Here is a 122,572-nt window from a genome sequence, read left to right on the forward strand (position 1 = left end):
TTTCAACATGACAGAGAATATTCAAACATGTTGCTCTCGTCAAAAATAGTATTTCTTTTTCACATCTTCTTTAGAATATACACTTTGAGGATTTTCTTTCTTTTTTTTAATTTATTTATTCAAGAAAGGAGACACCCATTCCTTCTTTTTTTTTGTTTTTACAGGGGGGAAGGCAGGGCAATTGGGGTTAAGTGACTTGTCCAAGGTCACACAGCAAGTAAGTGTCTGAGGCTACGTTTGAACTCAGGTCCTCCTGACTCTGTTGCTCTACTTACTCACTGCCCCAACTAGCTGACCAAACCTTCAGGATTTTCAACTGGGTACAGCATATTCAATCACACTTCTGTCACTGAACATGACATGTCTTCTTCTTTTCGCATTTCTTGCGATGGATCACAGCCTTGATCTATGAGTTTACAGATTTCACATGTATGTTATTAAAAGACAATTAAAATTATTCAAATGGTCAAGATTTTTAACTAATTCAAGTATGTCATGAGAAGTATTAAGGGAGAGCATCAATCTCTTCAATCTGAGGGATGAAAAGCCTCCTAATGTATAACTAAGGAACTCTCCAGCATACAAATCTACCCTGAGTTCAAAGTCTACTCAGAAAGCCAAAAGGAGTAGCCAGGATTCTAAGGGTCACCTGACAACTGAAAACACTAGTATAGATCCCCACTCTCCCCTGAAATCCCAAGGCTAGCCTGCACCTGAGGGACCAAATATGTGGTTGGACCCTAACTATCTCCAGACAGCCTAAAAGACAGGCTTGGACCCTAACTATTCCCACGGAGACAAAAAGGCTGGCCTGGCCACTGAGGATTCCCAGGGAACCTAAATAACAGGGCTGACCCCTAAGGAATCTCTCAGAAGCAAAAGGGCTGCCCTAGTGCCCACAGAAGCCCGGAGAACGGAAAACACTAGTGTAGATCCCCATTCTCCCCTGAAATCCCAAGCCTAGCATGGACTGGAGGGACAAAATATGTGGTTGGACCCTAACTATCCCCATGGAGCCAAAAAGGCTGGCCTGGCCACTGAGGATTCCCAGGGAACCTGAATAACAGCCCTGACCCCTGAGGAATCCCACAGAACCAAAAGGGCTTCTCTGGTGCCCACAGAAGCCCTGAGAACTGAAAACACTAGTGTAGATCCCCATTCTCCCCTGAAATCCCAAGGCTAGGCTGCACCTGAGGGATGAAATATGTGTTTGGACCCTAACTATCCCCATGGAGCCAAAAAGGCTGGCCTGGCCACTGAGGATTCCCAGGGAACCTGAATAACAGCCCTGACCCTTAAGGAATCTCTCAGAACCAAAAGGGCTGCCCTGGTGCCCACAGAAGCCCAGAGAATTTAAAGTCATGACTGGCTCCTACAAAACACCAAGACCTGAAAAGTAAAGCCCAGAGCTCAGCACCCGAGATCTGAGAAGACTGGTGCCCAGGGACCCTCCGGTCTGTCTACACTTGTTCTTTAAATGCCACCAGAAAGAAAAATCCCATCCGCCAGCTTTCCAAAAGAGCTCCTGCACCCAATGAGATGGCAGTAGAGCCGACCGGAAATTGAGTGGTCACGGCAAGACGAACCACATTCAGGCTTCTCTGCCTGTGCCCCGTTGGTGGAGCTCTCCTTAAATACTCAGAAGTGAAACTTACTGAACATCATCGCGCTTCCTCATCAACTGGAGCAAGATTTGTCCCTCCAGGGGAGGGCAAGCTTTGCCCCGTCAAGGAAAGCAGGGCACGATTTGCACCGCCTCAGGGAAGCAGCACAAGATTTGATAGCTCAAAGGCAAGCAGCACAAGATTTGATGGCTCAAAGGCAAGCAGCACAAGATTTACACCGCCTAAGGGGCGTCAGGGTGAACAGCTGAAAAATATAGATGTAGAGGAACCCGGGCATGTGTCGCTGATGATACCGGCAACAGAAGCAATGTCCAAGCCACCAGAGAGATTAGGTGGCTGTCAAACAGAAGTAAGCTTCCTGTAGAAACTCACCATCTTCTCAACAATCCTTGGTAGAATTTTTACCTAGAGGCGTCAGTGAGAACAGCTGTAAAATATATATGGAGATTAACCGGGGCAAGTGTCGGTGATGATACTGGACAACGAGCAAGCGGGCGTAAAATACAATCAGACGAACCGGGGCATGTGTCGGTGATGACAACGGACAACCAACGAACGGCTGTAAAATATAGATAAAGATGATGCCCTGGTGCCCACAGAAGCCCGGAGAATTTATAGAGCTCCAATGGTTCCTACAAAACACCCAAGATCCACACAAAGTACAGCCTGGGCCAAAATCAGTCATTTTGAAACCTGGTCTAGTTCCTCCAAATACACCCGAAAGGGTATCATAAAACGCCAAGAAACATCTCGTGAGCAACAAACTATAGCGTTCTCTTCTTCTATGTCCTGTGAAGATATCTTCCATTTTTAGGAAGAGGAGAGTGGTGCTGTCAAAACCTCAAACTCAACTTTATAGACTCAGTGCCACAAAGGCTGGGAAGGCCCCCCTTCCCCCAATCTGAATCTGTCACCTTTATTTCTGGTTTGAGTTTTTCAAAAGCAGGCTTGCTTTCAGGAAGTACAAATTAAGGCAATATTAACTCAGACCTCAGGTCTGAAATCTTGAGATTTGCTGTTGTTGTCACTGGTTTTTCCTGGGTCACTCCCAGATGTTTAGGAGAAGGAAGTGCGGCTGAGTAAAATAGAACTCTGAGCAGAAGGAATCAAGACTGGCAAAGAGGACTTAGCATAGGGTGAGTTTTAGTCTGCTTTGCCCTAAGGAGCCTGTTTTCACCACTGCTGCCTTCAGCCTCAGCTGCATGAGTGCTGGGGAAACAGACAGCTGAAGGCTGGCTAGAGCAATGTCTTTTCTTCAAACAAACCATGATAAAGTCGTCTGCTCCTGCTGGTAACAAAGTGTTCTCCTGGAGAGCAATGTTGGCCCCCAGCTCCCTCCCCCAACCACCTCCCCACCTCTCCTTCCCTTTGTGTGGCATCAGGGAGAAAGCAAACTTGCCCCATCACCCATCAACCTGCTTAGTAAAGAGTCAGGGACAGGACCACTACATTCCCTAGCACCCTGAAGAAACGATTGTTTGAAGAGGCCTACCACATGGTGGATGATACCGATGTGTCTTGACACTTCAAAAGGAAGGACCACCAAAGTCAGGTGAAAATCAAGGGCCCTTGAGCTCCTTGTGCCAGAGTGGTTTTCTTCCAGGACTCACCCTCCCCACACCCACACACACACACACTCCATCCTCACCAAAAATGCAACTGATTTCGATTTTTCAAAAAGTGGGAAATGTACAAATATCTTGTCTTGGGTTAATGGAGGGTGCACTAAGAGGAGCAAGTTAGTGCATCAAGGGGTTCTGGCAGCAGAAACAATCTCCAGGTGACCAGAGAGATTAGGAGCTCGTGAAACTGAACTCAGCTTCCTGTAGAAACTCCTCAGGCTTTTCAGCAAGGCTCGCTAGACTTTTTACCTACGGGTGTCAGGGGTATGTGCTCATGGCAGTCTCTCTACTCCCACTGCAGGGGTGCAGGGAGGTTCCTCATCAGGAGCTCCTTCTACTCAGGAAATCTAGGCCCCCGTATGGACAGATCTACGAAAGGGGTGTCATTTATTCAGGCTTCAGAAGGCATGTTTGCTTCTTGATCATACTTAGTTACACTAAACATTGGGTGAGGGCTAAAACATGGAAATGGCTATATCTGGCATAGGTAGAATACAAATAAGACTTACACCTGGCATTAATTCATTTTTAAAATATATTTTATTTTTCCCTCAATGACGCATCAAAACATCTTTTCAAAGCTTTTGGGAAAGTAGTGAGTTCCCAATTCGATCCCTCCTTTTCTCCCTCCCTCCCCTCCTCTCCAAGAAGGCAAGCAATCTCATATAGGCTTGACATGTACAATCATATTAAACATGCTTCCACAGTAGTCACGTCCTGAACGACAATCAGAACAAAAGGGAAAAACAAAAACAGTGGCAATAGGATGCTTCAATCCGCATTGAGACTTCAGGTGGGTAGCATTCTTTGTCATGACTCTTTTGGAATTGTATCATTGTATTGCTGAGAGCAGCTAAGCCTGGGTAGGTTACCGTGTGCAAGGTTCTCCTGGTTACCTTAGCGGTCACCTTAATGAAAGAAATGCCACGTTCAACAAAAAGGCCAAAAAGTTCAGCTGAAATTGAACAGAATTGGAAGAGTACATAGTTTGGGGCAACATCTTGATGCTCGGGGTCCATTGCTTCAAGGGCAGCACACTGGCCAGGAAATGATCTCCTAGTAAAGTGGCATCAGTGAACTGTCCACATAAAGGAGCCTTTAGCCTCCTGTATTCCACATTCAGGTGCAATAGGAATTTTCAGCATAACGTTGAAGTAGTTTCATATTTCAAAGTATGGTTGTTCATTTTGGAATATCTTCTTTGGGAATTTTCACACCTAATGGAGAATAGACGAACATGCTCTCTCCTTGAAAATAGCATTTCTTTTTCACATCTTGTAATGTCTAAGTATTTTCATACTTCTTTATAATGTTGAAGTGTTTTCATACTTCAATCTATTGCTTATTTTCAAACATCCACCTTGAGGATCATCAACAGGGCAGAGCATATTCAATCACACTGCTCTCGCTGAACATAATATTTCTTCTTCTTTTGTGTCATTTCTTGTAATGTATCACAGGCGTGATCTATTAGTTTAGCAATACATGATATGTGGTTAATACACAAGAGCGAATATTGAAATAGTCAGGACTTTGATAGAAGGATGTCATCAGAAATATTGAGAGAGAGCACCATGATCTTCAATCTGAGGGAGGAAAAGCCTCCTAAATGTATAACTATAAGGAACTCTCCAGGATACAAATCTGCCCTGAGTTCCAAGTCTAATCTCAAAGCTAAAAGGAGTAGCCAGTATTCTAAGGGTCACCTGACAACTGAAAACACTAGTATAGATCCCCACTCTCCCCTGAAATCCCAAGGCTAGCCTGCACCTGAGGGACCAAATATGTGGTTGGACCCTACCTATCTCCAGAGAGCCTAAAAGACAGGCTTGGACCCTAATTATCCCCATGGAGCCAAAAAGGCTGGCCTGGCCACTGAGGATTGCCAGGGAACCTAAATAATAGCCCTGACCCCTAAGGAATCTCTCAGAACCAAAAGGGCTGCCCTGGTGGCCACAGAAGCCCAGAGAACTGAAAACACTAGTGTAGATCCCCATTCTGCCCTGAAATCCCAAGGCTAGGCTGCACCTGAGGGATGAAATATGTTTGGACCCGAACTATCCCCATGGAGCCAAAAAGGTTGGCCTGGCCACTGAGGATTCCCAGGGAACCTGAATAACAGCCCTGACCCCTGAGGAATCTCACAGAACCAAAAGGGCTTCTCTGGTGCCCACAGAAGCCCTGAGAACTGAAAACACTAGTGTAGATCCCCATTCTGCCCTGAAATCCCAAGGCTAGGCTGCACCTGAGGGATGAAATATGTTTGGACCCGAACTATCCCCATGGAGCCAAAAAGGTTGGCCTGGCCACTGAGGATTCCCAGGGAACCTGAATAACAGCCCTGACCCCTGAGGAATCTCACAGAACCAAAAGGGCTGCCCTGGTGCCCACAGAAGCCCAGAGAATTTAAAGCCATGCCTGGCCCCTACAAAACACCCAAGATCTGAAAAGTAAAACCCAGGCCAGAGCTCAGCACCCGAGATCTGAGAAGACTGGTGCCCAGGGACCCTCCTGTCTGTCTACACTTGTTCTTTCAATGCCACCAAAAAGAAAAATCCCATCTGCCAGCTTCTCGAAAGAGCTCCTGCAGCCAATGAGATGGCAATACAGCCGACTGGAAATTCAGTGCTCACAGCAAGGCGAACCACGTTCAGGCTTCCCTGCCTGTGCCCCGTTGGTGGAGCTCTCCTGAAATACTCAGAAGTGAAACTCACTGAACATCATGGCGCTTCCTCATCAACTGGAGCAAGATTTGTCCCTCCAGGGGAGGGCAAGCTTTGCCCCGTCAAGGAAAGCAGGGCACGATTTGCACCGCTTCAGGGAAGCAGCACAAGAATTGATAGCTCAAAGGGAAGCAGCACAAGATTTACACCGCCTAAGGGGCGTCAGAGTGAACAGCTGAAAAATATAGATTCAGAGGACCCGGGGCATGTGTCGGTGATGATGCCGGACAACGAACAGCTGTAAAACAGATGCACATGAACCGGGGCATGTGTCGCTGATGATACCGGTAACAGAAACAATCTCCAAGCCACCAGAGAGATTAGGTGGTTGTCAAACAGAAGTCAGCTTCCTGTAGAAACTCGCCATCTTCTCACCAATCCTTGGTAGAGTTTTTACCTACAGGCGTCAGGGAGAACAGTTGTAAAATATATGTGGAGATTAACCATTAAGATCTTTTCATCTGGGAGCAGCTAGGTGTTGCACTGAGTAGAGCACCGGCCCTGGAGTCAGGAGGACCTGAGTTCAAATTCGCCCTCAGGCACTTCACAAACTTACTAGCTGGGTGACCTTGGGCGAGTCACTTAACCCCAATTGCCCTGCCTTCCCCCCTCCAAAAAAAATTTAAAAAATTTACAAAAAGATCTTTTCACCTGTCTTGGACTGAGCCAGGGCTGCAGTAAAAGTTAGAGCAGCTAAAAATTCTTTAGCAGATTCTGTTAACCACAGATTATAGACTATATATGTGTCGGTGATGATAGGGACAATGAACAGCTGTCACATATATAGAGAAATTAACCGGGTCATGGATTGGTAATGTTACGCAAAAGACAACTTTAAAGTGCACAGATGCCGAGTCTTTAGTACAGCAGGGCATGCGTGGTGGTGTTACCCACGATGAACAGCTTTAAGGGTCACGAATCGAGCATAATAAAACGCGGCATGGGAAGGGACTGTACACATGATGCACAGCTTTAAGGGACACGAATCCAGCATAATACAAATGAAACACTCCCCCAGCCACCAGAGAGATCACGTGGTTGTCACACAGACGGCTGCTTCCTGTAGAAACTCTCCATCTTCTCACCAACCCTTGCTAGAGTTTTTACCTACAGATGTCAGGGAGAACAGCTGTAAAGTAGAGATACAGAAGAACCGGGGCATGTGGGGAGCCAGCTACATCCTCTTTAGGCCTCTTAGACCTCTGCAAGGCAGTGTCAGTTGAAAATGGGCCTGTGCACCGCAAAGCCAGTTTTAGGATAAGAAGATTTGGCCAAGAAAACCTGCCTTTCTAGCTGATTGCCCTCATGGGTGATGACAGAAAAGTTTCAGTCTGGTTATCTATATGCCAGAAAACATCAATGTTTCAATTTGGTTAGCCTTGAGTAAAAATAGTGTCTGGCTCCTAGGAACAAAGAGATAAAAAACTTAATCAGTGCTTTACTGTACTTTTCCTTGAAGTCAGGATGACTCAGTGATTAGCCTGTATCAAATACTCTCAGTCACTACATTAAAATCAGTCTATAGCATGACTGTATGTCTGGCCTAGCCCCATGTCTTTGTCTTTTTGTGTTCATTACTTCATCGTGTATTTTTGCCACTGCTGGTACAGTTGGTGGTGGGAACAGGGACCTGAAGTCCGGATGGAGTCTTACCGAAATATGCTCCGCAGCCGACTCACAAGGGGTAAGAGGATTAATTATCACTAGGCATACTGGGGGATTGTAGAAATTTTAGAGATTTAGAGATTTAGAAAAGTAGATTTAGAAAATTTAACTATGGGGTAGATACAGTTTCAGGATAGGGATCTGTACCTGCAAGTATTAAGAAAAATTGTAACAGAAGGAGATTTTTGTATAACAGAAGAGCAAAAACAAGAAGGTACAATTGATTTAGAAAGATGGGAGATTATTGAAGAAGAAAGGAGCACAAGATTAAGGGAAGATGCACCAGAACACTTCCCAATGTCAGCTTTTTCCATATGGCACATTTTTAAAATATGTCTTACTCCGGAAGGAAAAGTTCCTATGGTACAAAGATCAGTTAAGCATGATATTGGGGTTGGGGTGAGATCTTGTGAGCCTCAGCCCAGGGATGGATGACAATAACCCACTAGCGGATAGACTAGCTAATTGGGAGTTAGCAAAATAGAAAGGGAAAAGAAAAATGCCAGATTTCTAGAAATCCTTTTTGTGCATCCTATCATTTTCTGTTTGTATCTCTTTTGTGTTATGTGTCTCTCTGCGAAAGGAGTATGTTATCTGACTCTTTGTTGTTAAAGTTGTTGAAATAAGAAAATGTTCTTTCTTTCTCCCTTCATTCCAGTTCTGGCCAAATTTGGAATGTGAAGAGAGATAAGAAAGAAAATGGGGACCTTTTCCCCATAGAGTTAGGTGAAATGTGGTACTCCTAAATTTGATGTGAAGATAAAGTCAGAATTTATTATACTATTTGGCATTAAGACAAATTTGCAAAATGCATGGATCTGAAGAAGAGACACTTTGAGTTTCCCAGTATGGGGGAGAAGGGACAAGGCGCCACTGGATCTTTTCCAGAGTCCCACTTATCTTGGCTGGAGGATTCAAGGTTCTCACTTTCAAAAAAGTTTGTAAGGAGTGAACACAGAAGTAAAATTTACTTGAGTTAAAACTAGAACCATTAAGATCTTTTCACCTGTCTTGGACTGAGCCAGGGCTGCAATAAAAGTCAGAGCAGCTAAAAATTCTTTAGCAGATTCTGTTAACCATAGATAATCTGATGAAGCATACGAAACCTTTTTCAAAATAATAATACACTTATGAATGTGAAGAAAATTCAGTTTAAATGACAAAAGATAAATATTTTTTGCTATATCCCCCTCCAATCTATCTGTAGACTCCTTGGGGAGTTAAGAATTCCAGCTCAACGTCAGAAGTATATACAAAGATGCTTCAGTTCGTGTGTGGTTAATAAGAATCACCATGACACCAGTGTAAATAAAAAACTGGAAAAAGGACTTTAAAAAATCTAGAATGTGCTTTCCCAGTTTATAGAACTAAGAACTTTAGTAATGATCCCATAAACGGAATTGGAAAATATTTAATAACATAAAGGTATTAAATAAATCAATAGAGTTAATAAGTAGTTTTTTTTATATACAACTGCAGAGATCCTTATGGGCAATTTATTTTGAGTTTGAAACAAGTGGCTTAAAGCTTCCCAAATAGAGAAATAAAAGAAGAGGATGAGAGCCAATCTGAACATATTTTATTCAAAAGACTGTTACTATATTCCTGAGAAACAAAAATACATCTTAGAATAGGAACTATCTCAACACATATATACATATATTTCTAGCTTGCTGTGATCTTCCTAAGTTTGCTACTTGGAAAGTTTAAAAAGTGATTCAGCTGTGAATATACAATAAAGAGTTGGCTCCTTTTCAAAATAATTGCCCTGTTTGATAGCTGCTTTCTCTTATTTAGGCCCTTTATTTTGATGTTTTTTCACCTAAACTCTCAATGTAAATTAAATTATAATAACATTGAAACTACAAAACTTAATATGCATGTTGCAACAAAAGCTCCACTCCCTGTTCTCTACTTTGTTGCCCTCTTATACCCCACTGACAACAGCCCTGCACCCCAGCAGGTCCTGATATCCACACTTCTAGGCAACCAGAGGAACCTCTCCTCTCAAGCCCCCAAGTCCTTGCTGTCACACCACCGGAACCTGGAATTTTTGCTCCAAGTTTCCAAAAAGCCCAGCAACTCCTATTAGGAAGCAAAGGCTCCTCAGGGACCCTCCTCAATGACTCCTCAGACCTTTAATTTGGGTGCTGCACTCTACAGCTTCCCAGCACTCCCCGGTCCTTAGTCCTCCTCCCCTTTCTCAAGTCTCTGCCTCTACCACGCCCAGTCCACAGCCAAGCACTGCAACTGTGGGGAGAGAAGAAAAGCCTCTGTGCTTGGTAAGTTTGGGAATGCAATTGATGTCATCTAAATTTTTTTCTGTTTGTATTGTTATTGTACTTCCTAATTGTAGTAAAATTCTTTATATTGTAAAACTTGAGTGAATGTTGTGAGCTAAAAATAGTGTTAGACAAAGCAATTTTTAATTTGAATTTTGTTGAAACTAAAAAATGAAAACAATGGTGTAAAACTGGTTAAGTTACTTTCTCAGCCTTGCTAACCCTGCCATATGCTTCATCATTGCCATTTGGTAAACCAGGTATTCCTGCCTTCACCTGTAGTTAGTAGAAGGTCACAGCTAAAACAATTCGGCCAGCACTTATGAAACTTGTAAGATTGTTAACTAGGTGTTTTGGGATTACTGTTTTAATGTTAAAAACCATTACAGTTTTGGAGAGAGAAAAGGGATTATGTCCACCTAAAGATATGGATTAGGATAAAGATAGTGATGATTGTGAGTTATTACTATTGCGTTCAATTAACTATCAAGCCCCTCTGCCTGGAAGGGAAGCTGACTATACCTTCTTAGCAATGATTCAAATTCCTTAGGCTTCCTTTTTAGCTGGGCCAAAAGAAGTAGTTAGAATATTAGCCTAGCACATTTTAAACCAACCTGCTTGTAATAGGTGATTCCAAACTGTTTGTAAAACTTCCCCCAGAAAAATGGGAATGGAACTTAGAAATGTATGCTTGAATAATTTTAAAAAGGTGCATATTGTTATTTGACATGGAGAAATTTATTAACTATGTAGCCCCAAGAAAATTCTATTTACCTTCAGTTGAGGGGATGGTGGTGGAATTCATTCCCAGGCATATGACAAAGATGGCATGATTATAAAGGTGCTTAGCACAATGCTTGTCATAAAATAAATGCTATTTGAATGGAGACTGTTTTAAGTTAAATATAATTCTTCATATTCATTAACTTTATGTGGATTTTCCTCAATGTGAGGTTTATGTTAATGGTGATGAGATGAATGACTCTCTGTATAAGGCAATTTAAGAACCTTCTCCATGGCACCTACGCATAGCCCAAGACCTCCTGTCGGGACTCTGGAGGCTGACCTGGGTCTCCTCAGCTGTGTGATCCAGATGTAGGTAATTCCTCCGTTGGTGCTGATTAATTGTGGTGATATTGGGTAACTATTAAGATCTACTGGTTGTAACATAACTACTGAGATTTACTGATTATGGCATACCTATTCAGACATACTGACTATGACATACCTATTGAGACTTACTGATTGTGACAGAACTATTGAGATCTACTAGTTGTGACATAACTATTGCAACTTACTAATTGAGACCGTTACTATTATTATTAATGTAAATAGTAGTAATATATATGTGTAAAATTTGAGAATCCGTGTTGTCAGAAAAGCAATTTCTTTTATAATCTAAATGTTGTTAGGCTAAGAATTGTACTGAGTTAGAAAGCTTTTAAATCATTCTAATTGACCATGTCCTAATATTTTGTAGTGTTGTAATTTAAAAAATCATACATTACCAAATTTTGTCTTTAATTGTTTTGCTATCATTTAGGAAATTCATGAGATTGTTAATTAAGCTTAACTCTAGTATTTACAAAACTATGTTCAATCTTCTATTTTTTCTCTTCAATTATGTAGAAAAGATTTGGTGATCAAATTTAAGAATTGTTTAATACTTAGGAATTAATAATAATATCAGGATAAATTGTAAGCTGTTGCTGAGAAAGGGATATATTTTTATGAAGAAAAGTTTTGTACAATCCTTTGCATGATTCTTAGAAAGCCTCGACCTTGAATAAGTATGCTCAGAGAAGAGGCAAAAGATAGCAGACAGGCCCAAGGTTTTTCTATTAACCCCTTCCTGAAATCCATGTTACTACTCCTTATTTTGTAAAATTGCCAAGACCCCTGTAAACCATGTCTATGGGCTAGTTCATCAGCCCCCAGAAAAGAACTTGTTTGACTTATGTAGGTCCTTAACAATGAACTTAGCTTGCTGAGAAGCCGCAAGTGTATGTACAATAGATAGAAAAGATTCTAACAGTTCACTTTTATACCAGGACAAGTTTAAATTTGAGAAGGAAAGATATTAAATGAAATCCCTTATGCATGTGAGTCCTGATAAATCTTTATTGCTTATTGCAGCTCTGTATCTGGCTCTAAGCTGTGATTGGTCAACCTTACTGTTTCAGGCAAAAGGCACTTAGGACTGTAACTAATTTTGTTTTGAGTTTGAATTGGGGTATATTTATCTGCATTGAAGATCTGTAATTATATCTGAGTTTAAACAAAGCAAGGATGTTTTATCCTATCGTATTGAGTAGGTCACATGTCCCTGCTTTCTCCTTCTATGGCAAATTTCTGTGATCAGAACAAGTAGTTAGTAGAAGATAGAAGCTCTTTTGTGTTATCTTACTAGGCAATCTAATCTTATTTTTAGCTAGAACTAGAACATGTGCAGAAATTTATACAAATTGCTTAAGACTCACCTTAAGATGTTCTCTTTGTTTAAAAGGATTCTAAGAGCAGTATACAACATCTTTTTGACTAAGAAACTTGTGATATCTAAGAATTCTGCAACAACTAGAAACTTTTGTTTGTTACAGTGCTCTGGAATGAGTGTTACTTAAGGACTTTTTCACTGACTTGCTAAAGTTTTATGAACAAGGGTAGAAATGCATGCGAGCCACTTAGGGCTCGCATTGTAAATGTTTTCTAAGCAATGTGAGAATGTTATTTTGTTATTTGATTAATATCATGCTTGTCTAAAGTATTGTTATAACTAATGATACTAAAAAAGAAAAGAAAAGAAACATGGCATGACTAAAAGGTTGAGATTCTATACGCGTTGTGTTAAAAATTGACAATTTAATGTATTTATGTACGTATTGAAGCCTGTTATTAACTCCTTAAGTGACATCTCATCCTCCTAGTGAGGAAATTAATGATGGATGGTTGTCAAGTGTAAGACACTGGCTTCTGATGTGAATCTCTTGACAATGACAGTTGGCCATCGTTCAAACTTTGAGTTTGTAAATATGATCAGGGTTATAAAGATTAGACATGGCAATTTAAAATTGTGCTAAGATAGCTCTTGTAGGAGAATGGACAGAAAGCTGATTCCTATAAGAAGACAAGAAGAAGATGCTATGCTGGAGATGGTGGAACAGATACCAAGGACCAGAAGATTGCATTGATGATGATCCCTGTCAGACAGCTGCATAAGAATAGACTTTTTGAATCTTAAAGAGACAATTATATTTTTTATTTCTTTTTGAATCTATGTATCTATATTCATAAAGGGGACTGCCCCCTTTGATTTGTCAATGCCTCGATCAATCCTTCCCATATTTACTTAAATGGGTGATGATTAAGGGGAAGAATTCACATGTATCTATAACGGTGAAGTGTCTACAAAAGAGAAAGGGGGGGAGTGCATTGATTGGAATGCTGAAATAGGGAAATGCCCCTCTTCCTGGTATTGATTCAGAGGGGGCAGTAAAACCAATATTGATATTTTCAAAAATTTAACCCATGTAATAATGTATTTTTGACTATTTTCCATACGCTACCTTATATTCTTTGGTCATGGTAATTTTTTGTCTACCTTGTGTCCTTAGAGTAATGAATGCTATGTTGAAGCCACTTAAAATTTCAGAATAAAAAGGGGGAGATGTGGGGAGCCAGCTATATCCTGTTTAGGCCTCTTAGACCTCTGCAAGGCAGGGTCAATTGAAAATGGGCCTGTGCATGGCAAGGCCAGTTTTAGGATAAGAAGACTTGGCAAAGAAAACCTGCCTTTCTAGCTGATTGCCCACACGGGTGATGACAGAAAAGTTTCAGTCTGGTTATCTATATGCCAGAGAACATAAATGTTTCAATTTGGTTAGCCTTGAGTAAAAATAGGATCTCACTCCTAGGAACAAAGAGATAAAAAACTTAATCAATGCTTTACTGTACTTTTCTTTGAAGTCAGGATGACTCAGTGATTAGCCTGTATAAAATACTGTCAGTAACTCCATTAAAATTAGTCTATAGCATGACTATATGACTGGCCTAGCCCCATGTCTTTGTCTTTTTTGTGTTCATTACTTCATCATGCATTTTTCCCACTGCTGGTACAGGGGCATTTGTTGGTGATGATACAAATAAAACACCCTCTCAGCCACCAGAGGGATCACGTGGTTGTCAGTCAGAAGGCTGCTTCCTGTAGAAACTCTCCATCTTCTCACCAATTCTTGCTAGAGTTTTTACCTAGAGGCGTCAGGGACAACAGCTGTAAAATATAGAGGCAGATGAACCAGGGCGTGTGTGGCTGATGACAATGGACAACCAAGGAACAGCTGTAAAATATAGATGAAGATGATGCCCTGATGCCCACAGAAGCCCGGAGAATTTTTAGAGCTTCAATGGTTCCTACAAAACACCCAAGATCCACCCAAAGTACAGCCTGGGCCACCAATACCAAAATCGGTCATTTTGAAACCTGGTCTAGTTCCTCTAAATGTACCCGAAAGGGTATCATAAAACACCAAGAAACATCTTGTGAGCAACAAACTATAGCGTTCTCTTCTCCTATGTCCTGTAAAGACATCTTCCATTTTTAGGAAGGGGAGAGTGGTACTGTCAAAACCTCAAATCCAACTTTATAGACTCAGTGCCACAAAGGCTGGAAAGGCCCCCCGTCCCCCAATCTGAATCTGTCACCTTTATTTCTGGTTTGAGTTTTTCAAAAGCAGGCTTGCTTTCAGGAAGTACAAATTAAGGCAATATTAACTCAGACCTCAGGTCTGAAACCTTGAGATTTGCTGTTGTTGTCACTGGTTTTTCCTGGGTCACTCCCAGATGTTTAGGAGAAGGAAGTGTGGCTGAGTAAAATAGAACTCTGAGCAGAAGGAATCAAGACTGGCAACGAGGACTTAGCATAGGGTGAGTTTTAGTCTGCTCTGCCCTAAGGAGCCTGTTTTCACCACTGCTGCCTTCAGCCTCAGCTGCATGAGTGCTGGGGAAACAGACGGCTGAAGGCTGGCTAGAGCAATGTCTTTTCTTAAAACAAACCATGATAAAGTCGTCTGCTCCTGCTGGTAACAAAGTGTTCTCCTGGAGAGCAATGTTGGCCCCCAGCTCCCTCCCCCAACCACCTCCCAACCTCTCCTTCCCTTTGTGTGGCATCAGGGAGAAAGCAAACTTGCCCCATCACCCGTCAACCTGGTTAGAAAGAGTCAGGGACAGGACCACTACATTCCCTAGCACCCTGAAGAAACGATTGTTTGAAGAGGCCTACCACATGGTGGATGATACCGATGTGTCTTGACACTTCAAAAGGAAGGACCACCAAAGTCAGGTGAAAATCAAGGGCCCTTGAGCTCCTTGTGCCAGAGTGGTTTTCTTCCAGGACTCACCCTCCCCACACCCACCCACACACACACTCCATCCTCACCAAAAATGCAACTGATTTCGACTTTTCAAAAAGTGGGAAAAGTACAAATATCTTGTCTTGGGTTAATGGAGGGTGCACTAAGAGGAGCAAGTTAGTGATCTCCAGGTGACCAGAGAGATTAGGAGCTCGTGAAACTGAACTCAGCTTCCTGTAGAAACTCCTCAGGCTTTTCAGCAAGGCTCGCTAGAGTTTTTACCTACGGGTGTCAGGGGTATGTGCTCATGGCACTCTCTACTCCCACTGCAGGGGTGCAGGGAGGTTCCTCATCAGGAGCTCCTTCTACTCAGGAAATCCTAGGCCCCCGTATGGACAGATCTACGAACGGGGTGTCATTTATTCAGGCTTCAGAAGGCATGTTTGCTTCTTGATCATACTTATACTAAACATTGGGTGAGGGCTAAAACATGGAAATGGAAATATTTGGCATAGGTAGAATACAAATAAGACTTACACCTGGCATTAATTTTTAAAATATATTTTATTTTTCCCTCAATTACACATCCAAACATCTTTTCAAAGCTCTTTGGAAAGTAGTGAGTTCCCAATTCGATTCCTCCTTTTCTCCCTCCCTCCCCTCCTCTCCAAGAAGGCAAGCAATCTCATATAGGCTTGACATGTACAATCATATTAAACATGCTTCCACAGTAGTCACGTCCTGAAACGACAATCAGAACAAAAGGGGAAACCAGAAACAGTGGCAATAGGATGCTTCAATCTGCATTGAGACTTCAGAGTGCTTTCTCTGCAGGTGGCTAGGATTCTTCATCATAAGTTGGTTTACTCTGGGAATACTTGTACATTTTGTAGGGGAAGAAAAGTGAAGTTGAGACCTGCCTACTACAATTCAACTTTATCCTTCACCTGTACAGCCCTCCACCAAACAAAAGAGAAAGACTTCTATACTTAATAACACCACACACTTTTTTTTTTTAGCTCTTGTCACCACCCCCGGGAGAAGGGAGAAAGAGAAGAGACGGGGCCAAGAATGGTGAGAAGAGCACCAACACTCACCCCCATATTGTCACTCGTGACTGATTTCACAGTGGAGCACACCCAACTCAGGATTTGAAATGCAAAAGGGAACTGAGCTTCACCAAATTAATGCGCTTTCTGTAAAAGCCTAAGAGCCAGGGATCACAACCTTTGGCCATGGTCCATGTCAATCATGAAGGCTTTTGTACTCCATAATTCTCTGTGGTATACTACTATAACAGCATCATGTCCACTTGTCAACTTCACATTGCATATATCTGTTACTAATGTCTGTAGCCAAGATCTACCACCATGACTGCCTCTGGGTCAGGGTCTGAAAGGAACCGAACTTTACCCAGATCACACCTACCGTTGGCAGCATCCTTACCCTTTAGTAGACACAACAGATTTTTAAAATTTGAATCTTCACTTTGTGGAAACCACATAAACAACATCATCTAAAATGCAACCCAAACCTAGGAGATGAAAGCAATTTTCTTCTCCGGAACATTCAAATGGTGTCTTAGTTTATTTCACATTTGATAGTCCCCTGAGGCATATAGCATTTTTTAATTGAGATTTCTAAATAACACAGTTATTTCCCAGGTACATCTTAAAGTAAACACCTAAAACTGAATTCATTAATTCTTTCTCTGTGATCCCTTCCATCTCTGAAATTACCCTATTTCTCTCCAATGTACCAGTAATAATTCCAGTTTCTCAGGTTCATAATTTTGGCATTATCCTTAACTTCTCCTTCAAACCACACATCCAATCAGTTGCCAAACCTTGCCATTTCTACCTTTACAACACATGTATAACTCCTTCTCTCCATACAGTTTCCATGTTAGTTCTGGCACTCATCACCTTTGGCCTAAATTATTGCAACAGCCTCCTACTTGGCTTCCTTGACTCAGTTCTCTCACCATTCCAGTCCATTCTACACATTGCTGCCAAAGTAATTTTCCTTAAGCACAGATCTGTCTTTGTGACTCCCTTGACCAACCAATGATAGCCTCTAGAATAAAATATAAACTCCTTTGTTTAGCTTTTAAGGTCCCATACTACCTGGCCCCAACCGACCTTTCTAGCCTCATTGAACTCCTCACTCTTACTCTTGCACTCTACAATCCACCTAAACTGGTCTTCTCTGTTCCTCATTTGTGACACTCCATTTCCCATCTCCACTTCTTGGCACTGGCCATCCCACAGAGTTCTTCTCTTGTGTTAAGATGCAACTAAGATAGCATCTTCTGCATGAAGCTTCTCTTGATCACCCCAAGTGCTAGTGCCTATACCCTCAAACTATTGTATTAAACTACTTTGTTTCTCATTATTTACTTAACTTTATATTTATGCAGAATGTAGGTTTTTAGTATGAACCTAACACATTACCTCCATAGAATATGAGCTTATTGTGAATACAAATCATCAAATCATTTGTATCTTCAGTGCCTAGGAAAATGCCTGGCACATAGTAGGCATTTAATAAATACCTGTTGATTACTCGCTTGATATGAAACTCCCTGGTAAGAAAACCACTGCAAGTAGACCTGTGTTGTACCCATTCTTCAACTTGTAGGCTAATTATTGCCTAAGGCACTGAGCACTGAAGTGACTTTTGCATTCACACAGTCACAAAGTTACACATGTGTCAGAGGAAAGACTTGAAGCCATAGCTTTCTGACTCTGAAGCCAACCCTGAATTGACTAGCCATGATGCCTCTCATACTAATTTGAATACATCTACATTATTTAAATATAATCTAATGAACTCTTTTGCTTTCATGACATTTCCCATCCTCCCATTGTGTTTTGCTTTTGCTAATCACCTTCTGACACACCAAACAGGTTTGTTTGGTTTTTTATATTAAAAGTCTCCCTATTGAACAAAGTAATGAATTTTCCTTTATCCTTTCCTTACAATGTTTTTTTTCTATTTCTCTGTCTTTTCTGAGTAATTTTTCACTTCCTGCTCTAGTTTTAGCGTATTACATAAGCTCTTGCTGCTGCACAAATGAAATGGAGATGTTGGGAAATCCCCATCACTCAAGCACTCCTACCAGAAGGCAAGATGGAGGACTCTGGCATTCGGTCACCTGCCTGAACAAAATGCTGTACTAAAAACCAACAGAAATCTATTTGTGGAAGAAAGAAAAGAAGAGAAAAGAGAAGAACCAGACAAGAGGAAGAACAGGAGCGAGTAACCACTACAAGAAAACGTTTATGTAATATGTTAAATTTCACCAACCAAAGAAACTCACTCTGAAAACCAACCACAAGCACAACTGAAATGGCTTGGGTTAACTCCTTACAAAATCTCAGGCATACATATTCTTCATCCAAAGTAGTATCTTCATGCTACTAACTCTCTCCAGAGAGCGGAAAAATTTATTCCATAGGTACTTATAAATAACAAAAGGTCAAGGTATCTCTTTGACCTTTAGTGTGGAACTATAAATACTCTGTAGTGCCCCAGCTGTAATGCTCTGAGAGGTAACGCATCTACTACCTGGAATCAAATCCATGTGTTTTTCCAAAATTATTTCCTTTCCTAGTTCCCTAGAATAGTGAAGAAAAATGGTTATATATAGTGTTTCCACTGGGAACTCTTTAGAAAGCTAATTTCCACTCAACAGTATTTGTACTTTACACGTCTGGAATTTCCCAGCACTACTCCTTAGATGTCACATGTTCTATAAGTTGTTGCATGTTTCATCGTACATAGTTCTGGAGTTTTCTGACCAAAGAGAAGTTAGCATTTATCTTCTCATTTTGAAATAATCTCTTGTCTTGGAGAATACCCACTTGCTCAAGAAGTATGTGGAGGATAAAAAGATAGGCTAGGATTAAAAAGACAGACCATGTTTATTTTATACCAGTGTAACCTTCTTGGGGAAGATAGGCCTAGAACATGTGTAAGCTTGTATTTATTTACATGATTAGATTAATAAATTATTACTGAATGAATGAATAAATGGATCAAAGAGTAGGCTCATTATCTTTTAAAAGTACCACACAGATCTATAATACAGGTCTTTCTATGCACTAATCATGGAATAAATGAGCTAACATCTTCAAAGTCCTTTGCAATCCTTAAGGCATAATATAAATGCAAATTATTATTGGCTATTATTAATATTTAGTATGAAAGCATACCAGTGGTAGCTATCAAAATAGAGCTACATACTTTTGTTTGGGTTTCAAGCTTGGTGCATTTTGATGAAACTTTCCTCATTAGTAGAAAAAAGTTTTCTTAACACTGAATGCTTGGGTGAAGGGCAGAGTTGGCAAGAACTTGGGAAAGGTGAAACTTCCAGCTTAGAGAAAAGAAGGGCAAGAGAAGGAAATCAGCATTTCTCTAGTGTCCACTGTGGGCCAGGCACTATGCTAAGTGCTTAATAAATGTCATCTCATTCGATCCTCATAACTGCATGCTGTTATTTTCCCCCTTTTACAGTTGAGGAAACTGAGGCAAACACTTGTCCAGGGTCACATAGCTAGTAAATATCTAAGGCTAGATTTGAACTCAGGTCTTCCTGACTCTGGGTTCAGCATTCCTATCCATTGATCCATCTAGCTGTCCCATACACATTTCCAGGTCCTCTTCAGGTAGAGATTCCTGGAGAGAAAGAAAATACTTAAGGAAGGGGCAGTCATATAGAGGAGCTAACACCTCAACATTTCCCTCATTTCCAGTTTGCCCTCTTAGAAGCTTTTGGAGAATTTCCCTGGATTTGGAAGCTCTGGATTTTGGCTAAGATGGTTCTATAGATAGATTTCAGGGAGTCCATGCTGTTGGGTAGGATGTCATTAAAGAAAACCCAAATGAAAAATTCCAGGAATTCCAGTTTGGAATATGATTCCAGAAGGCAAAAGATACTGGAATGTAGTCTTTCAGAAATTAGGGTTAGAAAAACATTTTACATCTTATACCAAAAAAAGTTCCAAATACATATGACTTACACATAAAAAGTGCTATCATAAACAAATTAGAGGATCAAAGAAAAATTTATTTTTCAGATCTATGGATAGGTCAAGTGTTCATAAACAATCAATGGCTAGACAGCATCACAAAAAATAAAAATAGATAATTTTGATCATATCAAGTTGGAAAGTTTTTGCCCAAATCTGACACAGTTAAAATTAGAAGGGAAACAGATAAATGGGGAAAAAAAATCTTTTTAGCAAGTTTCTTTGTTAAGTCTTATTTCTAAGATACATAAGGAATTGATTCAAATTTATAACACCAAGAGCCATTCCCAACAGATAAGTGGCCAAAGGATATGAGTAGGCAATTTTCAGTGAAAGAAATTCAAATTATCTATAGCCATATTAAAAAGTGTTTCAAATCAAAATAATTAGAGAAAAGAAAATGAAAGCAACTCTGAAGTTCCATCTTACGCTCAACAGATCGGTAAAAATGACAAAAAAGAGAATAATGACAACTGTTGGAAGGGCTATGGAGAAATAGGCATACCAATGCTGTATTAGTAGCAGAGCTGTGAATTAGGTCATTCTGGAACACAATGTGAAACTATGCCGCAAAGGTCATTATATTGTGCATACTCTAACCTATTGATATCACTAATAGGCCTATACCACCAAAGATATCAAATAAAGAATATTAAGGATCTATATGTACAAAAATATTTATAATAGCTCTTTTGTTGTTAGTTTGACAGTGATGAAATGGTAAAGACAAACAACTTTGAAAAACTTAAAACTCTGATGTGTCCTGGCAGAGAGCTGGTAGACTCAAGAGGCAGAATGTGAGTCACATGTCTAGACACAGCTAATGTAGAGATTTGTTTTGCTTTGCTATGTAATGTTACAAGAGCTTTCTTTTTCTTTTTCCATTGGGGGTAGGGCATTGAAATGAGAGGGTCAAGAGTGAATAGAGATAGGGTGGGGGAAAAAAAAGAGTCATTAAAGTTTTGGTTTTTTAATGAAGAAAAAAGAGAAAAAGGAAGGCCAGAAAGACCAGATTAGGATAACTTGAAAGTTATGTTAATCTTATTATGTACATAAAAAAATTTATATATATACTGTTAAACCTGAAAGTTTAGTTGAAAGAGGCAAACAAGCTAGGTGATAGAAAAATCCATGTTGTTTATTATTTTCCCTTAAAGCATAGCTAAGCTAGCTTACTTTTATGTACAAGGAGTCAGAGCATAAGCTCTGGCTGTCAGAACCTTTAAGGGAAGGAAGCAGAAATAGGGCAGAAGGCAAAAACAGAGCCCTTAAGGGAAGGGGGAAAATGGGGAGGAGAAGAGAGAGGAGGCAATGGTAGCAGAACAGAGTACCCCTTGTTAGAGTGGGTACTGGGAGGCAGAGGGGGAGGGGGTAACAGCAAAGTGCAGTTTTTCTCCCCCAGATCCGGGCCTCCAAGGTGAGGAAGGGAGGGAGGGGGTGAGGAATAGGGTGGAGGGAGTGGAGGAACGGTTGGACTTCTAATTCTAGTTTTTGACTGATCCATAGTTAATTTTCTAGATCAATCAGTGTTTCCAGGGGATCTATGTGCGTTTGACCGCAGATTTGTGTTTTACCACAGATTTGATCCCTGCCCCCAGAGCTAGCTTAAAGAGAATTTTCAGACTTCAACCAATTTTGTGGGAGTCTTTTTTGGAAGCTGGGAAGAGAGACAACTTACCCCTCACCTTGTCAAGGCCAAAATTCCAGGAACAATTAATCCTGTGGTGCCCAAATTGTTGGCAAGGTTGGGCTGCTTTGTCCCATTTCCATCATTTCCATCTGAGTCACGGCACCATAACTGTTAAACCTGAAAGTTTGATTGAAGGAGGCAAACAAACTAGGTGATAGAAAAATCCATGTTGTTTATTATTTCCCGTTAAAGCATAGCTAAGCTAGCTTACTTGTACGTACAAGGAGTCAGAGCATAGGCTCTGGCTGCCTGAACAAAGCAATGAGAAAACTTACATACGTTATTTTAGCAGACCCAGCAAGCCTGTGTTACCTCACTTTTATGACCCCCATGTATGTTTAACCATGATACAAGAAGAGGATTTTCTTTAATGGAATAGGTTTGTAAAGACAAGAGTGTTGACAAAGGTCAGTTAAAGTATGTACCCATAGAAAATTAAGTGAGGTGGTCTTCTCGGGATTAGGGTCTCATCCCTTAATGGCTAACAGGGGAAAAAATGTCCTTAGGTCAGTCTGATCTGGCCTTGCTGACAGAGGTAGGGGTATTTCCTGAGCAAACTTTAGGGAACAAAGAAGCCCAGGTCCTGGATCTTCTTCCAGTTACTCATTAATTCAGGCTCTGGGCCTGGTTGAAATTAAAAATGATATAAAATGGTATAAAATGTTCCACAACATATATATGCATGTGTGTGTGTGTATCTATGTATGTACATATGTGGAAATATCCATTCTATTTGATGTTTAAGTTTAGAGTAAATTTTTAATTCAAGTTTAAAAAAGACATTGAGATAAAGGTATACGTGTCTTTTTATGACAAATCAAGTGCCAATGAATTATAACAGAAAGAATACTGGCTTTGGAGTTAGGGACCTAGGTTTAGTATAGAGAGATATCCTGCCCAGCCCAACACTCTAGCTCACCATAAGAAAGATTAAAGGGCATTTGGATACAAATGAGGTAGTTTCCTGGAAATTAATTCAAATCCTTTGCTCAAGAGGAAAGAGACAGTAGGCAACTTACCACCTGATAAAGAAAATGTGTTTGTATCAAATGTAGTCAATGATTACCAGCACTTTGTCTCAGAAGATGTCTACTTTGGTGTTTTCATCGTCATCGTTATCATTATCCTTTCCAATGGCGTTATAGACATGTTCTTTTTTAACCTTTTAGGAGAAATACAGCATTTGGGGGGCTATCCTTTTCATTCTGGATACAAAATACTCATAACATCGACAGTGCTCAAAGATTTGCAAAGAGCTTTCCTCATATCAACGCTTTGAGGTAGGTATTACAAATACTATGATCCACATTTTACCGATGAGGCAACTGGTCTCCAGAGAGAGGAAGTGACTTACCCAAGATTACACAATTAGTGAAAGAGTAAGGACTAAGTTAAAATCCAGTACTCCAGACACCTAGTCCAGTGTTCATTCTATTACAAGGAACCTTAGATGAGAGGGTTTTTTTTCCTTCTGCTTAAAGAATACTTTAATATTTTATAACTTAAATTAGATTTCAATAATGCTTTATATGTTTTACTAAATAGTTCAAAATTAACTCATAGCTTAAAGCTTTAGTTTGTCTAAGGAAACATTATTAAAAATATCAGCTTTGTCCTGTTTTTCTTATCACTTGAAATTTTTTTTCAGAAAAAAATTAAAGCCTTCCCATATTTCATAACCTAAGGACAAGAATTCTGGGGGAAAATTAATTTAGAATTTTTTAAATTCTGAATTTAATGATTACCCAAACAGAAGAGTATTTCCATATACACAGAGGAACAGGGAAAGAGGATCATATGTAAAACTCTATTACGTACAACTTGATTTCTTTAAGTATATAATTAATTCAACCTGTTGCTTTCAAAGCTGCTTGTTGGTATTTCCTACTGAACTCCCTCCCATCTTCTCTGTGCATTTTTTTAAATGCTCAGTAATCCTCTTTTTTGGCAGCCCTGTCTTATTCCTGTCTCTTGCTAGAATCACACAATTCAAAAAGGACTAGTGTGATACTTGAGTAGCCAGCTATTGCTAAAAAAACCCTGCCCCCAGCCCCTAACTACAAACCCCAGTTTTGCATACTAAAGAGTGGACTCAGACCTTTTGGAGTCTAGCAAACATCTCTGGGCTCCGTGACTCATCCAAGGAATGTCAATAGATAAGGTTATCCCACTTAACAATAACCTGTCAGAATCTGTGATCTGTCAGGGCCTTTGTTCCTGTACCCCCAGACCACCCTGTGACCTGGCATGTAAATTCTCTATATAAACTACCCTTTCGCTTCAAACGTGGCCATTGATTTGGGTTGTAGCCCCAATGGCCGCCGGCTAATAAATTCTCCATTTAAAACTTATACTCTGTGGAGTGTCTCACTCGCTTCTGGTATAACTCTAGGAGGAAACAAACATTCATTGATTATGACTAGGTAATATACTTAGTGCTAGGGATACAAATACAACCAACAAGGAAGATAGGCCCAGTCTTCAAGGAGCTTATTTTTAATGGGAGAAGACAACACACAGAAGGACACTGATAAGCAGTAGGAGGGGGATGAAGGTACCCAATGCTGAGGAGTTGGGAGGTGGGGATGATTTTGATAGCCAGAAAGTCAAAAACAGGGCTCAGAAGGGAATGACGGTTGTGGAAAATATTATACTATTTTATATCATTTTTGTAATTTCAATAAGACTCAGGGCCTGAACTACTTAACCAGAAGAAAAGCCTGATCCTAACAGTCTCTTTGTTTTCTTGTATCAACAAATCCAGATGGAGCATTTCTTGCTCTGTCCATGGCCATTAAGGGTGAAAACCTTGAGCCCAGACACTCTTGAATTATGTGACTTTTCCTTATCTTAATATTTTATGGGCATATACTATGTTGTGGAATGTTAAGGGCCAATTAAACACAGAGATCCTGGGGCTACAAATCCAATTGACACTTTGACAACTATCTAATTTGTTGTATTTACAATCTATTCCATTAAGGAAAATCCTCTTCTTGTATCATGGTTAAACATACATGGGGGTCATAAAAATGAGGTCATACAGGCTTGCTAGCTCTGCTAAAATAACGTATATAAGTTTTCTCATTGCTTTGTTCAGGCAGCCAGAGTTTATACTCTGACTCCTTGTACGTACAAGTAAGCTAGCTCCGCTATGCTTTAAGGGAAAATAATAAACAACATGGATTTTTCTATCACCTAGCTCTGTTGTTTCCTTCAACCAAATTTTCAGGTTTAACAGTTATGGTGCCGTGACTTTCGGATGGAAATGATGGAAACGGGACAACACAGCCCAACCTTGCCAACGCTTTTGGGCGCCATAGGATTCATTTTTCCTGGAATTTTGGCCTTGACAAGGTGGGGTAAGTTGTCTCTCTTCCCAGCTTCCAAAAAGAACTCCCACAAAATTGGTTGAAGTCTGGAAATTCCCTTTAAGCTAGCTCTGGGGGCAGGGATCAAATCTGTGGTAAAACACAGATCTGCGGTCAAACGCACACAGATCCCCTGGAAACACTGATTGATCTAGAAAATTAACTATGGATCAGTCAAAAACTAGAATTAGAAGTCCAACTGTTCCTCCACTCCCTATCTTCCTTCGCTTGGAGGCTCTGGTCCTGGGGAGAAAAACTGCACTTTGCTTTTTCCCTCCCCTTCTGCCTCCCAGGAAGGGCTCTGATCCTGAGAGAGGTAACTCTGTTCTGCTACCGTTGCCTCCTCTCTCTCTTCCCTCCCCGCCCCTTTCCCCCTTTCCCTTAAGGGCTCTGTTTTTGCCTTCTGCCCTATTCCTGCTTCCTTCCCTTGAAGGCTCTGATTATGGGGAGGATAAATGCATTTTATCCTTACTCCTCGCCTTCCTTTACCTGTCCTAGTCCTCCTCCATCTTCCCTTTCCCCCTTCCTAAGGGATAGGATATGGAGAGTCAGAAAAATCAGGAACGCCAAGGCTTCCCCAAAGACCATAGGGGTGCTAATAGCTAACTCATGAAAGCTTCTAATTCTCTGTTGTTTGAACTCTGAGCTCAGTCTGTATTTGTTCTGTATTTGTGTTGTTAATTGTCTGTTAACTGTCTGTGTGAGAGCGTGTGCTGTGAAATGTCTATACCGTGTAAAATCTGAAACGCAGGTAGCTGGAGGATTCTAAGGCTGCAGTTAGGGAAACAGAGACTCTATTTCCTTTCTCAATGTTTGGCCTGGCCAGCTGAACTTGAAGAAAAAAATAGAGCTGAAACATTTTAGCATATTCTGGGATTGATTATTCATTAAAAGTTTGGAAATTGGTTAGTTGGATTTTGGGACAGAACTCCTGAGACTGTAAAATCCCTCCAGGAGCTCACTCTTGCTGATCACTTAGATGAAGTTTACTTGAGTTACAATCATTGAGATCTTTCACTATTGTTGTCTTGTCTCTGACCAAGCCAGAGCTGCAGTAAAAGAGCAGCTAAAACAAACTCCTTTCCTCCCAGATCAGATTAGGAGAAGATAATGCAGGAGAACTGTAGGGAAAACTTAAATCACCTTTCCCCACCTGGCAAAAGGAGGGGAAGGACAGAAATTCACAGACTGACAGTATTCTGACAGTCCTGTGCCCCTGGGTACCTTTGTAGCCCATCCTTTTTGGAAAAGCTTGGAAATGTCACCCAGGTCCTATGCATTTTCCCCCCCTGAACTCAGCAGCTGCAAACCGCCCTAGGCTCAGTAACTTCTGCAGTTGTGGGGGAAGGGTGAGGTAGATGGATTTGGACTTTCTGCCTCCCAGAATTGTCACCACTGGGATACTAGCTTCTGCTCTAGGTAACTTCTCTAGGTAACTTTACACTTCTCGTTCCAATCGCAAAACTGTATTTTAATCTCTGTTTGACCTGTTTCCTGAGTTTTAAAGGGAAAGTAATAATGATGGTTGTTATGGGATCAAAATGGTAATGATTGTAAAATGCATAACATAAAGTCTGGTATATGTTAGATACAACATTATTATTATCTCTCTCTGATTTAATGTAATTGTTAACTTTTGAAGTGGTTTTTAAAATACCAGAAGTAATAAGCTGAATAATTTCTATATATTGCATCTGGAAATTCAATAGATGCCATCTGAAAATTATTGTTTCTGTATTTCTAAACTTGCATTGTGTTCCCAAAAATTCTCTTAGATTGTGGAATTTGAGAAGACCATTGTGTGGTAAGAAATGATATTATAGCAATTTTAATCTGATTTTGATATATGTGAATTGGGTTTTCAAAGGGATGTGATAAAATTTGGAACTGTTATATGTGGTTATAACAAGTAAATAATTAATAATACTGATATTTAACCATGAGAACAGACTTTCTGTGTGAAAAATTTTCTATTATGAGAATATATCTGGTGATTTAAAGTTATAGTTTCAAATGATGAGATGAAAGATTCTCTGTGCATGGAGATTTAGAAATATGTTCACCTAACTGATAAATGGGTTGTTTCAAGTTTTAAAATGCATAATTATGTTTAGGGCGCTGTTACATTTCTAAATTGTGTAATTTGACAAACAGATGTATCAGCAATATTGAAAATGTGGTAATCTTTTACAATGCTAAGAGTATTGGGCCTTAGAAATTAAAATGTTACCACCAGTGGTTAGGAATCAGATTTGATTTGCTTATCCAACTCAGTTATGATCACTAGATTGGTAATTAATTGGAATCTGTTTCAAGTCTTAGATACATGATAATTGCTTGTGGTATACTTATTTCTAAGTTAGTTATTATATACAAATTGGTTAACATCGCATTCCCTGTGCTGTTAGAAAATAATTCCTCTTGATAATCTGGATGTTGTTAGATTAAGAATTGTAGTTAATTAAGAAATTGAGGTTTTTAACTGAAACAAGAACTTTTGAAACCATTTAGTCATGAATTCTTATCAATCTTGTGTGGTTTTCTGTGTAGAGGAATTCTTATGGAAAAAGCTTTTTTTTAAAGTCCTGGTAAACTTTATTATTGTGATAAGGTAAATTTAATTGAGTATGTAATTTATAGAAATTACGTGTCCTCCCATTATAACACTTTTTGACTAAGGAATTTGTAATATCTAGGAATTCTGGGCAATATTTGAGAATGAGGACATTTGGTACCAACTTAGTTAATGAATTCCAGCATTTAAGGATTAATTTGCTTTAAGGAAAATACTTTTGGAAAATGTTCTGTAAAATCTTTTTGTATAATTTTGGAAGGCCCGCTGAATTTCCACCTGTAAGCCAATTGGTTGCAGTTCAAACCTATTGTGAGTGCTCGGAGTTTCTGGGTGAGAATCTTATTAGAATTATTAGAATTAATGCTTTTCTATAGAAGCGCCCATTCAATGTCTTATTCAAGGTTCTTTTTTTTTGAGTAAGGAGGTTGGAAATGACAGTCTGAATTCCTTACTCCTCCCCACCCTTAGTTTAGATAAGAAGATTCACCTTAGCCCGCCTGTCAGAAGGGAAGGAAAGGGGAGGGGCAACAATTACTGGGATTTGAGTTTTTACTGAAAGAAAAAACAGTAGAGGTCAGAAGCCTAAAAAAAACCTGGCTTTTTAAAGTCAGCAAAAGTGATGCGTTTTTAGGATAAGACTGGGTTTCGAGGAGAATGTGGGTCTTAAGGATACAGTCCTTATTAGTGAAGCTTGCCATCTGATGGGAAAGAACCCACCCTCAGGGGGAGATGATGTGGCAGATCTTTTTAATCAGAAATAAGCAGGTAGTGACAAAAGGGAAGTTATCTGCCAGAATCTGTTACCATTGTGAAAGAAGTTGTTTTTAAAAAAATGGGAAATTGGATAAATGCAAATATGTAAAATCTTGTTGTTTTAATCAAATGACTGGTTATATTGGTACTCTTGTATAGTCAAATGAAAGATAATATGGTTTCTACAGTGTTAATGAGAATAATTAGAAAGGGAAGAGAAGTTTTATGATGTAGGGTTGAATCATTATCCCATAGACTAAGGCTGGGATTTTAAGGTTGTATTGTATTTATGCGAGATAGAGTTCTTGGATGTTGTGAGGTGATTTAAGAGCAATTGGGTATTGACACAAATAGTGTAATTAATTACTGCGACTAAATCAGAGACATCTTCAGTTAGGGTAAACAATTCTAGAAGTATTTTGGAAAATGTTTTTGTGATTTTAAGCGAGAGTTAGAGCTTAACAATGTGTATAAGACTCAATTCCTGAAGTGTTCTTTTTTTTCCTCCAGAGGGAATTAACAGGGACAAATCCATCAACTTGTGAGGTCAGTCATTAACCTCTTTTGTTTGTTTAAGAAGCTGGAATTGGATTCCAGTATACACAGTTATGACAATGAAAGTACTAACTTATGAGTTGTTTTGTCTTATGGATGAAATGAAGACTGAATTGGGTTTGAAAGGTTTGGAAAGGTAAATTAAGGTTGAGGGAAAATACGAAAGGCAGATGAGAAAGTTAGGGGACAAATGGGAGTTAGCTAAGCCTCCCCTGTCCTGAGAATGATAGTTTCAAATGGTTTAAGTTAAGTTGAGAGTGTGAGAAAGTATTTTAAAAGATGGAAAAGTTATGTAGCTTGATTTGATAATTATTAGCTCAATGAAATTTGGGACAGTCCTATCTGAAGGATATTTATTTGCTATTAAAGATTTTATGGGACTACACTTTAATATTGTTTTAAGCTCTGATTACAGGTATAGGTCACATGAAGCCAGTAGTGGAATGGCAGGCATTACAGACTGAGAATTCTTAAAGGTGGATGTCTATGCCTGGGAGAAAGTCTTGAAGACGACCTTGGACACAACCTAGGTAGGATCTTCCTGACTCTATTTCCCAATTCTGCTATTTCCTTTCTGAAAAGGAAAATCCCCACCTGATTACTCCTAAGCCCTGCTTTCAGCATCTAATGGCTATATGATTGGCTAACAGATATGACTCATTCCTGGAATCAAACAGAGCTAAGGAAGTTCTTTCCTTCTGTTAAGATATATGACATTGTCCCTCCTTTCTTTCATAGCAAATTTATATTATCAAGAAGTTTTGTAAGCACAATGCTAAATCTATTAGGTAATAGATGGATATTGGAATATCTCTGAGTTATTATAATAGGATACAGGAATGAATAGCTTACAATTTTAACCTATGTTCATGGCCAGATAAAGATCAGAAGGATATAGAGATAACATCCTCCAAAAGGAGGAAATGATTAGATACAGTAATAAGACAAAGAAGTAATGTGATAAGTGTCTAATTAAATAGGATAGCAAATTTTGAGAGGAAAAGGCAATAGGACCAAATTGATTCCTCTAAGAATTATATACAGATGTGTACGATTGGCTCCAAAATTTATCAGTCATGGAAATTCAAGCTAATAAGTGTGTTTAGGTAATAAGATCTTAAATGTGGATTTTTGCACAAGGAAATTGTATGAGACATTGTTACAAGTGAAATTATATCTCCTTTGTAAGGTATCTGTCTGATGATTTTAAAAGGAAGATGAGTTCAATTTATAGTTGGACCTTTATATTTTAAAGGACTCTTATACCAGGTACAAAATTTAGGTAAGGACAGAAACAGTAGATGATATATGAACTGAAATACTCTGAAGTTAAAAGAAGGAGAGCCAAATTTAAGTGATTAAGTTATATTAAGTTAGAATTGTTTGAGAATTTCTAGATCTGAACCAGAGAAGCAGAACTCTCTTTTACTATCTAGGAACCAGATAACCACAATCAGGCATCTGAAAAAAAAAATTTTTTTTTGCTTTAAATGGACATTGGAAATATGTAACTGGGATTTAAAGCTACTTTGTATTTGTACTGTTTGAACTTAGCCCTGAGTGGCTGGGACCTATGTTGTGCTGTTTTTCTCTCAATTATCAAATTACATGTGTTCTGAGAGCTCCTGTCAGATCTGACTACTTCTATAGCTGCCAACTTGTGGATATGGACTCCTTGATCCTTCTATCACATCTGATGATTGCCTGTGCTCCTGAGTGGACATCTGAGCCCATAGGACACCTTGCCCTCCGGTTTCAAAGAGCCTGAAGGGGACAGCATCAGACGCAGGCAACCTTCCCAAGAGCCTGGACCAGAACCTGAATGAAGAACTGCTCTTTCCCTTTCTGAGTCCGTTGCATTCCCAAGACTGTACCTTTGGTATCTTTAGCTTATTTTACTTAGGTGTTCCAGTTTCCCCATTATGCTTCCTACTGATACCCCTTGTAACTTGCTCCCCCTGCTTGTTTACAAGTAGTTTATAATTACTGTGCATCTCTGGGGATGTCCAAACACAGAAAGAAAAAAAAAAACCTGAATCCACCTAGATAAGGATTTTTTTTTACAACTTTACCCCTGAGGAGAAGATAGAGGTTTTTCCATACCTTAATTGGTCTTCAGGTGAAGCTTTCAGCTTACCTTTGACCAAAAGGAGGAAATGTGGAAAATATTATACTATTTTATATCATTTTTGTAATTTCAATAAGACTCAGGGCCTGAACTACTTAACCAGAAGAAAAGCCTGATCCTAACAGTCTCTTTGTTTTCTTGTATCAACAAATCCAGATGGAGCATTTCTTGCTCTGTCCATGGCCATTAAGGGTGAAAACCTTGAGCCCAGACACTCTTGAATTATGTGACTTTTCCTTATCTTAATATTTTATGGGCATATACTATGTTGTGGAATGTTAAGGGCCAATTAAACACAGAGATCCTGGGGCTACAAATCCAATTGACACTTTGACAACTATCTAATTTGTTGTATTTACAATCTATTCCATTAAGGAAAATCCTCTTCTTGTATCATGGTTAAACATACATGGGGGTCATAAAAATGAGGTCATACAGGCTTGCTAGCTCTGCTAAAATAACGTATATAAGTTTTCTCATTGCTTTGTTCAGGCAGCCAGAGTTTATACTCTGACTCCTTGTACGTACAAGTAAGCTAGCTCCGCTATGCTTTAAGGGAAAATAATAAACAACATGGATTTTTCTATCACCTAGCTCTGTTGTTTCCTTCAACCAAATTTTCAGGTTTAACACGGTAGACCATCCTGGGCCTCTTCACAAAATGGAGACTACAGCAAGAACTCATCAATAGGAGAAGGAGTCTGGCCTTGAGAAGGGATATCCCTTAGTCCATAGTTCCCAAGAGTTGCTGGATGCTCCAGAGTAAGGAAGTCCCAGACACAAGAAGAATCCTTCCTTATCAGTTTTCAAATCATATTTTGTCATTACATTGATCAGAGTCCAGAAATCTTTCCAAGTTTTTTTCAAACCTTTACAAAGCTGTTGTTAGCATGCAAATTGTTCTCCTGCTACTGCATCAGTTGATACAATTCTCAGGTTTCTCTGAAACTGTCCCTTTTATCATTCCTTAAAGCACAATAATAGACCATTACATTCATATAACATAACTTCTTCACCCATTCTCCCATTTGATGCTCCCTTTCCTTTTTTCCAGTTCTTTGCCACAACAAAAAATGTCCAGCCCAACTTCTTTACATGTCTCAAAAACAATGGTTGCAAATCTGCAGTAATATCAGCCAGCTATTTTCCAACTCTGGGCTTTGTCTAGGTCCCTTTCAATTTTCTTTGATCTTTTTAGTGGGTAGGCCTAGTAGTAGTTCTAATCATTTTGAGAGGGTTGAATGAAAAGAACTACGGTTTTGGTGGCAGAGAACCTTCATTCAAATCCCATTTCTGTCACTTATTAGTGGTGTGACCTTAGGCAATATCCTTTCTGAGATTCAGCTTCCTAATCTGTAAACAAGGGGATTGGTCTAGATGGCCTCTGAGATCCCTCCCAGCTCTAAATCTATGGGCATTTGACATTTAAATTTGTTAATCCTTTACTCCTTATAATTCCTGACTATAATCTGTCATATTTAAATTAATGGAATTTTCTCTTGGGCATACAGCACATGAAGGTCAAAGGACCCCTCCCCCCCCAAAAAAACACCCCAGAAATACCAAAAATATTCATAGCAGCATTTTTGATAGAAAGAAGCTGGACACAAAATAGGCATTCACCAACTGAGGAATACTTGAAAAATTTGTGCTATTTCATTGTAACGGAATATTATGTTATTATGCAGTTAGAAACAATGAATACAAGGAATTCAGAAAAATTTTGGAAGGCTTATATGAACTGAATGACATAAGCAAAACCCGGAGAAGATCATAAGCAATGGTTGTAGTAATGTAAATGAGATGGTTCTTCCAAAGACAAGCGAGGAAATGGCCTTTTTGAGTTAAACTGACAAATGGAGTTGTTTATCTATTAGATGAGCTTTAGCAAAACAATATCCCAAGGTTGTTTGTGAGAGATGATTTTCAGTGAAGTTTCCCCATTGCTAACGAACCACATCCTGCTAGACCAGTTTAATCTTGTTCCTCCAGGTAGTAACTGAAAACAACAGGGGTCCTCTCCTGATTGGGTGTCCCCAAATTGGGTAAAAGGATATGGAGGACTGAAATATCACCCTCTGATAGGTTAAGGCTCTTTTGCTAATTAAGATTGAAGCCATGTTTTTTTGATGGGATAGACTTCTCAAGCTATGAATAATTATGCTAATAAAGGATTGTAGGCTGCAACTTTCTGATGGGACAAAACCCTTTTGGGATTGAAATGCTTCACGCTGATTAGCTAAGGCTAGAAGGAAGATTGTGAGCTCACTCTGCAAACCAATGGTAGAGTGAGACAGGGGTCTAGGGGCTGGGTTAGGAGAAGGATAAAAGAAGCCTACAAGCTTGCGCAATTTGCACTCCCTGCTGTTGCTGCTTGAGCTGCTGGGGTTCTGCCCTTTCTCATGAGAAAGAATAAAGACCTTTTCTGATCTCCAACTCAGACTCCCAGCTACTGAATTTGACTCCAGCGACTGCTGTAACACACAATTTTGGAGCTGTTAACACACATTGTTGAACTCTGATTAAGTACAATGAATAATCTAAATCCAGGAGAACAGATGATAAAACATCCTTCTCTCCTTTCTTTAGAAAGATAGGGGATTATAAGTACAAAGTATCCCACAAAGTTGCTTTGTCCATTAATTTTTCTTTGATATTCTTTGTTACAGAAGATCATTCAGCCAGGGGAGGCTAGATATCAAGAAATGACTTCAGTTAAAACGAAAGACATCAATAACATTTTTATAAATGTAGAATTTTAGGCAATAATTTAAAAATGAAACAAGTATAAAAATTGCCAGGTGTTCAACCTAATACGGATTATTTCCTGATCATCTTAATAATTTATGTCCAAAGCACTTTCCTTTCTAGAAAATCAGATACACACACATTCAGTGAGGCATAAGATGTACTAGGAGGAGGATAGAAGAGGAAATAAAATCTGTCCCTTGAAAACTGTTACAAACTACAATATATCAGCTTCAAGGATTGTCTCATATATTTGTTTCCCCTTCAATTCTTTGTTTTACTGAAAATTTCTTTTTTTCTCACTTAAAACAGATGTGGTTTTCATACTTTAGAGAGTAAGCTAAAATCACAGTTGCTTCATATTGTAGCTCCATTTCCCTGTTCCACATTTCATAATATGTAAACAGCCAATCACTATGCCATCTGTCAGCTCAACTCGTAAAGGCCATTTCCTCAGTTCAGTTGTCTTTGGAAGAACAAGGCAATGGTAGAGAAAAGAGGCTCAGGAAACTTCAGTTAGCCAAATATAAGGATTAGTTTTGAAACAAGTGGTGTGTTGCCATGTAAAAGCAAAAGCAATATAGGATTTAAATAGTAAAGTATTGCCTCATGCAGGTCAGCCTGGTATAGAGCAGAGGGCACTAGATTTAGAATCAGAAGACCTGGGTTTGAATCTCAGCTCCTTCCCCTGACTAGCTGTGTGACCTTGACAATTCACTTAACCTCTCAGCCTCAGTTTTGCTTATCTGTGAAATGAGGATAAAAATACTTGAAATTGCTATCTCAAGGATTGTTCTGAGGACCAAATGAAATGTCCTGTGAAAATGGCATGTAGCCATAAAACACTATGCAAATGAAAGGGTTTTTATACATGGTATATAACACAAACTAACAAGAAATTAGGTTCAGGAATAATTGGATCCATGGATGGATGGACAAACAAAGGAACAAATGAATGAATAAATATTTACTGAGGGCTTGCTTTGTGCCCAACACTGTGCTAAGTGCTGGGGATACAACCAGAAAAACCAAGAGACTTTTCTCTGCTTTCAAAGAGCTTACACTCTACTCGGGGGAGGCAAGACAAAAAAAAAAATTTCAAATGTAGGCTAGATGGAAAGATCTAGAAATCCTAAGGGCACAAGACCGGGTGAGATGACAAAGTCCAGGGATCTTTAGAATTAAGAACAAATAAAAGGCGATGTTTCCTGAGATAAGAGCAATGCAATGAGTTGTGAGGACGATTAGGTCCTTTGCTCCAGGGAGCTTTGTGTATGATACAGAATCCATCAGGTGAGTCTTGCTTAGGTAACTCAGTTCAATGGATATTAATGCTTCCTAGAATCAGGAAGAGCTGAGTTCAAATTCTACTTCAGACACTTACTGTGTGACCCTAGACAAGTTATTTAACCTCTGTGCGCCTCTGTTTCTTCATCTGTAAAATGGGGATAACAGTAGCACCTCCTTCTCAAAATTGTCCTTAGGATCAAATGAGATATTTCTAAAGTGCCTGGCATACAGCAGATGTTTAATAAATGCTTATTTCCTTCTTTGAATGCTTGTTCACTTCTTTGCTTGCTTTATGAAAAAATATACTGCAAGTGTTAGATAGTACTAGGTGATTTCCCGAGTGTGGTTTGGTTTGGTTTGGTGTTTTTTCCAGTTTCTGTTACTTTAAGGAAATGGTTCATGTAATCAAAATAAGAGCACTTGTTCTCCTATCAGATGTTTATCTCTCAGATGCTTATAAAGGAAATCCTAAAGTTACAGCTGGATATCACAATGGAGACAATCTAACTCAACTATCTCAATCCAAATATATTTAACAAACATTAGGTGTCTCCCTACTATGTCCCTACTGGTAAAGGTATTAAGACTACAATGATAAAATGTCAGTCCCTGCTGTAGCAAGAAACATGAAATGATTTGCCCATGGGCACATGGATAGAAGCAGGACCTGAAACAGAAATCAGGCTTCTTCACTACGAGTCCAGTCCTTTTTCTCCTAGACTGTTGAAACAGAGAATCTGAAAAAGCATAGTAAGAAAGAACTCCATATTTCTTCCTCCTTTCTTTAAACAACGTAGAATTTAGTTTAGATACATAAAATTACTATTATCTGAATCTTGTGAGTTGTATTATCTTTACCTCATCCTGGAAATTCCAAAGGACTTGTCAAGAAGGTCCTTAACGTCACATAATGTAATTCTGATTTGCATTCCCTTTCTTTTACCAAACATTATGTTCCTAAATTGTAACATAATGTTCTGTACACTATGAGGAAGTTTTTAGAACAACCTGGGACTTTCCAAGAGGACTTCTGCAAGAGTATGTAAGACTCGGACTCCTTATAACAAACTGGGACACATGTTGATAAAGAGAGACCTCTGAAAGACAACTGTCCTCCAACCTGCTATTTGAATGTTATTTTCTAATTCTGACTTCTAAAAAAAATATTGTTTCTAAGAGTTAATTTATTAACTTAGGCCAAATCCCACCTTCTATACAAGGCCTCTCCTGGTCTCCCCTCTTCACCTCACTCCCTCTATTGGTGTTTCATCTGCATAAATCTTGCATGCACTATTTTTTGCAACTTGTCTCTCCCATTAGAATCTAAGCTCCTTACTATGCCCAAAAGTCTATAAAAGTGTGCATATGTTTAGATCCAGCAATACCATTGCTAGGTCTGTATCCCAGAGAGATTTTTTTAAAGGGAAAGGAACCAATTTGTACAAAAATATTTATAGCAGTTCTTTTTTGTGGTAGCTAAGAATTGGAAATTAGGGGTATGGGGCAGCTAGGTGGCGCAGCGAGTAGAGCACCGACCCTGGAGTCAGGAGTTCAAATTTGAACTGAGTTCAAATCCGGTCTCAGACACTTGACACACTTACTAGCTGTGTGACCTTGGGCAAGTCACTTAACCCCAATTGCCCTGCCTTCCCCTATCCAAAAACAAAAAAAGGAAATTAAGGGTATGCCCATTGGGGAATGGCTAAACAAGTTGTGGCATATGATTATAATGGAATATTATATATCTCTATAAGAAATGGCAAGCAGGATAACTTCAGAAAAACCTGGAAAGACTTACATGAACTGATGCAGAGTGAAGTGAACAGAACCAGGAGAACATTGTACACAGTAACAGAAATATTGTATGATGATCAACTGTGAATGACTTAGCTATTCTCAGCAATACAATGATCTAAGACAGTTCTGAAGGAACTTATGATAAAAAATGCTATCTACCTCCAGAGAAAGAACTGATGTTGTCTGAATACAGACTGAAGAATATTACTTTTCACCCTTTTTTCTTTCTTTTTTGTCGGAGTTTTCTTGTACAAAATGGCTAATATGGAAATATTTTATATGATTGCATGCATAGAACCTATATCAGATTGCTTACCATCTCAGGGAAAGGAAAGAAAAGGGAAGTAGGGATAAAATTGGAAATTCAAAACATTTTTTAAATGTTAAAATTGTTTTTACATGTAATTGGTGGGGGCAGGGGGTGGGGGGAATAGTGTTTTTTAAAAGAAGAACATAAGCTCCTTGAAGTCTGGGATTGTATTTTTGCCTTTCTTTGTGTCCTGCCTGCTTAGGCTGGAGCATAGTAAGTATCTAATAAATGTTTGTTCACTGACTGCCTGAATGACTGCCTGATGGGTCCTTACTTTAATCATAAGCATTGGAACTTGCAGGGTGAGGTAAAATGTCTTTTGGCTATTAATTTTATTAATATATTATTTGTACATTTGTCTTAATCCTGGAGGGGGTGGGGGAATGTTTATACATATGAGTCAAAAAACTCACCAATAAGAGAAAGATATAAGTAAGCCTTATGTGGAGTACTGAGACTTTAAAATTTGCGCTAGGGGTCTGTTTTGAGTGGTTACTATACCCCTTGCCTGATACGGAATTACAATGCACAAACTGTTATAAAAAAAAGATTTTTTTTAATATTTATGCAGAAGGAATATAAAATTTTTAACCTTATTGAATAATCTGTTTTTCCTTCCCTGTTTACCTTATTATGCTTCTCTTGAGTCTTGTATTTAAAAAGTGGATTTTCTGTTCAGCTCTGGTCTTTTCATCAGGAAAGTTTGAAAGTCCCCTATTTTGTTGAATATCTATTTTTTTCCCTTGAAAGATTATGATCAGTTTTGCTGGGTAGTTGATTCTTGATTGTAATCCAAGCTCTTTTGCCCTCTGGAATATCATCTTCCAAGCCTCTAATCCTTTAATGTAGAAGCTGCTAAATCCTGTGTAATTCTGTGACTCCTCGATATTTGAATTGTTTCTTTCGGATTGTTTTGCAGTATTTTATAATTTTAGATAGTAATTTTAAAATGAAATAAGTATAAAAATTGCCTCCAGACCTATGGGCTCTGGAATTTGGCTATAATATTTCTGGGAGTTTTTATTTTGGGATCTCTTTCCAGAGGTGATTGGTGGATTCTTTCAATTACTATTTTACCCTCTGGTTCTAGGCTATCGGGGCAGTTTTCCTAGGTAATTTCTGGAAAAATGCTGACCAGACTCTTTTTTTGATCCTGGCTTTCAGGTAGTAAAAATTTTTTAAATTATCTCTTCTGCATCTATTTTCTATGTCATTTCTTTTCCAATTGGGTATTTTACATTTTCTTCAATTTTTTCATTTTCCATTTTAGATTTTGTTTGATTCTTGATGTCTCATAGATTCATTAGCTTCTCCTTGCCCAATTCTAATTTATAAGGAATTATTTTCTTCAGTTAGCTTTGTACTTCCATTTGGCCAATTCCACTTTTTAAGGAATTCTTTTCTTCAGCGAATTCTTGTACATCTTTTTTCCAATTTTTGTACTTCCTTTACCAAGTCGTCTTTTTTCATGATTCTCTTGCATAACTCTCATTTATTTTCCCAATTTTTCTTCCACCTCTCTTATTTGATTTTTAAAATCCTTTCTGAGCTCTTCCAGGAGATCTTTTTGTGCCTGGGACCAATTCATATTTCTCTTTGAGGCTTCACATGTAGGCATTTTGACATTGTTGTTCTCCTCTAAGTTAGTGTTTTGATCTTCCCTGTTGCCAAAGTAGCTTTCTATGGTCAAGGCTTTTTTTTTGTTGTTTGTTTTTTGCTCATTTTCCAGCCTATTTTGTGACTTTTAAAGTTGAGCTCTGCTCCTGGGATACAGGGAGGCACTATCCCAAGCTTCTTGCCCTGGGGGTCAAGGGCTTGCTGTGTCAAGGCCTCCAGGGCTGGCTGGCAGTACCCCTGCCGTGATGGGGCTGGAGGCCTCACAGCTGGCCTGCTAAGCCCCAACTTCGGGGCCTCACTTACTGATCTATGCTGTGGCTAGGGGCCTGTGGCTGGCTTGCCCAGACACAACCTATGCTGGGTTTAGCTCTCCTTTTACCCAAGTGAGAAAGATCTTTTCTGCAATCCCTCTAAGTTATTTTGGACTGGAAAGTTGTTTCACCCCATCCTTTTGTGGGTTCTGTCACTCCTGAATTCATTTTGTGGCTTGATTTAAAGTTGTTTTGAGAGAAATTGGGGAGAACTCCGACAACTTCCTGCCTTTTCTCCACCATCTTGGCTCCGCCTCTCTCCCATACACTCTTCCTTCTCTCCTCTGGTCTTCTTTATCCTATATATGGTTTGTACATATTTGTTTCCTTGTTACATTAGACTGGGAGCTCCTTGAAGGCAAGGATTGTCTTTTGTTTTTCTTTGTAATCCAAGCACTTAGCACAGTGCCTGGCACATAGGAGGCCTTTAAGAAATAGTTATTGACTGATTGTAAATTCCTCTCAGGAGACATTTGGAAAGAAATGCTTTCAGTGTAAGATAAGACTAGTGTGATGCTTTTATCTCAAAATGTTTTTAAGCCCTCAAAGGGGGGAGAAGGGGAAGGGGGATAAAAAGGGAGGCCGCCAACCAAGATTAATCACCTCATGACAGTAGCAGGTTTTCAGTAAGTTGTCTCTTGCATTACATGCCATTATGTTCAGATCCAAATGATCATACATGAAACAACTTTGAAAACACTCCTATTTCATGTAGGAAATTTTGTTTTAACTTTTATAAACAAATATGCCTTGTATCCTAAGTTACCAATAAAGGGACATTTGAATTCCTGTAATGACTTTTTAAATGTGTGTGTGTGCATGTGTGTGTATGTATGTATGTATTTCAATTCCAATGGCAATCTAAAAGAATATAATGAAACTATATGTTTCCTCTTTGTCCGAGGAAACAAACATTTTTATAGAAAAGTTCCTCGTTAACTGTATAAGCATCTTTAAGTAGAGCCTGTCAAATATTATATCTATTTTTAAAAGTCCATTTGCCCTTGTTAGTCTCAGTGAAAGAGGGCAAATGGGGGAGAGGGAATTTTTTTCTTAATTTAGATGATTATAGAATCTATGTTCAAGGTTCCAGATTTCTAAGCGTATAAAACCAAACACTAACTTTCTTGCTACTACAGGAAGCCGACGTATAGTAATCTCATTTATTTGATTTGTTTTCTGTAGTTATTTATAGAGAAACACTATGGATTGTATGGGTTAATTAATTAATTTTTAAAGTGTCTGGCATCAAAAATGTTCATATGAACAGGAAGGATAACATTCTTAATTATATATTTGCCCTGATTTAAAGATACTTGAACCAGTGACTGTGTTTCACTGGACAAACAGTTGCATCAGAATATGATGATAGAAACAATGTTATCCTAGAACTTTGGAGCATTAGAATTCAATTTTCACTCCCTCACACCTTTTGGGTTAATTTTGGTTTGTTATGTATGTTCAGTGGAAAAGTAAACTGATTCAATCAAATAAATACTTTATTAAAATGATCTGAACTGAAAACACACATTAGCAGTCTCAATCATCCAAATACATCCAACCAGTATACATGTATGTCATTTTAAAATAAAAATGTATCAAAATGTGCTTTTTTTTTTGATGGGGCAGCTAGGTGGTGCATTGAATAGAGTACTAGCCCTGGAATCAGGAGGATCTGAGTTCAAATCCAAGCTCAGACACTTACGAGCTGTATGACTCTGGTCAAGTCACTTAATCCCAATTGACTCTAAAAAAAAATGTGCTTTTAACAAACACTTTTGTCAGGAACTTAATATCTTTTAAGTTGAACAATGAACTATGTTTCCAGCTTTATTTGTGGGGTTTACTACTTAGTTTCATGGAATATCACAGAAAGTTCACATACTATCATACCACTTTGACTGAAACATTTATGTAGCAGATCGCATCAAATTTAAGCTCATGTATTTAAATATATGTGATATATCTACAACTCTTAGTGACAATTATTTACCATATTCACTATATTAAGGTTATTTACTATATATTAATTACTATATTGTACTATGTTAATAGTCATTTACAATATATACTTACTATGTAGCGTACGTACTATATTTTTACTATAGAAAAAGCAATCCCATTGTATTTGGTGCTACATAGATTAATAAATATGTACTACTTTCTTGCTTTAAAAAAAGCTATCTGAGTTGTAGCTTTTTTGTTAAAAGTATAACTAAAAACAAAATATATCCAGTCCTTTTTTTTTGAGGGGGGAAGGGGCAGTCAGTTTCCAGTTAAGAAGCAAAAAGAAATGATGTACAAGATGTATTCTCATTATTATTCCTGTTACAGTGAATGCTTAGCACAGTGTCTAGCACACAGTAGGCACTTAATAAATGCTTGTTCACTTGAATTTGACTATTATCTCTAAATAGATCACCCAAGGTAGTCATTTAAATTAAATATTTGGAAGTGTTTATATATCCATAATGAGGGAACTAAAGCAATTCTGAGATTGAAGGCTAGAGTTGGGGGACATGAATGTAATGGCATAAAAAAGAAATCTGGAAAACTATCTTAACCCTTGCTCTACTCATGCCCTCAAATGCACTTGACTAGCATGGAGTAACTGCAAAGAATTAGAAGCTGCCAGGGGTTACCAATTGATGATGGTCGAGCAGAAGATGGAATATTCTTGGGGGTTAATTTCTGACCTCTAGTGGTAGAAAAAATGCAGTAGAGTTCCTTAACACTGTCAATTATGCTCACCTACTGTTAATGACAGAAAAAAAATGAACTCTCAATTTTCAGATAATTCAGAAGACATCACTCATTCTCCTATAAAAAAAAAGTGGTCACTGAATATACGTGGTCCTTATAGATCAATAAATTATTTGGCAAACCTAAAATGAACAAGGTTCACTTCAGGTACATCAAACTTTAACCTTGTCTTCGACCTCCTAAAGCAAACTTTTTTCAAGAACTATTAATAAAGGCATCACAGGGTCTGGTATAGTGGGTAGCATCAGAATCAGGAAAACCTGCATTCATGTCTTAAGAGCCCCTGACATATCCTGGCTTCTCAGTACCCCAGGCCAGAGACCTCCAATGTATGGCCTAGGCCTGCAATACTGATTGAAATGAATTGGAGAGTATTTAACAAAATAAATAAAAATAAATAAAACATAGATAATATGAACTTGTGGTTTTCTAAGTCAATATGCCACTAAAGGGGATTCATTTTTATTTGAGTTTGACACCATTGCTTTAGGCAATATTTAAATACTATAAATTGCTGACCTGACCCATGAAATTACAACTCTGAACAGCAACAAAATCATAGAAATAGGAGATGTAGAGCTTAAAAGGGTCTTAAAGATCTTCTAGTTCAACCCCATCATGATACAGATGAGGGAAGGAAGGCCCCAAAAGCAAAGCAATTTGTTCAAAGTCACAGGGTGATTTAGTGTCATAGCTATAACTGAACATCCCACCCTTGCCCATTAATTATGAGATAGACTGGAAGAGATCAGAACACAAGCCAAGTGCTATTGCTACAGCAGCAACTCAACAACCGTTCCTCATCCCACCCCCAAGGACACAGACAGACTGTGCCATTGTCATACCTGAATAGGGCTCAACTATTTAGTGGTATAAGGGATAGAAGGCTGGCTGCCTTGGACAAGTCAGGAACACCTGACCTTCAACTCCCGCCTCTTACACTTAGCAGCTGTGGGGCCCTGAGAAAGTTGTTTAGCTTCCATGAGGTTAAAAACTCCCAGCGTTTTAAGAGTTGTTGTTTTTTTTTTTTAAGTTAAAACCTCTCTTAGAGTTTCCTCAAGAGAGAGATGCTCAAACTGTTGAGTCACAGGTCCAAACCAAAGGAAAAAAAATGCATTTCCAACATATTATAAAGAGCATGATTGGAATTTTTAATTAAATCAAAATAATATTTTTTTTGTATTCTTACATAGACAGTGTTACTAAAGGTGCTTATAGAAATATAACACTCAAAGACCAGCACGTAATAGTAACTTAGTATTCCTTAGACTCTAATTGGTGTATCAGCGCTCTGAATCCTGGGATGTCATTAAACCCCAGCTCTCACCATACTTTAGAGATTTTGATAAAATCAACAAGACCTAGATTTAAGTCTTGTCCCGGACACTTCCTACTGGTGTGACCCTGGATAAGTCACTTAACTCTGAGCCTTACCTGTAAAATGAGTATCATAATAGCTACTACTTCATAGGGCTGTGATAAGGATAAAAGGAGATATTTGTAAAATGCTTTGCAAACTTTAATGTACTACATGGAATGCTAGGTATAATTATTATTAAGTAGTAATTACTAAATATTAAATAATCATTATAAAGCACTTTGCTAAAATTACAATTATATGAATGCCAGCTTCTACTACTGCTACTCCAGAAAAAAGAAGTGTCATCTGACAGTCCCAGTGGCCAAAAAAAAAGGGGGGGGAGGAGAAATCTCTTTATTTAAAATAAAATAAAGTGTTCGTCCCTGCCAACCAAATAGAAGGAATGAAAATAAACATCCATGAAGTGCCTATTATGTTCAGGCACTGTGCTATGAAGCTCCTGTCCTCCCCTCCCCCCTCCTTACATTCTATAAGGACATCTATAAGAGAGAATGTACAAGATAAACGCAGAATTAATAGAAGGACATCTTCGAGGGAATAACACTGGCAACACACTAGGAAAGGCCTCCTGGAGGAGGTGGTGCTTAAGCTGTCTTAAAGGAAGCCAGAGATTCTAAGATTTGTAGGTTGGGAGGGAGCATATACCAGACAGGAGAAATAGCCAGTTCTAAGGCGCAGAGACAGGAGATGGAGAGTAGCATTGGAGGGACAGCAAGTAGGCCTGTATAGACAAGACCATAGAATACAAAGAGGGCAGTGGAATGTAGAGGAGATTGGAAAGGTAGGAAGAGAGGAAGTTTCAAAGAGCTTTAAATGACAAAGTTTTTTAAATTTGATACTGGAGGTAATAAAGGACCTCCTGAATTGTGCAGAAGTTGCAGACCTGGGTGAGTGGGAGGGCACTGCTGTCCTCAAAATACTAAGAAAATTGAGGAAAGTAGAGGATTTGGGGCAAAAGATAATGAGGTCTGTTTTGGACATGTTGAGTTGGCAGTTGCCCATGCTGGACTAGAATTCTGGGAGTAAGACCAGGGTTGGAATTACCTGCATAGAGATGATAATTGAGCTCATTAGAGAGCTGATTAGATCACCAAGTGAGAAGAGAGAAAAGAAAATGAGGCCCTGGACAGAGCCTTAGGGAACTTCTACATTTAGTGAGCATGACACCTTATGAAGACCTTGCAGCAAAGGAGACTGAAAATGAATGGTCAGACAAGTAGAAGTCATGAAGACCCAGCGAGGAAAGAGAATCCAGGTGGTCATCTTGATACATTTTTCTATGGTCTATTTCTGCTTAACCCAGATGTGAGAAAAAATTAATTGGGTTTTATTGTCCCTAAGGTCTGCACTGACATATTGATGGTTATGATCTTTACATTTCTATCCTGAACTGTAAAATTTTACAGGTAAATGTTAAATCAGAAATAATTGCCTTGTTTATTTTTTGAGAATTATATGAAAGCTACCTGATCATATCTGCTATTTATTTCTGAGGAATGCCTGGAAATACTATGCTGGTCAGAAAACTGTCCTGACGATTGCCTAAAAGGTAATAAATTGTGACCCTAATAGATCTGATTCTCAGTTAAATGGAATGATCAATCAGACTTAAGAATTGCAGCCAGTATTTTATAGAGCTAGAAAAAATAATAAAATTCATCTGGAAGAACAAATGGTCAAGAATATCAAGGAAGTCAATGAAAAAAAATGTGAAGGTGGCCTAGCAGTAACAGATCTCAAACTGTGTCACAACATGGTCCTCATCAAAACACTTTGGTACTGTCTAAGAAACAGAGTTGTGGATCAGTAGAATAAATTGGGTACACAGTAGTAAATGACCATATTAGTCTAGTTTCATAAACCCAAAGATCTCAGCTTCTGGGACAAGAGCTCACTATTTGACAAAAATGGCTGGGAAAAGTGGAAAGCAGTTAGGCAGAAACCAACATCTCACACAGTATGCCAAGAAAAGGTCAAAGTGGGTACGTGATTTAGACATAAAGGGCAATATCCTAAGCAGATTAGGGGAGCATGGAATAGTTTACATGTCAGATCTATGGAGAAGGGAAGAATTTATGTCCAAACAAGAGACAGAGATGTAAAATGGATAATTTTGATGACACTAAATTAAAAAGGATTTGCACAAGCATAACCAAGTCAGCCAAGATTAGAAAGAAAGCAGAAAACTGAGGCTGGGGGTGGGGGGAGGAATATTATAGTAAGTTTCTCTGATAAAGGCCTCATTTCTGAAATATACAGAAAAGTAAGTCAAATTTATAAGAATATGAGTCATCCCCCAACTAATAAACAGTCAAAGGATATGAAAAGGCAATTTTTAGAGGAAGAAATCAAACCTCTCTATAATCATGAAAATATGTTCTATATTACTATCAATTAGAGAAACACAAACAACCCTGAGCTATCAACCTATCAGAATGGTTAATATGACAGAAAAGGAAAATGACAAATGTTGGAGGGAATGTAGAAAAATTGAGACACTAATGCATAATTGGTGGAGTGATGAACTGATCCAACCATTCTGGAGAACAGTCTGGAACTATGCCAAAGGGCTGTAAAACTGTGCATACCCTTTGATCCAATATTACTATTACTAGGTCTGCATCCCAAAGAGACCAAAGGAAAAGGAAATGAACCTATATGTACAAAAACTATTCATAGCAGCTCTTTTTGTGGTGGCAAGGAATTAAGGGGATGCTTATCAATTGGGGAAGGGCTAAACAAGTTGTGGTATAGGATTGTAATGGAATACTGTTTGTGCTATAAGAAAAGATGAACAGATGCTTTCAGAAAAGCCTGGAAAGACTTGTATAAACTGATGCAAAGTGAAGTGAGCAGAATCAGGAGAATATTGTACACAGTGGGCAATACTGTACGATGATCAACTGTGAATGACGTAATTACTCTCAGCAATACAACAATCTAAGGCAGTTCTGAAGGAACTTATGATAAAAAATGCTATACACCTCCAGAGAAAGAATTGATGAAGTCTAAGTACAAATTGAAGTATATTTTTTTGGTCTGTTTCCCTCAAAAGGAAACACAACTAATGTGGAAATGTTTTTCACGACTGCGCCTGTACAATCTATAGCAAATTGCTTACTTTCTCAAGGAGGGAGGTAGGGGTAAGAGGGAAAGAGAGAACCTGAAACTCAAAATTTTAAAAACAAATATTAAAAATTGTTTTTACGTGTAATTGAGAAAAACTGCAGCCTGAAGATTTTGATTGATGCATTCAGTTTTTTACACCAGTCATTCCCCTAATAAGAGGGCAAGTACTTCTGCCTTTACTTGTTTGTAATCAATATTTATGTTCAAAAAGTATATTCATTTGTTGCTTTGATAGAATGCAGTTAAGCTAAATTCAGAAGTTCCCAAAGGGATAGAGAAATACGCTTTTTGTAAGGGAGATCCATGAGTCATAAGAGTATAATTATTGAGGTCTCCAGTACTGAACCATGATTTATACTAAATTAATATATTGTTTATAGTACTAAGTGTTGGTGGAGCTAGAAGGTGGTTCAAGCTTTCTAGAAACGAATTAGGAGTTATGCCCAAAATTCACTGAACTATATATACCCATTGATGTAGCAATACTATTAGGCCTATACCCTAAAGAGATCGAAGAAAGAAAAAAAGACTCATGTACAAAAATATTTCTAACAGCTCTTTTTGTTATAGCAGCACTAGAAAACAGATGTCTATCAACTGGCGAATAGCTAAAAAAATGATGTGTGAATGTAATGGAATACTGTACCATAAGAAATAACAAAAGGAATAGTTTCAGAGACACCAGGGAAGACAAACTGAAAAGGTGAAGTGAGCAGAACCCAGAGACTGGAGTCTTCCTGACTCCAGGCCCAGCTCCACCACTGCACTATGCTGAGTTTAGTAGATAACCTAAGAGGAAAAAGCAAGGTGTATGTAACAGAAATCCAGATCCATGTATAATCCTTTTTCTGTTCTAGTTAGTAATAAAAATGCTTTTTTATATAAGTTCAGAATAAAAAAATAATCAGCCAACTAAGAGAGGTCATAGTCTCTACTTAACATGTCTTTTTGATGTCTTTGGTTAGTTTGTACACACAACTAAGGTAGAACAGAAATCCTATAAATCCTCCACAAAGAAACTTTTCATCTTTCTTTTTAATGAAACCTTTTAACAGGTAGTTTTTAAATGGAGGGTTTTCATAGTTGGAGTGCCATGTCCTTCAAGAGATAAAAATGAATTATTTTCTACTAAGTAAAACACATATTACAGCTTAAGTATTTGGCATTTCATATTACTCAGGACCATGCCAGAAGACTGAGTCACTCTGTGGGATGTTACATAGTTTAAGAGATACACAAATTCTTTTAGTCACTAAAATATTACTTATTTCAATTACTCCAACCCCCTAAATGGCACAGTGACAATGGAGTACAGAAATATAAGCATGCATATTTGAAAACTAAATAATCCATATTGTCTAAAAGCTGGCCCCATCACCTTGACTAGACATCTGACTCAAGACTAAATGAAGGCATGTTTTGGCAAGATGTGGTATGTTAGGGGTCCTTGACCAGCAAGTTGCCCTATCTCAGTACACGATGATGAGGCGGGAGCCAAGATGGATATAACTCCGATTTATTGCCAGACATTATCCAGTTTTATAGGGTTTTGCACTACATAAGCAGAAGCAGGTGTTCAAGAGGTAAGGGGATGAGCATGGGAAGATCGATATCTGGTGGGAAGAATCTGGATTGTTGTAAACTATGTTTCCTACAAGCGTATGGGAAAAACTAGGGCTGTGGTAAGGTGGTTTCCATAGGAGTATGGGAACAGAAGGGGAGTGCTGTTCTACAGTAACAGGGAAGGCTGGGAACAGGAGGGGAGTGCTGTTTCTACAGTATCTAAAGAGGCATGGGAAGGCTCGGGCAGGATACAAACTGGTATCAGTACTGTATGAGCTATGTGAGGCACGGGGCAGGATGCCCTTGTAAAGTATCCAAGAAGTTCCCATTAATTAAAGCATGTTTGTGTTAGGCACTGGTTCAAGAGCATTCGGTAATGGCCAGCTGGGTTCCTCCTACTGGGCTTGTGAGTCCTTGGTGGATGGACTCTGCCTGCATGAGAAAGGATGGCTATCACAGCAGGAGGGGGGTGCTGTTAGGGGGGCTGCTAGGGACAGAAGTCTTTCCTCCGGGCGCCTACCGTTCCAACTCCTACTAAGCCTGTCTGGTATTACCCAGGAAACAGGCCAAGCGCTAGGGTCTGAGCAGCCCCGGGGTTGGCACTAACTCCCTACAGTGATAGAACTCTGCCTCCTCTTTCTGTCATAACTCTTTCAGGACTTGACCCAAGACAACAAAAAATTAAATTTTTCTGCCTGCATTGGGAACCTCAGGTGTGTAGTAGGAAGAGATCTTAGGATTCCTTTTAATCAAAAAAAAAAAGAAAGCATGCAAAACTCAGCCATTTAGTGCTTGCTCATTTATCTGATCTTTTTTTCTTCTTTGAATCAGTTTTCATACCTAAGTAAAATCCTTCATGACCGAAATGCTCTACCTCCTCATTTCTCACTTGGAATGCCCATTTTTCTTTAAGCTCAGTTTAGGAGCCACCTTCTACATGGGGGATTTTCTTGACAACCCAAATTTGTAGTCAACTGCTCTCCTTTTCAAAATGATTTGTATCAGGGCAGCTAGGTGGTGCAGTGAGTAAAGCACCAGCCCTGGGGTCAGGAAGACCTGCGCTCAAATCCGGCCTCAGACACTTGACAGATGTACTTACCTGTGTGTCCTTGGGCAAGTCACTTAACCCCAACTGCCCTGCCAAAAAGCAAAAAAACAAAATGATTTTTATCTATTTACCTAGTTATATTCTGTATCTGCTGAGTAGAATTTAAGCTGCTAAAGGACATTCACTGTCGTCTCTGCATCTCGTAGCACCTTCCACAACACTCAAACTTAATGCTTGCTAAATTGAATTGTACCAGTAACCATAATTTCCTCCTCTAACCTATCTCATTGTAGCTTGACCTGGGTTCTCCAATGCTATACTACCAGAGTGCAAAGCTCTAGTAGGTTCAAGTATCTACAAAGATTTTGATTGTTCAAGAACCAGCCTGAGTCTGAAAAGTTGGCCCAAAAAGTAAATTGTGACCACAGAAATTCGTCAGGTTCATCTTCTAAAGGTGTGGAAGAACCAGCCACCATCTACAATGGCAGAGGAAGTAGCTACATGGATCTGATCGTGTGACTCCCCTACTCAATCAACTTCATTAATTTCCTATTGACTTTTCCATAAAATATAAATTCTTCCATTCAGTTTTTAGAGCCCTATACAACGTGACCTGAAGCTACCTCTCAGCCTGCTTCCACACTCTGTAACCCAGGCAACCTGGCCTTCTCTCTGTTCCTCAAACACTGCACACGTTAACAGCAACGTTGTGTGTTGACCAACTTTGACAGACTTAGCTCTTCTCAGCAATACAACAATCTAAGGCAGTTCCAAAAAACTCATGATGGAAAATGCTATCCACATCCAGAGGACAAATGATGGAGTCTAAATGCAGATCAAAACATACTATTTTCTTTTTGTTGTTTTTTCTTTCTTGTGGTTTTCCTTTTGGTCCCGATTCTTCTTTCACAAAATGACTAATGTGGAAATAAGTTTAATATGATTAGCCTCTACCAAATGGCTTGCCATCTTGGGGAGGAGGAAAAAGGAGGGAGGGAGAAAAAAATTTACAACTCAAAATCTTCTGCTGAAAACTCCCTTGACACTGGCCTTCCCATGTCTGGAATGCTCCACCTTCTTACTATCACCTCAGCAGAGTATAGCTCTTCCTTTAAGAGGCGATTGAAGCACCATCTTCTCCTTGAAATCTTTTCTGACTACTCCAACTGTTAAATTACCTTTATGCCAGATATATTTATATAAATACTTGTTATCTCCCCCATTAGCATAAGATCCTCGCAAATATAGGTTGTTTCATTTTTTTACTGGTATCCCCAAGGTGCATAGCACAATGCCTGGCATAAAACCAATTGACTGGACTTTGAATTACTTAAAAAGCTAGTTAGTCTGGCCAAGAAAACACTATCACACATAGGTTTGTGTTTAAAGTACTTTATTAAACTAGATGTACAATTTGCAAATTCTTTCCAATAGAAATTTTAAAAGCAAAATTATAAAAAGTCTTTCAATAAAAAAATTACATAGTTAACAACAAAATTACACTTTTCTCTATAATACAGTTTCTGATATACTGTCTGAAAAATTAAATATATTCTCCAATGAACTGATCTTAATAACTTTAGCTGCAATGTATTTCAATGAGAATTTTCACAGTTATTTTAATTACTCATCAATAGCAGGCTCATTACTTGACACAGAATCCAAAGTTCATATTTAGAAGAATAAAAACAAAACTTGGCATCCAACATGAAGGCATAAAAAGGTTTCAACATACTGATGTGGTTGTAATCTTCTTCTTCATTAATTCTGTGTTAATACTATGTGAACCTGAATTACATTTAAAGGCTATATAAGCACCATTAACAGACTATGTAGACTCTTCTTAGATCTTTTAATGACACTTTACACCGTACAAACATTTAGGTCTATTTTTTCACCACTTAAATAAAGACAAAGATTAAGCCACTGTACAATAGTTATTAAATTTCACCCCCATCACAAAGCAAAATAGGTGTGTTAATGCACAAGAACTATATCCAATGAAAAGCACATAGGAAAAAAACATTTTTGTGGTCACTTTCATAAATTTAGATCATGCAGAACATTGTCGAAGCGATTTCCTGAGTTTCCAAGGTTTCCAGTTTCCACCACCTCAAAAATTTGCTACCATTACTGTGGCAGGTGGCCTTTGCCAATCATAGCAAAGACTTGAATTAAAGACTATCAGAAAGAAAGAAATCACAAGCTATGCCTTCAGAATGTTATACGACTCCTATGATGCACTCACATAATCTATACAAACTCTATTTTTAAAAGATATTATAATTCTATCAACCTGAGCGACGAACTTAACAGCAAAGGAAAGCTTTAAAAACAACCAAGATGTAGGCAAACATGCAATGGTGAAAAATTCTGATAAAACATGCTATCGTTTCTAATTTGGGGGAAAAAAGGAAACTAACTCTAAAATACACTGTCAGTTCTTTCCATTTTTAAAAACTCATTTCTATCCTCTATTTCTTGTTAAATATTGGTAAAGGTTACACTCAAGGTACATAATAAACGATTAAGACTCCTAAATATAACCAAATACGAAATGAATTTTTTTAAGATAGTCAATGAACTGTGGCACAGATACACCAACACATAAAACAGCAGATGATCACGAAATTGATTCTCTTTGGCATGAACTTTATGACTGGGAAGGGAAAGTAATGTTTTCTTTCCTAATTGTTTTGCTTAAATTAAGTTTTTGTTTCCTGGGCACACATCAACTGTAGGAGAGGTTGCTTAAAAGTGCGCCAAGGGAAGGGGGTGAGAAATTGGTGAAATGCAGCAAGTTGTAATAAAAATATTTTTATGGACAAACCAATGATTAAAAATTCCATGGTGCATTTTTAATAATCAAGGAAAAAAACCACCATCTTTACCAAAATTAAGGTATTAGAGTCAAGCTACCAATGTACAACCAACTCCAAGATACCAACAATTTGGTTTTTACTTCAATATGTTATGTGGCCTTTAGATCATTTTGTTCACATCCCTACTCACGGTGAACACATAGTAGAATAATTCCAATCCAAATGATCAACTAAGTTATTTTATCACTGGGTCTTATAATATAAAAATTGGGGAACTGAGTAGAAAGTTGCATATAGGCTCCAGTACTCAGTTGGCTCTAGGTCTCAATTAAAATTTTTAAGACACCTCTTAAACCTTATTAGCACACATATTTTGTTGCTTTCATTAACAATCATACTTTTGCAGTAATTGTGGAAAAAGCTAGGTTTTATTTTTACACATACAGCTCTTTACATAGGACAAAGACCATAAGCTAAATTATCAATATCTCCTTAGATTTTAACAAATTATAAAACTGTTTAAAATGCAATCATGTGAAAAATACTTTAGCGGCAACTACTAAAAATGTTTCTGGTACTGTACATAAACTCAGATTTTTTCTTCCTGAAAATACAACTTCACAAGTAAGGTTTTCCTTTAAAAAGCATGCATTCATGGTGCGTGTATTTTTTCTTAAAAAAATACTTCAAGATGCTCCTGGGATCTGTTTTTATTAAAATGTATCTTCTTTTTGTAGACATAGTTATAAATTTTGGGAGTTTCTTACAGTAAAGTAGTACCTGAAAGGTGATTCCTGAATTGCTGATCTCATATTTCAAGCTAAAAAATTAGTTTGCTGAATAAATGTGGAAAATATCTTGTACCTTTTAGAGTCAAATTATCTTCCCCCTCCCAAATTATAAAACTTTATTCTATATTTTTTAAATAACAACAAACCTGTTCATTATGCTACAATAATTTTTTTAAAGATGTTAAAATGGGAAGTAAATCCCATAAGGAAAATTAATTTAAATTTTCTCGGCTCAAAACTGTAAAGCAGCATAATAGAAAATAATTACAAAGAAACAAAAGTATATATGTACAATCAGTCCACTGAGCAGAGCAAATCTATGGAATTTTCCTTTGAGAAAACATTGAGGATTATGTTTAATATGGTTAAAGATTTATCTTTAAGGTTTTCTTTTAAATCATTTAAAGTTAAAATGTTTTCTAAATTTATTCTGGATAACAGGATTTCAAACTACTACAATTTAAACATTACCCATATCAAACATAAATGAAGATACTTAATACTATACTTAAGGGGCCATTTTATTTAAGCTACAAAGAATATGTCCCAGTAACAAGATCTGTATAAACATTTCTTTAAACATTACTGCCTTATCAAAATAGGTGTGGAGGAGAGCATGAATGAGACTGATGGGAGGGGTCCCTACCTACCTATCTACCTACCCTCTCTTCACCCTGGCCCACACAAGAAAAAGGCAAGAGAGGTCCCACAAGTCAGAAAAAAAAATCCCATTAGTCCCTTTCAGCCCTCTTGGTATGTGGCAGGACAAAACGACAACAACAAATAAGGAGTTCGACTTGTGTGTCAAATTCAAATATATTTGCTGTCGTTTTTTTGTCTTTTTTTTTTTAAACAAGATCTTGATAAGCAGGAACCATACTTTCTAGTACTCTCCATAATATCTGGAAGTCTATAGGTATTGTGTAAACGTTAAAATAGCAATACAAAGTTTTTATTTTCTGTCTGAAAGTAGAATTGAGGGGGGCATCAAACTTTTAAATGGTAATCAATCATAGCTTTCTTTAAAATTCTGTAATCAATAAGGATGCTGCATTTTTTGATCTTTGATAGGCAATATATTTGGCATTAGACTTAGTAAAAAAAAAAAAGTAACATTCTTTCAAGTTCTGAAAAATGACACAAATTATTTCACTGTAAAAGTGGAAAGTATTCCCAAGGAAATATTTGTATAACAGTAAAGTCAATTTCAACTGTTGCAAATGTTTCAGTACAAGTTTTAACAATAACAAAAAATCAGCTGTTTACTTCAATATAACTTTCAAGCACCCTGGTTTAATTTCAGAGAACCTGTAAAACAAGAAGGAACAGATTCAAAATACAGCTTTATGACAGAATTTAAAATATCCCCCCTTATCAACTTCATCTCAAAGTGCCTCTATTCAACATATTGAGAGTATGAGCATGATACAGTGGAAAGAACCTCAGAAAAGGTGTTAAGGAATTCAGAGTCCACTCCATGCTCTGCCATACACTGGATATATTCCTCATATGCAAAAGGTGAAGAACTAGATGACCTTTAAGGTCCCTTTTAAGTCCTCAAGTTCTGTGAATTGAAGAGCACAAATTCTGACTGTTTGCTATCACTTCCTCTAACTTAATGACAAATTAAAATACAATTCAGAAACAAGTGTAGCATTTCTACCTGAACACCTGCTATTGAAGTCCTATTTTCTCAACTATCAGGACTAAATTATACCTGTAAATTCAAGAAGCAATAAACAGATACCTGTTTTCTAAAGGATAAGATCACTGCTATCTGCAGTTAGACTGCTTGCAAAAAAGAGGTATGTCAGTCCTCAAGAAGGAATGGCTCATGAAAGGTTAATGCCAGCAGGAAGACAAAACGAATAAAGTCCTCAGATCCCGCTGAACTTGAACTTTGTTCAACAGAAAAGTAAACTGTAACACCAGTCAGCAAAAGAGATTCCTAATTAATGATAACAAGTATTGTTTGGATGACTTCTTTTCCAAAATTAATTCTGAAATATTACTTCTCACCACCAGACTGAGTGTTTCTATGTTCTTTGGTACAAATAGCACAAATTTAAAACTGGCATAGTTAATTTCAATGTACTATTGCAAGAACCTATTCTGAACGAACACCAGCGTTTACCTGATTATATAGGCAAGCTTCATTATCTGTAACAGAAATCTAAGCTCACCTGAAGTTGTGGCTTGTGAGGTATTTAATGACTGCTGGTTTGATTCGAGCAACTCCTCCCTGGCTATGGTTTCCTCTTCCCGTAATGACAGAGAGATATGGTTTACCACCATTCTGCTTATGTTCTGTTTACAAAAGGAATTACAACTGTTAAAAATCACTCTTACAGGGGAGGTCTTGATATATAATAGATCCACACTTATATCTAAAAATTGTTTCCACAGTGATTGACATGTGTGACAACCCAAACAAAGCTCAAAAAACGCATTAAAAATGCATATTTTATTCAAATTCCATGTACAGTGAATCTTAAATCCTTAAATCCTCTCATATCACCCTTTGCTGTGAAGCAGAGAAGCATCACTTTACACGACAGTGTTAACACTATCAATACCTGTTCAAACCCCAAATGGGGTCACAAAGAGTCGGACACAACTGAAATGACTCAGCGACAATAACAAATGGATTTATAGCATATTCCAGGAACATAGGGACTGAGGTAGGAGACTGAATCTGATTAAAAGTAGCATTTTAGACCACTGAGAGGGGGGTCAAGTGACTTGCTCGGAGGGAGTCAGTATGTATCAGATGCATGACACGTGTCCAAGTCTTTCTAGCTTTAAGACCAGCCCTCTACCCACTGAATCACGTTTAGTGGAACAGTAATAGCTAACGTTTAGACAGCACTATGTACCAGGGACTGCGCTAAGCGCCTTACAATTACTATTTCATTTGTTCCTCACAGTAACCCTGTGAGGCAAGGGCTATTATTATTGATACTTTAAGCATGAGGAAACAGGCAAACAGAAGTTCAGTGACTTGCCCAAGGTTACACAGCTAGTAAATGTCTGAGGTTGGACTTGATCACTCAGGTCTTCCTGACTCCAGGCCTAGTGCTCTATCCACTGTGCCACCAAGCTTACCATGGGGTTGTCTACCAATGAAATCACTAGTCCAGTTCCTATCTCACCTCTTTATTGACTAGGAATATACCCAAACTGACTTCCTCTCCCCTTCCCACAACAACTAGATTGGGACTAAATGACCTCTTCCCCCAGGGTTCAGGCTACTCTGGGTATTTGGTGTTTTGTCATATTCTTACTTGGTCTGCTTCCATTTTGTAGTGAAGCAAGTATGTCCTCTCCCCTTGTTTTCATGGTAGAAAGAAATGCTTAGTTTATTCGTTAGAGTCTATATTTCTAAGATTCAATCAATTGTGCAACAACTGTTAAGTGTCTTATACCGTGCCAGACATCATGCTAGGTGCTTGGGACACAGAAAAAGAAGTGGAACAGGTCCTGCCTTTAGGAAATGGGTGGTGACAAGTCTCACATACAAAGCAGCACCTGAGCTGACTGAGTCTTAAAGGAACTAAAGATTCTAAGGGACAGGGGTTGGAGAAGGTACACTGCAGGTATGGAGATGGAAATGCAAATCATTTTTTGATTTTTGTTTGTTTGAACCAGTTCTCTTAGACCATTACAGTCCTTGGTGAGCTGCATTAAGATGAGGCAAATGTACATGAATCTCTCAAGTTGTAAATTTCACATTTTTCAGTTCAACCCATTCACTACGTTCTCATGAGTCTTACTTGCCTAAGGAATCAGTAGTGGAACTGAGCCCTGTACTTTCATGCTGGGAGAGACGGGGAGATTCAGTCTTAAAAAATAAAACTATTATAACAGGATCTTAGATCTAGAATTCAATGGCACTATTAGTCTAACTCTGTCATTTTGAGAATGAGAAAATCAAGGCCCTCAGAGGTTAACTGGCCCAAGATCACAGTGGCCCAAATTGAACCCAGGTCTTCTAATTCCAAAACTAGGACTCCTTTTGATGTCTTCTCAATACTTTTAAAAAACTGTACCAATCAACAAGTATCTATTAAGCCATAACATGGTTTGCCTAACTTATAAGCCTCTCGGCCTCATTTTCTCCTCACCAACTCATTCTCCTCAGAGCTGCCAAAGTGAATTTCCAAAAACCTAGGTCTGACCATGTCACTCCTCTATTTAATAAACTCCTTGGGTAAGTATTTATCTTCTTTTGGCCTCGGTTTACTCATTTGTAAAATGAGCAGGTTGGACTGGATGAACTGAGACCTCTTCCAGCTCTAGGTATAATTCTGTAATCAGAACCATAATTTTCTAAATGCTCATAAACCACCTCCTTAATAATATTCTAGAATTTAGCCAAAAATTGAAGTCCATTTCACTGTTTTATAATCTGCAAGTTTTACTCCACTCATTTAAAAATATGGGGGACAGTTCTATGACTCCTTCATTCATGATTCTCTTCTTAAAAAAAACTTTCAAGATTTTGTATAAACAAATCCAATGCAACAGGGGGAAAGCAGAAAATTGGAAGAAAATCTTTACAACCAGTGTCTCTGATAAAAGCCTCATCTCTAAAATATACAGGGAACTGAGCCAAATTTATAGGAATATAAGTCATTCCCCAATTGAGAAATGGTCAAGGCATATGAACAGGCAGTTTTCAGAGGAAGAAATTAAAAGATATCTATAGGCATATCAAAAAATGCTCTAAATCACTTTTGATTAGAGAAATGCAAATCAAAACAACTCTTAGGTACCACAACTCTTCTGTCAGATTGGCTAACATGACAAAACAGGAAAATAATAAATGTTGGACAGGAGGTGGGAAAACTGGAACACTGTTACATTGTTGGTGGAGTTGTGAACTGACCCAGCCATTCTGGAGAGCAATTTGGAACTATGCCCAAAGAGCTATAAAAATGTTCATACCCTTTGACCCAGCAATACCACTTCTAGGGCTGTATTCTAAAGAGATCACATGAGGGGGAAAAGTGACCCATATGTACAAACAAAAATATTTATAGCAGCTCTTTTTGTGGTAGCAAAGAAGTGGAAATCAAGGGGATGCCAATCAATGGGGGAATGGCTAAACAAGTTGTGGTATATGCATGCAATGGAATACTATTGTGCTATAAGAAATGGGGAACATAAGGACTTCATAATAACCTGGAAAGACTCCCATGATATGATGCTGAGTGAGAGGAGCAGAACCAGGAGAACACTGTACACAACCACAGACATATTGATTCTATGATGACTAACTTTGGTAGACTTGGCTCTTCTCAGCAATACAAGGTTCAAAGACAGCTCCAAAGGGCCCATGATGGAAAGAGATGTTTACATCCAGAGAAACAACTACAGAGTGTGAATGCAGATTGAGGCAAACTATTTGCTCTCTTTTTTTTCTTTTTTCTCCTTCTTTTTTTTGGTCTTGTTTCTTCTTTCTCATAATTCATTCCATTGGTCATAATTCTTCTTCACAACTTGACTATTATGTAAATAAATTTAATGTGAAAGTATATGTAAAACATATATCGGATTCCATACCGTTGGGGGGAGGGGGAGGGGAAGGGAGGGGAAGAAAGTGCTGTAAACTAAAAATAAAAAATCTATTTAAAATATTTTTTAAAATAAGTGAAAAAAAAAAACCAAAAACTTTCATATCTTGTTTTCTACATCCTAGTATTCCCCTCAGAAATCTATCACATGTAAGAAATGTGGTTTTTTAAAAAGAAAATTTAAAAGGGAGAGAAAAATCAGCAAACCCAAAGTACATCAGAAAAGTCTGAAAATATATTCGTTGTTCCACACCCAAAGACCTCACACTGCAAAGAAGTGGGGAGGCAGCGTTTTCTCATTTCCCTTCATCCAAGCCATGCTTGAAAGTTCTCTGTAATGTCTCCACATTCACTAGATTCTTTGTTTCTTCCATTTAAACTATTGCAGTCATTGTTTCCATTGTTACTGTTGTGCTCATTCTGAACCTTAGGGCTTTTGAAGCTTCTCCTTCATTTCCTTCTCCGTGCTTCCATCACATTATTAACAAGGCCTTTTTTCCCCCTTACTGAAATCATGTCTGCTTTCATCTTCAGAATCTCATCCTGGAGAGATTCCCAGACTTTGGGCCTATGCAAGTCTAAATTTTGGATTCCAGCCTACCTTTTCTCTTAGTGCTTGCCTCCCCCTTCCCTATCACGAATTTTAATGGTTATAAATTCTGAGTATTGAATATGTCCTGATTGCAGCTTTGTGCCTTCAAAGATACTCATCAAAGTCACAGATTAGTCACACATTAAAATGCAGAACAGAAGAGAAGAAAAAGACACCTGTGGCATTCAAATAGTGCTCTCCTTCCAGAATTTTTACAAGATATTGTTCAAAATTCTTTGGGTTCAATTTTTAATCCAATTTACCTAAGTGATATTACTATATTCTACAAAAAGTTACTGTGAATTACAAGAATGAGTACCATTTCCCAATCGATATGGAATTGGCAGTTTTCAAAGAAATCCAGGTTATCAATAAATCATATTAAAAATGCTCCAAATCACTTACAACTTGAGAAACATAAACTAAAACTTAGAGACTCCACCTTACACTAGCATACCTGCAAAGATGACAAAAGACCACAATGACAAATGGTACAGGAATTCTGGGGAAACAAGCAAACTTTTGTACTGCTGGTGAAACCAGGAATCAGTCCAGCCATTCTGAAAACCAATTTATAACTATATTCTTTGACCCAACTATACCAATACTAGGGCTATCCTCTGAAATAAATCAAAAAAAGGAAAAAAAATCTATACACACAAATATATTTATAAGCAACATGATTTATAAGCAACATGATAGCCAAAAATTAGAAACTAAAGGAGAACTAAAGGAATCCTCTTATTGGGGAATAACTAAAGCAACTGTGGATTATGAATGTAATGGAATATTATTGGGCCCTAGAAATGATGAAATGAACAATTTGAGAGATAACTGGGAAGACCTCTATGAACTGATGGAAATATAGAACAATTTATTCAGATAACAACGTCACAAGGAAAAGCAATTTTAAAGGGCTTTGGAACTCTGATCAATGCAATTATAAACCAAAAGAGTCAGTCTAATGATAAATCTAAAAGAACACTCACCTCCTGATAAAGTGGTAATGAACTTAAAATGCAAAGAGAGATTTAAGTTCTTTAACATGGCTAATAGAGGAATTGGTTTTGCCAAATTATGCAACTATAGGCTTAAAATTTTTTATTTGCTCAACTGAGAGGAAAAGAAGTAAGAAAAGAGGATTAATTTAGAAACAATTATTAACTGAAAAATTATAAAGAGTCAAAAACCTAAAAACAAAAAGAGTGTTAACAAAATTACAACATATAGTATTGGTCCCAAAGAAGAGATATGAGAATGAGAATAGAGCTCTTCTTCTTCTTTTGCCTTTAAAAAAATCTATCAATGGCTCTCTGGGAGGGGAGGAATGGGATATAGGGAGAAAGAGACATCATTAAAAACCTAATTAAAAAAAAAATCCATTCCAAAATTTTGCAAAGGAATGGTGTCAATCTTAAATGCCTTAAGTTCTGCAATCTACACTCTCAAAAGTGACTAGTGGATTCTTTCATGTTAGTCTACAACAAAAGTTATAATCCAATTCCTAATATAAATAAATTCTCCTGACTAGGGAATATAGGAGAGCACACCAGAAGTTATACAGATCTGCCTTCTCTAGGTCATCTTTTCCAAAAGGAGGGCCTGTCTCCACTTTCTTGGTTACTTTCTTAACCCAAACACGACGTAAAATACCAGTTTGGGGATCATTCCCACTTTTCAGACTGCAAATCTCATTTAGCCTTCCTGAGACTACTAGAAAACCAAAAATGGAAAGGTTCATATGAGTCACGTGGGGAGGAAAAAATACACCTTTCAGAAAGAACAAGTTAGAGTATTTAGAAAGTAAGATTACGCAATTCCACATTATGAAAGAAGATAAAGAGGAGGAAGCACTTCCTTTGAAAATTACAAAACCATGCCCAAGACCTTCATGCCAGACATACAAGATGGGAGGGACTTTTTCCAAGCCCTCATAAAATGGGCAGGGGATGGGCTCACCCTGCCTTTTCTGGTTAGCCTCCTGGATAGAAAGGAGAAATACACTGTTCATTTTTAGTGGTGGAAATGGGTTTGGAAGGAAAAGGCTATCCTCTAATGAATGTGAATAATGGAGTAATAAGGTTTTTTTTTCTTAAATATTTGATCACATCATGATGACATAAATGAAAGCACAGAATAAGCATCATTATATAAAGTACATGCCAGGGGTGGGGGACCTGCATCTTCAAGGCCACATGTGGCTCTCCAGGTCCTCAACTGCGGCCCTTTGACTGACTCCAAACTTCACAGGACAAATCCCTCTATAAAAGGGTTTGATCTGTAAAACTTGGACTCAGTCAAAAGGCTGAACCCAAGGACCTAGAAGACCACATGTGGCCTCGAGGCCACAGGTTTCCCATCCCTGGTATATGCTATTCATGGAAAAACTGGGATAGAGAACAGGTGTAGGAATCAGGAAGATTAGGGTTCACTTCCTGCCACTGACACTCCTAATTAATTGTGCAATCATGGACAAATCACATAGTCCCTCAGTTCAGTGTCTTAACTGGCATCCTTGGTGGGGGTTCCCACCTAGATAGTTCTCTACATAGCCCCAGTTCTTGCGTGTGACTTGACCACTCTTCAGATGCTGAGGTCCCTCCTAAGGTCAAACAGCTCTGGCACTCATGCTCTTAAGGAAATAAGAAAAGAGGGGGTGGCATTTGGTCATTTCTGAAAGTTGAAAAATGGCCTGGGTGTGTTGAAATAGAAAGGGTAGATGAAGCATTTGGAATGAACAACTATTTGGTTTGGGCATCGAAAGAGTAAAAGAATACGGTGAGTCTCTGGAAGATTCACCAGAAGATGAAAGCAGTGATCAACTGAATTAAGCATAAGAAATCACTGAGAGCCTATGGGAAAGGAAGACTGAGTGAAACTAAGAACATGCATGGAGCCTTAGCTTTTCTCTGAGCCCTGCTCTGGGAGAAACATCACACCCCGGTGAGCCTGGTATCAATGCCACACTTCACACACACAGGGTGAACCCTAGCAGAGTGAACTGTACTAAGAGGCTGCTCATCAGATTTAGTCATGTACCATTTGACCCTTTGGGGCATATGTGGCTTAGGGTTTCTACCTCAGGGTAGAAACACAAGAACCAGAGCAGAGAGGCAAGAATAATTATCTGACACCTTACCTGAATGCCCAGGAAAAGTTTAGCCTAACCAGGTTGCTTCATTTAATTACATCAAAGATAGCTAAGCAGAAAAGATGAAATACCCAGCCCAGCTTGTTCTAGAGCTATGCCTTAATGATTTCTGAGTTTTCCCAAAATGTTTTTTGTGACAATTTTGTAATTTTCAGTAATTTTGTCCATGTCCTTTTCATTTCCACTACACCAAAGATCTGTGAGATTTCCGAAAGTTCTTTTCAAGTCAGAGACTTATCAGATTTATAGGTGGCCTGACATTAAGAAATACTGGACTAGAATAGATGCAAGAAATGAGAGGCAGAAATAAAAAGAGAAGTAAATATTTCCATGCATGCCAAAGAGGAATATTTCTCAAAAGGGAGTCATAAAATACAGAAAGTAATACTAACTTTGCTTATATAACATTAAGTGATCATCAGCATATAATGAATTTTTGCCGAAATATGCAAAAATGAGGAAAATCAAAATATTTTTGAAAAGTTATTACTAAATATTTACCTTCAGTTTTTTGTTGCAATACAGTTATTAAATGATTTATGGCTTCATCTACATGGAGTCCGTGTAGGTCCAAAACATTCTGTGGTAGTAAGGATGCATTGACTTTCTCAAATATCTCCACAGCAGCAAGGTGGTTGGCTTCTCTCATCTTCTCCTCATGGAGACTACCCTTTAATTATAAATATATCACCAGTTGAAACAAATGACTTTTTTCTGCTTAGCAATACAGAATGAAAAAACAGGACCCACAAGAAAAAGCTACCCAAACAGGAGCAAGATAAATGAAGCTACAATTTAAAATACTATATAGGCCCCCACATACACAGATACTTTAAAAAAACCTACTGAAAAACTTTATTTTAATGAGCTAAGAAAATCTACTTAAATGATTGAGGGGTTTTTTTTCTGCTTTATTTTTGCTGAATTAAGAAAGCAATAAACAGAATGAGACCAACTACCTATAATCCAAACCCATTCCTCTACCCCCATGAAGCAAAATACTTCTGACCTGGGAATTACATACATTGGACCTTCCCTTTATAAAAGCATAAATACATACGCCAACAGTGAAACCCCAAGAAACAGGAACATGGCAGCCCTCCTTCCTAAAGTTTCTTGCCTGCATATCTCTATCATCATCAGAGAATTGATGGCTAAAATGAATAGGGGGCTGTGGCTGCAACAAGAAATGCTTTTTAAAAAAAGATGTTACTGGTCATGGATTGAAGATTAGTAGCATCTGTCTCAATTTTGGTATTTAATATTCCCTGATATTACTGTGCTTGATAAACAGGAGAACAAAAATTTAGGGAATTGACAAGAACTGTTATGAAAACACGATAGCAGTTTTCTAGAAGTTATGTTTCGAACATCTTACACCATATACCACAATTAGCTCAAAATGGATATGTACCTTGAATAGTAAAAGTTCTATCACTGTAAAGAACCAAATAAGGCAACTCTCACAACTATGGTCAGGGAGAGAATTCAACCTAAAAATGATTAGAGGCAATCACCAAAGTCAAAATAGTCTCCCTGGCCCCAAGTCCAGAAAGTTCTCTGTACACTATGCCATGCCTCTGATGGATTTCACATCCAAGATATATAGGGAACTAACAACAAATATGTAAGACCAAAAGGCATTCCCTAATGTTTAAGAGTTGAAAGGATATGAATAAATAACAATCAAAAGAATACAACCAAGCATGTGAAAGACTTCTCCAAATCACAAATAAGAGAAATTCAGTCAAAGCACTTGTGACACTTTAATTTATACCCAACAACAGGGCAAAGGAGACAGAGAAGATGGGAATAGTTAATGGTGGAGGGCCTATGGAAAGATAAGCACAATAATGCACTGTTGGTGAAGCTGTGGATTAATCAATTATTTTGGAAATCAATTTGGAATTAAGCTAAGGGACCAAAAAAGTCCCTCTGTTGCCATATTTGACATGTCATGTTAGTGATAAAAAAAGTCCCATAAACAAAATAATTAATAGTAGCACTTTCACTTAGTGACAGAACTGCAAACAAAGTTTATGCCCAAAATCGTGACACATGTATTTAATGGACTATTATTGAGCTGTAAAAATAACCAATTTGAAGAACAGTTAAGACTTATGAGGAGGCTATTACAAGGAGGCTAGTACTATGTGCTGATGCAAAGTAAAGTAGGTAGACAGAAAAAGTATATACAATGAATACAACACTATAAATGGATAGATAAATAAAACAAAAATAAAAATTGAATGCCATGAAAAGCTTGGGCAAAGAGAAGAGCCATGAGACAGCACCTCCTTTCTTTGTAGAGGTGGATAGCTATGGGTTTTACAATCTGGCAGAACTAAACTTGGTTTAATGTGGATTAGTTTTGCTGAACTTTCTTTCTTGGCACTTTCTTGTTTGTTATAAAGGATGGCTCCTTGGAAGGTAAAGGGAGAGAGATATCTTGGAAAATGTAGCAGATATAATAATAATTCAAATCAGAAAAAAAAGCAACTCTCTTTTAGCCCAGATCACTAGAATAATGAAACAATGGGTGTTGCTGCCATAATCTCTCCTCCCCAACCAAATTACATATCAAAAGCTTCTTATATTAGGGGATCAGATAAGCAAAGAAGCAACTTTCAGCTAATGAAAAATGAGGTAAGGAGTTTGTGGGAACTTTTTAATAGGACATATAGTTATATCATTAAGAACTCAAGAAAACATTACATAAACAGCAACACTATCCAACTTCAAATAAATATTTATTAATACTAAATTCTGTTTTCAAAATAAACATTAATAGATCCAGGTCTAAAATAGAAAAGCATTGAAACAAAAAAAAAATCTACAAACTAATCATTTTAAAGATGAAATATCCAGGTATTGATAAGATGATACTTGTTTATAGACAGCTAGGTGGCACAGTGGATATAACATGGGGCCTGCAGTCCGGAGGACCTCAGTTCAAATCTGACCTCAGACACTTACTAGCTGTGTGATCCTGGGTAAGTCACCTAACCCCATTTACCTCAGTTTCCTCATCTATAAAATGATCTGGAAAAGGAAATGGCAAACCACTTTAGTATCTTTGACAACAAAACACTGAATGAGGGTCATGAAAAGTTGGATGTGACTGAAATGACTAAACAATGTCCTCCTGAGTTCAATTCTGACTCCAGACACTTACTTCCTATGTGACCCTGGGCAAGTCACTTTACCCTGTTTGCCTCAGTTTCCTCATCTGTAAAATGATCTGGAGAAGGAAATGGCACACCACGCTTGTATCTCTGCCAAGAAAACCCCATATGAGGTCATGAAGAGTCAGGCGTAACTGAAGCAACCAAACAACATTTATAGTCTGACTGTAAATAACTTACAGAATTATGTAGTCCAACCTCTACACAAATGAAACCCTCACTATAACATCCCTGACAAGGGTCATCTACCTCTCCAGGCAGCCTTATCCTCTCCTGGACAGCTCAAATTGTTAAGAAGCTCTTCATGATGTGAGACCTCAATTGCCCTCTTTTCAACCTCTTGTTCTTGCTCCTGGTTTCACCCCTTGGGACCAAACTGAATGAATTTAATCTCTTCACCACAGGATGGCCCTCCAAACAGAGAGCTATCGTGTGTGTCCCTTCTGAGTCTCCTCTTCTCCAGGCTAAGCATGCTCAGTTCCTCTGACCAACCCTTCAGCGCCCTAACTGCCCTCCTCAGGACACTCTCCAGCTTATCGAGGTCTTTATTAAACGGCGGTATGCAGAAATGACAGGAGAGGCCTAACAGGGGAAGAGTACAGTGGGACCTCCATTATCACATTAGCATTGCTAGATGCCATAGCACACCAACAGAGTGCGGGACTTCAGCATTAGGAAGACCTGAATTCAATTCCAGCCTCAGACACTTACTATGTGACCATGAGCAAGTCACTTACCCTGTCCGTCTCAGTTTCCTCATCTGTAAAATAGGGATAATAAAAGCACCTATCTCCCAGGATCAAATGACATAATTGTAAAGCACTTAATATACCTTAAAGTCCCGTACAAATGTAAGCCTCTATCATTATATTGAGCTCGACATCTCCTAAAACTGAGGGTTTTTCCCAGAACTCCGGCCTATTCAAGTCACCCCATCATATATTTATGAAAATGACTTTTTGTAACATGAAAGGCTTTGTATTTATCCCTAAGGAAAATCATATTAATAGCCAGCCTAATGCTCTTGTCTGACAAGATCTTTTTTATTCCTGACTGTCACACTTTCTTAGTTACCCCTTCCAGCAAAACTTAACTGCACATCTGATAAGCATACTATTTATTCCTTCATCAAGTCATTGATAAAAATGCTAAAACAGTACAAGGTGAAACACACGTCCCTAGAACACTCCACTGGAGACGTCATGTCACCCTGACACCAGACCCTTAACAACTACTTTTTGAATCTGGCCATCTGGTTCTAAATCCATACAAGTGTATTGTCATCTAATTCAAATCTCTGCATCATCTCCACAGTAGTAACTAGAGAAATTTATCTAAAACTTGGGTAAACCATATTCACACAATCTCTTATTTACTAGTTCAATAATCCTGTCAAAAAAATTAAAAAAAAAGCTTAGTGTGGTATGACCTGTCCTTGACTAAGCCATGCTGCTTACTTTTGTAATCACTGCTTCCTTTTCTAGATATTCACCAACTTTCTCTTCAATGATCCATTCTGAAACGTTCCCAGAATGGAAGGGTCATGGGCCTATAAGTTTCTGACTGTTTTCTTCCCTTTTTCAAAAAACTGGGACAATAAATACCTTTTTCCAATCTTGTGGAACCTGTCCTGTTTTCCCTGATTTTTTTAAAGTCTGTGAAAAAAATTTTCTTCTCCATTGACCTTAAAAATATTTTCTACCACGCTTCTCTACTCTAGCTCCTGGATTTCCTCCCTTTCCTAATATACAACACTACCCCCACCACATCATCTTTTAGCTGTCCTGTTTCTTCTGATTGGATTTCATCCCATGAAGTCTCAGGGATACCTCTTCCACCTGAGATTCCTTCTTTGCCCACTGAAGTCTCATTTTTATTGCTTTAGGAAATACTCTCCCTAACAATCTATGCAATAGAGGTTTTTCAGCTGCTTCACACTTTCTTCTCCATAAGGGAGACCACCCTACATTTGGAACACAAATAACTATCACTCAGATTAGGGAGAAATACAAAAATCTCACCCATCAACTCAAGTCACTGCAAAATTTCTCCGAATCTCCATAATGGTTGAAATTCTGAGCTTTCTTAAAAAAGAAAAAGGTTTAAAAGGTTTTTTTAAAATCAGAATTATCACCTCTAAATAAGGCATCATCTCTACTGAACTTCCTTCTCTTAGAATCAACAACTCCACAGCTACACCCACATCTCCTTAAGCCTGGCACAATAAATCTCACCAATTCACCTCACCCACAAATCCACTCTATCAATTCCCTTCTAATCGTTTCACTCACCTTTGCTCGCTTGCCTTGTGAACTACCTTCCCCCTATATCCTCCTCTTCAGGTTTTCATACTGTCCCTTTCTTATTGTCCCCAATTGCCCTTGATCATAGCCCTCTTTCAACCAAGAAACAGAATCTGAACCAGTGTAGTTGTTCTCCTTCAAACTTTCCTCAATTTCTCCACAATATTTCCTTCTGACCCGCTTCACTAGTACGAGCCCCTCCAGGTCACCTGTACAATTTGCTTCTCCTGTTTTTCGTTCAAGTAGTTCTGTCTTTTCCTTCTTGTCCCACCATCTTATCCCAAAGAAGTTAGAAGCAGAACCCTAGCTAATGCTAGTGATATAAAAAAACTTCTGCTTAAAGAATATTTTAGAAAATAGCAACAGTAAAAAAAAAAAAAAAGAATAAGAAATTGTTCATTTTACCTGCTGTGCATAAAATGTGGCTACATTTTTTTTCCCCATGCGATACGCTTCTTTTGCCTTGCTATAGCATTCCAACCTCTTCTGTTGGTGAAGGACAGCCTCTGCCCTGTAGTCATCATACTTAGGGTACTCAAAATCCTGGAAAGATGGATCACTTGGTATATCTTCCGTCTCTTTAGATTTCTTTGTCTTAAAAAGAAAAAAAATCAATCAGCAAGTCAACAAGGAAAAAACAAGAGACAGTTTGACTCTACACAGCGTCTACTTAAAAACTGAATGTCTCTTGGCTCTTTTCACATTCCTGGTCAAAAAACAGTATACAACTTTTGAATCAGACGGTCTGCAGTGCCTGAGCATCATCTACATAGTAAGCTCGAAAACAAGGGTCATTAATACGCCTTTAGTCCTAGTTTTGGGGATCTATCTTATCACATTAAAGGGTGCTACAAAGTCCTCAAAAAAATCATCAGTTCTACAAGTAAGATCCCTAATCATTATAAAGGCAAGAAAATACCTTTTAGAAAGATTTGTCATTTGTTTTGGGGTTTTTCTGGGTAGGGCATTTAGCGTTAAGTGACTTCCCCAAGGTCACACAGCTAGTACATGTATCAAGTGCCTGAAGCCACATTTGAATTCAGGTCCTCCTGGCTCCAGGGCCCGTGCGCTACTCACTGAGCCACCTACCTACCCCTAGAAAGATTTTTTAAAATAAGTCTGCATCTATGCCAAAGTATTTATAGCAGCACTGCTATACCAGTGATAAGCAAAGAAATAGAATCAAAGTAAATACAAATGCATTGGGAAATGGTGAAACTAATTATGGTACATGAATATAGTAGAATATTACTGTAAGCTAGAAAACAAATATTAATATAGAGAAGCACGGAAAGACTTAGATGAATTAATGCAAAATAAAGTAAACAAAACAAAAAAACAGTAGACACAATGACTATAATAATGTAAACAGAAAGAACCACCACAAAACACCAAAAGTGAAGACTGCACAATTACACAGAACAAACATAGCCTCAAAGAAGAGGCACTTATCTGCACTCAACTGCAGAGACAGACAAGTCCATACACTGTACGTATTTTCAAATTTTTTCTGATGTATTGATTTGATTTTACAGATTTTTTTTTTCTTCTAAAAGATGCTTTGTTATATGGGATGACTCTTTGGGGAAGAAAAGGGAGAGGGGTGGAATATAGGCAATGCTAAAACAAACAGTAATAGAAATTTTTAAAAATTACATATGGACATGGTAACTCTCAAGTACTGAACTGTAGGATGTGGATGTCCCTTTTTTCTCCTGAGGTGTTGGTGATGAATCAATAGTTCTGCTGCACAACTAAGGTGACTTCCTGCGTCTCTGGTAGGCCAAACACAAATGTGCCAAATGCAACACTTTGCACTGGTCACCCCCAAAGTCTAAAGCGTACTCCACCACTGCCACTTGTCAATTATCAAGAAAAAATGCAATTCAAATGCAAAATCATCATTAAGCCTTCTTATAATTTATTCTTCTGAGCATAAAGATCTCTAACCTGCAATAAATCTGTGTCTATGTCTGTGTTCAAAAAGTGTTTCCCCCACCTCAGGAAAATTTACCTCTGAAAAATTCACACTGAAATCAGGCCAGACTACTACTATGAAAGGCAAGGCATTGGTTTAAGTTCTGCTCTGCATCCGTGGAAGATTCCACAGATGACATCACAGATTCACTACAGCAAGCAAGAAAGAATCTGAAGACTTTGCCATCATCTCCAAGGCAGACCATACTATACCTTCTTCTCTTTAGACTTCTGTGTACTATGTGAAGAGGCAGTTTCATTTTGATGAATAAATTCTTGGGCTACAACAGTTTTTACAGGATCTGCTTCAAGGACACAATTCAGAAACTGCACTGTCTGTTCTAAACAGTAGCTGTGGAGTTAAAATGTAAATACTGTCAATGAAGGGAAAATATCATTTATAATAAGCATTAGAATAAATTATCTTCCTGTAAAACACAATCAGCAGAACCAGAACAGCATAAACACTAAGTACAATCATGAATAAACACATGTAAATAAGCAAACCCAAACCGAAGGTGAAAAAGCTTCAGAAGGTGACACAAAGCAATGCTATCTTTTGTTTTTTTTAAAATCTATTCTTTGTTAAAAAATCCCTCTGGGCTAACCACCCCAACCCATTTTGGCACTGGCAGTTTGGTTGTAAGGGTAACCCTGTGGGTGGCTATCCTGCCAACCCTGTAGCTAGAGTCCCTCCTAGGGTCCCTAGCTTCCCCTAAAGAATCAGCCTATAAACCCACCTCTTTAACAAAACCATTTACTCAAATGGCATAGCAAGAATAGTTCTTACAAAGCATTTTCCACAAAATATGTGCAGAGTAGAGATTGACACAAACTTAAATGACAATGGTACTAAAGCATATCTGTCAGGAATACATGTGGCCACAGTAACTCTAAACTCTAGAATGGCAGGACTATGAAGTTTGCTGCAGGGTGTGTTCTACTGCTCAACTAAGCTGACTTGGGCAGATATTTGCCAAACACAACCTGCCAAATGCACTATTTTGTACTGGTCATCCCCCATGCCTAAAATACCCTCCACCACTTCCACTTGTCTAAATTGTTCTCTTCCTTTATGGCTCTTCCTCTGAGAAGTGTTTCCTGATCATCCAGCTGAAAGTATTTCCTCCTTTCTCCAATTTTCCTAATGCACTCTGTAATCATATGCAATGCTATACTTGTTTCCCCCACAGCGGGACATAGTGGGACACGACAGCTCAACTGAATTCATTGGCACAAATAATCAAACATTTAGTACATAGGTAACCTTTCACAAGTTCAGAACAGGTTTTTAAAAGCAATGTTGTAACCAAATCAATGGTTATTCCTTGGGTTATTATATGCCTAATGTTTTTCTATTAACATGCAGATAATCTAAACCCATCTAATTTTTTCTAAGTTTACATTATAAAGTAAGGCTTTATAGAATTTCTTCAAATCACTAACAACTGGCTATACTATCGCCTACAGTAAAATGTATTTAAATTTCCATTTTAATTTTGACATTAAATTAACAGATAAAAATTTTAAAGCATCTATATTTTATGTGGTTACATCATGAGTTATAGAAAATTATTTTAACTCTCACTTGTTGTCCTTGAAAATATCCATCAGAAAGTTTTGGTTAATGGTTGGGAACATCTTCAAGAGTTGCTTCTCCTTCAGTTTTGCAGCACAATTTTTTTCAAACACAAGTGGTACCTGTTTCTAAACCAAAAACACAAAATTAGCTATACTGCTAATAGCACTGATCTAAAAGCACAGCTATTTTGAAGTTGTGATATAATAATATAATTTTTGCTGCTGATTAAATATTATAATTACTAATACAAGAAAACAACTATGCTCGCACAATCTTTATCATTTCCCCTAAATGAGTGCAATATACAAATAAGCACCTTCAAGTTTAATAGCTGCTGGGGTTTTTTCCTTTTCTTAGGGAGTGGTATTCAGACCTGTGATATCAACACTGCAGGGAATTCTGGGTGAGTTAACACTCCCATTCTTGCCACCTCTTGTTTTTCAAATATTATATTCTGTAGCTATTTTTACAAAACTATATCGATTTCCAAAGCAATGCTATGAACATTAGGTTACTTCAACAAGGGATAATTATTATTAGGCAGAGGTCACATATGGACCACTGGCCTGAAGGCTGAAGGCCACGTAGACTCCCTTATTTTGCAGATCAACTTTCTTAACCTTATTAATCAAAAGAACACAGGAACTTTCCTCATTTAACTATTTGTATTGACAAATTAAACAATGTTCACAAAAAAAAGTGTCTTGTGACTATACAATGCCCAGAACAGGTGCTTACTAATTAGCTATTCTAAGTGCAGAAAGAGCCAAAGAGTTGTTGACATAGCTACTATGTGGATTCATTTTGCTTATTTGTTACAAACTTTTTTTTTCCCTTTCTTTCTTTCAGTTTTTAATTGAGGGTACGTTTTGGAGGATGAGAGGGTTTAGCAATAGTGATACCAAAAAAAAAAGAGGGCTGAGTTTAACAATTTTTAAAAAGCACAGAAGAGAACAATTTGTAAGTAAGCACAGACAAGCAAAACAGGTTTAAAAGTAACATATAGGAATTATACACACACAGACACAAGATAGATACATATGTGCATATATTTTTTTATAAGCAACTAGTATAAAACGCAGATTCATGGTATGGAAACAGGGTTTTTTTATTTTTTAGAAAAAAAGATAAGTCAATCTCCTCTCCACTCCTGGCAAATGAGCTATATAAACCACATCCAAAAAAACCACCAACTTTCTACATGCTATATATATATTTAAGGTAAATCTTTGTGTAATTTCAGCAAAAGCAACCAGTCAGTGCTTTGCAACACAGTAGTTGTCTAATTCAATTTCTCTTGAGCACAGAAGGCAAAACGATTCCCTAGGGAATTCTTAAAGAGGAAGGATAACTGCTGCTACCAAGGCTGCAAGTCTAAAAGGACCTAGTCTGGAAAGTACCAAGAGCTAGTAGAGGATTATAATGCCTACCCTTACCCCTTACTATCCCAAAATACAGTGATTGTCGTCATCTGTATCCCTCATTCTTTGTTATCAAATGGACTGATGTGAAATGATGTGAAAAGTACATAGATCAACAAAAACTAAAGGAGACTTTTGGCTGACTTTTTTTCTCCAGGACTTGTCTAAATATACATTCCAGAAAAAATCACAAGGTCCAGAAAAAACAATTTACATGTTTGATCCTCTCAGACAGAAGTGACATTTCCCGCAAGTGCTTTCACAGCACTGCGCACCTGTAATAATCAAACTTGGCATCTTACTTAGTAGTGTTGCTTTCTACTATATTGTAAGCTTGTCGATGACAAGAACTGTGTTTCACTCATCTTCTTACTTTTCCCAACAACTAGGATTGTGCCTTCCGCGTAGGAGAACTATAAACATGTTTGGAATTGACAATGAGTGGAAGAAGGCAGCTTTGGAAAAGAAAAGGAGCCATTTTCACCTTGGGCATTTGTTAATACAAATCATAATGCTGTTTTTAAACTAATCTTATGGTAAAACAACATTAGTAGTTTGGACAACATGACCACCTAGGTCACAGCATTACTGACCTCAGTAATGAATTTAAAATTCATAATTTCACTAATTATCCGCTATAGCGGCTCCCTTTAAACAATTCTGTTCATGTTAAAATAATTTTTCTTGTTTCTTTATACCACACAAAGTATTTCTTTGGAAGAATAAGGACTGGGCCATACTGCGGCAAACTCAGAAAAAGATCATAGGTTCGTAGATGTAACACCTCAGATCAAACCTTCATCTTCCAATTACGAAACTGAGGGACAGGTTCACAGACTTGCCCAAGGTCACAAAAATATTTCATTATCAGAGGCAGGATTTGAACCTCAGTCCTATGTATTGCTCCAGTTCTAGCACTCTTTCCACAAGACCAAATATTCTTTCCACAAAACAACACTGGTCTCCTGTGTATCTGCTTTTTTAACTAAGGTGCCTCTATTCCTGAAACCAAGGAACAACTCGCTCAGTGAAAAAGGCAAAGGTTTTAACAAAAACAACTTTCCTCCTTTTATGAAAGATCACAAAATTTGTAACCCGAGCTTTTGGCCTTCTTTATCTTTTTACTAAAATCCATGAATGTCTCAACTAACTGTCCATGAATCAAAGTGGCTGCTTGAAGAAATACTACTTACTATGAAGGGATATTCTATAAAAGAGGATGGATGTTTAGATTATTTTAAAATGGAAACAAACCAGTCTTCTAACTCAGATGACAGTGGATACCAGAAGAGAAGCAGTTAAAAAAAAAAAACCCACTGCATACAAACCACTATCCCTGTTCCTCATTCTAGAGTCTCCTGTCTACTCTCCTTCCTATGTACTTCTAAATTTTGTTTTGGCTCCCAATGATTAACTCAATGCCCTGCACACAGTGGTCATGTGATAAATATATAGAAAGGGAAGCTTAGGAGAGGGCTTTGCAAGTGAAACAAACATCTTAGAGTTGTATGAGCAGCATCTATTTGTTTTAAGTTTCAGATTCTGAAGAAGAAAACCGTTAAGTTAGGATTTCTGTTCTTTTCACATTAATTAGCTCTAACGATAAAAATGAAAAAAGACAAGTAGCAACTTGTGAAGGGATTTTAGAATTTAATAAAATTCATATTTTAAGAATTCAATTCTTGGACCGACTCTCCCTAAACATGATCTCATGCTTCTCTAGAGATAAACATGAATTTTATTTATTCAAAGAAATATAAAATTTCAGTAAAAGGAATGAACATGAATACCCCCTGAAAATTCACTAACAGCTCAGACAATTGTAAAATTACATTTCTTTTAACCACACAGAAGTGTTTTTTCTTAAAAACTGGGAATCTGAAATGTTGTTGATATAAAAATTATCTTCAAGATGGATTGTCAAAAACCCCAGCTTTGATGATAGACAACAAAAACACTTATTTATTCTCTTACTTCATAAACCAACACACCAGGTTGTAGGGACTACAAACTGTAAAACCAAATAATTGTTAACAATTACTATAAAAATCATTTGTTCCATACCCACACACCCACCAAAAAAATCTACTTGTAATCTGAGACAATGACTTCAATCATTATTCTAACTGACATTCATACCATATCATGTTTTTCCTGCAAGGCGATCTCTTCTGACATTATTTCTCTGAGTGAAACTTTTTTAGTCTGAGTGTTCCAATGATCCATGAAGAGTGGCATTTCAGATGCATTTTGACATTTCAGCAATTTTCTGCCTGTTCTTTGAGACGATTTTTGGTCAGGAGTATCAGGATTTGAATGCCCAACCACAGAAGTATCTTCAAAAGTAAAAAAATAGTCTGATTTTTTTTCAAAATTTAAGCATAATTTAGGGAAAATAACAAAGAATAATTGACAAAGAAAGTACAATTCCAGCTTAATTTTCAGACTATGCTCTGCAAATATAGGAACATAACCAATAAAAAGGTATATCAACATGGAATGAAGGACTGGTATTTATGATAAGTACTAACAGTCCCATTATTACAAATACAATTATAATTAACAGGTTACTACTAAAAGTTACCAAGCACTCTACTACTAAAAGTTACCAAGCACTCTTTCACACCTTACTCATTTGAAGAAATATAAAATTTCAGTAAAAGGAATGAATATGAATACCCCCTGAAAATTCACTTATAACAGAATACTGATCACATCCTCCCACTGAAAGTTCACCTCCCCTTCCCTGGATCCTCTTCAGTGAGAAGGGATCATTACTTCCCTTAGAACTTTCATAAAATGTTCACATTCTACTTTATGTTGTATTTATTTGTGTTCGTGTCTTATTCTCCCTAAAAGAATGTGAGAAGGCAGTTCATATCTTCACTCAATTCAATTTATAACAAACATTTATTTAGGACCTACTATGTGCAAACACCGCCCTAATTGTTGGGGCCAAAGACAAAAACCAAAGAGTTCCTGCCCATAAGATACTTACTTTTGGGAGGAGAGGAAGAATGGTGGGATTCAATATTATACAGATTAAGAAATATGATATAATTTGCTGAGGGAAACAATACCGACATTAGAGGAAACACTTAAGCTTGAAATGCAGCCAGGAGCAAAAATGAAGAAAAGGCACATTCTAGACAAAAGGGAAGAGATTAAGAAAGCCTCCAAAGAAGAGGATGGAACGAACAACCCGCAGATCATGAGGTCACAGAAGTCAATCTATGGTTTGTTCATCAGTACTATAGACTTCTTGAAACTAAACAATGCTCAAGAACTGCTAGGTTACCTTGTGGTAGGATCTATAAACTGTTTTTTTAAATTTCTTCTCAGTGAGCACATTAGATGATACATTTATATCCATAACACTCTCAATTAAAGATTTGCATTATTTATGACAAGTTCAATGTCATTTTAATCTTGACATCTTTTCTGTCAAGTAGTAAACCTAGTTACTATCGAAGTAAAACTATAATTTTAATAACTGGAGTGTTTAAGTGTCTTCTCTTGGAATATGAAAATGGTTTCTCATCATTATGCAAGATGGTTAGTTTTAAATTCTTGTAAAAAGATTTTGACTTTAATGTTTCTGAAAAATCCCTAAGCACTAATTACTGCAAAAGTGAAATATTATTTAAAATAAGACAAGCAATGTTTCAATTTCTTTTTACTCATAAGAGAATTGCAATTTAAGGACTATTTACATAAAAATGTTTTACCTCTAGCGTGTAGAACACGTGATACTTCATCCTGTCTTTGTCGCTCCTAAATTTGGAAATCAAAGAAAACATTAATGTAAATATAGGATTTTTCTTATGTAATCTCTAACATTAGACTGGATAAACAAAGTCTTAAATTTGTTCATTTAAGAAGTAATGTTATAAAAAGAGAAAAATGGGTATTTTAAAAAATCTATATAAATGATAAATGATCTTAAAAATAAGAAAAATTCCTGAGACACTTTCCACTTACACAGCTATTCTGGTGAATTTTAAGTGCTATATTTTTAAATTCAATAAATTGCCTTTGTGAATTTTAATGCTGAGTAACAAACTGCTTTTTTTAATCAAGAAAAAAAAATCATGAGTTGTGTAGCTAACCGGTTCAATCAAGTTCATCTCTAGAGGTATTAACTGGTCAATATATTGGTACAAGAGAAAAAAAATCCCTAAAAGTCTTACCAGCAAAATGTTAATTCAGTTCTGAAAAATCAGTAAGCTAGGTCCATGTATTCTTTCATGCTTAATTTATAGCATGTCATTTTATAAAAATGCATAGAAACTAAAGAAGTCAAAATAGATACAAAATTAACTTTTCATAAGAAAGAGGCCTACCAACCATAATAGATTCTTTCCATTTCTCATGAATCACTTTAGCCAGATTCAGATCGATATGAACCACACAATCCTCAACTGTTAGAGAGCCTTTTGGAGGGAAAAAAAAAAGAAAATATACTAATTATTTTCCCATTTTAAAAATGTCAAACCAGTAATGAGTCAGTGATGCTATTTGTGAATCATATGCTTAAACTATAAAGCTACGCATGGTATTATTAAAAGCTGTTGGCTTTCCTATATGCTAAAAGAGTTGCTATATTTTTGGTAAGATTTTAACAATTCCCCTTATTTTCCCATTTATTCCCTTGCGCTTTTTAATCTTAAAAGTTTTATTGTAAGTCTAAGCAAAAGTTTCCAATTTTATCCTTTCCTGTTGGTCCATGGCATAGAGCGCCTTTATAAATTAATTCCACCTAACCTAATAGTGTAAGTACCTCAAGCAGCAAAAAAAATTGCTCTGCCCCAGATTAAGTCAAATGAAAATAGACATCAGAACATTTATCTATTATCCATAACTCACACGAAGTGCACAAATATATTCTCATCATTGCATATAGGGCGTTCCTTCTGCCAATGAGGGTTGGCATCATCTCTGAAACCTGGTGTGTTAAGAGAACTGCCTAGGACACTGAGAGGTTAAATTACTTCTCTTGGGTCACAAAATCATCATGTTCAGAAGCAGGAACTGAACCCAGGTATTCCTGGTTCTGAGGTCAGCTCTTTATTATCCACTAGTCCACAATGCCTCTCCAATCATTTCAAAGTACTACCAAACTATTTTTTTTTAATTCTCCACAAATATACAAGCAATTAAAAATAGTATCAATAATATCACACTAGAATTAATGTAAGTAACCTTTCCATTTCTAAAACAAAAAGTCTTAAAATATTTTCATAATTTAACATTATGGCTGAAGAAAAAAAAACTCCAACAATCTCTAAGGACACACACCTGAAATTTATTTCTTACCTGAATCAATGCCAACAGGCCCAAATAATTCACTAAGCTGGAAGGCCAATTCAGGAGGCAATGCCAACTCCAGACAATCTATATTCATAGGTTTAGGTTTCGTTGGTGTGGAATTCAAATTCTCAGCTTTGTCTATTTCACAGTGAGGTACTTTACTTTCCTCATTAATTCCTCCTGCCAAATTGGGTGGTGATTTGACATGTACAATTTTTTCCATTTCTGGCTTATCCTCATTAATATATCCTTCTGTAGTCACCTGAAATTTCTTATCACCTTTTGTAAGAGTTTCATTTTTATTTCCTTCAAAATATTCAATAATGCCAGTTTCTTCATTTAAAGTATCAGATGGAGTTTTGAAAATATCAGGCAAAACCTGTAAAGAAATTGAACCAAACTCTATGGCTAAAGGTTCCCCATCTATTTCATTCATATTTTTAAGGTTTACATCATTTAGGGTATTTTTTGAAATATCTAAAACTGACTGTTCCATGTTATCTGAACCAGAAAGTTTTGTCTGATTGCTGCTAGAAGGCAATTCATGGGTGTGTCTTACTTCTCTGACAATACTGGATAAAATACTTGTTACTAATTCTGATTTTTCAGTATCTTTTATGTCTGCTTTTCCAGTGTTTTTACTTTCTTCATCACAGCTAAGCTGTGTATCAATGTGATCCATGCCAGTTCCACGGCCATTTTTTTGTATACTGGAACTGGAAGCCCCTCCATGGCTGATAATCTCCTTCAAATATGCACTTACGTCAAATTGCTCAATTTGCGTATCATCATCCGATTCTGGTAAAATTTCCTCCTCATTCTCTTCATATAACTTTGTTTCAGAGTCCAACAAAAGGCTTGTTGCCCAAATAATGTCTTTGTTGCACCGCTCATACAAGTCTTTCAGTGCTTCAGATGAAAAAGAGCCAAAAATCTTACAAAGAGTATTTAGATTTTCAGACTCATCAGCATTAGTAAGTTCACTTTCTTCTACATATGTACTTTTATCATACATCACCCTATATGGAATTATTTCTTGAGTATCTGATTTGATATTAATATTAAAATCTTTTGGCTTAAATCCATCCAATTTTCCTGTTAATACTCTGATCGAATCAGAAATGCTAATTTTCTTTTTTTCTATTTTCCACAAAAGAGCAAAATCTTGTGGTTCAGTTTGTGAGCATTTGTTCACATCTAGAAAAGATAATTCTTCAGGACTCCCTTCTGAAAATTCAGGTGCAACTTTTGGTTCCACTACTTGGGACAGAGTGGGATCACTGCAGGTAAAGGTAAGAGATAATTGGCATTCGTGATTTCTCTCACTGGTAGGTTCACAGGATAAAATTTCTGGTTTTTCATGAGTTGAGTTTCTCTGGTCTTCATGATTTGCCAAGACCCCATAAACCACATCTGCTATTTTAAAAGATGTTTCATTCATACTCTGATCATTTTCAGACTCTAGATGGGCTTCATTTAGATATGTTTTTGGTGTTCTTGATCTGTGTTCTCTCTGAGCTAAGGAATCTGATAAAGGCCAATCTCCCATATCAAGTATTTCTGATACGGTTTTTTCACCATCTTTATATGCATTGTGCTCACTGCAAGTGCTTAAGGGTTCTGGAGGCTCATTACATTGTATATTCTTGATATCCTCTCTGCTTTCTTCTGAAGGTTCTTGTTGCTGGACATAAGCTACGTCTAGACGGATATCACTGTCTATTTCCATGCAAGATTCAAGAGTATTGCACTCTTTGTTACACTGTATAGATGAAGTTTTTTCAGTTTTTTTTTTCCTCTTGATCCTCTGGCTCATTGTTTTCTCCACTGGCCAGTCACCAAAAAAATTTAGTAATTCATGCTTAGGAGACTTTTCCGAAATTGAATCGTTTTGTGTCAGGAACTGTTTTTCATTTATTATTTCTGGTTCAGCAGATATTTCACTATGTACATAGTTTTCACTTTGGACTTCGACTTTCTTTGCAAGTCTATTGGTGTCCTGGTTTCCTTCACTAAATGAAGTATTCATCACGATATCCTCTTCAGATCTGGAAGTATCTGTTTGAATACTTGGCCCTTCTGTAGGTATATCTATATTTTCTTCCTCTGCATCATTTCCATCTAACATTTCTTTATTTTCAGAATTTGCTAATTCACCTTCTCCAGATTCGTGAATGGCAGTTTTCTGAAAATAATGTTCGATGGCACTTACTTCTTGTCTTCCTTTTTCTAAATCTACTATAGGAAAACACTTCATATTCTCTTGAAAAGAAGAAATATTGGTGCCCAACTTAAGTTTTTCTTCACTTATCTCAGAATGCTTCAAAGATGAGGAAAGATCATTTTCTTTCAAACCAGTATAAACATCTGAGTCTTTCAGGCTGAAAAACAATAAAAATAAGTATTTTACATCCCTTAAAAGGAATTTCTCATTTAGTTAAACAAAATAAATATTTATTAAGGGCTACTTTGTACAAGGCATAATGCTAAGCCCAACAAATATAAAGAAGGTGGAAAGGAGAGAAGGAAGAAATAGTCCCTGTTCTAGAGGTACATAATTATATTCTACCTCTAAAGACAAAACGGACAAAAATGACTAAATAAAAGAGAATGCATTAATAACTGGGGGTAATGAGGGAAGCCTTTGTGAAGGATGTGTCACCCGAGCTATGTCTTATAAATGTCTGACAAATCAAAATAAGAATGAGGTGTATTCCAGATACAGTGGACAGCTTGTGTAAATTCATCACAGAAGAAGAAATTAAATGTCTGATTAAGAAGTCTAACTAATCTGCAACACTAAATATAAAGGACAGTGATATGAAATAGCAGCAAAAAAAGTAGGTAAGATTCAGACTATGGAAGGCTTTAAATGTTGGCTAAGGAGTTGGTATTTTATAAGAATACACATACACATTAAAGGCAAACTTAAGGATTTGGGGAGGATCAGGCAGAATTTTTTCAAATGATATTTACAGTACACCACATTTTGCAAAGCACTCTGTAAACCTTAAAGCACTTGTGCACTCTCTCTCTCTCTCTTTACTTACACACACACACACACACACACACACACACCCCTAGCTATTATTATAAATGCTAGCTATTCAAATGGTTCTTGGTTATTAATTTCTTATAAATTTCAAGTTTCGGAAATATTTAATGAAATTTTTTCCAGTCAACAGTTTCTCTTATTCTGGTTGCATTACTTTTGCTTGTGCAAAAACTCTTTAATTGTTTCTATTCTATTTGGTTAAAAATATAACTAAGACAGAGATAGGTTATAATTTGTCATTAGAAGGAGTTTCCACAACAATGAAAACAGATTCCCAACACAACACACTGTTGTGTCTTTTATAAAACAATGTTCTCCACCTGGCCCCTTCCTGCCCTTTTAAATTTTCTTAAACTGAAGATGGCGGCTGGAAAGCAGGGACTAGCGTAAGCTCCCCACCGAGTCTCTCCAAAAACCTATAAAAAATGGCTCTGAACCAATTCTAGAACTGCAGAATCCACAAAACAGCAGAGGGAAGCAGGGCTCCAGCCCAGGACAGCCTGGATGGTCTCTGGGTGAGGTCTATCCCACACGGAGCTGGGAGCGAAGTGGAGCAGAGCCCAGGGTGAGCGGCGTGGACCAACCAGACCAGGAGCCGGGCAGAGCATGCCCTAGCACCCTGAATCAGTGAGCTGCAGCAGTTACCAGACATCTCAACCCACAAACACCAAGAGAGCAGGGAGGCTACCGCCCCGGGAGCAGTGGAGGTGGGGCAGCTACAGAAGTTCAGCTGCAGTTGCTTCCGGCCCCAGGCCCACCTGGTGGGAGGAATTAAGTGGCAGATCAGAGCAGGAGTGCAGAGCCTGCTGAAGATCTAAGTCCAGTCCGGGTTGGGGGTTCTTGGGCAAGGAGTAGTGCTGGTGTGGCAGCACATCCACCCAAGCTTGGAACATAGTTCTCTAAACTCTACAAGCAGTCATACCCCACTGAAAAACTAAAGGGTCAAGTTAGTTGGCTGGGAATGTGGCCAGGCAGTGAAAGCACACCCAGATTCAGTCTCAGACTTTGGATTCTTTCTTTGGTGACAAAGAAGACCAAAACACACAGACAGAAGAAGTTAACAAAGTCAAAGAGCCTACAACAAAAGCCTCCAAGAAAAACATGAACTGGTCTCAGGCCATGGAAGAGCTCAAAAAGGATTTGGAAAAGCAAGTTAGAGAAGGAGAGGAAAAATTGGGAAGAGAAATGAGAATGATGCAGGAAAACCATGAAAAACAAGTCAATGACTTGCTAAGGGAGACCCAAAAATATACTGAAAAATATACTGAAGAAAACAACACCTTAAAAAACAGAAACTCAAATGGCGAAAGAGCTCCAAAAAGCCAATGAGGAGAAGAATGCCTTGAAAGGCAGAATTACCCAAATGCAAAAGGAGGTCCAAAAGACCACTGAAGAAAATACTACCTTAAAAATTAGACTGGAGCAAGTGGAAGCTAGTGACTTGATGAGAAATCAAGATATTATAAAACAGAACCAAAGCAATGAAAAAATGGAAGACAAGGTCAAATATCTCATTGGAAAAACCACTGACCTGGAAAATACATCTAGGAGAGAGAATTTAAAAATTATTTGACTACCTGAAAGCCATGATCAAAAAAAGAGCCTAGATATCATCTTTCAAGAAATTATCAAGGAGAATTGCCCTGATATTCTAGAGCCACAGGGCAAAACAGAAATTGAAAGAATCCCTCAATCGCCTCCTCAAATAGATCCCAAAAAGAAATCTCCTAGGAATATTGTCGCCAAATTCCAGAGCTCCCAGATCAAGGAGAAAAATTGCAAGCAGCCAGAAAGAAACAATTTGAGTATTGTGGAAACACAATCAGAATAACCCAAGATCTGGTAGCTTCTACATTAAGAGATCGAAGGGCTTGGAATACGATATTCCAGAGATCAATGTAGCTAGGATTAAAACCAAGAATCACCTACCCAGCAAAACTGAGTATCATGCTCCAAGGAAAAATATGGATTTTCAATAAAACAGAGGACTTTCAAGCTTTCCCAGTGAAAAGACCAGAGCTGAATAGAAAATTTGACTTTCAAACACAAGAATCAAGAGAAGCATGAAAAGGTAATCAAGAAAAAGAACAAGAAAAAGAAATTGCAAGGGACTTACTAAAGGTGAACTGTTTTGTTTACATTCCTACATGGAAAGATGACGTGTATGATTCACGAGACCTCGGTATTAGGGTAGCTGGGAAACAAGTTATATAGGGAATGGAACATAGAAATCTATCCTGCCCTACAAGAAAATAAGGGGAAAGGGGATGGGGGTGGAGTGGGGTGACAGAAGGGAGGGCTGACTGGGGAAAAGGACAATCAGAATATATACCATCTTGGAATGGGGGGGAGGGTAGAAATGGGGAGAAAATCTGTAACTCAAAATCATGTGGAAATCAATGTTGAAAACTAAAATATTAAATTAAGATAAAGAATGAAATTAAAAAAAAATGGCAGTATCAGGAAGATCTCATTAAGGAGGCCCTTGAGCTGAGCTCTGAAGAAAGCTAAGGATTCTAAGAGGCACAGATGAGGAGGGAGTGCATCCTAGGCAACAGAAAACAGTAGATAGATAAAAGATTGCTGAGAAGGCAGAGAAGTCAGAAGCTTAGTTCCTGGAAGAACACAGGATCAAAGACATAAGTAGAGACAGAAAGAAGAGGAAAAGGTCTTTGGGAGATGATTTGACAGAGAGATGAAAAGACAGAGAGTCTAGGGATCTGAAGTGCAGAATAAAATATGGGCATCCTATGATGAAAAATAGGAGTGGTAATGGGGGAGCAGGGGCAGGAGTGGGAGAGGAGTGCCAATGCTTTGAAAAGCATCAATGCACCATTAAAATAATCAGAAGATAGGAAAAGGGGACACAGCGCACTGAAGGAACTACCATGTTATATTTGAATTATGTCCGCCTCCCCATAACCCCCACCCAAAAAAGTACTGAAGAAGAGAAGGGAAGGGAAAGAGGAGAGAGATAAATTGGGCATAATGGAAGCTCACAGTTTCATATGCAGTCTTCCTTTTTATAGATGTTTTTCTTTGTACACTTAAATACTCAAGTTGCGAGAACCTGGTTGAAACTTCCAACTCCCACCCTTTCTAAACACACAGCTATCACTAACACTGAAAACAGATACTTCTACTTGTCTATTTCTTTATCAAATTCACTGATTTATTCAATTGATCATTTGTCCTTTATAAGTTTCTGTTAGTGTTGGTCTATGTAAATTAGCAACTTCTAATGAGCAAAGACTGTGCTATTTTGTATAAACCCTAGGACACTGAAAAAAAATAAGGAATATATTGATGCTGTTAACCTTACCCTGTCCATTATGTCAAGTCCCCATTCTAGAAACAATGATTAAAAATATTCCAATCCCTTTATTCAGTTAAGCATTCCATCTAAGCCGAAGACAATGAATATCCACTATATTTTTTTTAAATCTCCAAAGGAAAAAACTCTACAATCTCCCAAAAGATTGCTGGGGGGGAGGGGGGGGGCAGAGCAGGACTAGAGAAGGTAAATTTAATTTTAAATAATCTTTTATATTTAAAAAAAATTACTTAATTTGGTTTCCAAGTACACAAGGTATTTCAACCCACCTAATATTTTCATCTTGACAAGAAGGTTCACTTAACTCAGTATGTTCTGGTCTATCTGGAACTGAAGAATCCAGGACATGTGTCACAGAAACATAACGTTCATAGTGTTCCAACATTCTTGCTATTTTCTCTTTGGTTATCCCATGAATGTTGCGCCTAAAAATATCAAAGTAGGAAGGAAAGGAGAAATAGGAATGTAAAAGAACAAAACAAAAATTCTTGTATTCTTTCTTACATGTAGCATGGCTTCTCAAAATACGTAAACAGCTATAACTCAGAAAAAGTATAGAAAAAAATCACCTTTCTTGGCCAGCATCATCTCCAAATGCTTTCACAAACTTTACATTTTGCTCTAAATCTTTTAGGTACAAATGAATCATAGGTAAAAATCTATTTTAAAAATATTCTTGCAAAGGTACTTTACAGATACCAACTTGTATGTCATTTAGCATACGATTTACTCCAAATTGACAATATGCACAAGATGAGAAGGCTGCATGGGTTGCTATCTGTAATAATAGGTACACACAATAACATGGTCCATCTCAAGTATATCGAGATACTTTTAGATTCATTGTTTATTATCAGACAATGATTTCTCCTTCGTTATCTATACCTGCAATACCTCAAAGATTCATGATTTTATCTGTGAATACTTCTGCTACTGAAGCAAATCGCACCCACCCCTACCACAACACACACGCACACACGCACACGCACACGCACACTTTAATTACTGTGAACAAAAAATTTCACCACTAGGTAACCAACCCTCTGGCAGGATAAACTTAGCTGGGTGGGTCCTCAACAAACATATCATGGAGCATACACTCCAAACCTTCCCAGATGAGGAACAACTAACAGTTTTTATACTTCATTGTCTTGTTGTCACTTGCACACAAGTGGTGAAAGTGCATTATGTAGGCTCATAGGATTACAGCTCTAGAGCATGAAAGGACTTCAGAGACCATATAAGGAAAACAATGCCTAAGTATCTTGTCCAAAGTAGAGACATGAGATACTCATGTAGGTGGCAAAGACATTTCCATGGAACATCTTACTTCTGTAATGAAAGATTCTTTCAAATGAAATTTGCCTTATAGAAAAATTTGCTTAAATATCTATTCTCCTAAATAAGAAATACCTGAAAAATCATGGCATACTTTAATTCAATCTGAAATGAATAATGAGTTCCCAATTATCCATGCATATTAGGGATCAAAACCATAAATAATCTAAAATAGATTTAATTTTTAAAATCCTGAAATGGAAAAGAATACTAAAAGTATGCCAGGTGGCACCACTAAGATATGAATCTTGGGCAATTTATACTCTGTCTGTGCCTTCCTTATTCAGGTAAATCCTAGTTAAAAAGTCAAAGGTTGTCTGGAACGGGAAAGAAAATAGGCGAAAGGCTAGAAGATAGCGAAGTGGCAAGATGTAAGCCACAGAGTGGATAAAAATGGAAAGATGCACTGTTACCAGGCTAACATGACTTCTACTACCCAAATTACCCTCCCAGGAGAAATTCATGTCTCTCCCTACACCCAGGGTAAAAACTATTCTCAAGATAAATAGCTCAAGGCTAAAGATACCCAATTTTTGTTTGTCTTGGGTAACAAAACCCTGCTTATCCGTGACACAGGCTATTCTTTATTCTAACAACTAAATTAAAAGACAACATATCAAACTCATCAAACAAAACTAGAAGCATAATGAGCACAATTTAAAACATAATTTAGCATTTTTTTAAGAATAGCAAAAGGTCTAATCACATTGGCACAAGGCAGAAATCAAAAGGGACTTATTCTGAGTATCAGGAGAGAAACAAAAGGAGAGGGTTTACCTTGCAAGTTCCTTTGGTTTAAATTTCCACCATGTTTCTGGTTCCCGGAAGTGAACTTTATATTTATATTTTTGTGACTAAATAAAAGCAAATATACATATATATGTGTGTTTAATTCCACAAGATCACAATTCAGTGTTAGTGATATAACCTTTAAAGTAACTTCCAAATCTAAAACTCTACGATATGATACAGATATAAAACTAAGCAGTTATTTTAAATACTATGCTTCAGGAATAAGATATTCTTTGGTAACAAACTCAAAAGGACAAGACTGAGTTCAGAAAAAAAGTTAAAAAAAAAACCCCACAATTTAACAAGAAAGGAACTGTCCTGTACATGGTAAGAAGGCTTTTTCCAAATGCCCAAAGCATAGAAAACTGTACTCTATTCATCTCCCTTCCCTACTAGTCAGAGGGCTCTTTTTCGATTTAATTCCAAACCCCCACACGTTCAAAAACTTTGAGACCAAATATGGGATAGAAACAAACAATGCCTCTGCAATGGTCATCCCAAGAACCAAGTGTCTCAAATGGTCATCTTATGGCAGAAATGTAAGCAGAGGTGGGACAGGCCAGGGAACCAATATAGCGTTAGTACAGTCATCCCTTCCACATCACAGGAATTAGGGACATGGTACCCTGTGATCTGGAAATTTAGGGACACGGCACCCCTGTGATCTGAAAAATCTGTGTAAAATCTGAATTACTATGGTAATAAAAGTTAAAATATATATTATACAGTACTATACATATATTCCAATCATTTCTAAGTTTCTAAACTTCTTCTGTGTCATCTGCTGGCCTTCACACAAAACTCCCCAAAAAATTCCTATCTAATTTCTTATGCCAACCCAGATATATTGAAACTGCAACAGGCAAAGTCACAATGTAGAAGCGATAACTGTATAGAGGATGGGAATGGAACACTGCAAAAACCTGTAAAGGAAATACAGTAAAAGGAGGAGCAATGTATGAACCTGCAGAAAGTTCAGATTACCAAGAAACAAGAATTATCCACTTGGATAATGAAGCGGCAAGCTGAGCCAATAGGAAGGAAACCATTTAGCAAGGCTCTTGATTTTCTCTCTAGAAGTGAGAAAGCACCCAGAAGCCAATAAAGACCTACAGGGTATCAAAGGAAGGGAAAGGAAGAGATGATGTTCCTTCCCCGAGTGAAGTCTCGTCCAAAAGGGACTTGCACCGAGTCAAGTCCCAGGGATTAGCTACCAGGGTGTGACTGTTGTCTGTACCCATAAGTCAAGCGTCTACTGTATTCAAAGGACCCTTCTTTAAGCAAAATTATTTTCTCAAGCTTCAAAAAGTTGAAAATAAATTCAAATTAGCAAAAGTAGGGCACATAAAATGGGACTGAGAATGGAAAAGGAATTAAGTGAAAAATATTTTCCATTATTTTATAATTGCAAAGTAGTATATACTTATTTCATTTGAGTCTCACAAGCACCCCATGAGCAGGAGGCAGTAAAAGTTTTATTTATTCTCTTTTCACAAGAGAAAAAACTGGAGCTCAGAAACGTTAAATGACTTGCCCAAAGGCACAGACTAATGCAACCCAGGTCCTCAGACTCCAAGCACAGGGTTCTTTTCCATTCAAATGAGTCTAGGTTAAGGACTCTAACAAAAAGAGATGAGGGAGAAGATCAGCACCAACCATTAATCTGAGTCCTGCTATCATAGGTCTTTAATAAATTATGATACTAACCAAAATTATATATGGCTTCATCTCCCATGCCTGTAGGTTTGTATTATCTATTATTACAGGAGAAATCTTCTTCTCTAATGCTTCTTTAGCTGAAAGAGATATATTGTTATGAGAAAGAGAATGACTTTTTAGCAAGTGGACATTCAGTATGAACTTGAACTTTCTAAGTAAAATTAAAATGCTGCAGAAACTGGAAACAATTTACTAATCCACTCAATAAACAGTAAGTTTATGAGTGTAAAATTTTTTTTAAAACAAAAATAAATTCACACTACATAGTGATGAAAAAAAACTTTAAAAACAATTAAAATGTTACATAATCTAATTGATAAACTTTAATGTAAAAATTGCATGAAATATCAAAATACCTTTTAAAAAAACAATAAATACTTTTAAGACTTTTTGATTTGAAACCAAATAAGCATTTTGAGATCTACATATACCACAAATGCTATCTGTACAACTTTTTCACACACATCAATCTAGGTTTGGAACATCACAGAACATTAGTTTTTTTTAAAAATCCAAATACAATTTAAGTCAACATGAAATAATCTGGATGTTTAAAAGCTTTCCTTATATTTAATTTTTTTTTGTTTTACATAGGTGTTTTCATATTCTAGTCTTCCTATTTTTTTTTTTAACCTTCAAGAGATAGTAAAGAATACAAAGGAAAGCACTCCCTCTACAGGAGACTTACCTCAAGGACAAAATAGGTTTCGAATTTTATTTTGCAATGTCTCCAAAGAAATAACAATTCTCCCATATAGAACAGAAAAGTAAATTAAGCATTAATTCTTCAATGACTTAGAATGGCTAGGAAATTTGTACGCAAGAAATATACCTATTCCAATAAAAGTTACCTTAGCTTTGGCCTATATCTCTAGGTTTACTGATATTCCACTAACAACTCACTAACTGGAGAACACTGACTGTGGACTGCCTTGATTAACCAGAAACACTTTCAGGGAGCTCCAGGTACAAACCAACTAAAACCACATTTGCCTATACACCTCTTGCCCTATGCAGCATAGGTTTCTTTAACCAGTGCTAGATACTTCAATGTATAAATGACAATAGCTCTTTCCTTTAAATTAACCTTATTTAATAAGACCAAGACATCTCATGTCCAATTCTTACCTCGTTTCTGGTTCCACTCATGTGCTTCACCCAACAAATTTCCATCAAATTTATACTGTCCATTTTTGTAAAAAAAATCATCTGAACTAAGTATAATTCCATTACGATTCTCCTCTAGTAATTTCCTGTAATAAAAATTAAATTTAATCAATAGGCTAATTTTTCCAAATTAATTTCCCAATTTTAGATCTTCCTTCTAAAAGGGTGCAATCAAGATATAAAATGCAGAGGATGCTATTTAATGAGGATGGTGAACGTTCTCTAAAGAGTAAAGGATGTATATGAACCCAAGAGAAACTAACATTCTTCTTTGTATAACTTATTCCTCAGAAAGCTACTTTAAAACATTCAGAGTAAAGGTCTGCAGATTTAAAATTTTAGGATTAGCAAGGAAGTCTCAGTAGTTTATCAAGCATATAGGAACATTATCAGTCATGGACATTTCCACTCCTGCACCTACGATACATATCCAGTCTGTGGAACCAACTGAAACAGAAGACAAGAGAATTTAGGGAAGTCTTGTGTTAAACAGAAATCAAGGTAGCATGGCATTAAATTAAGATGCTCAAAAGTGAAGAGGGACCTAGCACACTTTCATAAATCCCATAATTGTTCAAAAGTATTAATAACAAACTATGTGATGATATAAAGATGTTAGTATTTTTAATAAAATGCATTTTAAATAAAAATACAGAGTTCTCCAAAGGTCTTAGTGCAAGTTTTAATCTTTAGTAGATTAAAACTAGGATGTTTTTGAATACTTTGTATACTAAGAACCAATGCAGGTTAAACAAGGCACCTGGTAAGTCTACTGACCAAACTATACACAATGACAAATACATGTGACAAACATGAGGTAGTAAAAATCTACTATGCCAGAGTCAGTATTGTTTTGGTTACAATATTCAAATTTTTAATAAAGTACACAGTGACACATGCAAAAAGGAAAGTATAATATAGATGTTATCTTTGTTCCTTGACAAGATTCTACTTTATTTACATAGATGCCCATGCTTCATTCAAATGCCTTCTTAAGTGAAATTTCCCTCAGTACCTGTGGCATGCCCCTGCCCCGTTCTCCCCTTGGTTAAGTTCCTCCTGGAAGTCTTTATTTTGGGTAGGGGCCTAGGCTGGCCATCCTTCAACCCTCTCTAGGCTCTGCTTCTGCAGATTCTGATAGTCTTACCAAATTTGAAAGATTTCTTAGTACAGACCCAGTGGTGGCTAAATGTGGGAAAGCTCAACAGAAAGTTGATATAAGCCATAACTCATAAAAAGCTACTACACCATAAAAGGAGTATACAGAAGTTCAAAAGAGTGACACAGAAAACCAATACTATCAATTCAGAAATCAGGAATCTGAGACTATTTTTTGACATCACAGCATTAAAGAATAACTACCCCAAAAATCCTTTTATTATACATAAGTGTTATATCAAACTCTCCTATGTAATATATTAAATTTGTTGTGTGTGATAGCAACACTATTTTAAAGTGCTAAATGTACATGTTCCATATTTGTTAAATAGTAAAAAAAAAAAACCTTAATCTCTGAAATTAGAGGAAAAAATAGATAAAGCTCTAATTAAAATAAACCATACATATTAGCATGGCAAAATTCAATTAAACAGATAGAAAAGTGCCTACTGAGATACTATGCTGGGGAATGAAATGCTATTTTTTTAAATGTTTAAATAAGAACATGACACAATCTAAATAGAGATTAAAAACATGTATGCAAATAAGTAGACAACAAAACATGCTAAAGTAAAAGGACAAGCCACCACAAATAAATTGATATGTAACATCTGAGGAAATAGAAGATCTTTGCAGGAGAAATCTCCTGCAAAGGAGATTTCATGGATTTCAAGGAATGTGGGGATTTTTAAACCTCAAGGCCATTTAGTCTAAATCCTTCATTTTACAGCCATAGAAACTGAGGCCCAAGGAGCTTAACTGATTTCCCAAGGTCACACAAGCAATAAGCATCAAACACAGGGTTTGAATCCTGCCTCCAAAGTCAGTGCTCTCTCCTCTGTACCACACTGTTTTGGAGGCACAATTGACAGGTCTTTAGAATTTACAATAGATGTGAGAGGGAAGAATAAAGCCTGAATAACTGGATCAAAAGAAATAGGGAAGATCAAAGAGAGGAAAAAGAACCTATATGTATAAAAACATTTATAACAGCTCTTTTTCTGCTGGCAGAGACTTGGAAATCGTGGAGATTCTCATCAGTGGTGGAATACCTAAACAAGTGGTGGTATGATTATGATTGAATACTATTGAGTATACTATAAGAAAGGATGAGCAGGATGGTTTCGGAAAAAGTTCTGAAAAGTTGTCCCAAACTTACATGAACTGATACATACTGAAGTGACCAGAACCAGGAAATCATCGTACAAAGTAACAGCAATATTGTAATGATGATCAATTGTGAAAGACTTGGTAGCTCTAAACGATACAATAATCCAAGACAATTCCAAAATATTCATGATGAAAAGATGTTTTCCGCCTCCAGTGAGACCTAATTAACTGAGTGCAAAGCGAAGTATAATTTTCTCACTTCACTTTTCTTGCTCTTTTCCCCACAACATGGCTAATATGAAATGTTTTGCATGATTTCACATATATAAGTGTTTGCCTTTTCAGTGGGTGGGGGAGGGGTTGGAGGAAGAGAATTTGAAACTCAAAAAATAATTTTAATGTCAAAAATAAATAGTGGTTGGTTGTTTTTTTAAAGAAAGGGAGAAGTTTTGGAAAAGTGACAAGTTTTACTGGAGGAAGGAGGTGGCATGGGGGAATTATTTTGAACCTGTTCTAGGTACTGGCCTCTGAGAAGACAGTTGGAAATGTTTGGCCAGAAGCTTAGGGCAGAGATTGGCCTCAAATATAGAGAAGCATTTGCTTAGAGGTGATACCAAAGGAGTATCAAGAGAGAAAAAGTGGCCAGACATCTAAACTTAGGGTGACATGTAATGAAAATGAACCAGGACAAGACGCTGAAAAGTGACTGTCCTACAGGTCAAAGAATGAGAAGATCGAGTACAAGCCAAAATACAAGAGATATCAAGGCAGACATAATGAGGTACCATATATTACAGAAAATTTTATCTGAGAAAAGGATAATAGGAAAGAAAGGTCAGGTTGCCATGACAAGTTGGAGAGAAGAGTGTTTATTTTGATGTTCAATGGAAATTTACTCTTAGGAAAGGAGCTTAAATTCTAAATTTCCTTTCTGTTCAATGACTTGCTTCTAAATAGAAGGAAGGGGCTAATCTTTCTTAACAATTAGCTCTCTGTTTAACGAATAATGTAGAATCAGAGGTAGCCTCAAAGACATGTCAAATTTCTTTTTAACAGCTAAAGCCACAGAGAATCAGACCCTTCTAAAAAGGTCTGAGAGGTAGTGTGATTTTCACCCTTATTTAGGGACCATCTTTTTGCTCCACAAGACACATTTTTAATTTTAAAATAAAGTTAAAAAGAAAACAGGTTTCACTTACTGGAAATACGCTTTAGACAAATATAGTTGTTAGAATTTTGCTATATTGTGGAGGAAACCTGTATGTACCACATTGATCTTAATACAGTCCAACTCCAAAATAAGAGCTACAAATCCTAAAATGAATTTCTTTTAAAATAAAAAACTGTATACAGAATGAAAAATAACTATACAAAGTTACTACATACATATACACTGACTGAAAAGTTTTTACTTTTGATGAGAAAACTAAGGCAAACAGAGTTAAGTGACTTGCCCAGGTCACATAGCTAATAAGCATCTGAGGCCAGATCTGAATTCAAGAAGATGAGTCTTCCTGGCTCCAGGTCCTGTGCTCTATTCACTGCACCACCTAGCAGCCCTGTGTACTATACATATACATAGTATCTACCTATACCACAAATGTTTTTTTTTCAATAAATTAATTTAAAAATAACCTAAAAAAATGAAATCTAGAAAAACAAATATTAGAGCCTGTATCAGTATATCATTATAGTTTGATTTAATTTTGTGTATGTAATCTTTATTTTCCTTGAAATTGGTCTCAGGGGAAGAGCTTTCGGTCTTCTGCAATCTCCCTTCCTCTATTCTATCTCATTTCTTCTCCCATTTATTCCCTTCTTTCTCTCATCTTCCCTCAAGATCTTCCCCAAGGCTTCCTTTTTCCTTCAAAAATGTACAAATGTCCTTTATCTTTAGAAAATCATGCCAACTGCTATATTATTTTTCTGCTTCCTTGTCCTGCCAAACCTCTGTAAAAGATTTTTAACACCCCTTAGGTTTAGTGGTCATCCATTCTCTCTTTCAGTGATAGGCTTCCGTATTACTCATGGTAACCAATGAGCATTTTTGAGCCAAACCTAAAGGCCTCATTTCTCTCTTTTTTTGTCTGTGCCACATTTGGGATCAACGACCATGACTGTTTCCCCTTAAAATTTCGGTCTTATGACACTGTTCCATCTTAGATCTTCTCCTACCTCTTTCTCTTCTTTGTTCCCTTTAATGACTGCTCTTCTCCTTGACACCTAAAGACAATATGACTGTATTCTAAGTTCTCTGCTCTCCAATCTCTACCTCGGACAACTCATCTTGAACTGGAATGAGTTCCTTCTGTGGCACTCTCAATTGTTTCACACTCCTCCTCAGTTAGTTATAAACCAATAGCACTGAATGCCATGCCACTTTTTAATTACTAGTGCATACCTATCATGATGAAACAAATAAAAGTGGTCTTAAATGACACTTTCAATGAACAGTGAAGTGTGAATTATTTTGTCATCAAAATAGACGGCAAAGCATTATGTTTTACTCAATGACACTACAGCTAAGCACTTATAATATATAATATTCATAACTCACAGGAAAGCAATAGTCAGAAAAATCAGAAAATTTAAAAAAGAATCTTAAACTATAATTTCTTGACCAAAAAAAATGAAGCAGTAACCAAAGTAAGCTTCCAAGTGGCTTCTTTGTTACCTAAGCAAGGCTTGTTCAATTGCAACAGATGAAAAAAATATACAGAGATAATAAACGTGTTTAAGACTATTAGCTTTTCATGTAGGAAATGCATTGCTGGTAGATCCAACCATTCTGAAGAGCAATTTGGAACTATGCCGTGCATACCCTTTGATCCAGCAATACCACTAAGAGATCAAAAACGGGAAAAGGACCCACATGCACAAAAATATTTATAGCAGCTCTTTTTGTAGAGAAATGAAAGAAATGAAAATTGAGGGAATGTCATATCAATTGGAGAATTGCTGAACACACTGTGGTATACGAATGTAACAGAATACTATTGTGTTAGAAGAAATGATGAGCAGGCGGATTTCAGAAAAACATGGAAAGACTTACATGAACTGATGCTAAATGAAGTGAGCAGAACCAGGAGAACACAGTAACAGCAACATTTTGCAATGATCAACTATGACTGGCTCAGCTGAAGCTCTTCTCAGCAATACAATGATCCAAGACAATTTCAAAAGACTCATGATAGAAAATGTTACTCACATCCAGAGAAAGAACAGAGTCTGAATGCTAATCAAAGCATACTATTTTCACCTTTTTTTGTTTTCTGTGGCTTTCCCTTTTATTCTATTTTTTTCTTTCAAAACATAACTAATGTGGAAACATGTTCCATGACTGCACATGTATAATCTATCAGATTGCTTGCTGTTTAATGGAGAGGGAGAATGAGGGAAGGAGGGAGAAAAATTCTGAAACTCAAAATCTTATGAAAAATGAATGTTAAAAATTATCTTTACATGTAATTGGAATAAAATACTACTTACTCCACCCAAAAAAAAGACTATTAGCCTTTCAACTCAATTAAAATTATATGCTGATGAAATATGAATATTGGGCAGTACCTATGTATATGAAAAAATTTTCAAAGAAAACACCTCATTACCTATAATATAACCATACCTTCAACATTAACTCATGAACACTTTTGACAGGGAACGCTAACTACGAATCTCAATTAAGTAAAATATTATCCCCCAAAAAAGAATTCCATTCTTTTCATTAGTATAGATCTGTATTGCAAAAAAAAATTATATAATTATTACTGTTAACTTTTGTTATAATTTCAGTAAAATTTATAGAAATTTGTATTCACATAACCTTCTCAATTTTGCCTCTTGGCCTTAAGTCTAAAATATTTACTATCTGATTTTTTACAGAAAAAGTCTGCTTACCCCTATCCTTTGTAGAGAATTCTCTGGGACACAGAGTAATTAAATTAATTTCTCAGGGTCACTCAGTCAGTAAGTAACAGAGACGGAATTTAAACCAAGCTCTTTGAGATACCAAGGCCAGCTCCTTAGCCACAACTGCTACCCTGCCTCCTCATAAGTAAAGGGAAACAGTAGCAATTTATCATCAAAAAAATGTACCAACCACCTCGGAAAGAAAGGGGGAGGGAGTAATAAACAGTGTGAGAAACAGATTACAAGCTTGGCACAGGGAAGGGACACAGTAAAAAGCCCTTTATCTACAAATCTGCTGGAGTCTTTGCTCCACCAAAAGCTAACTAAGTTTACTGACTTGCCTTAATGATCATTTATTTCATCTTTCAAAAGGTGGGTGTGAACCAACAAAGGTGAATCCTACTTTGGTTCTGGTTCTCATTAACAGGGAAGAACTGGTAAATAGAACGGGAAACTTTGGGGAAATGCATATTATTTGCAAGTTTGACATATAAAAGCCTGGCAAACTTTGATGAGAACCTGAATTACTTTTTAACTAATTTTTTGAGTTATAAAACTATGCATACCCTTTAATCCAGCAGTATCATTACTAGGTCTGTATCCCAAAGAGATAGAAGTAAAAAAAAAGAAAAGCACCAATCTGTACAAAAGTATTTACAGCAGTTCTTTTTGTGGTGGCAAAGAATTGGAAATTGGGAAGATGTCAATTAACTAGGGAATGGCTGAACAAGTTGTGTTAAGTACATGATTATGATAAAATATTATTGTGCTATAAGAAATGATAGAGGATAGTTTCAGAAAAACCTGAGAATAGTGAAGTGAACAGAACCAAGACAACACTGTACACAATAACAGCAATATTGTAATGATAATCAACTGGTGAAAGACTTTAGCTAGTCTAATTAATACAATTATCCAAGGCAATTCCAGAGGATTCATGACAAAAAATGCTACCCATCTCCATAGAGAGAATTGGTAAACTGAGGGCAGTTTAAAGTATATTTTTTTCACTTTCTTTACTTTTCTTGTTTTTTTTTTGCTACATGATTAAGATGGAAATATGTTTTGCATGACTTCACATGTATAATGGGTATCATATTGCTTGCCTTCTCAATGAAGAGGTTGGAAGGAAGGAGAATTTGGAACTCAAAATTTTTTAAAATGGACACTAAAAAAAATAAGACACGAGGCAGCTAGGTGGCACAGTGAGTAGGACACTGGCCCTGGAGTCAGGAAGACCTGAGTTCAAATCCAGCTTCAGATACCTGACACATTTACTAGCTGTGTGACCTTGGGCAAGTCACTTAACCCCAATTGCCCTGCCCCCCCCCCCCCCCCCCGCAAAAAAAAAAAGGAACAGCAATAAAAAATTGACAAATTTTGTTGACTGATTTTGTCATTTTTATATCAATTCTTTCTGGACACAAAATCGAATACCCATCCTTCAATGTGAATTCTTCCTTGTAACAAAGAAAAGTTAAGCAAAAATCTCCAATACAGTGACTTCATGTGACACTACATACAACATTCTGCTAGACTATGTCCCCTGCCTCTCTGATGAGGAGAGGTATGTTTCTTATCTGTTCTCCAGGACTATTGCTGATGCAGCCCAGATCTTGGGAGAACAGATTTCAAATTAGGACCCCTATGACCTAAAATTGTTCAAGGGAAGTCAATCCAAGGCAGATGGGTAACTCTCAAGAATAAAATATCAAAAATACCAAGGAAAATAATCCAAAATTATCTGAACAAAACCAGAGTCATCTGAAAAATAAATAAGTAAAATAGATGCACTGAACTAAGCAACCAGTCAGGGAACAGGAAGTATCAGAGAACAGCATGGTTCTATGAAAGGACAGTGTTAGGAGAGCAAAAGCTCAGAATAAGGTGAGGCTGTTAAAAAAGAAAAGCAATTAAAACAATATAACGGGCTTTAGAAAAACAACCTGTACTGCGTATGGTGTATAGGAAGATAATTAACTGAAAAGTGAGAAGATGTAGCTGCTCAATCTCATTCTTTTTCTGGCTTTTCTGTCCAAACACAAAAGGACAAAACAAATATAACTAAAAGGACATTTATACCCATTATAAATGAAACAGTAAGAAGCACCAGGCTTACATGAATTATATCCCCGTGTAGTAAAAGAACTGGCAGATGTGAATGCAAATCTACAGTCAATGAACTCTACAGTGAACAGCTGTAGAGAATGAGAGCAGTGCTAGGCTAGAGAAAGGCAAATGAACCAAAACAGAAGAAACCAAAGTTGACAAATGATAGGCCACAAGTTTGACAACTTCAACACAGTTTCAGCAAAAACAAGTCAGGTTTTCCTTTTTCACAATGGAGAGATCTAAGACAGCAGTAGGAGTGCAGGGTAAAAAGTCAAAATATCTGTGATATAAGAACAAGAAGCATTAATGAAACTTTTTAAGTGAACATACTGTGTTAGGGCACACATTATTTCCTTTTTTTACAGAAATATTAAGGGTTAGTGCTGTTTACCTAGATTTTTGCAAAATATTTGAAAAAGATACTGTTACTATCCTTGTGAACAAGACAAAGAGATGTGGTCTAGATAATGATAAAATTAGGCAGATTCAGGACTGATTGAATGGTCAGACCCAAAGAGGAATCACTGATGGTTTGACTTGGAAAAGGAGTCTCTAGTGTCAGATCTATGCTGGTTAATATTTTAATCAATGATTTTAATAAAGGTATAGATTGCATGCTTATCAAATGGGTATATAAAACAAAGCTAGGAGGCATAGCTAATATACTGGATCAACAGGCACTGGGTATGATCTAATAAAAATAAAGTATAATAGTAATAAATGCAAAACCTTATATCTGGATTCAAAAATATCAAGTCCATAAATACAAGGGAGAAAAGTGGAGAGATCTTGGGGATTCAGAAGTATTCTATTCTTTCAGATGTGTCAGTGAGGTAAGGCAGCTAAGAAGCTCATTCAATCTCAGGTTACATTAAAAGAGAATAACCAAAAAAAAAAATTAAAAAGAAAAAGAAAAAAAAAGAAAAGATAAATGAATGAATGAATGAATAGATAAATAAATAAATAAATGAATGCATAAATAAATAAATAAATAAATAAATAAGTAAATAAATAGATAGATAAATAAATAAATAAATAAAAAAGAGAATAACCAAAACCAAAGAGGGAAGATCTCCCAATACCCTGCCCTAATCAAGCCATATATGGAATACTGTGTTCAATTCTGGATACCTTTTAGGAATGACATTCATAAGCTGGAGAACAATTAACAGAAAGCAACCAAGATAGTAAAATACCTCAAGATCATGGAATATGAAAATCAGTGGAAGAAAGTGGAGAAGACTTAGGAAATAAAATGACAAATTCCTTCCAGAATCTTCAGGATTAGCATGGGTAATGGGGATTAGACTCTAGCAGGCAGAACTAGGAACAGATAGAAGATACTAAAAAGAAAATGTTAAGAACAAATTCCTAGCACATACTGAATTGGAATGGTCTGCTTTCAACAGCAGTGGATTTCCCATCAATAGAGGTCTTTGAACAAGACAAGAAAATGCTTGTCAGGTGGTGTGTCTTGACTTTGCATTCATTAAATTATTGACTTGTCTCCACCAATCAGTGTGAGCTTCTTGACAGCAGGGACTATCTTTCTCTTTCTATTATATCCACACAGCTTAGCAGAGGGCTAGGTGCAAAGTAAGCATTTATTTGTCTAAAGCTGAATTCATAATGCTCCCCACCAACTTCCCTATGACACTTGCAACAAACCCTAGGTTCAGTATCTTGGAATCATCATGTATTCCTCATTCTCCTTTGCCCTTCAAAGAAACTAGAGAAAGCCTGGTAAAAGCATTTAGAGGGAAAAGCATTAACGGGGACAAACATAGTGTCAGGAGGTTAAGTTTTCAGAAAAAAGTCTATATTTAATAGTTTAATTAAGATTTTTGCCAAGTATTAGCTTGTATAGAGAAAGCCATTACAAAGATAGTGTAAATACTCAAGCTATCATATTCTATTCATCCTGGGTACTTAATAGAAACATTGTACCTTGCCAAAAAGGATTTTCCAGATCCTGGAAGCCCTCTGAGTAGTACAAGCGTTTGGCCTATATAAGGGCTTTTTCTTCGAACAGTATGAGAAGCAGGAGGCTCTTGTACTTGGTAAGTATTTCCATCTTGATTTCTCCATGCCATTGGCATTGGCAGTGAAGCATTTCTATCCCAAGTACCAAAAAGAACTGGGGGTGGCAGAGAAGCACAGACTCTTCCGGGTTCACAGTAGTCAAAAACAGATATTACTGGCTGAGGACTGGCTGCAACCGGAGCAATGAAGCTGCGGATCCCTTGGAAAGGCTCAAAGGCAGAAGCCATTGGATTCCAGGAAGTTTGTGGTAGCACTGGTGGAGGTGGCAATGGTGGCATTCCAGGGCAAAAGCTGAAGTCACTTCCCTGTGGTGGTAGTTCTGCTTGATTTTGTGGCTTGAAACCAAATCCTTTGGATTGTGTAAGCAAATCAGGGACAGAAACACTATTCTGATCTCCACGTGTGCCCACTCCATCTTCTGTCCGGTCCGAAATTTGTGCAAGAGGATTAACAGCAGTCCTTAATTCATTCGTACCCAAATGTACACAGGCTTGAGAAGGCTGGCATCCAAAATTCTGAGCATCTGAAATCGCATTCTGAGTTTGACGGGGGTTAACATATACCACTAGAGAGTCATTAGGTTGAGTAAAAAAGCTGTTAGGCTGGGCATCCACAGGACTGTTATTTGTTAAAGGCCATATAGCATCCTTTTTACAATTTCTGGACTTGCTCAAATCTGGATGTAAAGTTAAATGTTCTGAACTTAACACTGAAGAATTTTCCAATGTTTCAGTGTCCATTTCCGTTTTTTGCAAAGAAAAACTCCTTCCGCTCTCACTAGGGCCACCAAAATTGTTTTCCAAAGGCAAAGGTGACTGTGTAGACACTTGGTCATTAGAAGCATAATTTAATTTCTCAAATGCATTTTGTATTAAGAAATCCAAGTCTTCAGTAAGTCGCATATCCGAGAAAGCATCTGCAGCTTGGGAATTGTCTTCATCTTCTACATGAGGACATTTTTCATTCATTTCATTTCCTTCAGCAAGATGCTGATTAACAAAAGCTAGTGGTGTCGCAACTGACTCCAATATTAAACTTTTAGAGGCTGGCATTCCTTTGGCACCAGTGGACAGTTCTAAGAGACAATCCATAGCATTTTCAACTGTTCATAAAGAGAGGGATAAAAACATTATGATCAGGGCAAAAAATGTATATGACAGTTAGAGCTGGGAGGAAACTTAGAGGTCTCTGAGTCCAACCCCTTCATTTTACAGATAAAGAAACTGATGCTAAAAGAGGTTATCTGATCTGACAGTAAATGTGACAAGTGAATCAGTCCTTGGGACTCAAGTCCTGCATTCTCTCTACTATACCATGTTACTTCTCTTTAATATATTTAACATTGTGGTGAGTTTTGCATTATCTTAGTATTAGATGAGTTTGCAAAGCAATATGTATAACTCTGATCTTAACAACAGCCCCATAAGGTAGATAGATACTATAAGCCAGGGTTTCTTTTTCCACTCCAGACCTCTTTCAAGTTGCATGGCCTGGAGGGCACATACAATGCAAAGTACACATGCTTTGTGTTCAGAACCAAGGCTGCAGTTAAGTTGCCCAATGCAACACGGGCAAGTGCTGCCAGAAACACCCTGGATTCATTACGAGTTTGATTTTTAATTAATTTTTGGTCATTGCATTTTCAGAAACCTTTTACTGTTGCCACATCTTTTAATACTCCATATTTAAGAGGTGCTGCATAGACCTTATTATCCTCATTTTACAGATGAGAAAAGAATGAGAAAGGTTAAATGATTTGTTCCCAGTCAAACAACTAATGAATTCTACTTATATGATCCTCCTGATTCCAAATTCACTGTTCTTTCTATTATAAGATACTGGTTCACTAATATTTTATTATTATTTCAATGCTCCTTGTAACTTTAAGAAACTGACTTTAAAGTTTTTTAAAGTATTTAAGGTTACCTAAAAAGGTTATTCTAAAGTATTCTGTGTTCCTCCAACAAAAAAATTATACTATTACTTATACATTTAAACTTATTTTTATACATTATAATGTGTTGTATGTTATATATTTATACTATACAATAAATATAATATACTCATACTATTAATTTACAACTCTGCAAAGCTAAAAACTAATCCAGATTGAATTATCATAAGGTTCAAATTAGTGAAGCATAACTATTACAACTTCTAGAAAACATTACCACTTCTATGTTATTCCTTTAGAAGTATCTCTCCTCCATTTTAAAGCCTAACCCCTAGACCCATTGCTTCCCCTTCCTTTCCTCTCACACCTCATTCCCCTCCTGGGTTCTGACTCATCCTGCCTCAGCTGCCTTCTCACACCAGAACATTTCTCAAGTATGTCAGCCTCTCCCTCTCATTTGGTCAGTTCCTCTTAAGAACTCCATTTTGTGGAGTGGTCTGCCAAAGGCTGGCCCTGCTTCAATCCCCTCCTGGTTATGCTTCTCATCTCCAGATATCACCACCGTGCTCCCTTCCCACCCCCACCACAAGCTCCCACAAAGGATACCTTCTCTCCTGCCCCTCCACAACTCTCATCACTTTTCAGCTCCCTATTACATGTGGTCTTCGTAAGCTCCCTGAGGGCAGGGACAGTCCCCAAACAAAGTGCTTAGCGTACAGGTAGAGCTTAACAGATGCTTGTTGCCTTGCCTAAATCTTTGCAAACTGGCTTCCAACCCCCATCATTCAACTGAAACAGCCTTCTTTGAAGTGACCAATCAACTCTAAACTGCCAAATCTGATGGTCTTTTCTCAATGCTCACCCCTTCTTGACCTATCTATAAAACGTCATTTATGACCACCTTTCTGCCTGAATAATCACTCTACTCTGTGTCTTACCTGCATGACCATTCCTTCCAAGACTGTTTTGCTGATCATCATGTGTTGCATACCCCCTCACTATAGACATACTACCCAAGGTTCTGTCCTAGGCCCTCTTCTATCCTCTCCCTAAGCTCTCTCGCTTGATGAGTTCTCAGTACCCATGGGTTTAATTAAGATGTCTAAACAGATGACTCCTAGATCCGTAGATCCAGTTCTGGACTCTCCCCTGAGCTTTAGTCCTCTATCTCCAACTATATACTGGATGTAGGCATCTGAAACTCAACATGTCCAAAACTCTTCCCTGTAAATCCATCCCCTTTCTAAAATTCCCTATTTCTATCAAAGATACCCACCAGAACTCTTCCAGTCCGCAGGTTCGCAGCCTACCCATTATCTGGATCTTTATTATCCTGCACCCCATATAGCCTATCAATTGATGAATCTTGTTTTTGTCTCCTCTTTCTACTCACACAGCCGGCACCCTCGTTCAGGCCCTTCTTGTCTCTTACCTGAAGTACTGAAACAGCTTCCTAACTGGTCACTCTTCTCTAATCCATCCACCACACAACTGCCAAAGTCTTCCCTAAAGTTCAGATCTGATCACGTCCTTGTCCTACTCACTAAACTCCAACAGCTCCTCAATGCCTTTCAGCTGGAACATAAGATTCTCTGTTCAGTTTTTTAAACTGTTCAAAGTCTTTGTCCTAACCTACCTTTCCCAGACTCCATGGACCAGCTAAAGTGGCCTTCTTGCTCCTCACGACACTTCATCTTCACACTTTTGCACTGTCTATCCCCCAAGCTTGTAATGCATTCCCACGTGTTCTTTGCCTCTTAAAATCCTGTTTCCTTGAAAGCCCTGTTCAAATGCCTCCTCTTACATGAAACCTTCCCTAATTCCCTATTCTCAAAAGCTGATGCCCTCTCCCCCTCAAATCTACCTTACACCTGTCTTGTGTACATTTTACATGTTTGTTTACATACATATTATCTCCCAGGATAAAAGATAACCCTCTAGAGAGCAGGAACTGTTTCATTTGTCTTTGTATCTACAGCATATAACACAGTGCTCTGCATAGAACAGGCACTTAATAAATGCTTGCTAATTGTGTGTTTTGCCAGGTTGAATTATGTTGGACTATATGTCATGGTACTGATAAATGGGATATGAAGTGCCCATTCATTTCAAATACAGAGTGCCCTCTTCACACAACTAGTTAATTTATGGAATTTTGCAGTAATGTGACTTTTAAATTAGGAAACAACATATGTCTACATGTAAATGGTTCCCTGAATTGAGTAAGTTAAATGAATACTTACAGAATTCTGGATGCTAATAACTCTTTTCTCCTTAACTCCCTCTTTCTAGTTATCATGCTGGGAAACAAAAACTATACTCTGCATTTTGCAATACTTATCACAGAGCAAAAATGTGTTCATCCATCACAAACAAATTAGCTCAGCCAGGTTTCTTTCTTCTCAAATTTCCCAAATATCTGTTTTGTAGAGAACATTTCCAATAGCAATTTTTCAGACCAAATCTAATTTCTTTATGAAAATAATTGACATAAGGAAACTTTAAGAGTGCTATCAATAGATAATTCTTATCTATACTCACTACTGTTTGTATTAGAGCAGGATAAGAATAAAATTACAAATAATTCAAAATTGTTCATTTCTCTCACCTTTGAAATCACATTCTGAAAGCATCAAATAAACTACATCAGGATCCAGGTCAGAAAACATTTCTGACAAGCTGTTTAAGAGTTTTTCTTTGTCGACACTTGGCTGAGGTGGTACTGTAGGAAGAGTTGCCAGTTCCTCTCGATGAGCAATATTGGATGCAACATCCTCTGTATTCAGAGACTTCCTAGCAGGACTTCCACCAAGATTTTTCTTTTTCCTTGGCATTCTGCTTTCTAAAAATCAGTTCCTTTTTTATTCAAGTTGAATGATATTTAAGTCATATCTCAGAGGAAATAGGGACAAATAACTTGCATAATCCAGTAGTAACAGTGCCTAAGGCATGAGGAAAAAAAAAAGGCAGAATTACACAAACTAGATAACTAAATTTATTTCTTAAATCCCAAGCACTTCAAGGTTTTTTTTAACTTCTACACTGTTAAGAAACAATTGGGATGCCTTTTAAAGCAAGAATCAAGGCATGTTCTCCAATAGACAAATGTTCAAAAAACATGAACCAGCATTTTTTAAGAAGAAATGTGAGCTATCAGTATGAAAGAAAGCTCTAAATCACTAACAGAGAAATACAAGTTTAAACAATCAGGAGACTTCGCAAGATAACAAAAGACAAAATTGGAGGGGTAGTGGAAAGATAAGACACAATAATGCATTGTTGGTGTATTCTATGACCCAGTGATACCACTATGACAGACATATCTCAAGGAGGAAAAATCCCTTACATAAAAATCTTTATCCAAGTACTTTTTGTTATAGCAAAGAATTAGAAGGAAAAGGGGTTTCCATTGATTATGGGAAGAATGAACAAACTGAGTATATGAATATAATGGAATATTAGCGGTGTCCAAAGAAAATGAAAAATATGGAGATTTTCTGAGAAACGTGAATTAAAATGATACAGAGAAGGACCTGTAAAACCAGGAGAACGATTTATATAATAACTACAATAACGTAAAGGAACACAATACTGAAAGATGTCAGAACCTGGCTGAATGCAGTAACCAACAGCAATAACCAACCTCATAGGACTGAAGGTAAATAAAGGATGCCTCTTGTCTCATGACAGAGGTAGCACTCTGTATGAGTGAATACAATGAGTGGATGAATGAGGCATAAATTTTCAGACATGATCAAAGAGTTGCTTTATATTTTTCCTAAACTGTACTGTTGTTACAATTGAGGATTTTAGGAAAGGTTCAAGGAGTGACAGTGGTTTGTTTTTTTAAAGACAGCACCAACAAAGAAAAATTTTTAAAGAGTGAAGCCCCACCAAGATTTCTTTTTCTCCCCCAAAATTACTGTTTCCATCCCCTGGGCTGTCCTCAATAAAAATTTCCACTAAGAAAAAAATTTTAAGTTTTAGCACACAGACTGAGGTAGCAATAACAACATTTATGTGCTAGCCACACAGGTTTTCACAAGTCATCCTAAAAAATTTTCAAGAAACTCAACTGAAAAGAATATGATAAAAAAGCAAGTAAAACTAGCATGATACTAAAAATTTACACTATACCCTAAAACTTCAAGCAGTAGCTTACCTGTAGAATGAGGCACATGCTATCAGTATTGGTCAATGTGTCTTTTGCTTAACTGAACTTTTTTGTTACATGGAAAGATTCTTTATATAGAAGTAACAGTGATACTTTTTTTTTAATTTTTTTAAGCAGCTTCCTTTATTTACTTATGTAATGGCTGCCCGTTATCTTAACTTGATTTCAGTTCAGGTGAAAATAGGTTGAAAAATAGTAATAGTACTTCTAACATTAGAAGTACTATTACTATTTTTCAACCTTTTTTTTCAGACAAACCTTCATCCCACCCAAACTTTTCTAAACTAACTTATCTAGAAGCAATTATCCTAGTAACCTGAATTACATATATTTATGAGTGTCCTATAAAGTAACAACCATATATTAAGCATTATTTTAATTAATACATTATAATGTTAATTATAAAGAGCAACTTGGGGTTAGTCATTTATGTTTTGAGTGTAAAAATGCCAAAAAGAATTCCTCCCTACTTCACGGCACTATTAAAAAACAATAGTAAAACACATGAGGCCTTCAGCAACCTAAATGAAAAGATCAAGAATATTACATAGTTCAACACTGGTATATTTTATAGATATTACCATAAACAGCACGATCTAATCGAAATTGTCTTGAGCTATATGGAGATCAGGTCTAGCTTCTAACTCAACTATTAGCCTCTCTGACCAAAGCAAACCACTCGACTTCTCAGTTTCTTCATCTATTAAACAAGAGTAACATCCTACTTGCCTCACAGTTTAGCTGAAATGACAAAACCAGAATTCCAAAAATGTAAAAACATTATACAGAGCAATATATTTAGTTTTTCCTATGACTGTGACTCAGTTGATAAAATATGCAGGTCAAAAAATACCTCTTCCTTGATTCCCCAGTAATTCTGGAGAAGCAAAGTCTGAATACCAAGTTTCCCCGGTAATCTTTCTGAGGAAAGCAAAAACAAGGAAAAAAAAAAGCTTCATCTATTATTTAGTGTTAGGTATGGATTGTGTCACTAAAACAGCTGCCTAAAAAGTGCACCAAATAATGTTCACCATAAACTGACAAATTAAATGAAAAACTGTCAATAACTGAATTTTCACTTGCTATGAATGTTTACCTATTTAACTGTCCACTTCCAACTAGCCATAACTGGATATTTTATATCAGAATTTGTGATAATTTTTTTAAAGCCAAAATAATAGATTCAGAACCTTCAAGGCTATCTAGTCCTAACCCAGGAGTTTTCTGGCAAATATTTAAATATAATCTGCATTATTAATATTTTCTCTATCACCTAAGTCCAGACCATCAACAAAACAATTAACCAAGCCCTGATTTGTAGTATGTTGATCCCCAAGGTACAAATGCTTACTGTGAAAATTTTACAATCTCCTCTGAAGATTGGGTCTGAGCTGTTAGCTAGCCAATGTTAGACCCCACCTAACCCTACCTAACACAGGGTTAGCCTACCTAACACAAGGGTATTAAGTGGAAGAACCATGCTTCAAACTCAAGTTCTTTACTTAATATCCTGCAATCTTTCCTCATGTCACTTCAATTAGAAAGTATCCTGGGTACAACAGTATGATTAGGAAGGCTTCAGTGGGATCTATATTGTGGCTTTTCCCAGCACTTATCTCCCCAAAAGTATCACAATAAGCAGAGGAAAGGACAGACCATACTTTCTTAACTGCTGCTGACCAAGGAAATCTTTTTCCCCCCAAAAATCAGTTATTATAACTAACAAATTGGATGCCAATTTAATCCTTACAGTCTACTTCATCTTCTCCTGCTCCCCAACATGTGGAATTAACTTCTTTAAAATATATTTTGTTTCCAATAAGAACTTTATGCTGGTGCTCTTTGTTCTGTGTTAATTTTTTATTCACACACGCTCTTCAAGGTCTACTAAACTGAAGGTTTCAGTTTCAAGAAAATGTTTGCAACATTTTGCTTTTCTATATTTTCATTAGAAATGAAAATAGAATCACACTTCTGCCTAATACAGAACTTGTTCCTTCAATTGACTAAAGGTGACTAGGGCCTTCAACTCTTTATTTACAACTACTAAATATCTAGGATCAGCCTTAAGTTAGAATTTTTTTTAAAGAATTCTGTAGGCTCTAGAAAGACTTGGTCAAATACTGTCTTGGCCTATGATATCAAAGAACAGTAGAAAAAGCACTGGCTTTGGAATCAAAGGAAATTAGAGGCTTCAGCTGATTTAGATCCTCGCTCCAATTCCTTCTCCTTCCTATGTCCCATCAACTACTCAGAATGCTCAAAAATCTAAGATCTGTAATAAGAGGTAACAGATCATCAGAGATGAGATTTTTCCCGTACAAAAGGGGAGAGCTGCAAAAGCACCTTTGGAGTCATCACAATACCGCCTCAACCTAAAAATACACAGTTCACAGATCTGACTGAGTGACAAGGTCCCTAGAAGGCATAGTTACTTACGTTGGCTGGTTTCCCCCAAGCATCCTTGGTGACCCCTCCATCTCCACACACCTATTTGGCTTCTTAATTGGCTACTTCCTATCTTTCCCCACTGGAGCATCTGCACAGGTGTTGTAACAGAGATGCAGAGAATGGGAAGCCCTCTCCCACAATGCCCATACATTTCAGTTGAAGCCCCCAGGACAACTTACTTAAAGGGGTCTTTAAGCACTTCTTTATGTGAGCTGGCCTTGGCTTTCCCTTCTGCCTGGCTTTGAGTTTTATTCCCAGCAGACTTTCTTCTGTACCTATTCCTATTCAAAGGTCAGCTCAAATCTAACCTTTCCCCTTCTGTGACCACCTCAGCTGTAAATGATCTCTTTTTGCCTCAAACACAGATGGCACTCAGTCCCTTTACGACTGATCTGGCACTTACTACCTTGTTATCTTTTCATAGTTCTATTATATCTAACTAGTATAAACTGTTTGAGGATATAACTTCTATCTTCTTCTTCTTTATAATTTCAATAGCACCTGGCACAAAGTAGATGTTCCACAAATATTGATTTCTTTAAGATAAGGAAGACCAAGTGAGAAAATTGATGGACACAGTCAGTCAAGAGGGCCAAGACTATAGTTGCGATACCCCACACCAGCATATTTCACACTATCACAAGTTATATTATATGAATGACTCCATTAACAGGATCCATAATATTTAGTTCTCTTTCTGGTAAGAAACCAGAATTACTAAAATGTTTAAAAAAAATTTTTAAAGCCCAAAAGTCTATAGGGTGAACTATAAATAACTATAGAATACTTACCCTTTGTATGTAACTGATGTCACCCTGCTGAAACCAAGGTTGAGGCTTGAAATCACTGTAGTTGATTGTTTCACGAAGCATAGTGTCAATTCTTGCTATGAAAAAACAAGAAACCAGGACTTTATGAACTTATATCACCACTGAACAAAACTATACAAAGACTCAAGTACATATTCCCAAAGTTATATAAATAAAACCTTTTAAAACCAAATCTCATTTTTAATTTGCTAAGCACATCTTATTACTAAAAGAATCCTGTTTATCTCTTCCAATATCATCTCCAATTTATGTTAGGTTATGATTTTATCATACTACATTTTCTTAAATAAGACAATTATGTCAAGGTTTCATATTGTTTATCCACACGTGCACATGCAAGGTCATCAATGTGAAATTGTTGTTAAAAAAGGGGGCCGAAAAGAGAATAGGTAGAAGTTTGAGACAAACATCAAGTTGCCCCGACACCTAGCATTTTTATCTAGGTACCTACCATTTTGAATATAGTACCCAAAATCACAAAAATATACAGTAATATTTTATTATGATACCTTGAAAAGAAGTTCCAGAAACAAAGCCTACGATGAAAACAGGAAAGCATGGAAAGACTTAAAGGAATGGATGCAAAGTGAAGTAAGCAGAATGAGGAAAAATATACAAAATGACAACAACGTAAGTGAATATAACAAAACAATCAAAACTGAACACGGCAAAATTATAATGACCAAGTAAGGCCCCTAAAACAGATATGAAAAGATAACTTCACCCACTTCTTTTGCAGAGTGATAGACCATCTGTATTATAAGAGACTTTTTCAATATGTTGGGTTTTTTTGTATATTTTTTGTATTTTTTGTATATTTTGTTGTATATTTTTTTCTTCCCTATTTATTCTTGATTGTAATGTATGGGAAGAGGTAGGGGGTCAGGGAATAGAGAAAGGCAGTGGGAAAACAAAATGATAAAAATATTTTAAAAATAAAAAAAAGCGGGGGCGGAGCCAAGATGGCGGCTGGTAAGCACGGACTAGAGTGAGCTCCGTACCCGAGTCCCTCCAAAAACCTATAAAAATGGCTCTGAACCAATTCTAGAACGGCAGAACCCACAGAACAGCAGAGGGAAGCAGGGCTCCAGCCCAGGACAGCCTGGATGGTCTCTGGGTGAGGTCTATTCCACACGGAGCTGGGAGCTGGGAACGGAGTGGAGCAGAGCCCAGCCTGAGCGGCGTGGATGATCCAGACCAGAAGCCGGGCGGAGGGGGCCCTAGCGCCCTGAATATGTGAGCTGCGGCAGTTACCAGACCCCTCCACCCACAAACACCAAAGACTGCGGAGAAGGTTAGTGGGAAAAGCTGTGGGAGTGGAAGGAGTTCGAGGTTAGGCTTCCAGCCCCGGGGGCAGCGGAGGTGGGGCAGCTACAGCTGCTGCTGCTTCCGGCTCCAGGCCCACCTGGTGGGAGGAATTAAGTGGCGGATCAGAGCAGGAGTGCAACAGCCTGCTGAAGATCTAAGCCCAGTCTGGACTGGGGGTCCTTGGGGAAGGAGGAGTGCGGCTCTGACAGAGCTGGCACCTCCCCCCCAAACGTAGAACATAGAACTCGTTAGTCTACAAGCAGTCATACCCCACTGAAAAACTCAAGGGTCAAGTCAGTTGGTTGGGAATATGGCCAGGCAGCGAAAACGCACCCAGATTCAGTCTCAGACTTTGGATTCTTTCTTTGGTGACAAAGAAGACCAAAACATACAGCCTAAAGAAGACAACAAAGTCATAGAGCCTACAACAAAAGCCTCCAAGAAAAACATGAACTGGCCCCAGGCCATAGAAGAACTCAAAAAGGATTTGGAAAAGCAAGTTAGAGAAGTAGAGGAAAAATTGGGAAGAGAAATGAGAAGGATGGGCGAAAACCATGAAAAACAAGTCAATGACTTGCTAAAGGAGACCCAAAAAAATACTGAAAAATAGACTGAAGAAAACAACATCTTAAAAAACAGACTAACTCAAATGGCAAAAGAGCTCCAAAAAGCCAATGAGGAGAAGAATGCCTTGAAAGGCAGAATTAGCCAAATGGAAAAGGAGGTCCAAAAGACCACTGAAGAAAATACTACTTTAAAAATTAGATTGGACCAAGTGGAAGCTAGTGACTTTATGAGAAATCAGGATATTATAAAACAGAACCAGAGGAATGAAAAAATGGAAGACAATGTGAAATATCTCCTTGGAAAAACCACTGACCTGGAAAATAGATCCAGGAGAGATAATTTAAAAATTATTGGACTACCTGAAAGCCATGATCAAAAAAAGAGCCTAGATACCATCTTTCAGGAAATTATCAAGGAGAACTGCCCTGATATTCTAGAGCCACAGGGCAAAATAGAAATTGAAAGAATCCATCGATCGCCTCCTCAGATAGATCCCAAAAAGAAATCTCCTAGGAATATTGTCGCCAAATTCCAGAGCTCCCAGATCAAGGAGAAAATATTGCAAGCAGCCAGAAAGAAACAATTTGAGTATTGTGGAAACCCAATCAGAATAACCCAAGATCTGGCAGCTTCTACATTAAGAGATCGAAGGGCTTGGAATGCGATATTCCGGAGGTCAATGGAGCTAGGATTAAAACCTAGAATCACCTACCCAGCAAAACTGAGTATCATGTTCCAAGGCAAAATATGGACTTTCAATAAAATAGAGGACTTTCAAGCTTTCTCAGTGAAAAGACCAGAACTGAATAGAAAATTTGACTTTCAAACACAAGAATCAAGAGAAGCATGAAAAGGTAATCAAGAAACGGAAATTGCAAGGGACTTACTAAAGGTGAACTGTTTTGTTTACATTCCTACATGGAAAGATGATGAGTATGATTCATGAGACCTCAGTATTAGGGTAGTTGAAGGGAATATGCATATATATATATATATATATATATATGTATGTATGTATGTATATGTACATGCATATATATATGTTTATGTATATATATAAGTGAATGTGTATGTATGTATATGTCTATGTGTATGTATGTGTATATATATATATTTGTGTATATATATATGTGTATATATATATATATATATATATGTAAAAGAGAGAGAGCAGACACAGGGTGAGTTGAAGATGAAGGGAAGATATCTAAAAGAAATAAAATGAAATTAAGGGATGAGAGAGTAACATACTGAGAGAGGGAGATAGGGAGAGATAGAATGGGGTGGATTATCTCGCATAAAGGTGGCAAGAGGAAGCAGTTCTATGGGAGGAGGGGAGAGGGCAGGTGAGGGGGGAATGAGTGAACCTTGCTCTCATCAGATTTGGTCTGAGGGGGAATACCATACATACTCAGTTGGGTATCTTACCCCACAGGAAAGAAGAGGGAGGAAGATAAAAAAATAAAATAAAAGGCAGGGGGGGATGATGGAGGGGAGGGCAGATGGGGGTGGAGGTAATCAAAACAAACACTTTGGAAAGGGGACAGGGTCAAGGGAGAAAATTCAATAAAGCGGGATGGGTTGGGAAGGAGCAAAATGTAGTTAGCCTTTCACAACATGAGTATTGTGGAAGGGTTATACATAATAATACATGTGTGGCCTAGGTTGAATTGCTCAACTTCTTAGGGAGGGTGGGTGGGAAGGGAAGAGGGAAGAGAATTTGGAACTCAAAGTTTTAAAATCAGTTGTTCAAAAACAAAAAAAAGTTTTTGTATGCAACTAAAAAATAAGATACACAGGCAATGGGGCGTAGAAATTTATCTTGCCCTACAAGAAAGGAAGGGAAAAGGGGATGAGAGGGGAGGGGGGTGATAGAGGGGAGGGCTGACTGGGGAACACGGCAAACAGAATATACGCCATCTTGGAGTGGGGGGGAGGGTAGAAATGGGGAGAAAATTTGTAATTCAAAATGTTGTGAAAATCAATGCTGAAAACCAAATATGTTAAATAAATAAATTGCATTTAAAAAAAAAATAAAAAAAAAATTAAAAAAAGCCCTAGCATACCAGACAGAGTAATAGCTATGGGGCTCTACTTATGGGCTTCTCAGGAGTAGAATGGGTTTCATCTCCAACCTCTACATATACTGGAGGAATGGATGAATGAATGAGTTGGGAAAGGAGTCACTGGCTATGAACATGGCCCAAGAAATACTGTGACCTGATGTCTTCAATTCCCTCCCTAACTTTCAAAAGGTTCCTTTGAGAACCTTGTATTGACCTATGTGACCTAAATGTGAGTCTTTCCATAAGGATGGGAGCCAATGACCTGCAGTGTTATAAAGATGATCATCTATTTGAGGATGTTTAGATTTATTTATCAATTAACCAATAAGCACTTATTAAGCAGTTACTATGTGCCAGGCTTGATACTAGTGCAGAGCTGAAGGTATAACGGACAAAGATGAAATAACAGTCTTTGCCTTCAAGGAGCTCCTGCTGTGTTTAGGGGAAACAACACATACACACAAATACATACAACATACATTCAAAGTAAATACACGGTAATTTCTAAGAGGAAGCACAGGAGATCAGGAAAGGGCCTCCTAAAGAAAGGGGCTCTTGACCTAATCAGTGAAGAACACTAGAGATTCCAAATGGCAAGTGATGAAGAAGGGCATTCCAGGCAAAGGAAACAGCCAGTGCAAAATAAAAAAGACAGGAAATAGAAGGTTTTATATGAGGAATAGCAAAGTAGCCATTTTCACCAGATAGAAGAATAAGTAAATGAGAGTAATGTGTAATAAGTCTAGAAAAGTAAGCTGGCACCAGGTTGTGAAGGGCTTTAAATATCAAACTGGGGAAAATAGTAGTTGATCCTAAAGGTAAAAGGAGAGTATTGGAGTTTATTGAGCAAGGAAGTGACAGTCAGACCTGTGCTTTAGTTACTAATATTTTGGCGGCTTGTATAAAGGATGGATTGGAGTGTAGTGAGTCTGCAAGAAATTCAATTAGGAAGATGCTCCAGGAAAGAAGTGATGACCCCATGAACCAGTATGGTAGCTGTGTAAGAAAAGGTAAGGGGAAAGATGCAAAAGATAGCGTGTAGATTTGAAACTTATTGGTCTTCTTTAAGGAATCTTTTTTAAAAGTGCAAGAGAAGGGGCAGCTATGTAGTGCAGTGAGCAGAGCACTGGCCCTGGAGTCAGGAGGACCTGAGTCCAAATCCAGCCTCAGACACTTGACACACTTGCTAGCTGCGTGACCTTGGGCAAGTCACTTAACCCCTTTGCCCTCCCCCATCCAAAAAAAAAACCAACATAAAAGTGCAAGAGTTATTAATAAATGTAAGTCCAGAAAGAAGCCCATGCAGACAAGTACAACTTTGGAAGCTACAAGCTAAACTTCTATACTGAAAAAGATTCACTATATCTAAAACTTAGCTGATGATATTGGAATGGAGTTCAAAAGAGACAAAGACTGATACACAGATCTGGAAGTCACCTGCATGAAGATAACTGAACCCATGGGGGCTGGTAAGGTCCCCAGAGAATATATAAAGAGAAGGGCTAAGGAAAGAGCTATGGAGTACATCGACAAATAACGGGTAGGACACAGTGATCCTACAAAGGAACCTGACAAGTGTGCAAAGATTTAAGAGAATCAGGAGACAGTAATTTAACAAAGAGAGATAATGGTCCGTGTCAAACGTTACTAAAGTCAAGAAGGATGAGGACTGAGAAAGGAACAGGAGATTTGGCAGTTAAGAAAACATTGGTACTTTTGGAAAGCAAGTTTCAGTTGAGGGATGAGTTTGGAAGCCTGCAAGCAAGGGACTGAAATGTGAGAAGAGAAGGTGAAGGCAACAAATATACAGTTATTTCTAAGAGTCTGCCGGTCAAAGTGAGGAGAGATATAGGATGATTACTTGAGGAGTGATAAAAGGTAAGGGAAACTATCACATGTTTGTGCCAGCTGGGAACAAGCTATTATGGAGAGTTATTCTTGAAATAAGGGCAACATGATACCATTCCTTGTTTTACCTTGCTTTGGGGTCAGATACTTAGCTAGCTGATTTATATGACATAGCTTAAATCAAAAAGTGTGCTATGCAACCACAAAGTTTCCTGTTTAGGGAGTAAACCAAATGACCAAAGCAACCAAAGAAGAGACAGATAAGCTAGATGCCAATAGAGGTAAGTTAAATTCAATCATTTCTCTATAGAAAATGCCCTTTATTTATAAGTAAAAATGAATTATCCCTTGTCAGAACTCACTCCATACCTTCTTGAAAACTGGCTTCTAATACCATAAATCTATGAAACTTACTTTACCAATAATTTTATAAAAATGTGTACACTAACACAAAGTTTTTTGTTGTTTTATACAATCACTTCCCAATAGCTGCCCAGCCCCATCGCCATTCCCAACAACATCTTTACTACTTTTTTTAATGGCTCTTTTACATCTAGATTATTTCCTTGGAATTTATTGTACCAAAAAAAGACTTGCCACCAAAATGCTTTCCAGTTTTGCCAGCAGCTCTCTCCAAAGAAAGAGTACCTTGGCGGTTTATGCTGAGCTTGTTGAACACTAGGCTACAGTATTCATTTGCTTCTACACCTTATTTATCATCTAATCAATCCTCAATTTACTTTTACTTTTCTTTAACCAATACCAAACTTGATAACTACTGCTTGGTCCCCTTCACTCCAAATTTTTTTATGACCTCCCTAATATATCTTATGATAATGTTATCTTATACTTTTATCTAACTCTGTAAAGCAATACTTTGGTACTTGGATATAGCATATCTGTTGATCTAGGCTATGTCACATTACATGAGTGTACTCTATCAACACTGCACACTGCATTTCTCTAATTATTTTGTTCTGTCTTTAATTCTGTGATCTGTTTTGTAACAGCATCTGCCATCCAGAGTTTACTCTGGGCAGTGACCCAGGTTGGGCCATTATGTCCCCTATCCTTAAAAAAAAAAGGGGGGGGGGACATCCAGCCTCTAGGGAGATCTGTCTAGCATTGGACAGAGGCAGGAAACCAAAAAAAGTAAGGAGGGCTCATAGGTACTCTCCTTGGACAATAATTGCATCTTATGTAAAAAAGAGAAATAACTCAGAAAGCTTCTCCAAATTAAATCAATATACACTTGAACACTAAACATGTTCAATATGAAGAGAGAAACAGGTGAGGATAGTGAGAAACACATTAGAAAACATGGGTCAGAAGGGAGGCCAAAGACACGCAGACTATATAAAAGCCTCATACCTCTCAATCATGAATACTTCAAGAAGTAGGCACTGGACATAGTGAATATCAAATAATACCACAAAAAATAAATTTGATTACATTTTAACGTAGAGAAAAAGACTCATTACTAATATAGGAGTCATTCCTGAATCAGCTGTCAATATATAGAGTATAGATTTATTAGAGCAAAGACCAAAATTATAAGGCTAAAAGAATAAAAAAAATATAGTATACAACTAAAACAAGTCAATTTTGACCTATTCAAATAAGTTACTGCCAATGAAAAATGAGTCAAGACAACAGAAAAGACATTAACAGGAACTATAATTTCATATTGAAGTCTAACCCACGTAAATCAATTGCCATGAGACCAAAAGAAATTTCTTTAATGAGCCCAAATTTCTCCCTAAAAATCTTTGGTTTGGAATGTAAATTCAGTCATAAAGGATGATGTAAAATTATAAGCAATGTCACCTAATAAAACAGAAAGCAGTGAAAAGACAAACCAGTTTAAAAAAAGCTTGTCAAGTGACCCAACTAAACAAAATCCCGCCAAGGGTATTTAAAGATGAAAATGAAATGACAACTAAAGAAAAGTGGAAGCAATGTGCTTCCATAGCACAAGAAATACCACATGTGGACCACACGCAGTATTCATGATCCATGTGTTCATCGGAGGTAGAAATAAGATCTAACTAGGAACTAACTAATCAGAGTAAAGACTGGAAAAGCAGACTAAACCAAATATAAATAAATTATATTTGTGGGGTTGACAGAAATCATATTTAAGGAATTACTTAAGGACTACAAAAGTATCTGAACATCAGGAAAGCAGGGGGGAAAAGGTGACACATCAACAATTACTTACCTATATGCCAAGTTTCCAAGCCTATATTAAATTTTAATGAGTTGTTTACACATGTACTACATATCCATCCAGGACCTCCTCAAAGAGGATATTAGTAGGGAACAGGCAAGTTTTCCCAAACTATAGCAGACTACATCTGGTTCTGTCCTTGTGCCTCTGCTCTTCTTCATATGTTATGTCTGTCTCTGTCTCTCTCTCTCTCTCCATTATCATCTATATGCAGATAACTTCCAGCTCTACAATACCCAGCCAGAATGTCTCCGGACATCTTAAACTCAACATACCTAAAAACGAATTCATTATCTTTTCCGATAAACCCTCCCCCTTCCAAACTTCAGTCCAATGTCTCAGGTTCATAATCTCTGCCTTATTTTGGACATCTCATTCACTTTTCACCCCACATACCTAATCAATTGCCAAATCCTGCCATTTAATCTTCACATCTCTCAAAAAGCACTCCCTTTCTATCACCTTAGTTCAAGCCTTCATCAACTACAAGCTAAATTAGTGCCTCCTGACTGATCAACCGGCTCCATTCCATTTTACAGAAATGCTGCCAAAGTGGTTTTCCTTAAGCTTAGATCTGACCTTGTCACTCCCCTACTCAATCCCCTCCACTCCACTGGCTTCCTATCCTATACAACCTGACCCCAACACACCTTTCCAGCCACTTCCCTCCTATAATTCAGTAATCTAGTCAAACTGGCCTCTTCCTCAATCACAACAACTTTTGTCTTTGCACTGGCCATTCCCAATGGCTGAAATGTACTCTCTCCTTACCTCCAAACCAGAGTCTCTTCCTTCCAAGAGAAGCCTTTCCTAACTTCAACTGCTAGTATCTTACCTCCCAGAGTGCCTTGTATTACTATTTACTTATTAGCTTTATATATATGCTGTATATGTTTGCACAAACTTGTTTCCCCAATCTGAATGGAAGTTCATCGTGACTAGAGATGATTTTATTCTGTGTACTCATATCCCCAACATTTAGCACAGGATATGCAACAAGTATTACGGGTACATAGTAGAGCCTTTAATAAATACTTGTTGATTAATCTGCCATCGCACAATTGAAAAATGTATAGAATATAAGATCCCAGTGTACCTGTTTGTTGATTACCAAAAAAAAAAGCTTCAAAAGAACAAAACATAGCTTTCTTTCAAAAAAGTGTCTCCCATCCATATATCAAAACCATTCAAAATTCCTTGAAAGATAAAACAGAAATAATCTTGTTCTACAACCCTTTGAGACCTTAAAAATCAGGCAAGGCATATTAACAGGGAACCAAATGCTCCCCCCCAAAATATTCACTACTATGATGGAGGAAATACACAAGAGAAGTCAAATTCAATCAATCAAGGAGGATATATTATTAAATTGAAGAGAATTTCCTACAGATGTCAAGGTGCTTCAGATGCTTCTTTCCATGGATGACATCATGCTAGCTGCCTCAAACTCAACCCTGCAGATCCTGCTGGCAGATGTCTAGCCCCATTCAAAAGGATTTGGCTAGACCATTCACACATGAAAAAAAAAGTGGATGAAGAAAGAATATCTGACCTGATGACATACAGCTCTACAGACAATCTACAGAGTCTGTCCATCAACTGTGTACATATGGATGGATGGATCTGACAGCTAGTGTAAACAAAGCTAGAATTAAATAGGAATAGAATTGCCTTCCAAGAAATTGTTCCTTTATTGATCTCAAACTTCTTCCAGAAACAAAGACTCATCTTTCCTACAGCTCTAAAGCATCAAGCGTAAGAGACATTTTTGGACTCATGCGAAGAACACAAAATCGAGCCACATTTTCAAACACAAAAGAAGCATGGCCATTTCTTTTTAAACTTCCGGATGGTAGCATCTGGTTTGAGTTAAGGGTCGAGAGTGGGACTCTTCTTAAGGCAAGGACACGACTTAGGACAGGGAAAGACCGGCCCTGGGCCCCACAACCCCACCTACCAAAGCAGTTTCCCTAGCAACTTAGTCACGTGGTAGCCAAGGCCACTGAGAGATTAAGTTGCTAGCCCACGGTCCTTCAAGCTATGAGTGGGGGAGCAGGACTTGAATCTAGGTCTCTCCAGCTCCAGGGCCAACTCCACATTCACTAAGCCGGGGCCAAGAGGGGATGAGGTTGGGCACAGAAAACATATACAGAAATATCTGAAAAAAGATAATGATGGAAAGCCGAAAAAAAACATCACCTTAGAAAAGTCTCTTAGGCAGGAAAAAGAGGGAGGTAATTAATCGCTGCCTTCCCAGAGAACTGTTGATCACCGCAGCTTGCTCCTCTGTTCCACATCGCCCCCGCCCCCCCCATCCTAGCAGAGTAACTAGTCTCCATGCAACCGAGCTCTTTGATTGGCCCGAGGGTACGGAGCAGGCAAATAAATATGCCAGTCCTATATCAAGAATGAATAATGCCTGCAATGGAGACACTGCCAGCCCGGGGTGATGCAATCTGCCCACGCTCCCCGATACTAGTGGACCTTAAAAGGCTCCTCCGTCCCCGCTTTATGGAGTACTCTGAAGCATCTGGTCCAACGCCACCGGCGACTTGGTATCCGGCTTTTTGTTGGGTTGTGTGCGGTTCTGGGCTGCTTTTTAAAGAAATGCTGCGAGCCCAAGACGAACATTGGGAACGGACGATACGGTAAATAAGATAAACGGGTGGCACTCATTGTGGCTAAGCTGTGTGCCCGGCGGGTGATGCGAATGAAGAGGTGAAGCTTTAAAAAAAGCATGTGCTGCTGGAGAACAAAGTTTGAGCGGGGATGGGGGCAGATCCACTACATGTCACAACAACTGGGAGAACGGCTTCCAGTCTAGTCTCCGAGGGAGGGGGCGTGAGGAGCGGGGAAAGGAGGAGGCTGGAGGGGAGGAGGGTTTCCCGGGATGTTGGGGAGGGGGGACGAGAGGGGCCCGGAGACCGGGGGGGGGGCCCGGCCGAGAAACACCCCCCCCCGTCCCCCGCCACGGGCCCTGAGCCGGCGGGCCACATCTGACCCCAGCGGGGACCCGGACCCGGGTGGTGGGGCCGGGGAGGAGTGGGGGTCGAGGTCGGGGGAGGGAGCCGATCCCACCTCGGGGGAAATCCACTCTCGAGGCTTCGGGGTGAGGTAAACCCGGAACCACCCCCCCAACCCGGCGGCGTCCCAGGCCGTCCCCCGAGGGGCGCCAGGCCCCGCCCCCCACCGCCCACAGCGCCCGCCCCAGCTCCGGGGGAAGGACGAGGCCCAGAGCGGGTGTTCGCCGCATTCCCCGACTGCCCCGCGTCTCCCCGCGACCCTCCGACGCCGACCGGCCGCCTTTACCTGGTCCTCAGGCGGGAGGACGCTGCATCGAGCGCCCGCGACTCCAGCCGGTCAGGAGGACGGAGGAGAGAGGTAGCCCGGACCGCTGCCGCCGCCTTCACCGCCGCCGCCTCCTCCACCGCCGCCGACTTCTCCGGAGTCGCCGCGCTGGGGCCAGAGGCGAGAGCAGAGGCGCGAGCGAGCGAGGGAGGGAGGGAGGGAAGAGGGAGCGAGTCAGCGAGCGAGCGAGGGAGCGAGGGAGCGCGCGCTGCGCGGGGACACACTGCCGCTCTCCGTCCGCCAGAGGAAGAGCAGCCCAGACGAGGCCGCGCCGGGCTGGGGGCAGAAAGCTCTGACGGGGCGGGCGGGAGAGAGAGGCTGCGGACCCGACCCATCCAAGGACACCCCTACTCGCCCGCCCCCACCCACCCGGGGCCGCGCTCTTTGGCCCCGCCCCTCCCGTGGCCCCGCTGATGGATAGATTCCCCGAGAGCGCAGGATTTTCCGCTCCGAAGATCCTTTCACCCTCTTTTTCCTATCCCAAAAGCCGCTTAACGGAAAATCCACATCTTCTCCAGGCATGGGGGGGGGGGGGGAGGAGCAAACCTTGAGGGTTTCAGGCCTCTTTGCGGGTGTTTACTTCCCTGCATGTTCCCCCCTTTTTTTTCTTAAGTTAAATCCATTCCGCTCTGTTCTATGTTGCTTGCAGTTGTGAAACTTGGTAGTGTGAGAAGGGGGCCGAAATTCTGCTAAAAATATCCGCGAGATGAAGCCCTCTCAAGCCTCTCTCCTCCTCCCCCTCCCAGGGAAACCACAAGGTCAAATAAACCTGCGGTGGGGGGAGGAATTGGGGGAGAGGTTGAAGTTGTTGACCTCCAGATTCTTTCCCCGCCCTTCTCTTTTTATCTTCCCCCTCCCCCCCATCCATAAACTACCACCACTCCCAGGAGCATGAAAATGGAGCGTGGAAGGGCTAGGCTGTTGCCCTTCGACAAGTGGGTGCCAAATGTTTACGGTTAGAATTGCAATGTCGGCATAGCCCTGGCTGGTTTATGAACCAAAGCTACTGAGCGCGCGCGCGCGTGAGTCTGTGTGTGTGCGCGTGTGATGGAAGAGGGATCAAACAGCTACTAGTAATGAACCGAACCTACTGAGCATGCCCAGTTGTGTGTCCGTGTTGCTAGTTAATGAACAAAACCTACTGAGCATGCCCAGATGTGTGTGTGTGTGTGTGTGTGTGTGTGTGTGTGTGTGTTGCAAGAGGGCTCCCCCAGCTACTAGTAATGAACCAAACCTACTGAGCATGCTCAGTTGTGTCTCCGTGTTGCTAGTTAATGAACAAAACCTACTGACCATGCGCGTGTGTGTTGCAAGAGCCATCTAGTAGCTACTAGTAATGAACCAAACCTACTGAGCATGCCCAGTTGTGTGTCCGTGTTGTTAGTTGATGAACAAAACCTACTGACCATGCGTGTGTGTGTGTTGCAAGAGCGATCTAGCACCTACTAGTAATGAACCAAACTATTGAGCATGCCCAGTTGTGTTTCCGTGTTGGTAGTTAATGAACAAAACCTACTGAGCATGCCTCTGTGTGTGTGTGTGTGTGTGTGTGTGTGTGTGTGTTTTGCGGGTGCGATCTAGCAGCTACTAGTTAATAAACCAAACCTCCTGAGCATGCCCAGTTGTGTTTCCGTGTTGGTAGTTAATGAACAAAACCTACTGAGCATGCCTCTGTGTGTGTGTGTGTGTACGTGTGTGTGTGTGTGTGTGTTTTGCGGGTGCGATCTAGCAGCTACTAGTTAATAAACCAAACCTCCTGAGCATGCCCAGTTGTGTTTCCGTGTTGGTAGTTAATGAACAAAACCTACTGAGCATGCCTCTGTGTGTGTGTGTGTGTGTGTGTGTGTGTGTGTGTGTGTTTTTTGCGGGTGCGATCTAGCAGCTACTAGTTAATAAACCAAACCTCCTGAGCATGCCCAGTTGTGTTTCCGTGTTGGTAGTTAATGAACAAAACCTACCGAGCATGCCTCCTCTGTGTGTGTGTGTGTGTGTGTGTGTGTGTGTGTGTGTGTGTGTGTGTGTGTTGCTGTTGTTTTTTCAATAGGTTTTCTACATGATTTCCCTTTCTCCATGTTTTGTGGCATC

At 38.0% G+C, this 122,572-nt stretch overlaps 1 protein-coding gene across 2 annotated transcripts; it reads right to left on the reverse strand.

Moving 5' to 3' along the window:
• Positions 1-50,700: 50,700 nt before the first annotated feature.
• Positions 50,701-120,627, reverse strand: N4BP2 (NEDD4 binding protein 2). Of its 2 annotated transcripts, XM_036762956.1 has the most exons (19): positions 120,449-120,627; positions 109,082-109,176; positions 104,274-104,607; positions 99,676-100,873; positions 89,401-89,525; positions 88,261-88,349; positions 86,539-86,615; positions 84,693-84,848; positions 78,798-80,415; positions 78,041-78,413; positions 77,072-77,157; positions 76,453-76,498; positions 74,864-75,060; positions 71,310-71,428; positions 69,935-70,073; positions 68,150-68,338; positions 62,758-62,926; positions 55,121-55,244; positions 50,701-54,245 (listed from the first exon to the last, which is right to left on the reverse strand). In XM_036762956.1, exons 3-19 carry the CDS (start codon positions 104,497-104,499, stop codon positions 54,200-54,202), a joined length of 4,977 nt encoding a protein of 1,658 aa, XP_036618851.1. In that variant the 5' UTR covers positions 104,500-104,607; positions 109,082-109,176; positions 120,449-120,627; the 3' UTR covers positions 50,701-54,199. The 2 variants fall into 2 exon arrangements, with proteins under 2 accessions (XP_036618851.1, XP_036618850.1); XM_036762955.1 differs by having other exon boundaries at positions 78,041-80,415.
• Between the last annotated feature and the right edge of the window lie 1,945 nt (positions 120,628-122,572).

Source organism: Trichosurus vulpecula, chromosome 6 (assembly GCF_011100635.1).
Source record: "Trichosurus vulpecula isolate mTriVul1 chromosome 6, mTriVul1.pri, whole genome shotgun sequence".
NCBI lineage: Eukaryota > Metazoa > Chordata > Mammalia > Diprotodontia > Phalangeridae > Trichosurus > Trichosurus vulpecula.

Coding starts and splice junctions, on each gene's coding strand:
- N4BP2 (XM_036762955.1), bottom strand. CDS start 104,499: ATGCCAAGGAAAAAGAAAAATCTTGGTGGAAGTCCTGCTAGGAAGTCT. Junction 100,874..104,273: donor TTCAGAATGTGATTTCAAAG/GTGAGAGAAATG, acceptor CTTTATGAACAG/TTGAAAATGCTATGGATTGT. Junction 75,061..76,452: donor ACGTGTTCTACACGCTAGAG/GTAAAACATTTT, acceptor TTACTTTTGAAG/ATACTTCTGTGGTTGGGCAT.